Source organism: Lepidochelys olivacea (genome assembly GCF_965140295.1).
Source record: "Lepidochelys olivacea isolate rLepOli2 genome assembly, chromosome: 2".
In the NCBI taxonomy this organism is placed as follows: Eukaryota; Metazoa; Chordata; order Testudines; family Cheloniidae; genus Lepidochelys; species Lepidochelys olivacea.
Window position 1 is genome coordinate 56,650,358 of NC_140412.1, and position 144,179 is coordinate 56,794,536.

Below are 144,179 nucleotides of genomic sequence, written 5' to 3' on the forward strand. Positions count from 1 at the left end.
AACTTATTACTTTAACCGGAGCTAATTGCGTCAATTCAAACATAAGCGCTGGGTTGGTTTAGATTAAAAGCAAAACTTGTTGATTTAATCAGAGAGGTTAAGTTAGTATAAGGGATAAAGTCAAAAGTGGTTACAAGCAAATAAAAGTAAAATACACATTCTAGCGGCTAAGACTAACAAGCTACAGCCTTGGTTCAAGGTGATTTCTTACCAATCTCTTTTTTTTTCCTGACTTAGTTAGGATCTTCCAGAGAAGCACAAGGTGCTTGTTTCCCTCCTCAACCTAAGTGAAAAGTTTTTGCCTAAGCAGGTTTCTCATATATATTTTCAGTTCCCAGAGATTCCAAACCCCTTCGTTGAGGGGTCCATCTTTCTCAAGCTGCAAGAACTCTGCTCCCTTGTATCTATCCTGTGACGGATGCCAAGATGGCTTCTTCTTATATCTTCCCAAACTCAATATTTTGTCCCCAGACTCATGATGTTCTTCCCTTCCTGGGGGTTTCCCATCCCCCTTATGATATGTATGTAAATAAGACTTCCATTGTTTTTGGTCACACCTTGCCTTGCTTAATTTCATTATAGATAGCTCCCTTCCCTCCTGTCTGGGGAAAAAAACTGTTTAGCTGTGTGTGGTCAAAGACTTTAAAGCATATATCATTAAATATCCATAATTTCTCATATATATCTCACTGTAAAATGTGTACATTAATACTATTAGTCACCAGTGTGTCATTAGCTTTCATAAAATACCTAACTCAATACATTTATAATATAGTAATATTGTATACAATCAGTTGATTCAGTCGCTTATCATTTGAGATTCAGACCCCCACAAGAGGCTTCCCCTCCACACTCACTAAGTTGATGGGTTTGTTTACCTTTTATGTAAATGTACCTTCACTGTGGCTGCCCAACAACTAGTCATACAAATACATTCCTTTGTCTAAGGCAGACTGTGCATATGTATTGCGTGCCAGACACATTAAGAGGATACCGTTAGCACATATTCATAACTTTGTAAAGATGCTGTATACAAAGTCACACAAAGATATTAATGATCAGTGAATTAGTTTTCCAGTGATCTTACATAACACCTTTTATATAAAGATTATGACTGTCAGATATAGTGAATATATCAGGCCCCACAGGAGTTGCTGACAGTAGTAAACCACCAAAGTGTTTCTGTGCCACACTATAATACAATTTAAAGATATAGCTGCCATAGAACTCAATTTGGAAACCATAATTTCTGTTAAACTTACGGTCCCCCTGCAGCTTTATATCAATGGCTTCAAAGTTTATGTAGCTTCCACTAAATTTTGTTACTTTCACCTGAAGTTTGCAAAGTAATGATACAGTTACTAAAATAAGCTCTTTACAAAACAAAGATAGTTCTAGATAGATGCTCTGCAGTGAAGGATAGAGACACTTTAGGGAATATTTTCCTTATTCTAATAAAGTTTCAGAAGAATGAGACTCCTTCTATGGTTCTTTACCATTGTGAAATGACTCTTTATTAAGATAGACTAGGAAGAGACTGTCTTCAAAGGCAGACCCTCCCAGGAGGTCCCTTCAATACTTTGTTCATTTAGAGCTGGTTGGAAAATGCCAATTATTCTTTCCACATGAACACTCAGAAAATAATTTTATTTTTCATTAAGATTTTCTGCAAAAAATGTGTTTCAGTTTTTCAATTCAGAACTGAAACCCCAAACATTTTTTCTTTTTTGAAAATTTTTGGTTAACATTTTGTTTTTGAAGTCTGAAAGTTAACCAATTTTTTGGGGTATTCATTGAAAAGCCAGAAGAGATTGTTAAAAATGAGTTGTTTTTCCCCATAAACATTTTCATTTTGACAAAAAGCCTTTTTTCAGTCAATTAAAAAATTTCAACTAGCTCTAGGAAGTATGTGGTGTCTACTTTGAAGCCTACACTTGGGCTGCCCATCAGTGTGCCTACTACTCTGTGCTCTCCAGCTTCCATCATAGTCCCTTGAATAACAGGCTGGGGAGCAAAATATGACAACAGGGAATAGGTTGCAAGGGAATAGACGATAGCAGTAGCAGCCTCTTTGCCAGATGCCCATACAGTGGTAAGGTTTGTCTACACAGGAAAGTGACACAAATATAAGGTAGGGTATGAATTTAAAATCACTATTTTTACTGGTACAAGTCACCTTCTGGTTTAGTTTGTTGTAAGGTAAGTTTAAAATGTCACTTATTCCAGACTTTTTTTTAAAAAAAGTGTCCTCACACGGGAGTTATATCAATGTAACTATAGCTGTTTAACCCTGCCAGTATAACTGGAAAAATCTCCTGCATAGAAAAGCTTTAAGTGGACAGAGAACCGCTACTCAGAAAGGAGGGTGAGAAGAGAGGCAGAATCACCAATAACTTGGAGGAGGAGTTCGGAGAAACAGGAAAGATGGAGAATCCAGAAACTTGGTGAGGGTAAGAAGAGGGGACATGGATGAGGACTGATATTTGGAGAGTGAATGGTGTGATGGGACCATTCAAGTATTGTAATATCACTTTGTGCTTACAGTGCCATCTGAATATTGTTATGGTCTCTGGTATTCTACTATTTTGTCATGTTTCAGCTAATTAGTTAATTATACAGCACTTTTAGAATGTAAAGCATTATGTAAGTTTCAACTAGCAATACTAGTGTGCTAACGTTTTACTACTCTATTTTTAAATTGAGTCTTAAAGTTCTTTTCTTTGGACATAGAATTTTAAATTGAATAACCACCAATGCCGTTTTAACTATAACAGATTTATTTTTTCTTCTATGAAAGATTTCAGCTTTTACACAGTTTGTAATAAAGCAACCATATTTTTGGTTTCCTGAAACCTTTTTAGAGATTTATCTTGCCATATTGGCAAATGATTTTGCTTACATTGGAATATACTTATTTACTTTTACCATTCACATTAAGAAGGCTATTTTTGCTGTGTACACAAAGTTTGTAGTTTTGATTATGCTTTCTTTGAGCCTGCCAAAAACAAAATCTAAATTAAATTAGATTGCTTACATATCTAAATAAAAAATGGAAGCCTTGCCTACAGGGACAGAAATAATTGCAGACAATTCAGACTAACCCTTAAAAAAGCCCCAAGCTATTCAGTGTGCTAACATTCAAAGGTGCACTCAAATGACTCCAAGGGAGGTAGATGGATCTTTCAGATGAAGAAGGAGAGAGAGAGAGAGTACCATTCTTAAAAAGAAAAGGAGTACTTGTGGCACCTTAGAGACTAACCAATTTATTTGAGCATGAGCTTTCGTGAGCTACAGCTCACTTCATCGGATGCATACCACGCGGTATGCATCCGATGAAGTGAGCTGTAGCTCAAGAAAGCTCATGCTCAAATAAATTGGTTAGTCTCTAAGGTGCCACAAGTACTCCTTTTCTTTTTGCGAATACAGACTAACACGGCTGTTACTCTGAAACCTACCATTCTTAAAGCACTGTTATCAAGCAGGAGTCTGTAATAGGAAGTTTGGGACCTAAATTTCTCTCATACCAGTGAAGATCAGTGAAGTCAATGGAATTACTTCACTGTAAAACCAGTATAATGAGAACAAGATCTCAAGAAGCAGAGGGCCAGGAAAAAGGGGAGAGAGGAGAATGGTTCCCTAGATAGCTACAGGTCCATCACATAGCAAGCTAAGAAGTCAGCATGTCTTATATATTTTAATATTATTCTTTGAGCCTTGAGAGTCCACCCAGGTCATATTTTTTCTAAACAGCTAGTTCTCCTCCTCATCCCTTTTGTTTTCCTAAAAAGAAAGCTGAGATTCACATAGTCACTTGACTCAAGAAGCAGGGGCTTAAGGAGAATACCAAATACCAGAAGATTTGCAGACAGATTGCAAGAGCTGGCAACACTTAACCTACAAACGGTCAGCACTGGAATTAGCTCCTGAAATTAGAGCAAGCTCCTGAACTGAACTAAATTTCTAACCTGGGGCAATCTTCTGATTATAAAAAGCTTCCAAGATGTACGGAAGTCTCAAATTGAAGAGAGTTCTTTTAAGGCTGGAGCTGGCCTCTGCCTCAGCTGAACTCCCAAACTGAAATGAGTGCTACCAGACTAGAGCAGCAGGTGCTCTAGTCCCGTAGCCCCACACCAGCCAGCCCTCTTCACTTGGCTCAAAATAGAATCCCATCTCCAGCAGCAGACATTGCAGCCTCTCCTAGCTCCAAGATAACTTCACTAGTTTGTTCCCCAAATCTCTATCATTTCAAAACAAGGTCAACTCAAAAGAGGAAAATCGAGATCAACCCTGCGCACATTGCAGTCAGCTTCTACTTTCCAGTCTCTCCTTGGGACTCAGTAGAGAACCTTGATACAAATAACAGTCATACAGTTTAAGGCCAGGACGGACCACCAGATCATGTAGTTTGACCTCCTGTGTGTCACAAGCCACCACCTAGCACCCACATACTTAAACCCAACAACTGAAGTTAGTCTGCTGTGGGCTGTAATACTTCGCTCTAAACCAGTGGTGGGCAACCTGTGGCCCGCGGGCCGCATGCAGCCCATCAGGGTAATCCGCTGGCGGGCCACAAGATAGTTCACATTGACCATCTTCAGGTATGGCTGCCTGCAGCCTGCTGCAGGTTGCCCACCACAGCTCTAAACTGTTCATGGGTGACAGGCAGACAATAGGAAGGACCGAGATGTAACAATGCTCTAACCCCCTTGCAATGGCAGGGAATTGATGATGAGAGATATACCCAGATAATCCTGGCAAGAAGCCTGCACTCCACCCTGAGGAGGAAGGCAAACCCCGCCCCCTCAATGTCACACCCATCTGATCCAGGGAAATTCCTTCCTGACCCCACATATGGGGATCAGTTAGATCTGATCATGTGAGCAAGAACCAGCCAGCCAAGCACCTGAGAGAGGAAATGCTCAGTACCGCTCCTGAGCGCCAGCCCAACCCATCCAGTGTCCCAGCTCCAGCCATGATGTCTCCATCTCTGATGCTTCAGAGGAAGGAGGCAAACAAACAAACAAACAACAGAAGACATTGGGGGCAGGAGGCAATTCCTCCCTGACCCCTGCAGTGTGTCTGGCTGAAGCATGAAATTTGAGGAATTTTAGACATGAACCAGAAGGGACTCTCAGGGCTGCCGAGCCCTGCCCACCACGTCATAAGCAACCCCATCATGCAATTCCACTCATAAATTTATTAATCTCTCTCAAAATATGTCACCCATTTAAGCCTTTCACAAATCTATCAGTCAGAGTAGCAAAACATGTCCAGATAATATCCATCTGCATTTTAAAAAGAAAGTGTATAAGGAAAACCATGAATTCATCACTATTTAAAAGTTCACTAGATTGAGGAAAGATGTGTGAGGATTGAGAACAGGCATCTCTCTTTTAAAACAGGATCAGGAAACAAGTCATGGGTTGATTCTACTCGCACTGATATCAATAGAATCATAGAATCATAGAATATCAGGGTTGGAAGGGACCCCTGAAGGTCATCTAGTCCAACCCCCTGCTCGAAGCAGGACCAATTCCCAGTTAAATCATCCCAGCCAGGGCTTTGTCAAGCCTGACCTTAAAAACCTCTAAGGAAGGAGATTCTACCACCTCCCTAGGTAACGCATTCCAGTGTTTCACCACCCTCTTAGTGAAAAAGTTTTTCCTAATATCCAATCTAAACCTCCCCCTCTGCAACTTGAGACCATTACTCCTCATTCTGTCATCTGCTACCATTGAGAACAGTCTAGAGCCATCCTCTTTGGAACCCCCTTTCAGGTAGTTGAAAGCAACTATCAAATCCCCCCTCATTCTTCTCTTCTGCAGGCTAAACAATCCCAGCTCCCTCAACCTCTCCTCATAAGTCATGTGTTCTAGACCCCTAATCATTTTTGTTGCCCTTCGCTGGACTCTCTCCAATTTATCCACATCCTTCTTGTAGTGTGGGGCCCAAAACTGGACACAGTACTCCAGATGAGGCCTCACCAATGTCGAATAGAGGGGAACGATCACGTCCCTCGATCTGCTCGCTATGCCCCTACTTATACATCCCAAAATGCCATTGGCCTTCTTGGCAACAAGGGCACACTGCTGACTCATATCCAGCTTCTCATCCACTGTCACCCCTAGGTCCTTTTCCACAGAACTGCTGCCTAGCCATTCGGTCCCTAGTCTGTAGCGGTGCATTGGATTCTTCCATCCTAAGTGCAGGACCCTGTACCTATCCTTATTGAACCTCATCAGATTTCTTTTGGCCCAATCCTCCAATTTGTCTAGGTCCTTCTGTATCCTATCCCTCCCCTCCAGCGTATCTACCACTCCTCCCAGTTTAGTATCATCCGCAAATTTGCTGAGAGTGCAATCCACACCATCCTCCAGATCATTTATGAAGATATTGAACAAAACCGGCCCCAGGACCGACCCTTGGGGCACTCCACTTGATACCAGCTGCCAACTAGACATGGAGCCATTGATCACTAAGACATGGAAATAGCAAAGCTCTCAGTTTGATCTGTACTTTCCTGTTGTGTTCCTCATAAATATTCACGTCAGAGCACTCTCCTAGCATCTGGCATGCTATTGGGCCAAGCAGAATACAATCAGGAACTCAGACATAAGTCCCTTATGTCTGTGAAAAGATAAAAACAGTTCCAATTAGCTTGTTACATACTGCTCTAAACAACTGGCCTTCTACGTCATCCATGATTTTTATGCTTTGTAGGTTAAATCTTGGCCTACTGATCAGAGCTAAAAAACCAGGCTCTATGCCAGGGGCACTGCAGGGACGAGCAAAAGGAACTCTTTCCCATAGGCAGAGAAAAGACAGCAGAATTGCTGCACTGTGCAGCTCTGATACTGCAGTAGTGCCTACAATTCCTGTCCCATATGCTGAAAATCCAATTCTCCCCCACTTCATTCCCAAATATCTCCACAGATGGAACTTTCAGAGAGCTGTACTCCACGGCATTCAGTGTCCCCACACATTTATGCAGAAATCATTCGTTTCACCAACAACAAAATTTAAAAAGTACTCACTGTCGTGAGGCCAAGAGTGGTTTACAGCTGAGAATGCCCAAGCTTGGGACAGACTGTCAGAAAATAGAGCAGACATCCCAAACTGGTGGAATGTTCTAGCATTAGATTTCACCAAGCCAGTAATAAAAGGGTACTCTTGGATCGCTATACTAATTTACCACAGAGTGCAGACAGTCCCCTTGACATTCCAGCCCCTGCTTACCACCCAGACAAACTGGACTTCTGTGGCATAAGGTTATTAAAACCAAAAACACCACACATTAGGTTCTTCCAGTCCCAAAAAATCAGTCACTCACCCCAGGTCACTGGATACTTCAGGATCTCACCAAAAATAACACTGCTAGCCAATCCTTAGTATCTACAAAGGTAAAGATTTCTTAAGAAAATGAGAGTTAAGAGATTGAAGCAAATGACATATATTACATTAGAAGTTGTAGTCCAGGTGATCACTCATATGTAGAGTTTCTTAGAGTCTTTTCTTAAATCCTTCAAGCATTTCCCAAAGTAAACTTTTGGGGATCTTACTCCAATGGCTGGAAACTCTCCCTGTTTAGAGTTCAGCAGATTAGAGTTTAAAAAAAGAATCCTTCCCAAAGCCCCTTTTATAGTTGAAGCAGGCTTGGTGAGTGTTGCTGGCACAACATGGGTTTTCCTCTGGGGAAGAATAGGTAATCCAGACAGTGTGTGAGCTTCCATTGTTAGACCAACGACCCTTGCTTTGAAGCTAACTACCTACTTCCCATGCATACACAAATAATTCATTTATACTGATTTACATTAGGCAATTGCTAGTCCTTCATTAAAACTGGTGTGGACAATACAGGAAAGATTCTTTAGTTTCATGCAGTGTATACTCATCTTTGATCTTAATGCTAATTGAGTACAGGATAGAGACAGACATCAACATACAAACAACATTTTCCTTGATTTCTTATCAACACAAGTGAATGGGTTTGTGTGTTAATTGTCAGCCCAATTAACATCTCTTTAATATCAACACACAGTAAATTATCCTGATTGGAATTGCAGTGCCTCTCCATATGCCTATAAGAGTCATATTCAGGTGAGTGGGCCTGTTAGTTTTAACCTGAACTGGTTTGCCAGCATCACATTTACACAATCTATTTAAAGAAAATCTCATTCACTGTTTGCATCCCCACACTGGGAATGGGACAAGACAATAAGTCCTGATTATTTTGCAACCACTATGCATGACCAGTAAGTGAACCATGGATACTGGGCACAAGAAGTCACATAAACGGTCATTTGTAGATGACAGATTATGATGCCCAATGAAAGTTCCTGTAACCGAGTCCACTCATCACTTGGTGCCCCCTCATGACCAGGGACAGAATAGGACCTCCTATTGACAGTTACCATGTTGGTTTCTCTTTCAGGTAACTTGGTCCTCCAACCTTAAGGCCACCCCTTCCGAGGTCCTAAATGTCTAAACTGAAGTCCCAAACTGCCTTTAACAGAAACAAAAAGATTGTTTCTCTGGGCTCTTCCTCAAACTAATCCTCAGTTCAGTCTGCTGGGCTCAACTACCCTTGTATGGAGCCAGTAAGGGATCCCAGTCCCATCCTCAAGTCTGGGTTCAGCCCAGGGTCTTTCACTGCACAGCTAGGTCAGATCCTTTAACCACATATCAGTTTTCCCTGGGCCACTTCCTATCTTGCCATTTTATTTCTCCTCCAGGTCTCCCTAACGCTTCTCCAGTTAGTCAGAGTCTCTACCAGGCCTCCCTACCTAGCAAACTTTCATCACTGTCTCCCTACATGGTCAGGGTGCCTGCCTGGAGAACTTGCCTAGCTTGCTTGCTTGCCTCCCTCTCCCATTCCCATTCCTTCTACTGACTCAGGGCCCTGCAACTTCTTCCCTAGCTGGACACTGCCAACACTTCAATCTGGCTTCCTTTCTACAGGAGTCACTTGATTCCTCGCAGGAACGGCTTGACTTGTAATCACATTTGGCTTAGGCCCAGTCTCTCCACCCCAAGGGCAAGCCATCCTGTTACAGTTCCTTTAAAGAGATCTTGTCGTTATTTGTTCTCTTTTGGAATGTTGTATTTTTAGAAACCAAGGGCCAGACCCTCAGCTGGTCTAAATGAGCCAATCTCCATGCCTGTTTACGCCATCTGAAAATCTTGCGTCAGTTCTTCAGAAATTAATCAGTGTTTTTAAATTTAAACTAAAGCCGGGATCCCTTATTAGCATACAGACAATATGGAAGCAAATGTGCTGCATTAGAAAGGTATTTTTAAATACTTTATAGACCAATTCCACACTGTGTTCCTAGAAAAATGTCCTGTTTTTTTTCATATGTCTTTGATCCATGCCAAGGATACAATTCCCCAATCATTCCACCACAGTGTCTGTCTAGTGTAATTTGCTCCATCAAGTGCTATCCAATAAATAAAGCAAAGTAAAGGGAATTTTGTTTCATCAGTTCATTCATCATATTCCTGCCGCTTTCATTGTACCTAAAATGGTTGTTTACAGAGCCAGTTTAGAAAGGGTTCACTCTCTGTGGATTTTCACCTCCTATCTTGGTGCTCCAAAGACTCCCCACTTTTACTCTGTCTTTTACTCCCTAAAGCCATTGAGCCAAATCTGCAAATGATGTAAATTGGCATAAATAAAGCTAAGCAGGATTTTAATTGGAGAAAATAGTAGTGGAAGTCTCTGAGGCTCTGGCCACTTAAAACATCAAAATGAGATGTCACTTACAGCAGATAGTGAAGGTTTCCACGCTACATGTGCTCTGCTGGGCTTCACTGGGTTCTCCTTCAACAGGGTTCTGATTATCCAGCTGTGAAAACCCATATAAGGCACAGGCATGATCGGCACATACTTAAATCCCTTTGTGGTACATTTCAACGCCTAAATCCCTTTGTGGATCCCACCCCTAGCCTCTCTGTGCCATCTCTAAGATGGGGATGATAATGCTTCCCTACCTCATAGGTGATAAATACATTAAAGATTGTGAAGAGCTTTGAGATCTACTGATGAAGAAATAGGCATTCTGAGTCTGCCTGCAGCCTCCAGCAGAAAAGCATCAACCACTACTTCCAGGGAGGAAACTCTCAGGCCCCACACTGACCACCATGGCAAACTAATCTAATGTAGGGGAATGACCCTAAGATGTCCAACTGGGTTGTACAGGATTAGAATATCCTTATAAGATGTGGATGCCCCTCTGGGCAATATGGGATTGGATCCTCCTTCATGGAGTTCAAAGATCCTCTTGGCTTCATTCCTCCCCTCAGGCCTTTTGAGTCCATGGGGAAAAAATAAAAGGAGTACTTGTGGCACCTTAGAGACTAACAAATTTATCTGAGCATAAGCTTTTGTGAGCTACAGCTCACTTCAGCTGTAGCTCACGAAAGCTAATGCTCAAAATAAATTTGTTAGTCTCTAAGGTCCACAAGTACTCCTTTTCTTTTTGCGGATACAGACTAACACGGATGCTACTCTGAAACCTGGGGAAAAAATGATTGTCTTCTCCCAAATGCCATCCAGTTGTGGCACCAAGATGAGATGCCACTCGTGGTAGATAGTTCACATCTGTGATCTTCCCAGTCCTTTCTTATGTGCTTTGAAAACAGTGAAATGGTTAACAATACTGACATATTTGGGCACCTATGTTAATACCTATTGAGATGAATGGGCAATTCACCCCTCTCAGAGCTAAAATATATATGTGGTTTGTTAAACTTCGTTGTGCATGAAAATTTCCATTTTCTTTAGTTTTTCTACTCTGCTGTAGGTTCCCCTTTTTATCACACTTTTTCATACCTTATCATGGAACTGAAGAGTTTTCCCCCCTCTTTTTGATGTCATATGAATGTGACTGAGCCCTGCCATCCCTCTAGCCCTGCTGAGCTGAGTAGTAACTCTCAAGATTTTCTTTCACTTTGTAACTCCCACCTCTGACTAAGAGGAAGAGAGGCATTTATGCTCTTGCTGAGACTCAAAGCAGATGGGCTAGGTGGGAGGAGGGACAGTACTGCTATTTCAGAGTCATATCTGTCAGTCCACATGAGGTCTGAGAGTGACAGTAGGATAGCAACTTCAACTGTATAGGTACTCTGAGTAGCTCCCAGGTCAAACCCACAAGATATACTGCTTTACCACCTTAGTCCTGTTGTCAGCTGAATGATGCTATGTAGCCAGTAGATTTAGAGAAATTAAATTATTTCCTCTTCCTGGGTTTGCTGGGAGCACAAACTTGATTTCCCATCAGTAGATTATCTTCCCAGTTGTGTGGTGAATGCAAAATTCACAATAACTTACATACTGTAAAATCTCTCAACTCTTGTTGCTAGCAAGTAATCTGATTTACACTACTGAAACCTTCACAGCTGGGAGTTTATACATGTGGGGCATATCACGGGTTTTTGCTAACTAATGAGCTGATAGAAAAAATAGTGATCTGTGGCTTGTAAGCACAGCTTTTTTCATGAACACGGCTTGTAAAGGACAAACAAAGGGTACAGTGCTGAGTTTAGTGGACTAGTGGGCAATTAATTCATTTTTAATTCTTGAGAATTGAATAAAATAAAAATTACCTTGGCACCTTTATAGTTATCAAAATTATGAGGAGAACTATTTATGTCCTGCAGGCCGAAACAGATCCAGGTGACGGCCCTGTATGGAAAACCTCATGAAATAATTAAAAAACTATATTTATAAAGGTCTAAACAACCCTGGTAACAACTATGGAAAAACCCATACCTTGTTCCACCTTCAGTTTACTAGGGAATTTTGCCCATTCCTCTGCGTGAGCATTTGTCCACATTGATCCACACTTTCATTGCCTCCAGACTGGGGTACTGTAACACTGTCCCTGGAGCTGAAAGAAGTCCAGCTGGTTCAGAATGCAGCTGGCTACTTCCACAGTGGCTTTAATTGCATGAGCTGGTACTGGGCAGTGTAGTTTTATATCAGTGGCAGCTCCCAAACATAGGGCTGCTCCTATGAGTATGTGTGCACAGCAACTAGACACCCATGGCTGGCCTGTGCCAGCCGACTCGGGCTGGTGGGGCTCAGGCTGTGGGGCTGTTTCATTGTTGTGTAGATTTCCAGACTCGGGCTGGAGCCCAGGCTCTAGGACTCGAGGGTCCAGAGCTTGGGCTCCAGCCTGAGCCTAGAAGTCTACAGAGCAATGAAACAGCCCTGCAGCCCGAACCCCACAAGCCTGAGTTGGTTGGTATGAGCCAGCTGCAGGTTTTTCTTTGCAGTGTACACATACCCTTACAGACACAAGCCAACCATAAAGGTCCTGACTTATTATTTACAAAAGTGTATGTGTTATTACAGACTATGATTATCCCCAATAAATTTTATGAGCCATGTTTTCAAACCAGCCTTGACCCAACCTCCTAACATTGCGCGTAGAAAGGTTACATTTGCACACAGCAATTGAATAGACATCCAGTTAGCTGATTTTCCTGCATCAAATGGTGCCACAAGTACTTCTTTTCTTTTTGCGAATACAGAATAACACGGCTGTTACTCTGAAACCTGTCATTATGCAAGGCACTGCATTTAGCTGTATGGAGTGGAAATCTATCAACTGCATGAAAAAACTTGTACAGATATAGACAGACATCATCTTCCTCTCCAAATGCAAACAGATGGCAGGAGAGTGGGGTGGGGGGAGAGAAAAGCTTTTGTAGTGGTAAACACCCATTTTTTCATGGTTTGTGTGTATAAAAAGATCTTCTGTACTTTCCACAGTATGCATCCGATGAAGTGAGCTGTAGCTCACGAAAGCTTATGCTCAAATAAATTGGTTAGTCTCTAAGGTGCCACAAGTACTCCTTTTCTTTTTGCGGATATAGACTAACACGGCTGTTACTCTGAAACCTGACAATTTTCCTGGATCAGATTTGCATATGGAGATTGGTGCCTCTGACTGAAAGTTAAAATCACCTCAGAATAACATTCCAACATAACTAAAGTCCAACAATATCTTTCAATAAACTCATATCTGTCAACCCGGAAAATTACAACCCGGAAAACCACCCTTCTACTCCAACATTCAATTCCCACTTGATTCTCCTGTTTTCAAATACCTAGAAAACCTGCATATTGTAGCATGCCCTGAAGGTCATTAGATTTGGACTAGTAGCCAGCAACTTTTAACATAGTAATATTCATCTCTTTTATTACTTATTATTTGAATTACAGTAAAACCGGACAGTCTCTACGCAAAAGAATAAATGGCCACAAATCTGACATCAGGAATCATAACATTCAAAAACCGGTAGGAGAACACTTCAACCTCTCTGGCCACTCAGTAAAAGATTTAAGGGTGGCAATTTTGCAACAGAAAAGCTTCAAAAACAGACTCCAACGAGAAACTGCTGAGCTTGAATTAATATGCAAACTAGATACCATTAACTTGGGTTTGAATAGAGACTGGGAGTGGCTGGGTCATTACACATATTGAATCTATTTCCCTAAAGTTAAGTATCCTCAGACCTCCTTGTCAACTGTCTAAATGGACCATCTTGATTATCACCACAAAAGTTTTTTTTCTCCTGCTGATAATAGCTCACCTTAACTAATTAGCCGCTCACAGTTTGTAAGGCAACTTCCAAGTTATCTGTATGTATATATATTTCTTCTTACTATATGTTCCATTCTATGCATCTGATGAAGTGGGTTGTAGCCCACGAAAGCTTGTGCTCTAATAAATTTATTAGTCTCTAAGGTGCCACAAGTACTCCTATTCTAGTAACACGTAGGGGCCTCAGTCATGGATCAAGGCCCCATTGTACTAGGTTCTGTACCAACACAGAACAACTGTTTTCAAATACATCATAGCATCCTTCTCAGTAGATAAGAGGCATTTTTCATAGTCTCAGAGCCCACAGTTAAATTAGCCTTCAGCATGTGTTCTTGCCCTTCTAATTAAAGGCCTGATCCCATGACAAGCACTAGGCATTAGGGATGATTAGTACACAGCGGGAGGTGCTCAGTACTTCACTGGAACATGCCTTATGTTTCTTACATGAGTCAAATTAGCAGTCAGGGTAAAACAGACTTTCTGGGCATCATAGATCTCAGTTTACAGAACTGGTTCTCAGTTGTAGCTTCACCATAGTGTTGATGAAATCTAATGCAAATCTGCAGCTGAATGCCTTCCAAGACAATAGGGTGGAGATTATGGTTTTCCTTCATTAGATCATGACAGCATATTTGGGGGGGGGGCTGATTATGATCCTCATGAAAACTACAAATTAAAATTGAAGTTTTGCTAGTGCTAAATTAAGATGAAGATTTTAATAGTCCTTATTGTTTACTAGGTGTCAAATAGCATATCCTCAGATCTTATGCTCATCATACTCTAGGTATGATTTCATCATTCCTAGCACAGGTCTTTCCACATTGCTGAAACAACTGATTTGAAACTAATGGGAAATTGCCCCTAAACCATGTTCACGTTGTCCCGGGTCTCCTACATAGCTGCATCTGAAGCTTCCAATGACCAGTGCCAATTGATCTTGCATCAGTGTTTAGCCGTAATGCCAAACCTATGAAAATCATTGGCGGATAATCCGTAAACCACAGAATATATTTTACATACGATACTTGAACCCTGATGACAGGGCAAGGCTTTATCCTAACCCCACTGTCAAGTGACTGCTTTATAAAAAATGCAGAGTGATCTAATTTAGCCCATAATTCTTACTAGATGAATGAGAGGAGATCAGAGTATTTCACTAAGCCATTTCTTTAGCTGTGGGATCAATTATAGCTGTGCCAGGGTAGGAATATCACCTCCAGTGCAGCAAGCACTAAATCAACTCATACAATACAAATCTTTGTGCACTGAATTGTGCTAAATCCAAAAATCTGAGATTAAGTCCTTCTGCGTAAAATGATTGCTCTGTTTCTGTGCTTAGAGCAGCCTGCTGTTCCTCAAAAAGGTTTTGGAGCTGTTTTGACACAATAATAGAAATGTTTTTTCAGAAGATATGATCTTTCAAAAGAAAACAAAAACTCAAAAACCCAGAAACAGATGGATTTTAACAGATAAACAAGGAATGAAGACTGAGGACTAAAGGGAGATTTATTTAGTGAATGCTTTTGATTTATCTTTGAGATGCTGTACAGTAGCAGCGATTCATGAAAAATCAGAAACAACTTGCTATTTACAGTGTTGTGAGGGGGAAGTAACCCTTAAGTAAATAATTAAACAACTGAAGTACTAGCTTTTCAAACTCTAGGTTAAATTTGAAAGGCTAGAAGTCTCTGCAGCAGTTTTTGTTTCTTTGCTAATGTTTGCAAAATATAATACCAAAACTTAAAATTAAGTAAGGGTTGTCTATACAATACAGTACTGCACGTCAGTGGGGTGTGGATTCTAATACACACCAATGTGTCAAACACCAACTGGCCCATGTAGACCCTGCTGGCATGCATGAGAAGTTCCCTTGTGCATATTAACATAGTTCTGCTTGAAATGGTACTATGGTGAAGTGCACTAGGGAACTTTTTGTGCACATCAGCAGGGTCTACATGGACCAGTTAGTGTGCGACACATTAGTGAGTATTAAAATTCATACCCCACTGATATGTACTATTGCACCATGTAGACAAGCCTAATATTGCTAAAAACCTTGCAGAATCTTTCAATCCTTTGCAAATGCTATATAATATATAGATGCAAGTTAATTTAATACAATTTGCATGAGTATTTAAGATATTTTCCCTGAAATCCATCTAATTCTGGACCCTTTTTGATTACATCGTTTCATAAACAAAGCCTGTAGTACAGTATAGTATAAATTCTTATGACATCTGTGGTGAAGTAGATAAGCCACTCACCGGCACAGAAGGAGTTTAAGTGAGCCTTTGGGCCCAGCTAGCCCTGCCCTGTCATATCTGCAGCCAATGCCAGGGCTGGAGGTGAGAGAAAAGGAAGAAGCCTGGCTCAGTTCAGGGCTGACTGGCAAAGAGGCAGGAGCTAGCTGCCTCCCTACCTCAGAGGAAGGATCACCAGGTCAGCGACCAGGAACCAAGCAGCATCTTCCTGATCAAAGGAGCCTGAGAAAGATGCCTAGGAGCACCCAGCCTAGGAGGAACTCAGGTGACTGAAGCTCAGAGAACTTGTGAGGTTCCAACACTGCCAAACTTATGGCTGCCCTGCCTGGAGGAACCTGAGACTGTAGCAGGATGCAGACAAGCCACCACAGGAACTTGAACTAAACAGGCCATGCCCAAACACCAACCATTAGGCTGCCTGGCCCTCCAAACCCCCATTACAACGTCATTTGTAGTGTTTCATGAATACCAGCTTTGTTAGGTATTGTCTAGAAACCAATCCACACATAATTATTATCCAGGGTTTTCTGCACCCAAAACAGTGGTAGCATAACTGTTTCTCTCCAGGTGGTTATAGGATTAAATCAATGAGGACACAGCTCCTCCGTCTGATAAATGATTGATACAAACTAGAGTGCCTTACCTAAAACTACTTCTGATTAGGTCTTAAGCACACAAGCTGGAGACATGTAGGTAGGAATAGCAGTCAGTAGGTTTCCGGTATAGGGTGGTGTTTATGTGACCATCGTTTATTAGCACTGTAGTGTCCAGGAAGTGGATCTCTTGTGTGGACTGCTCCAGGCTGAGGTTGATGGTGGGATGGAAATTGTTGAAATCATGGTGGAATTCCTCAAGGGCTTCTTTTCCATGGGTCCAGATGACGAAGATGTCATCAATATAGCGCAAGTAGAGTAGGGGCGTTAGGGGACGAGAGCTGAGGAAGCGTTGTTCTAAGTCAGCCATAAAAATGTTGGCATACTGTGGGGCCATGCGGGTACCCATAGCAGTGCCGCTGATCTGAAGGTACACATTGGCCCAAATGTAAAATAGTTAAACCTGGATTTGTGCAGGAAATAGCCCAACTTGATTGTCATGCACATTGTGTAAAGAGTTGTCACTTTGGATGGGCTATCACCAGCAGGAGAGTGAATTTGTGTGGGGGGGTGGAGGGTGAGAAAACCTGGATTTGTGTTGGAAATGGCCCACCTGATGATCACTTTAGATAAGCTATTACCAGCAGGACAGTGGGGTGGGAGGAGGTATTGTTTCATATTCTCTGTGTATATATAAAGTCTGCTGCAGTTTCCACGATATGCATCTGATGAAGTGAGCTGTAGCTCACGAAAGCTTATGCTCTAATAAATTGGTTAGTCTCTAAGGTGCCACAAGTACTCCTTTTCTTTTTGAGAAAAAAGTCAGTTACCAAGCAAAATAAAACAAAACACGCAAATCTAAGCCTAATATATTTAAGAAACAGAATACAGGTAAATCTCACCTCAGAGATGTTCCAATAAGCTTCTTTCACAGATTAGATTCCTTCTTAGTCTGGGCCCAATCCTTTCCCCAGTACAGTTCTTGTTAGTTCCAGCTCAGGTGGTAACTAGGGGTTTTCTCATGACTGCAGCCCCTTTGGTCTGTTCCACCCCCTCTTATAGCTTTGGCACAAGGCAGGAATCTTTCGTCTCTCTGGGTCCCCGCCCCTCCTTCTAAATGGAAAAGCTCCAGGTTTAAGATGGATTCCAGTACCAGGTGACATGGTCACATGTCCTGTGAGACCCCAAGCCTCCATTCTTTCCATCCTGACTCACAGGAACACAGGAAGGCTTACAAGTAAACAGAGCCATTTACAACCAATTGTTCTAGTTAATGGGAGCCATCAAGATCCTAAGCCACCATTAATGGGCCACACTTGGCATAATTACAATAGGCCCTCAGAGTTAACTTAATATTTCTAGCTTCCGATACAAGAATGATATATTCATACAAATAAGATGACTACACTCAGTAGATTATAAGTTTTGTAATGACACCTTACAAGAAACCTTTTGCATAAAGCATATTCCAGTTACATTATATTCACATTCCAAGCATATTTTCATAAAGCATATGGAGTGCAATGTCACAGACTGTCCAAATATACCTTCCATTATAATGGTGCATTATTTCTCTGACCCAGCCTCCCATTCTGATTAGCAGAACTGCAAACATACAGCTGCATGGCCTTGCCTCTCAGGGCCTAAGATTATTCCTAGCTATGTGGTATTTGGTTTCCAGCTAGCAGTGGCTATACACACAAAAATGGCTGACTGCAGTAATATCAAGACCTGGGGTTACAGGCAGTAATATTAAATTGTGGGGTTACACTCCCCTCCTTGCAGATCACACATTTTAAATATTAAGATCTGCACACACGTACACAACCAGTTTGGCAGGTTGCTAGTGAGGCCTAGCGTGGGTTCAAGGTTCTCGACCAAGAAATAATCTTCTCACTGGCACTCTCAGTTTTCATTCTGCCTTGTTAGAGACCAGACCTCATGTAAATTCCCTTGTAACTGATAAATTCCTCCCACAACTGGTTGATCTTCCTCCAGATCCAACACGTCAGTGCCAGGAACAAAACAACCACCAATATCTGAAAGGCCAAAACTACCACAATTGGATGTAAAGCCAGATTAAAAATCCATTTTGCTGTGGGGGACCATCCCAACATGTCTCCCACCATTTGTGTTCCAAATCTTTTTTACTCTCTCAATTACTTGTTTAATTTTATTCGTAGAGTGATGGACAGTGATCATGATTTTACATGCTTTCTGTTTAGCAGCATGTAAACAATTCCTTAAAAGGGAATGCTGAAGCAGTAACTGTAAAACAATTACATTTATTACAATGGGTACAGGCGTGAGATTTGAATACAATGTGTATTTCACTTTTAATCGGCTATATTTCAACTCAGGCACTTGAAATTTAAACTTGCATCCTTCAGTAGCTACAATATGGCAAAAACATTTGTGTTCATGTGGATTACAAGGTACATGATATACTTAATAGTGAGCACTGGGCGTCAGCTTTTAAGACATATGCAGTTATCACCCACATACACAATCACAAATGTATTTGCAAATGGATTAATGGCATAATGACATTTTCCCTCTATTATTTCTAAACACACATCCTGTGGCTGCAAGGTATTTTTGGTGCATTCATTTCCAAACCCAGGTTCTTCTAAGCAGGTAACTCCCAATTCTACTCTCTTCCACCCCTGAACCTCTTTTGTTACCCATACCCTGTGGTCTATGGGCTCCATCACCATTTGATTAACATAAAGGCCCAATGCTACAATGGGGGAAACCCCTTTATTTCTCCTTCTGACATTAACAAGTGATTTCTCCAGACTCTGGTAAAATTTACCATTTTCCATCAGGATTGCAAATCTCTTTCTGTCTGGGTGGAATTTTTCCAAATAATGCTCCTAATTTCCAACGGGAGTATCTCACTCCTACTATCTTGAATCAGATCCTTTACCACATCAGTAATTCACACCTGAATTTGCATGCATGCCAGAGCCAAGGAAACATTACTCTTGAGGGCACCAATAGCCTTCAAGAGGTAGAGGTGGTCCTTTTCTTGGGATTGCTCCTATTCCACCCCATCCTGTATGGAGCTCAGCTGATCTAACGATACCTTTAGGTGTTGCCACACTGCATTCATTTTATTCTCAACCACCTCCTCATTGATACTATTAAAAACTCCTATGCCTGTGCCAAATGTTCCCAATATGTCCCTTTTTGATTAGTCCTTGTGGGATCTGGGGGCATCATGAAGATTAATTCAATTTTTCTAACCCTCATATAACTTTTCAAAGTGGGTTTTTATTGCCAAGCTGTTTGCTAAGGTAAAATCTACAATAACCTTTTTCAGGGTGTGGGTTCGATTAATTACCAGTTGCTTCTTTACATTAGTTTGAACTACATATGCCTCAACCAAATTAATTACAGATGGTTCCAAAATCCACACTTCTATACCTTTCACTCCATGGGGTCTCTTTCTTTGTTTGAAAATAACAGAACGCCACTAGCCGTCACCTTCAGCCCCCAACTAAAACCTCTTCAACGCATTATCAAAATTCTACAACCTATCCTAAAGGACGACCCATCACTCTCACAAATCTTGGGAGACAGGCCACTCCTTGCCTGCAGACAGCCCCCCAGCCTGAAGCAAATACTCACCAGCAACCACACACCACACAACAGAACCACTAACCCAGGAACCTATCCTTGCAATAAAGCCCGTTGCCAACTGTGCCCACATATCTATTCAGGGGACACCATCATAGGGCCTAATCACATCAGCCACACTATCAGAGGCTCGTTCACCTGCACATCTACCAATGTGATATATGCCATCATGTGCCAGCAATGCCCCTCTGCCATGTACATTGGCCAAACTGGACAGTCTCTACGTAAAAGAATAAATGGACACAAATCAGATGTCAACAATTATAACATTCATAAACCAGTCGGAGAACACTTCAATATCTCTGGTCACTCGATTTCTGACCTCAAAGTGACTATCCTTCAATAAAAAAACTTCAAATCCAGACTCCAGCGAGAAACTGTTGAATTGGAATTCATTTGCAAATTTGATACAATTAACTTAGGCTTGAATAGAGACTGGGAGTGGTTGAGTCATTATACGAAGTGAAAAGAAAAGGAGTACTTGTGGCACCTTAGAGACTAACCAATTTATTAGAGCATAAGCATCTGAGGAAGTGAGCTGTAGCTCACGAAAGCTTATGCTCTAATAAATTGGTTAGTCTCTAAGGTGCCACAAGTACTCCTTTTCTTTTTGTGAATACAGACTAACACGGCTGTTACTCTGAAACCTGTCATTATACGAAGTGAAACTATTTCCCCTTGTTTATTCCCCCCCCCCCACTGTTCCTCAGACATTCTTGTTAACTCCTGGCAATGTGCTGGAAATGGCCCACCTTGATTATCACTTCAAAAGGTTTTCTCTCCCCCCACCCCACTCTCCTGCTGGTAATAGCTCATCTTAAGTGATCACTCTCCTTACAATGTATATTTTTTCATGGTCTGTGTGTATATAAAATCTCCTCACTGTACTTTCCACTTTATGCATCCGATGAAGTGAGCTGTAGCTCATGAAAGCTTATGCTCAAATAAATTGGTTAGTCTATAAGATGCCACAAGTACTCCTTTTCTTTTTGTGACTACAGACTAACACGGCTGCTACTCTGAAACCTGTCATCTTGTACAAAGTATATCATGTAAGGTGCCAATGGAAAAGTTATGATTTGCTGAATATGATTATCCTATTTGTATGCATGTATCATATTTCATATCTGTATACCTGTATTTCAAATGCGTTTGCTCCTAGGTATCACCTACAAGGTAGTTTACATACAGTCTAGCCAGCACATTATGAACGGACTATTCAAGCTGATGGCCCATCAACTAACACATTGGGCCATGGAAGAAGTTTAGCCCCACCTAATGGACTTTCCTGTGGACATTTTAGCCAGAATATGGGTAATGGCCACTGCTATGATTCATCAAAGCATGCAAGGGCATGTGACCAGCTCATGTGACACTAAACTCCATCTTGTGCCTGTACTTTTCCACTAACTGTGCTGTGGGCTTTGTTTCAGCCAATTAAGTTTCCTCCATGTGGCAGAAGCTATAAAAGGCTTTGGAAACATCTCCATTTTTTCTCTTTCCTGATCTGATCTCTGGACCATGGACTTATACTCAGAGCTGTCCCATCCATAGGACAGTCCAGGGCAACAGCCCTGGGCCCTGTGTTTGGGGGGCCCCACGCTTCAGGGTGATGTGGGGTACAGGGCATCCTGGGGATTTAGTGGTGGGCCTGGCACCGGCAGCAGCAAGAGACCTGCCCCAGCCCGTCCTGCTCTGCTCCACTCCGCCGGCTCCCAGCATCGCTCGGGCAAGGGGGTGGAAGCCAGAAAGAGGCAGGGTGGGGGAAGGGGTGGAATGGGGGTGGGGAGGAGGCGGAGCATGGGCGAGAAGAGGCAGGGCAGAGGCTTGGGGGAAGGGGTGGAGAGGGGCAGGGCCTGGGGTGGAGGGAAGGGGTTGTCCTGGGCCCCTCACCCCCCTGGGGACAGCCCTGCTTATACTAATGAGAGCATTCTAATCAAGGACTGAGGATCTTCCAACCTTTTGGAAGCAACCAGAGACTTAACAAGCCAGCAGTTTATTTCATCACTTCTTCAAGCCTGATACAAAAACTTTGCAATTATTGTATGTGTTTGATTCCTTTGACCATTTTAATTCTCCTCTCTCTTTTCTCTTACAAATAAACCTTTAGATATTAGATTCTAAAGGATTGGCAACAGTGTGATTATTGGGTAAGATCTGAGTTATATATTGACCTGGGTATGTGGCTGGTCCTTTGGGACCAGAAGAACCCTTTAGTTGATGGAACTGGTTTTAAATAATCACTCATCATTGTCTAGTGTCTTTAGCCAATGTGGTGAGACAGAAGTTTACTTTTGTTACTGGTATGGTATATTTTATGGAAGAATAACCACCAGTTTTGGAGTATGTCTGCCCTATTTCTTAGCAGTTTTTCCTGAATCTGATAGTCTCAGTTGTGATCCACTGAGGCACGATGACACCTAGCAAAAACCATATGATCTGGGTAGCTTTCAATCCACTCCACTTACAAATCTGCTCCCGCCACTAGCCCCTTGTGTATACATGAGGATGGTGCTGTTGCCACCAAAGTGCCAGGGATTCTATAGCCGCCAGCATAGACCATTTACAACCCAAATCATAATACATTGCCAGTTCTCGCACACGTTCCCACACTAATATTTATTAAGTCCAGGCCTTTCAATTTTACTGAAGTGAGATCTTATCCCTCCAAGGGGCCTAAAAGAGTGATTTGTTTTTCTGGGATGTTGAGATCAGTCATGATGTTGAGGGTATTGTTCACTTTACATTCCACTATTATCCATGGGAAGTTTCCCCATGCCTCGAACAAAACAGGTTCCGGATTCACACCACCAAGGGAGCAGATCTGAAATCAAAACACCAGCAAAAGCAGCATACAGGAGTGGATCATCTCCAAAGTCTTCCAGCCATCCACACAGTTAACAATCTAAAACGCAAAGTGAAACAAACCTTTCCCCTCCTTATATAGCAGGAGGTATCACTAGACATTTAAGCTAAACTTACTAAATTTTATTCCGAGCCATTAGGGTCTGAGTTCCTGTTGGTCAGGGGAACACCCCTCCCGTCCCAGAGTCACTCCAAGATAATTTACTTGTTGGGAGCACAACTGGGCTTTCTTTGGGCTTACTTTAAATCCAATTTCCCGAATCTTTTGTAATACCCTGTCCAACACCTCCAGATTCTCTTCCCTGGTCTAAGGATATCATGCATATAAGAAATCACACCGTCTCTTTCTGGCAACCCATCCCATATCTTGACTACATGGGAATGACCAATAATAGATGCCTTGCTCCAGCCCATGGGGACCCTGGCCAAACAAATGCTTCTTTGAAAGGTGAATGCACACTTATAGTAGCTGTGCCAATGCAAGGTGATACCAAAAAACATTGGTCAAATCTCAACTTAAAAACTACAGGGACCCTCCAATGATGGAGCCCATCAACAGGCTTACCCAATTAAGGGTGTGGAAATCAATTACCAGCCTCCAAGTCCTGTTGTCACCTTTAAGGACCGGCCACAGGGCAGCATTATTGGGAATTGACTGTTCCACAGAAAGCCCTTGGCAAAAGCACCCACAAATTGTTTCTTTCAGGCTGGCTTCAGCCTCTTTTGAATACCTATACTGCTTCTGGGGTGCGGGATTGGGGCTTGTAACTGGGATTTCTGCATCAATTTTATTCTAACAAATTCTATTTTATTCTTGGTCCACACCCCTGGTGTTTTCTCTGTAATTGCTAAAACTTCTGGAGGTCACTTGTCACTCCAGTTCTTCAGATGCCTTAAGGGCTGCTAGCTGGTAACTTGCTGAAATCTCCACTGGCTTCCAGGGTGTGCTAGGAAGCATTTTCCCCAGGACTTTGTTAGCAAAATGAACCAGCATTCTCAATTCCCTTAAACCATCAATTCCCAGGATCCCTTCTCCTCCCAAATCCCTTAAACCAAATTGCCCTTTTATTTTCCTTTGCCCCACCCAATTCAAAATCCCTGCTTCATTAAATCCCTGTAAGGTCTTAACTCCAGCCGGAGATTCAAACTGGGTTCTTATTCTAGGTACTCATCAAGGAATAAGTGGCAACTGTATCTAAGAACAAATTCTGAGTCTGAACACCCCTCCTTCAAATTCCACATAAACCATGAACCTTCTGTGTGCATCAGTGTTCAAATGTGCAACCATGGGAGAGCTAGGGGCATCCGACCTCCCTAAGGAGAGCTGGCAGGAGGCGCACTCAAGGTCTTCCCTTTGTGCTCAGCTAGCTTTAACAAACGTTCCGCGGTGGGCAGGCTATCCATCTTTTCCTTCAGCTCATATCTTAGGAGCTGTCTCCAAATTTCCACCTACCAGGGATGAGGGGCTCTCCCCTAACTTCTGCAGAGCCTGTCTCCCTTCTCTTTCCTTTCTGCCCTTTAGCTCTCATCTTCCTTTAGAGTCTTATCTGGGAAGGCTATTGGTTTAAACGGGGTTGCTTCTTGTGGAGACACACATCCCCTTATGTCCATAAAAATAAAAGGCAATCTTTGGGCCTGATTCTTCTTTTGTTAATTTACTACTTTTCTCAAAACTGTTTTCAAGGCCTTAATTAGGATCAGTAGCAGAGTTAACATTCCTATTGCTTGGCAACCATATCTTCAAAGACAGTAAAATACTTCCAGCTGTGGCATTAACCCTTAAGTTTTAAAACAAAAAACACAAAAGAAAAAAAGAAGGGGGGGGGTTGGGAGGGGGAATAAAAGGGGGCATGTGAAGAAAGAAGAAGTGGAAGAGGAGGGGGAAGAGGGAGTGGGGTGTGAAGAATGACTTAGGAAGCAAGGGAAACCTAAGCCAAAAAAAAGTACAGACAGCAACAACAAATCTAGAAGTGGAGTTCCCTTGGCCAAAGCATCTGGGAACCCATACTCCTGGCCCCTAACCTGGCTCTGAGAGGAGAGTGGGGGATGCTGACACATCTGCCGAAGTGAGACCGGGGGTGCCAGCTATCCTCACCAGCCACCCCAAGGCTGTGCTCCAATTTAACAGGCCAACCGATTTCCCTGCAACTCTGACCTGGTCAGGAGAGAAGGGCCTGACCTCTACTCATTCTTCCCCACTTTGGTTAGACCCTTGGGGACCAATCTTCTCTACTGTGGTGTTTACTATGGAAGCTATCGGTGGGGGCTTTTGCAACTCTTCCAGCGTTTCAAGCAAGGGACCATATGGGGACTGCCCCAAAGGGCCCAAGCTGAAAGGGAAACTCACGGGGATTATCCCTCTCATAATCAAAATAAGAAGGATAAAAGTCGGGGTCCTTCTCTGACCCATCCCCCCTTCCCAGACTACAACTCCCTTGAATCATAGCCACTATTCCCTTCCGCTCTCTCAACCTGGCTCTGAGAGCACAACTTTGTCTCTTACATTCTCCATGATCTGACTGTGTCTTACCCTGGGAATCCTTCAGTAAGGCTGTAACAGTTCCTTCACTCTCTATTGTCTGCTGTTTCAAACCAAATACCACCTGTTCCAGCCTGTCACTCTCTCTGTTTGAGTCAGGTTTGTCACCTAGAGGGTGTCTGACTCTGCCTTCAAGCTGGATATCTTTTGCTCTTTCTCAATTTTATCTTTCTTTAACTCCTTTATTTTCTTTCTTGACCCTATCCTTCTCTGAGTCCTCCACTTTTGCCTTTAACTGGTCTCTCTCTTTATCTACTACCATTTTATTACAGAGCTGCAGAAATGCTCTGGGGCCAGTGAAGGCTCCAGGCTTACAAAGACCATTACCATGCTCCTTTACAAAATCAATCAGGCTGGTTCCCAAAACCATTTCTCTCTCTCTCTCTCTCTCGTTTCCTCACTCAACCGGACTACCAGCCTAAGCCTTGAGTCCCAGTAACAAAATGTATCCATAAATTGACTCAGGGACTACGTCACAAGAAATTACAGGTTTCTACCCTTCCCATAATCCTCCTGTCTTGGGCAGCAAACAAATAAATCAGTTTTATACCAATCGTCCACTCCTCTCCACCACTCCTGGCTGGCTTGGAGAAAACCCAGAGTTTTCTGAATTTGGTAATTTAGCTGTTTCTCTACAATCACTCTCAGGAATAAATCAAAGGGGACACAATCCCTCTGTCTGATAAATGATTGATACAAACCAGAGTGCTTTTACCTAAAATTATTTTTATTAGGTCTTAAGCACACACACACATATGCTGTAGCAATAGGTTTAGAACATTACGAACATTTATATTTACGCCAAGTCTGAATTGGGTTCAAGTGATCAGCAACCAGCCTTTTGGGACCTTCTGGGCCCCCCCTTGGGCATTCATGTGTCAGCTCCTTGCACAAAGAAAAGCTTTCCTGGACTACTCCAAAGTGTATCCTTTTGTTTAATCTTTTATAGATAACTTAAACAAAGCACATAACTCACAATGACTCCTATGGGGTCACCAATTCTCCTAGTTTCAGCAAACTACTTGTTATCTCTTATCAACAAAGAATTTCTGGTATTTCTAGTCATAACAACAATAAAACTTGTATGTCAGGGGTACTTAAAACCCTGACCAAAGTCAGGCCATGTGCTGGCATGATTATTTTAATTTTTCAAATGTATATAATGGGTTTGAAAAGACCTCTGTAGATTTATTGAGGAAACTGAAGTCCTTTCTACATCCATTAAATGAGTACAACTGCAATGCAAATTTTCCCATGTTGCTTTTGTCAATGCACCTCAACTCTGACCCATTCACAACACTTCTAAACATCCTTCAATATTTGGCCTCTTGGCTGATAAAGAGAAAGGTCATGAACAAGAGTAATAGAGTCAGTGTTGACTAGATATGGAATCTAGTAACTAAAGTGGGAATGTGACATAAGTCAAAGAAAAATATTGGAAGTAATAAGACTCATGCCTATCATGACTCTGACTTCTTTGTTTGTGTGTTCTTTCTCCTTCCACTCCTGACCCTTCAGATTTTTTGTGTCTGATCATATTGTACACTCTTGATACTCTCTCTTCCTATATGTTTGTACACTGCCTTGCCTGACAGGGTCCCATGTCTTATTGGGGCCTTTGGGCACTGCTACAATACATACATTAAATAATATTTACTAAATGACTGGAAGCTGAAGCTGGACACCTTCAGAATGGAAATAGGGTGCACATTTTCAACACTGAACAACTTACCAATGGGTATGATGGATTCTCCATCACTGGAAACATTTAGTTCAAGATTAGATATTATTCTAAAAGATATGCAGTAGTTCAAACAGGAATTAATTCAGGGAAGTCCAGTGGTCAATGTTATGCAAGTGGCCAATGTCAGACTAGATGATCAGAGTGGTTCTTCTGACCTTCTAATCTATGAATGAATATAAAATCTTAGTGCAAACAATAATGGTGGTATTTTGTGACATAGACACCAGTCTTTTAGCACCCAGACTAACACAACCAAATCATTAAACATAGACTATTGAATAGTTGGTGACAACTTTCAGATGCTCTCACTCTCAACCTGGGCCAGATTTAAACCAATCATCTAAGGTGAAATGTTGTTGACCATCACTGTTGCCTAGCAGCAGGAATATACTAATGCTAAGGTTGAATGTATGGCTTTATATTATATTCCCATTATATTCATTTGAAAAATTAAAATAATCATGCCAACACAGGGCCTGACTTTGGTGAGGTTTTTAAGTACCTTTGTAAGCATAATATATACATTGTAATATGGTCCCGAAGCACATAATCCCATGCTATTTCCCAGTTAATAGACTATATCACAGTATTTTAGAAAAATTGTAAAAGGTGCTTCTTGCACAGTAAACAGGCAATGAGATAAAGCTCTTCAGGCTCTTCATTCTCTGTATAGTTCCCTATATTTTCCTAAGTGCTATAGAAAGCCCTAAGATAGTTAGAAAGGACAGGAATATGACAGCACAATATTTCAGTCTAAGCTATTACATAATCTTGCAAAAGCAGTATTGTACTATATGCATAATCTTTATCATTTCTAAATATTGATATTTCTAAGTCTGTTCCTTTTTATGAATAGAGAAAATGCAGGAAGTAAATATCCTCTAGTGTGTTCCCATGAATCTGGGTTCTCTTATGTCTTTGCCAAATTCAAAACATACTTCAAAAGTGATAGCCTCCCAGAAGACATTGTGTGTAAGGACATGAGTATGTCTCAGCCATCTCAAGCTACACAGCATTCAAGTTTTTATGCATATGTATCAATAAAGCCAAATAAACTAGGCTTTTTCATGCTTTAAAATCAGCTGATATTCTCCACCCAAATGTGTATGATGTTTACCTATCTTGAAATTTAGCACTTTGCCAGTTCAAGAAATGACACACTTCTAGACAGTTATTCTTACCTGAGGGTATATGGGTTGCCTCCCTGGCTCAGCTACCCCATATACTGTACATAGAATTCACAGGCCAAATTGTCTCCTCTGCAGAAAGTACCCACCTAAAGGACTGGAAACTCCACCGGGCTCCCCAGCTTGCAGTTTTCCTTGGCAGCGTTCCCTGTGGGATAGTGGCATGTGCTAGCTGGTGGAGCAAACAGAGGGGTTTCCTTTTGTATATTTTCACATTTGATACTAGCAAAGATGTCATGGTTGGGCTTTTCCTGATTACTAATGATTGTCTGCGGTAATACCCCCCACACCCCGTCATCACATTCTGGGCACAGGGCCTTAGCTAGTGTAAACTGATGTAGTGCCGTTGACTTCAACTACTGATGAACTGGTCCAAGGTTTGTAACTGCCTGCAGACACCTTCCTTGTCAGCTCTTCCGGCTTAACTTACAGTTCATTTATAGCAGAATTTCACAACATAGGGGGGCTGGCCAGACCGACTCAGAGGATGGGTGGAGAAAGCTGTAGCAGCCCAGATCCACCAGGGTATGTGCTGCAAACATGCTGCCTCATCTACTGGAAAAGTTGCAGGCAGCTATGATGAGAGTTGTGTCGTAAAGATAGGTCATCCACTCACCTCCTTCCCTGCTCTCCTTAGTGGCCTGTCACAGAGTGGCTGGACCAGTTTGAACTGAACCCAACTCCAGGAAGGAGGGCTGGGGGCTTCAGTTTCAAGGAGAGAACTGTGGAATCAGTGGCCAGCTGGGCAGAGTTGGTGTGGAGTATTAATGTGTGTTAGAACTAAATAAATTGGATCCCAGAAGGGGAGTGTTTTAACTATCATTGGATTGTGATGGTGAATTACTAAGAAGCCCCCAGGAGAGAAGGGAAAAAGAGGCAGAGTTCTGCAGAGCCATCCGAGGCTGCAAGGGGAGCTTGGGAGGCAACTTCTCTGTTATAGAGCTACTCGTAAGGCTGGTTACAGGAGCCACTCACATGTACAGGATTGCAGCTCCCCCAAACCTCCCCCCCCCCACCCCCGCAGCCCAAGCTTCTCCTTTCTGCTTCCTTGGTATTCAGCTCAGACTTGGGTGGCATCAGTGGTGCCCTGCCTCATGCAGCCTTCTGGTGAATGGGGAGGGGGATTAGAGAAAACAGAGAGGGGAGAGAAGAGTCAGCAAAATCACACAGAAGAGCAAAAAGTTGACCAGAAGGAAAGCAACAGAAAGAACAGATAGACAAAAAGGAGGGGGGACAGCAACTGTGGGGGTTGGAAGAATTTACCTCACAATCCATCCAAAGGAGGGGCTCTAACAAAAATCCCACCAACATTATTACAAATAACAACTTTTTCTAACTGTCAGTTCTTCAAACCAGAACCTCGAGTCTGAAAGTCAAGCTGAGTTCTTTGTGGCTGACTACATGCAAGCCAGAAAATACTCCATTTCATTCTTCCATAGCTGTACGGGTTCTGTAGGGTTTATGAGAATAAAAAAGTATGAAAACCTTAAGTTTCTAAGAACTATAAGCACATATTACCAGGAAATTTCTTGTTTGGGCCTCTTTGCATTAGTGAAATTCCATTAGTAAAAGATTAACCACATATAAAGGAAGTAGATGGGCTGAGTAAGGTGATGGCATTTTATACATAGTCAGTTTCCTGATACAGAATGTACTATAAAGAAGCCTAATCCCATATATCCTGATGGCGACTTTCAAACCAACTAGAGGAATTATCCTTACAACTTCCAGCATAATTGATGGGAGCTATGCACCTAACTCGCCTAGTCAGCTTTTAAAACCTCAACCTCTTTCTATAGCCATGTCCTACAAACCACTTGCAATGTTTTGGTCAGCAACAAAAGTAAACTTTATGTAGCTGGTATTTTTCTTCTTGAGCTAGGACAAACATATATTTTCTGTGGGGAAAAAAAAATAGAGATTGCCAATTTTACAGTTACTATGTAAATTAATTTTATTCAAAACTGATTAAAAAAACTAACAAGGCTTGCCTAACTACATGAGGTAGTACATGTAGCAAAACAAAGGACAGAAAATTATACTCTGAAATATGAAGAATACCAATAAGTTTACAAGTTAGAAAGAAATAATAAATTCATCAGCAGAAACAAAAATACCAAAAATAAAGTTCAACAGCTTTTCAGTCTTAAAGCACAATACACTTTTCATAGAAAGAAACATAGTATCACCATTATATTTTCTTCATATACCATAATATGGTAAAATTAATGCACACGGCTATTCACCATAAATGAATTAAAAGGAAATGGTGAAGCAATAAATGAGTTAATCTTCATTAGGCTCCATACCGCTATACGTCCTGGCCTGCAGGAGTATCCGCCAGGTTGTGAGAAGTAAGGGGGATTGGCCTTGTTACCATTTTCTTAACAGTGTAGAGATTGTGTTGACTGTTGATCCTCAAATCTATGTGTAGCACACAGATACCATGTACAGGTTAAGGCCTGAAACTTGCAATTACTTATGCATGTGAGGTTAACTTTATTCCCATGAGGAAGCCCACTGAACTCAATGAAACTAGTCACAGGCTTAAAGTAAAGCTTGTGTGAGTTTGCAGAATCGGGAACTTAATCCTTTCAGTTTATTCCTCCTCTCAGTGTGAAAATGATTTTTTAGTGTCTGGTTATTTGAACTGACTGAGTTACCCACGTCCAATAACAGTATGTTTATCATCAAATTTAATTTGGAAAATTAAAAAAATGTAAATTGACCATTCTTAACAAAAAATGTTCCTTTAAAGGAACACATTTTAATGGTCATCTCCATTTCCAATTTTTTAAAAAATCTGATATTTGTCTAATAATTAGTGTAAAGTATAAAACACTCACCTCTTCTTTTAGGTTGGTTAATGCTAGAGTAAATCATAAAAAATGTTATACTATTGACTTACAGGCATGATTTATTGTGTCAATTTTTTAATGTAAATTGGATATAAAATCTCTGGTCTATCCATGGTGTCATTTTTAAGTTATTGTTAGTGGCATACATAAAGCACCGTACAATAATGTATTCAGATAAAAAATGTAGAACATTTATGAGATTTGAATTAACTGTATAGGAATAACTGCTAAGAAAATATAGCAATATTTAACACAGGATTCAAAAAATTGTTATATATCGTAGTTTTTCAAATGCATTTTCTCCCATGTTTAATTTTACAGATTTTTCTCCATTAAGATTTTCATGCAGCTGAAAGTCTTTTGGTGGAAAATAGTTGATATCTTCTGTACAATAATGTTACAGCTTTATACAAACTTCAGGAAGTATACTAAGTGATCTTTATTATCCTCTTCCAAGTGCTCTGGTTGCAGTTTATTTTGTTTTTTTACACTTTAGTAACTGGACTCAGACAACGGCAAATATTCTGAAAGCCTTGCCTCCTGGAGGATTCTGTAAACTGCAAAATAAAACAATCCCAGAGGTTATTTATAAGACTACAACACTCCAATGCACTCTTAGGAATTGGTGCAAGCCTTCTGAGTCCAAAACTCTTATTGACTGGGCTCTTAGGCTCTGAGCCTGCAAATTATTTTGTGCAGGAGGAATGCTGGTACCTGTGCCACTGATGCCGTGGCACATTCAGGCCATATTTCTCTATATGACATATTGCAAGTAGGTTTTAGAGAATCCTGAGTAAGGGCCTACCTCTGTTCTTCTTGAAGTCAATGGCAAAGTTGCTATATAACCCTGCCATTCATTTCAATGGGAGCAGGACTGGGTTAATTTATCAGAACAATAGAACTTTCTGCCAGAAATACAGTAATCTATACTAACAGTTCTACCACTGATGCGCTTTACTTCAAAAGAAATGCTTATTACCAAAACAAATAAAGTGAATACTAATATTTAGGGGAAAGCCTTGAATGTGTATGATTTCTCGTCAATTATTACAGAGCCTGAGGGTACAACTTATGGAATGAATGCTGTTTTGTAAACATTAGTGATAGCAGAACTGCTTAGTTTTGCTGGTCTTTCAGCCACACAGCTGAACAGTGTCATGGTTCTGTAGGACAAACTGCAGGTTCTGTAGGACAAACAGTCCCGAGGCAGATGGCACATTGGAGCCATCATCTTGGCTTCTTTCCATTTGAAACTAGCAGCTGTGCAACTGCTATACATGCTTTGAAATCTTAAGTTTTTAGTTTATAAATGCCTCTCTCTGGGGATATGGATTAGCAATGCAGGTTCTTCTATGCTGTTCAATACCTGCTGCGTCATTTACATGGACCACACAACTGATATCTATTTACTTAAATAAACTGTTAAAAGGCTGCAATGGGTTAATAGTGTCCAAATAGTACTTTTTCTGCACACATAAAATCCAGGCAACTAATCAGATACAAATCACAGTTAGGCTGGGGCAAAAATTTTCAGACATATTGTTTATTTACCATAAAAAGAAGTTTTGGTTGACCCAAAAATTGTCACTAATTTGACAAATTCACACAATAGTTTTGGACAAACTTATTTTTGTGGGAGACTTAGGTGCCATTCATAAAATTGGAAGGGAGGCAGTACCCACCTTAGAACCCAATGGTTAGAGCACTTAGCTGGGCTGTCGGAGACCTGAATTCAATCCTCCCGCTGTGAAGAAGGGATTTGAACTTGGGTCTCCTGCATTCCAAGTGAGTGGAGTAGCTGAGTGTTGTAATCCCTGGGCTATGGAAGAGTATTGTGGGGGAAAGGCTGTCTCAATCTCACCTAGTGAAGCTGATCCACTATGTATAAATAATTAGTGCTTGAAGCAGGGACATGAATTTGGGCCTCCCAATTGAGTACCCTTACCACCAAACTACACAATCATTCTCGCTTTTTCCTCTTTTCCACATGCATGTAATTCTTGTGTAAGGGATGATCTGGCACACAGTTTGCATCTCCAGAGTTCACAGTTAGCTTCATGATTGTGAATGGGATGTACCAAGAATATTGTAAAGTCAACATTTTGTTCTGCTAGAAACCGGAAAAATATTTCAGAACTTCAATTTAACGGGAAATATGCAGGCACCTGTCATCACAGAAGGTACTATATAATGGTAAGTGATTTTAAAAGACTCAGATACACATCTGTATGTCTTAGGAAATCATTTTATATGTTAATCTGTTGCCCATATCATTTGTAGACTACGCTCATTGATACAAAGATATGCAAAAAGTTAATGGTCATTCATATAATCCACCCTCAGTAAGAGGGTGCCATATAAACAGCAAGTACTGGACCATTCCAAACCCCTCTCAACTGAATGAATTACTAATCTAAAAAATGCAAAAGGAGGCAAAGGTAATTTTCTTTGCAAACATTGCATTATTTGCCACAGGATCAATAAACAAGAGAGTCGTTTTGATTTATAAGTGGCTTTTTAGGGTTATGATTTATGAGCTTAGAGGAGACAGGCATTTCTGGTACCGCAGCTTCTCCAGTCATTGTGACTCTTACACAACCTTGTAAGTCACCCATGTTATCCTATTTATTTAGCTTTCAAGCACACACACACACACCCCCTTAACCTCACCACACACAGAGACTTAGTGCAAGAATGTGAAAATGATGGCATGCATTACTAGGAGAAGGGAAAACAACAGTCTTTTAAACTGAGCTTTTTACCTTTCTGAAAAGATTCCATTTTGAAAGGAGGCGATGTACACCTTCCTTTTATCTACTGGCATAACATCAACATAGCCTCCTTGGTTGGGAACTACTCCAGCATGTACTGCTGCCCGGCAGATACTAGACACCTGAGAAAAGAGCAGAAGAGTTTTTGTTTGCATTAGTTCTATGATGTTTTTCATTAACTTTTAGATTTAAAAATAATAATAAAGAAGCATATCCATGGCTCTAGATACCTTATCATAATTAGTCATATAATAAATGCAATTAAATTAATCCTCAGCAGCACTGAAATACATTCTACAGGAACTCAGCTGGCTGGCCAGCAGGACACCAGCCCCCTCCATCAACTGGAAGCAAGCCCCATTAGTTTTGTCCAGAGAACAAGGTATCTTTTGCCGCATGTCTGGAAAATCACCAAATTCAGGATATTTACGACCAAGGTGTGCAAGGAGGGGAAAACAAGTTCCGAAGTCCTGGAGCCCTCACAGGGATGTCCTGTCAGCCTCCCCCTCACTTTTGTAATGAGGGGGATCCAGCTCAAGTGCCCCTGCTGACTGCAGCTGTGGCAACATCGTCACTCAGATAGTCCGTCTTCAATAAGAATTAACGGTTGTGCCATAAAAAACAACAAGAGGTGGTCCCTCAGGTAGGCCAGTTCCAGGGCTTTGAAGTTCATAACCAATACCATAAACTCCACCCAGAGACCAATGGACAACAAGTCTCCCAGCAAGATTCCCCATTCAATAAATGCCAGCTTCAGTCTCCAAATGTTTTTAATGGGTAGTCCTATGTAGAGCATGTTGCAATACCGTTTGGCTTGAGTCTTCAGTTTTTACTCAGTTGTTGCAATCTTGTTTGCGGTTATTCCTATCTTGAGCTCCTAATTCCCCATACTGCTTTATAAAAGAACTTGCCCATAATATTAATCTGTAACTGGACCTGAACTGCATGTCCTCTTACTGCAAAGAAAGTTCTGACAATATATTCCTAAAGAACGTTGCATCATGTGGGGACCAAACCTGCAAACCTTACACAGGCAAAGTTCTTAGTGAAGTCAATGGGAATTCTGTCTCAGTAATATCTGCAAAACAGGGTTCTTAATGTGCTCTAATGAAACTGCCCAACTCTGATGATTTACATACATATTTATTTTAAATAAAGTGCATAGAAGAGTAACCCATTACTCAGAGAACTGGTAATCTCTCTGCTTAATTACTTAAAATTTTTAATAACGTAATGCTATTTTCAGCGAACTGCAGATATAGTAAAACTCCATCTATACTGCATAAGATAAGCCCTTGTTTGTTTCAATGCCCAGCACTGTGCAATTTTCAATTCCAGGTACAGGGAATCCCCCTTTATAACCAAGCTGTTTTGTGAAGAAGAAAAAAAAAGTCTTCACTGTAAGAGGATTCCACAGAATCAACATTAAAAACGTAACCAGTATAAATATCAATATGGAAAGACCAGTTTAAACAAGGCCTGCGTTACCTTTCAGCTGGAACTGGAAAACATACATCTGTAACTGTCGTTATTTGGTAATCGAAATGCTACATAAAATACAGGAATTCAAAATAGCAATTATTTACCAACTCCTATTCCAACCATTGAAGTTGCCAGTTTCACTGTTATATAGTCAGTCCATGAATGTCACAAAATTTCTGAGAATATAACTTTGACAAAGTTTATCCAAAGGCCCTTTTAAGCTTTCCACCTCAGAATAATTGACTGGAGCTCTTAAACAAGCCAGAGGAGATAGAGTTCATACTATTCAGTACCTTTCTTTCCTTCCTCCTTTAACAGCCTTAGGATTTTGCTGTATTCCCAACCTGGCAGCCAGTGATCAAGAGACTAATTTAAATTATTTAGGGCTACTGCTGCTCCTAAATATTAATATTATGGTAGTGCCCAAAGGGCCCAGTTAGGATTGGGGTCCTATTGTGCTGGGTGTCATACAAACACAGAAGAGAGACAATCCTTGTACTGAAGGATTTACAGTCTAAAGATACAAATGAAGGGTGGGGGACGTGAATGCAATGTACCACAATGAATATGATGCAAATGAGTACGGTGAAGAATTGGCCCGGGTAGTTACATGTATTTTAGGGGGGTTATTTGCTTGTGTGTTTTTAATTGCCATTAGAGGAAGTGAGGAAGGGAGTAGGAAAAAGAAAGAAGAGGAAGAGGAAAGGCCACAGCTTGTCACCTGTCTAAACATGACAAGCAGGCTGGATTTTGTAGGCATCATGGCAGAGGTGAATGCTCCAGAAGGATCTGAAAGAAGATAATGGCTGCTTGGATTTTATTAGTGTGTTTTTCCCTAAGCAAAAGGGACAGTGTGGGAGAAAGCTTGGAGGTGTTTAAGGGAGAAGCTGATGGGTGCATGGTAAAGGTTAGGAACATTGGCAGAGCTGACATCACAACAGGTTACTAAATCAGTAAAGTGGAATGGGGATATGATATTTGGGATGTTAAAAGTATAGACAAGAAGCTTATATTTGTATAGTGGGAAGAGGAAGCCAGTGGGAGACTCAAAGGAGGGGTTTATGTGGTAAGAATAATGAGCCAAGAAGATGGTGACTTTAATTTTCCTGATATCTGCTGGGAGAGCAATACAGCGGTGCATAGACAATCCAGGAAGTTTTTGGAAAGCGTAGGGGACAATTTCCTGGCGCAAGTGCTAGAGGAGCCAACTGGGGGGGGGGGGGTGCTTTTCTTGACCTGCTGCTCACAAACCGGGTAGAATTAGTGGGGGAAGCAAAAGTGGATGGGAATCTGGGAGGCAGTGACCATGAGTTGGTTGAGTTCAGGATCCTGACGCAGGGAAGAAAGGTAAGCAGCAGGATACGGACCCTGGACTTCAGGAAAGCAGACTTCGACTCCCTCAGGGAACGGATGGCCAGGATCCCCTGGGGGACTAACTTGAAGGGGAAAGGAGTCCAGGAGAGCTGGCTGTATTTCAAGGAATCCCTGTTGAGGTTACAGGGACAAACCATCCCAATGAGTCGAAAGAATAGTAAATATGGCAGGCGACCAGCTTGGCTTAATGGTGAAATCCTAGCGGATCTTAAACATAAAAAAGAAGCTTACAAGAAGTGGAAGGTTGGACATATGACCAGGGAAGAGTATAAAAATATTGCTCGGGCATGTAGGAATGATATCAGGAGGGCCAAATCGCACCTGGAGCTGCAGCTAGCAAGAGATGTTAAGAGTAACAAGAAGGATTTCTTCAGGTATGTTGGCAACAAGAAGAAAGCCAAGGAAAGTGTGGGCCCCTTACTGAATGAGGGAGGCAACCTAGTGACAGAGGATGTGGAAAAAGCTAATGTACTCAATGCTTTTTTTGCCTCTGTTTTCACTAACAAGGTCAGCTCCCAGACTGCTGCGCTGGGCATCACAAAATGGGGAAGAGATGGCCAGCCCTCTGTGGAGAAAGAGGTGGTTAGGGACTATTTAGAAAAGCTGGACGTGCACAAGTCCATGGGGCCGGATGAGTTGCATCCGAGAGTGCTCAAGGAATTGGCGGCTGTGATTGCAGAGCCATTGGCCATTATCTTTGAAAACTCGTGGCGAACGGGGGAAGTCCCGGATGACTGGAAAAAGGCTAATGTAGTGCCAATCTTTAAAAAAGGGAAGAAGGAGGATCCTGGGAACTACAGGCCAGTCAGCCTCACCTCAGTCCCTGGAAAAATCATGGAGCAGGTCCTCAAAGAATCAATCCTGAAGCACTTGCATGACAGGAAAGTGATAAGGAACAGCCAGCATGGATTCACCAAGGGAAGGTCATGCCTGACTAATCTAATCGCCTTTTATGATGAGATTACTGGTTCTGTGGATGAAGGGAAAGCAGTGGATGTATTGTTTCTTTACTTTAGCAAAGCTTTTGACACGGTCTCCCACAGTATTCTTGTCAGCAAGTTAAGGAAGTATGGGCTGGATGAATGCACTATAAAGGTGGGTAGAAAGCTGGCTAGATTGTCGGGCTCAACGGGTAGTGATCAATGGCTCCATGTCTAGTTGGCAGCCGGTATCAAGTGGAGTGCCCCAAGGGTCGGTCCTGGGGCCGGTTTTGTTCAATATCTTCATAAATGATCTGGAGGATGGTGTGGATTGCACTCTCAGCAAATTTGCGGATGATACTAAACTGGGAGGAGTGGTAAATACGCTGGAGGGGAGGGATAGGATATAGAAGGACCTAGACAAATTGGAGGATTGGGCCAAAAGAAATCTGATGAGGTTCAATAAGGATAAGTGCAGGGTCCTGCACTTAGGATGGAAGAATCCAATGCACCGCTACAGACTAGGGACCGAATGGCTAGGCAGCAGTTCTGCGGAAAAGGACCTAGGGGTGACAGTGGATGAGAAGCTGGATATGAGTCAGCAGTGTGCCCTTGTTGCCAAGAAGGCCAATGGCATTTTGGGATGTGTAAGTAGGGGCATAGCGAGCAGATCGAGGGACGTGATCGTTCCCCTCTATTCGACATTGGTGAGGCCTCATTTGGAGTACTGTGTCCAGTTTTGGGCCCCACACTACAAGAAGGATGTGGATAAATTGGAGAGAGTCCAGCGAAGGGCAACAAAAATGATTAGGGGTCTAGAACACATGACTTATGAGGAGAGGCTGAGGGAGCTGGGATTGTTTAGCCTGCAGAAGAGAAGAATGAGGGGGGATTTGATAGCTGCTTTCAACTACCTGAAAGAGGGTTCCAAAGAGGATGGCTCTAGACTGTTCTCAATGGTAGCAGATGACAGAATGAGGAGTAATGGTCTCAAGTTGCAGTGGGGGAGGTTTAGATTGGATATTAGGAAAAACTTTTTCACTAAGAGGGTGGTGAAACACTGGAATGCGTTACCTAGGGAGGTGGTAGAATCTCCTTCCTTAGAGGTTTTTAAGGTCAGGCTTGACAAAGCCCTGGCTGGGATGATTTAACTGGGAATTGGTCCTGCTTCAAGCAGGGGGTTGGACTAGATGACCTTCCGGGGTCCCTTCCAACCCTGATATTCTATGATTCTATGGTTTTTGAAACCAAGATGGCATTCTGAAAAAACATGAGGGATGCAAATATGCAGTAGTTAAGGCCAGAAAATACAAGGTTGCACTATTGAAGACATGAGATGAAGGCTTGGATGAGGAGATTTGTGACCCTGATGTCCCAGCCTGCTCTGTGGGCTGATGCAAGAGGTGAGGATATGGGACAAATGTATAGAGTTTTCTAAAGGAAGTGTCATTTAATTCTGGGTGTTAACTGGACCTTCATTCTTAGCCCTTAAATAATTTTTGTATTGAAGTAATTTATTTTAAATAGGGGGATGTTTCCTATTTTGAAGGGTCAGACCATCTAGCATCCTATCCAGCCTTTCTTGGGTAAACATTTTGGGTGAATTCCTGGCCATATTGAAGTCAATGGCAATATTCCCATTGATTTCAGAGCAGCCAGGATTTCACCCCCACAGGATTATCTTCTGTTTCTACATATTACTTAGCAAGTCATTTTATTAGCAGCCTTAAAGGCATACTCTCCCTGGAAGTCTCCATCAGTAGCTTTGAGCTGTTGCTTTAATTCAGATATTATCTCAGTCCCAAACATATATAAGGCAACATAATGCACTTTTAAGGTAACAAACATTTCACACAGCATTGCATGACCTTGCTTTATCAGTGTGCAGTGAACGCTCTGATATTCGTCAGTATTTAACAGGTCATAGAATCTGAATACCAAGCTGCTTAATCATTTTCCTTCTTTTGCTACTCAGCAAATTATCCAACAGCTACTATAGCATAGCATTACTGTGCAAAGGCATTTTAACCACAAGCCTCCCTTTCACAAATAGCATTTGTTCCCAATGTTATTCATAACAGATAGGATTGCTAATAGTTCTGTCTTTCTCTCAGTACTTTACCCTGTTCCACAGCAGAATGTTATGGACAATTATTCAAAGATATTAGGAAAAGGATTTCCATGTAGTTAATTGAAGCAAAAGCATTTATAAATATGAGCCAGATCCTGAGCTAGTGTAAATCGGCATAGCTCCGTTAACTTCTGTAGTCAATGGAGCTGGGCTGATTTACATCAGCTGAGGATCTGGCCCACTTTTTTACATTTGTGATTGACTCAAAAATATTACCACAGGATTCTCTATCATAAAAGATTGTTCTCAGGGCAGTGATGCCTGGTATGAAAATAGATGATGAAACAGGAATTTGCTAAGAGTTTATTTTGGAGAGAAGATACGTGGGATATAGCTAAGAACACACTGATTCATCACTGTCAATGGAATCATACCAGGAATGAACTGGGCCCATCAAATCTTTTATCAAAACAAATTCTAAGTGTGAAACAAGTGATAACTTGGCAACTTCAAAAGCCTCTCTTTATTCTGTAGGTGTATTTGGTGCTCGGAATCAGGGACTAATAGCAGTGGCAAAAGCCAGTCACTGTACAAGTAGGTGCTTCAAAAGCATCCCCAGAAAGCTTTGACAATTCACCTCAGTCATCATCTGATTCAGTTTCCTGCAAATCTTATACCTTTTGCAAACACCAAAGTAAACTTTGAAAACTGTTTTTTGAGGTGTAAATACTGTTAAAAAGTTCTGTGGCATAAGGCATAATATCGAAATGCCAGAAATAAGCATTAGATAATTGGAATAGGGGAAGCTGAAAGCGTGGACTTCCTGCTTTCATGAGTGGAAGACAGGAAGCTGTAGGGTGGTCTACCAATAGGACAAAAAATTGCCAGGTGGACAGTCTGCATCGCTGGGCCAACAGGGATCTGGTTGTGTGTGCAGGCCTCTAGTAGAGTGAGTAATTTGTACAGTCTGTTGTGAGAGTGGCATATACTATAGTTATTTATTATCTACATTATGAGAGTGCCTAGAGGTCCTATTTCAGAGTAACAGCCGTGTTAGTCTGTATTCGCAAAAAGAAAAGGAGTACTTGTGGCACCTTAGAGACTAACCAATTTATTTGAGCATGAGCTTTCGTGAGCTACAGCTCACTTCATCGGATGCATACCGTGGAAACTGCAGCAGACTTTATATACACACAGAGAATATGAAACAATACCTCCTCCCACCCCACTGTCCTGCTGGTAATAGCTGATCTAAAGTGATCATCAAGTTGGGCCATTTCCAGCACAAATCCAGGTTTTCTCACCCTCCACCCCCCCCCCACACAAATTCACTCTCCTGCTGGTAATAGCCCATCCAAAGTGACAACTCTCTACACAATGTGCATGATAATCAAGTTGGGCCATTTCCTGCACAAATCCAGGTTCTCTCACCCCCTCACCCTCCTCCCAAAAACCACACACACAAACTCACTATCCTGCTGGTAATAGCTCAGCCAAAGTGACCACTCTCCCTACAATGTGCATGGTAATCAAGGTGGGCCATGTCCAGCACAAATCCAGGCTCTCTCACCCCCCCCCCTTTTTTTTTCCAGGGACACACACACACACACACACACATTTAACTTCATTGTCCTAGCACTGTACGTACACAGAGTAAGAGTCACTACCTGCCTCAAAGCACTCACAATCTACTTTAAGATAAGACAAAACAAGAGGGTGCAAAAAACAAATGGAGGGTACAGGGGAAGGGAGGATGAGTAACAGTGACAGAAACACGCATGTGGTTACTTACACACTGTGCACAAGTACATGGTTCTGGGTTAATCTGTGGGAAAAGTTGACAAATAGACTGGTAGTGCTGACAGAGCAGAGGGTAATGTGATATCTAGCAATCTCATCAAGATTAGGGGCAGTCACTGTAACCTCAGAGCTTGGGACAAATGGTATGAGAAGAAAATAGCAAAAATGTTGTGGGGCGCCATGGAGGATTCAACGTCGTCCCTGCTTAGATGCAGGGAGAACGGAAGCAGAACCAAAATTTTCTAAATCAATTTACGAATAAAACACTTTGGTCAGCCTGCTATGTAGCAGTATTTTCAACCTTCTAGCCTAGCTAGTGTAAAAAAAAAAAAAGTCTTAACTAGAGCTTCACAAATGCTACAAAAATATATTTCCTTTGCACAATGGATGCATTTTTTCCAAGCAACATGGCTTCAAATATTTCTGTATAACATGGATGAATGTTGAAAAAGTAAATTGTTTAAAAGCAAAACTCTTAGGAGACTAATTAGAGGCTATTTGGGACTATTTCTCAGCAAAGCGCACAGGATTTGGCCTTTTGAGATCAATGGGACTTCTTGCTTGAAGAAGGTGAGTAGAAATTAGTGTTTATCCTCTAACAAGATAGTCTGCTGTAACTCATCTTGACTCCAGGGCGCTGACTTCAGACTGCTACTGGGGAGCTGAAAGTAATTCCTTCCTCAAAAGGCACACATTTTTCCATTTCCCCTGTTGACATACAAACTAACAAACATGCACATGAGTAACTCAGTGAGATGTACTGAACTACATAAGGGACTACTCCCACATGTAAAGTTACTCATGTACATGAGGTTTCAGAGTAGCAGCCGTGTTAGTCTGTATGGGCAAAAAGAAAAGGAGGACTTGTGGCACCTTAGAGACTAACAAATTTATTTGAGCATAAGCTTTCGTGAGCTACAGCTCACTTCATCGGATGCATTCAGTGTACATCAGTGTTTGCAAGGTGGGAGCCCAAGTTATTTATTATTACTTCTTTCTCATAACAATGATTAGTACATATATAGTGCTTTTCATCCATAGATTTCAAAGTACTTTAAAGTGTTTGAGTATCATCACCTTGGCCAACTATTTGTCATCACACTACTGAGGACTGATTAAATACGCAGGCTAATGCGGCTTACTGGGAAAACGGTGAACTGCTTCCTCTGCAGCTAACCCACTGCTGCTCCCTGGAGAGATGACAGAGGAACACAGCGCAAAGGACTGCATCCTTCCTACTTCCCGCTGCTGCCTGCTCCAAGACTAAGCATATCTCCTCCTATGTAAAAATCCTATGCAGGTTAGAAACAGCGTGCGGTCTGTATCTAAAGTCCCCCGCATATTGTAGCAAGACAACGCACCTCCTAGTAGCATCACTGCTCAGCTGCAACAACTTTCTCCTTACCACAAAACAGATAAATAAATACAGGAAAATCCATTGGTTTTCTGACTGAAAAATGGATGTTTTGAAAATGGATTTGGTTTGTTAGAAAGTCAAAAAGCAATTCAGTTTAAAGGATCATAGACTAAGGTGAAGAAGAGTTCCCACCTACTTTTAAACAATTAACAATTAAACTGAAGGTAAAACTAGCAAAGAGTGTTGCCAGGTATCATAATGGCAAAAATGTACACTATTTTAATGCTTAATGAGTGTAATCTAAGTGATTAACTGCACAAGATTGGACTCGATAAAGAGGAACTTTGTCAAAGTCAATTGGTCTAAAACTTGATCTACCTTGTTGTTTCTGTTGGAATAAAGAGAAAATAAACTAGTATATTTTCCAACTAGTTAAGCACCCACCTTATAGTGGCTCCACCTAGGCTATTTTTCCCTGGTTTATTTATGAGAAGATAATGTGAGACAGTATCAAAAGCCTTACTAAAGTCAAGATATATCATATCTACTGCTTCCCCCCATCCATGAAGCTGTTACCCTGTCAAAGAAAGCTATTAGATTGTTTTGACATGATTTGTTCTTGACAAATCCACGTTGACTGTTACTTATTACCTTATTATCTCCAAGGTGTTTGCAAATTGATTGTTTGATTATTTGCTCCATTATCTTTCTGGGTACTGAAGTTAAGCTGACTGCTCTGTAATTCCCGGAGTTGTCCTTATTTCCCTTTTTACAGATTGGCATTATATTTGCCCTCCTCCAGTCTACTGGAATCTCTCCAGCCTTCCATGAATTTTGCATGGCTCAGATAACTCTTCAGCCAGCTCTGTGAGTATTCTAGGCCCTGTCAACTTGAAGATATCTAAGTTGCCTAAGTAATTTTTAACTTGTTCTTTCCCTATTTTAGCCTCAGATCCTCTCTCATGTTCACTGGCGTTCACTATGTTAGACGTCTGATCGCTAGTAACTTTTTTGGTGAAAAATGAAAGAAAAAAGTCATTTAGCACCTTTTCCATTTCCACATTTTCTGTTATTGTCTTTCCTTCTTAGTTGAGTAATGGGCCTACCCATCCTCGGTCTTCCTCTTGCTTCTAATGTATTTGCAGATTGTTTTCTTGTTACCTTTAGGTCTCTAGCTAGTTTAACATCATTTTGTGCCCTGGCCTTTCTAATTTTGTCCCTACATGCTTGTGTAGTTTTTTTTTATATTCATCCTTTGTAATTTGGCCTAGTTTCCACTTTTTGTAGAAGATTCATGCAATTCTTTTTAACTGACATTCATGCCACAAAACCTCTCTATCCAGTATCCTGGGCCCAGATTTTCCCTTATATTCAAAGCCATGGAAGGGGACTTTTCATTAGGATCTCCCCATGAAGATTTTCTTGAGGAGATCCCCCTGCATTGTCCAATCAGCAAGGTGGTGTTTTCCCCCACAGCAATGCCACTCCAAAACACAGCTGATCTTGTGGAAGGGCCTGCACTCATACTGGCTCCTTGAAGCTCTGCTGACTGCTTGCCATCATGGCTCTTTCCTTCCCCACACCATTTTTCAGTACCTCTAATCTCAATTCAAAAAAAATACTATACATGTGTATAATAAAGCTAGGCCAATCTTCACCAGGTCCATTTGTTTGTATGTTGTATGTTCTGGCCCTATCCATTGTCTGTATCTTGGACTATAAGTACTTCAGGGCAAGGACTGTCTCTTTTTCATGTTTCTACAGCACCTAGCACAATGTGGTCCTGCCTGGGGACCTTGGGCTCTCCCTGGGGACCTTAGACTCTCCCATAAAATAAAGATTGAATAATCATGGCTCAAACAGAGTTGCATTACCAGGGACCCTTCTGTGCCAAGGTGGCACCAAGTGACCCTGAAAAGAATCAGGAGAAAGTTCAGACATGAGACTGTGTTAACTTTTTTGACTATTTTCTGCAGGACCAGAGGGAGTATCATGTGTGTCCCATCCTCCGATTCAACCCCTAGCCCATTCACTGTGTGGGCCCTAACCCATTCAGACATCCCATCACCAAGTCCAGGAGGAAAAGTATCATACAGAAATCCAATCCCCCCTTTCTACATAAAGTAGGAGAGATCCTCACCCTAACCCTCTCGTGAGCCCAGTGAGACATGATCTGAACCCCCAAGGGGAATACATATGAGTGCGGGGGTACAGCCATATAAGCATGTTGTGAACAGAGAGGAGTAGGATCTTTGCCAGTTCCAGATATGTTGCCATCAGGAAAGCTTTTTGGGGGATTGGAAGAGCAGTCACCATATACAGATTTTGTGAGCAGGAACCCTACAGTGGCAAGGGCTGAAATAGTATTCAAAAAGGGGAAATGGAGCTGTGCTCTGCTTCTGGTGGGTGAACTCCACCCAAGACAAGCATGTGTGTGTGTGTGTGTGTACTAGAGTGAGTGTATGAGTGATTGGGGGGAGCTGGGGCATGACTTTCATGCTGTATGTTTGAAAACATGCTTCAAAGATTCTTTAAAAGAAATTAAACATGAATAACTGTCAGCATCTCAGTGCTCAGGAGCACTTCTCTAATAACAATGAATGGGTACTGTACTCCCACTGGAGAAAGAGAGATGATAGAGAAATAGATTTCATTTTTCAGATTTCCAAAAATAGCTTTATGGTATTCTTTTGCTTTCCATCAGAAAGTCTTATTTATAATTTTGAAGACTGCTACAAATATGTGACTGTCCATAACTGAGATATGTCCAAAATAATAGGATTACGTATATTTATTTTTAGAATAACATGTTATTTCATTTCACTGGATTCTAGAAAATACATTTGAATCTGGAGAGGGTCATTAAGGGTCTAACCCTTCATTCGTTGCTCATGTCATACAAGTCAGTGGCAATTTTGACCAAAATTTTCAAGTTTGGGTGCCTATAGTAAGGCATGTAAATCTATACTTAGGCACCAAATAACTGTCCTGATTTTTAGAGGAACTGAGTACCACTGAATTCTGTGGAAGCTGTGTGTGCTCAAATCAGGCATCCAAGTTTGAAAACTTTGGTCTTTGAGTGCATGAGGTACATAGGATTAGGCCTCAATTGTCACACTATGCAATATCCTCTCATTGTATACAGTTTCATCATCCACATTCATGAATATGCTTGAATAAATTATGCTACTTACATCAGAATAAATTCGAGTTCCAATTACACGCGCATAGTGTGGGTTTGCCTGCATACAGTTGCGAGGACAATACACTCTGAAAATTGAACACAAACATACATTTTAATAATGTAACTACAATATTACAATACCATGATATTTCATGAAACTGGGCTTCAGGATTTGACAATCAATAAATTCAGTGATAGATAATGATAAGGTGTCCATAATGATGATATTAGATCGATCAGCTAGCATTGATGCTATGGACTAAGAGGTGTTATTGATGCACTTCTGGTTCCTGGCAAGAGTGCGTGGTGGAAGACTTCAGTAGCTCTCGGCTTTTCTGGCAAAGAAGACGCAAGGGCAGTGCTGGGCAATTGCTGCCTCTGCCCTGAGGAACAGTTACAGGTTTCTTTCCTCAAAATATTGAGGCATAAGCTTCTTTTGATGAGTGAGAATGTTGGCTTCAAAAAAAACAGCTTACACATTTTGCTGAAAGCTATAAATTGACTTATAAACAAGATACTCACCATGCCCTACTTTACCAATCTATTAATATTTCTTTGCAAACAAATATTTCCCTGACCTTCTATCCTCCAACCCCCTAATGAAACAACACAGAGCAGTTTCAGACCCTTTTATGATATCTATTTGGAGTACCACAAGGATTTTCTTGGAACCCTCTTATTATTCAATGTGTGTACAAGACCGTTAGGAAAGTGGGTAAAAAAATCACGGGCTAAATTATTTTCACTGTGCTGATGACAGCCATCTCTACTGCATCCGATCCAGACAGAACCATCAAATGCCTTTCCTGGTGCCAAGGCACCTCTGGGGCATGGGTAAGAGTAAGTTGGATGAAACTTTGTCCTGAGAATACTGAGGTGATATGGGGGTTGGAGGAAGGAAGCACAAAAACTGGAAGTTATATTAGTTCCTCCAACATCTGTGACCAAAGGTTGTAATTTGGGGGTGTGGTTAGACTCCCAGCTGCTTCTGGATGATCAAATAGCAACAGTGATCAAGACGACCTCTCTCCAGCCTGTGCCTGGCTATTCCTCTGCAGCCTTTCCTCTTAAAGACAGACCTTGTCATTGTGATAAATGCCTCTGTTACCTGTGATTAGTATTTGAGGTGTGGTTGGGAGACTGTGGAGGAGAAGTGCTGTTGCCATAATTTATTGCTGCTTGTAACTTGCTGGGTTGTGTTTTTTAGATGTATGTCCAGGGCACCCAGACAGTGTTGGATAGGACTTTGCTTTGGAGTTTTTAAAACTGATCTCTTTGTCATTCTTTGACTTCAGGTTTTTATTTTTAAATGTTTTCCTAAAAACGGCTTCTATTTTTTCACTTTAGAATGTATTATATTGTGTAGTAACAAGAGAGAAGAAAGATGGGTATAAGGATGGGATTTGCTCCATCCATTCCTGCATTTCACTCATTTACTTATTTCTGCACCTTATCCAGAAAGACTATGCAGCTATATCCAAACACCACATGAGTCCAAGGAACCAAATGCTACATTATGGGATGTTTTCTTAGCAGTTCTGGCTTTGTGTTTGCTGACTCTATTGGCTGTAGGACAGCTACAAAACTACTCTTGTGCATATCTCCACCCTCGCGGTCAATCATGCTACACTGTATTTACCTCTGACCCATCTATGGTTTTAAGAATGGTTACAGGTTTCCTTCCTCAAACTATTGAGGCACAGTCTTCTTTCGAAGAGTGAAAATGTTGGTTTCAAATACACACATCACACATTTTGCTGAAAGCTATAAATTGGCTTATACACAAGATTCTCACTATGGCCTACTTTACCGATCTATTAATATTTCTTTGCAAACATAAACAGTTTCCTGACCTACTATTCTCCAAAAAAACCCAACCAACCAAACAACACCTAAGACACAGGGATGTGTCAGACCCTTTCATGATATCTATTTACAGAGGAGGAAACTGAGGCTCAGAAGTCCATTGCCCAAGGCACACAGCAAGTCAGGAATATAGAATGGAATATATATATTGCAGTCTCTTGGTCTAACCACTAGGCCACACTTCTGAAAAGTGCAAAAAAACTCATGCTCTATAGAAAGTGTAAAAGACCCTTTATTAAGAATAAATAAAAGTATACAGATCCTCCTCTCCTCAGAATGTATTTACTAGCTGACAATGTTCTTAAACCAGAGCCTGAAAGACAAGCAAAACATTTGTGATGAGATTTTCAAAGATGCTGAGTACCTACAGATCTCACTAACATCAATTGTGGGTGCTCAACACCTCTGATAAAAAAGACTATTTCTTTGTGCTTTGATCTGACAGAAAGATTCAAGACCCTTACCTTGGGCAATGCGAGGCTGGTTTTTGAAATGGGCATAGCTGTTCCACTGTTGTTTCACAGGTGATAGCTTGAACTGAAGAAATAAAACAGAAACTAATAGATATATGCAGTCAAAATACAGTCCAGTGTATGATGAAGATAATATATAAATAAATGCTAACCTGTTACTTTGGAGACTGTGAAGGAATTAGCAGACTGATATTTGCTAACAGAAAGAAGAAATAAAAGAAAAAGTCAACAATCAAACAATTTATTTAATTGATTTCCAGGCATAGGCCCTACACTGATTATGCTTAATTGGAATCCACTAGTTCAGACCCCAAGTATGGAATTCCTGCATGTTCACTGCAATTACTGCATTTAGTTTACATTCACAGTGAAATTCAGCATGAAATCAAGGATTAGCACAAACATGTGTTAAGCATTGGATTTCCCACATTGTCAATGACTTCATTTAACAGTACAATAACAGCTAATGTAATCGGGTTCCATGATTCTGTTTTAGTCAGGAGTGCCAATCAGCAGGAGCATTCATTGTCCGTTTCCTCACTAAGGACCTAACCACAATATTAACATCATGCAGGACCAGGATGCCGTTCAGTCAAAACCATCTGGAACGTGCATTTTCAGATTCATTTCTGCTTTTAGATTCAGTTTCTACATTCACATTGTTACTGGTATCATAATCAGGGCAGCAAAAAGGATACAAATTTTCTTTTTATTAATAATTACATGGTCACCAGCAATGTCAATTCCTTTTCCTGTCTCTGAACCTTTATCTAATAACTGGTCAGTACTTTTCTTCATTACTTCTTCATCTCAAGAGGTGTGCTACTAAGTCCTAAAATCTTTGGGTTTTTTACAACACCCTTAACCAAGAAGTAAATTACCTTGTTTGACTTTGGTAAGTTTAATTACTAAAGGAGGAGATGAATTCTTAGTCACCTCCAGAATGGATTACTGTGATGCGTTCTAGTTGGGCTACATGCTGTACTTGGAATGGCTTTCCTGCTTATTTATTTATTCCTATTGGATGCTAATTGCACATCTTATACACAAGATTCTCACTATGGCCTACTTTACCAATCTATTAATATTTCTTTGCAAACAAATATTTTTCTGACCTACTATTCTCCAAAAAACCCCAACCAAACCTAAGACACAGGGATGTGTTAGACCCTTTCATGATATCTATTTACAGAGGAGGAAACTGAGGCTCGGAAGTCACCACTGTCTTCCAATTTGCTTCCAGTTGCAATACAAGATGTTGGTTTTAACCTATTATATAAAGTTTTAAATGGTGTGGGTCCTTGTTCCCTTAGGGTACACCTAGACTAGGATAAAGGTGGTGGCATAGACAGGGCAAGTTGTATTTTAACATGTGTTAGCTGGTCAAGGTGAACGCTAATAGAGGGAAAAAATGGAAAAATATAGTCCTGATTTCAAGTCTAGCTTCATCTTGACCATCTAACACACTCAGGATGTGTCTACATTCAAGCTGGACGGTATAATTTTCAGCTCAAGTAGACACACTGGTGCTTTGATTGAGCTAGAGAACTAAAAATAGAAGTGTAGCTGTAGTGGTGGAAGTGGCAGAAGGGGCTGCCTGCCCTAAGTATGGTCCTGTCCAAGACCCTAGATACAGACATGGGGCAGCGAACTCCTCTTGCTGCCTCAGCAACACTTCTTTTTTTGACATGCTAGCTTGATCACCACTGGGCATGGCAGAGAGAGAGCAACAAGGGGGCTGTTCATTGCTCCTATGGCTATGGCCCAAGCCCCAATGGCCCCAGCCCCAACATAGATTGACAGACCTGGAGTCTGCTCTAATTTATACCATGTGGCTACGGCATGCAAGGGGACTTCGGCCAGCCGGAGACTGCCTGGGCAAAGTGAATTGCAACCATGCCACCTCCCTGCACACCCAAGGCTGAAGGAAATTGTGGTAACAGTCAGCTGTGTTGGCTCTATGCTTGCTGCAGGTTCCTCCATACTGGGATAATCTCCACCTGGGAAGATGAAGCCAGTTTCCGTCCTCTTTATGCTGTGTGGCTGATGCAAAGTACAGAGTGAGCCACACAAACGGGAGTTACCTCAGGAAACCTTTCCTCACATGACATTCTGTCCAATCCCTAATTTAGATTTGTAACCCTCCTCTGGACTTTTCTAATTCCTGGATGTACTTTTTAACAAGTGTGGTGATCAATACTGCACATTATTCTATACACACAGAAGCATGTGAATTATAGCTGGACATTATTGCATTTTCCCTTACCAAGGTAGTAAAAGTAGTATTAAATTACATTCCCACATGCTACATAAAGTCAGTCATGGTTTGCAGGTTTTTCTTTTCAATATCTTTCATGGTTAAAAATACCAGTATAGGGAGCGAGGTCAGTATTACAAATATCCACACTGCAAGTAATGTCCTCTGGCTAATCACATGCTGTTTTATCTTCATTCAGGTTTGCATCATTGAGAAACAAATGATTAGATTTGCACGTGGCAATCCAGCCTGAGTAAGGAGCAGCACACAAGAGCAGGATGAGAACTCAGACCCAGTCTCACCCCTGCTTCTCCTTGCACTAAGTGGAAAGTAAACTGCGATTTCGCCTGGGTGCTGGTTCAGCTGCACCAGCCTGTGTGCACCGCACTGGCCTGTTTTGGGGTCAGAGCCCAGGCTCCATCCACTCCACATCCCGGTTTATACAAGATAGGCATGAACAAAAACAGCAACCGACAATTATCGTATGTTAGGATGAACCTTACTTTGTTAATACTAACACTGGAGTAACACTAACCTCTTGGTAGTCTAAAGAGTTAGTACTGATGCTGCGCCCTAGCTGAGCCCTGTCAGACTATACCCTCCATTCCCACCGACCACATTTTTGTTTGTTTTCTTATACGAGTTGAGAAGTATTTGCACCTGCTTTCCTATACAATAACTCCAGCAAGATTTCAGATAAGGATCCAAACTTTGCCACACATTTCTGACTCAAACCTCCAGAGTGTTTTAAGTTATCCCATCATTAGCAAATGTAAAAAGTTGTGCCAAGTACAGAATTGTAAATTTGCATGAAGTTTCACATGCAGATACTTAGCTTCGTAAGGAAACGGTTAAACATTTACTTAAATAGATGTACTTTCATGTTTTATGTGAGCACGTACTAGGTGTGAGTCACTTCTAAATACAATTTCTTATGGTTATTAAAGATCCCATAGCACTATTCAGAAGAGCAGAGAGGGATGTGCTCCAGTATCCCGGGAAAATTCCAGTTTAGCTAATTATTATACAATATTCTGCCTACTGTCGCCCTATAGGGCTAGCCTGTTTGCTTGCTTATATAGGTTTTCTTATGGGTTTGATTATTTGTTTTATTATACAGATTTGTACTAGAGTATTTTTGGCCGTAGCTCAAAGAAACTACAGGCCACATCCTGTATGTTGAGTTAAGGCAAGTTAGCATACATATGTTTGAGACCTTTAGTCTAGTTAGGTGATGATGAGCTAAAGCAGAAAGGATTTATATGTTTGTGACCTTTTATATAGATAAGTGAGGTTGCTCAAGCAAGCTGGTATAGCTAGGGGCTACCTAAGTTCATACCCTCTTCAAACTTTGCAGGTACAACCCAAAGAACATTGAAATAATTGGTTCGGCCAGAAATAACAGATGTGAGAATGAGCTAATGGTGATTAATAGGTATGCTTATGTCAATAATATGTACAAACATGCCAGCCTACAGCGTACATGTACCCTGATACTTTGTGGGTGAGGAAATTCAGTTTGGACATGGAAGGAGGACACATAGTGCTCAGGCTCTATAAGAAGGGTAACCCACCATGTTAAAGGGCTGTTCATCATTGTTCAGTTAGTTCATTAGTTCGTAGTTGTTCCTTAATTCCTAATTGTTAGTTCTTAATTCTTGTTCTTAAATTATTTAGTGGAGTCAAACTCTAAGTTAGCTTTTATAGTCTTTCTATAGCTTTTTAGTTCTAGGTTCTCCTAAGTTATTCACCACACACTTGAGAATTGAGGAACCTGAACCATCGGACTCTCTTAGCATGCAAGAGGCAAGGCTGGTCCTTTGTTTCTTACCACCAGGTTATCAAGGAAGGGTGTGAGTATATTAATCTAGAAACCTTTCAGGTATATAATACCACATGTACTTCTAAAACAATATTATTGCCTTTGCAATTCTGATGATTTTCCATTTGATTACTGTTTGATTACTTTTATCTCAATAAAAGTCTTTAAGGATGTATTTTGTTCTCAGTGTGAGTGTCCTTGTTATACATCTCGAGGGTCCTTGAAAACTCTGTGTAGCCTGATTCAGGGAAAAGAACCTTATTATCTTTTGATCAGATTATTTGGTGAGCCTATAACCCACATTGTATAAACAATATTATTAATCTCCTAAAATTAGGCAACACTGCCATGGTTAGTCCTTAGAAACATTACCAGTGTTACACAGGATGAGCAGATCATTTTAACTCAGGCTATGCCTACACTACCACGGTAAGCTGACCTACGCTATGCAACTCCAGCTATGTGAATAACTTAGCTGGAGTGGACATACATCAGGTCGAGTTACCGCGGGGTCTACACTGTGGGTGGTCAACAGGAGAAAATCTCCCATCGACTTACTGTATTCTTCCCATCAGAGGTAGAGTACAGGGGTCGACTGGAGAGCTATCTGCAGTCAATCTGGTGGGTCTTTACTAGACCCGCTAAATCGACCAACGGTTGATCAATCTCAGATCCCGGCTGTAGTGTAGACCTGCCTTAACTCAGTTTCAGTATGCACTGTTCCTTTGTAGGTACATCTTTACATTTGTATCGGAAATAGATAAATGCTGCAAATATTGAGGTAATTTAATCATAAATACTAATTTAGCTATCTGAGAGACAAGGGAGGGTGAGGTAATATATTTTATTGGGCCAGCTTCTGTTGGTAAGAGAGACAAGCTTTGCATTTACACAGAGCTCTTCTTCAGGTCTGACTATCTGACATAATTGCGAAGAACAACCATTATACATTTTCCCTGCCTCTTCTATTTGATATAGCATTTTTGTCACTTCCTATCCCATATCTGTTCTGTCATTTTGCAGTATGCTCTTAAGAATGGCTACACTTTCAGGGTAGGTGAAATGATACCTGTATTCCAGTATGTGTCGTTTTTACAGTGCTTTCAGATCCTTCAGGTTTAAAACAATTATATGGGAAAACTATTATTGTGACTTATTTCAGGTTAAAAAAAATGCAATATATTGGAAACATCACACATTTTAGTTGTAAGCACACAAAGTATCAGTAATCTTGCACTTACCCAATTGACTGAATGCCATTTCTATAAGATTTGATGAAATAGTTTTTCCTTCCTTGCCTAGTGATATCAACCCAACCACCATCATTGTCTAGGATACCATAATGTATGGCAGCTCTACAAATGCTGGATTGCTAAAAAATGGAGCAAGAAAATCATTTCCGTGTCAGGTGAAACAATTATTTTCCATTGTACTTTAAATGTGAAAAGGCAGTTCTTCATTACAATTGTGTCCAATATGCAATATTTGCATTTGTTAAAGCTACTCAGCCTTATGCCTTGCAGTTCTCATTCCCATCAAACTATTCCAAAAGCCAGGGATCAGCCACTCCACCATTTTTTCCTGCCCACACTCCCTATTCTGGGGATTAGGAGGTTGAGTGGTGAGTCACTACATGAGGCCTTCACCACTTGGGGATTCCCCTACACAGAGGTAGCCAGTGAAACCACTTTTTGGCTGCTTGTGCCCTCAAAGTGAGGCAAAGCAGTGGGAGCATGATCCTGAATCCAGCCCTTACCAAACTTGGCATAGGTAGTATTATCGGCGGGGGCTGGAGCCTCCACAGGCATGCCTATTATGCTTAATGTAGTTGGGACAGCCACCACCCCACATGAAGAAAATGTCATTTTCCCATTACTGAGAATGAAAGCAGACATTTTCATAGTGTCTCTTGTTTCCTCCCTTTTGTTTTAGTGCCCAACAATGATATGCAACAGGATAAAGCTGGAGGACCAGATATTTAAAACTAAGGGTTAAATTTATACATCTAGACCCATATTCCAAAAAGCAGCCTATAAATATGCACCCTCAAAATCCTAAACAGCATTTGTACAGATTTACAGCTGTCTAAATGATCTGTACACACAAATCCTGCTTGTGTGGAAAAATGTGAGGTATTATATACCCAAAAATTACATGTTCAGAAGTGCAGGAACAAATCTAGACCAGGTTGAGGCTACCTTAACAATTTGCAGTAGGCTTTTTACTTTTCTGAGCATAGACTTCTTCAGAATGCATTCTTGCTGATAACACATTTTAGCTAATATTCCAAATTAAAAAGACAGAATTTCATTAATTATATCTATACTAAACTCAATTTAAAATATATATATATATGTATATATGTTTACCATTTCATAATGAACACTTCCAATCACTTTGCCCTTACTATCCAAGCAGCCAGCAGGACATTCATACCTGGAGATTTAAAATACAAATTAGTTTGAGATCCTATGATTGCAACAGAGGAAATATTTTAGTTATTTCAACTGTTATAACAACAGTTTAGAATAATCTGAGATAGGCAAACTGTAGAATGTATCATACCTATTGCAAGTTGTCCCTTTGCACTGGTCTCTTAGCCTTACTTCACAAGAAACAATCTGAGCTAAATAACAAAAAGCCAGTTTCATTAAAATGTCTTAGAATGCTTTTTGTACTACTTGGTTCAAATTAGATGGCACATAAAAAAATGCAAACTCCTTACACATTTGTTGTGTGCTTATTACTTCATTTCTCTCACTATCATCGCTCCTTGTAGAGCCTGCAGGTGAATGGGTCCTTGACCGACTTTGTGATGTCGTATCCTGTGCTTTGGATTGCTGCCGTTCAATCTCGTTGGTTTCCTCCTCTGGCTCATGAGGGGAGTAATGCCTGTCTGAACCCTCTGTTTTAGTGAATGAATGAGACAAATAACTTCTCAGAACAGATTTTAGTCCATTTTTGTAAACGGCACTGACATGAATGTGGAAACTTTTGTGAATATTCATACTTTTAATATTTTGTTTTCATGGAACACTTTAAAAAGATGAACAAAATGAAAAACTTGATCCTTCCATTGACTCATGGGATTCATCAGCTAGATGAATAGCTGATGTTTGGTAACATATACCACATACTTTATTGGTGTCTCACTTAGATGTTTGGCTCATTTTGTAGCACTGACAGCATAGTTTTACGTGTGAATGTGCTGGCAATATTTCTACTGCGGTAACTTCCCTCTGTCATAAGGGAATCCATAGACCAATAGTGGTATTTCTTCACATACTGCTACCTAACAAACCTTTTAAGTGCAGTTTGCTATGATTAAAGAAATTGGGCTTCTAAATCTATATCCACCTGAAATTAGGCCCTTTTCTAGGTAAGTTAATCAGGATCCTAAATTTCAGAGGTGTTTACATCTGAGCGTAAGTCCCTTATTTAGGTACTCAACTGTGACCCAGATGAACAGCTGAAGAACTGTATTCAGTAATCTTACTTTTCAAAAGTATTAATATAAGTGACTTTCTGTATGCCCCACAGAACTGGGGCTGGTAGGAACCAGGACCCTGCAGCCCCAGCTGCACTGCTTCCTCTGGGGGGCTGCAGCCAGGGCCAGGGGCTGCAGCCAGAGCCATGCACCCCAGCCCTGTGCCATCCCGGGCTTGGCGGAACTGCAGCCAAGGCCGTGCACCCCAGCCCCATGGCTTCCCAGGGCCTGTAGCTAGGGCCACACACCCTCTTGCAGCTTCCCAGGGCCCTGTGCCCCCCCAACCCCACCGGACGGCGCTTGGCAGGAACTGCAGTGGGGGCTGCGCACCCCTGTCCCGCAGCTGGGCCAGCTCTGGAGCGGGGGCTGTGTGCCCCCCATGGCTGCACCACCGCTGCGGCCATTGGAGTCAGGGCTTGGCCTGTTAGTCGTCCCCCGTCGCCCCCTCATGGGACTCCATTCCTCCCCCCCGACCTAGCCCTGACCCCGGTTATTTGTAGTAAAGTATAGGCTCTGTGAATGTTTGTATATTGCCTGTGACCTATTTGTGACTTTTACTAAAAATAACCGTGAAAAAAATCTTAGCCTTACTCATCAGTAAGTGATGTAAACAATATGCAGTTGCATCCTGCACCTTCAACCATCACTGAAGTCAATGGAAACTCAGCACACTTAACTCTTCATAAAAAGGGCTCAGATTGTCACAACATCAGGCCTTTAATAGTTGCCTGAGCAAAATTATACAACAAGTATACAAAATTATATCTCCGCTGTCTAGAAGCATAATAAAGAGAGGAAAGAAAAATGTTACATTTATGATGTCCAACCACACAATCCAATTGCAGCTGCATTTGTTGAAATGGTACATACCCCTGTAGCAAAGATTTTCTCTGCAGCCCCCTCCAAAACTAGGTGGACAAGCAGAACAAGGGCGGCCATGTTTGTAAGGAGCATGACCCCACCAGTTGCCCCTTAAAAAGAAAAATGCTAATTAGTTAAAACATGCATAAATGTATTCATTGATAATATTAACATCATTTCAACATGTGGTCAAAGAAAATGAGGAAAAACTTGTTTCTATTTACATTGACATTTGAACTGTGATGTTGTTATAATAAATCAAGCCCCCTAAAGGGGTGTTTGACTTACAAGAGTCTGGGTTCAGTCACTGAGAAACTCATGAAGAGGAAATTGAGGCAGTAGCATGGTGCAGTGTTGGATCAGGTGAGACCCTGTTACTAATATACTACCTAAGCTAAATTCCTCCACCATAACTGAACGGGATTCCCACTGTCCTGGACTTCGGTCACCTGAAGGTACAATTTGACCCTAAGCATGGTAGGCTCTCTAAATGAGAAATCTATTGCTTATTTGGTAATGTTATACATCTGCTAAAATAATAATGGGGAGATACCTTTATTTTCCAGACAAAATGATACAACAAACCACAGTAAAGCTCTCTAACCCCAGAGCACTAAAAGAAAGGCCAGAAAACAAACAGCCTGTTTTTGCTTCATTCAGTTATGGCTTCATTAGAAACAAAGTATCTTTTTGTGGCTGTTCAGAAATAGAAAATTTAGCTTGATTTTCTCTGGGATTATTTTCTGGATTATGCAGTATTTTGCCCTTTCAGGATAAATTTTACATTAAGTTTTAGCCTACTGCATATACTTACTTGGGAGAATAATTGCACACTAAGTAGACTGCTTTTGGCCAGATCTGTCCCCAGATGTTCATATTATGACACAAGTTAATAGCACAACCTATCCTGCTACTTGTGGCCCATACCACCTAGATGACAGGAAACAAGAATACATGTGAAAATTAAATGAGTGATTAATACAAAACAAACATATCTATGAAACACTGAGCTAAAAAAATCAAATTACAAAAAAGCAGTAATGTTTCTCTCTCATACACATCTACTTTTGGACAGGGAAACACTCATGCATGGAGTTCAACTATTATTTAAAATTTGAACATTCAGTACCAAGGGTGATGTATATTGGTTGCTGTTGGTCAGATCTCTGGCTAGTATGAATCTGTGTTGTTCCAATGACATCAATAGAGTAATGCTGATTTTCACCAGCTGATGATATGGCCATTCAGTTATATCCCTTGTTACAAAGAACAATTTTATGTTGATGCATAAAGGCTTTACCAAAAAAAAAGCTAAACTGGGAGAAGTTGGGCTCTTACATATCACAGTTATGAACACAATGTAAGAACACAGAAGAAACTCAGAATTAGGTAGGTAGATAGATGATAGCCAATAATTGCTAGCAATTAACAAGCAAGCAATTAACACGAGTAATTAAACTATTAACAAAAGGCTTCATTCACTGAAAATACTCATGTCTACTACAGACCACAGATTTTAAACAATTAGGGAATTCGTGTCATTGCAGTTGAAAGGAAAGTTGTATTTCCTTCATTCAGCTGCTAAAACAACGCTCATTACAGAATTTTTAAAAGATTCTAAAAAACAAAGGCTGGAATTTTCAAAAGTGCTGAAGGGAGTTAGGTGCCCGACTCCCATTTAATTAAATAGGAGTTGCAAATCTCATTCCCGTAGGCCCTTTCACCATCCCAGCCTAAAGGCTCAGATCGATTCTGTGCAGAACCACCAGCACGTTAAAGGTATGTCTATGCCACACACTCCTTTCACTGGAGTATAGAGTACATACACTACATGCTCCCTTGGCCCTCCAGACAATAAACAGCATTGTAGACAGTGAGGCTTTGCTAAAGTGACTAAAGACATGCTTGAACGCTGTGGGTGTATAACTTACATGGCTCTCTACATGCCCAAGCAGTGCCTCTCCCATCTACATTGCTATTTTTAGCAGGATGGCATCCCACTGCCACCCTGCTGCAGGAGTTTTTCTCCACCACAGGGAATGATCCTGGCAATGGGGAAAGACCCCAACAGCTCCCTGGAGCCTTTCTCTACTGCAAGAAAGTGCCAGAGCCTTTTCCCGCTGTAGAGAAAGACTCCAGCAGCAGGGACAGGCTCTGGAGGCTCCCCACTGCCAGGACAAGCTCTTATCATCACTGCAATAAAGGGCTTTGGCAGCAGGGAGCTGCTAAAATCTTTCCTCTCTGCCTCTCCTGCTAGAGCCTCTCTCTGACATGTGTAGCTACACACTACGGTGGACACAGCCTGCTTTTCACTGTGGTGGGTAGCTACATACATACTCTACACCAGTGGTGGGCAACCTGCGGCCTCCAGGCCGCACAGGGCCCATCAGAGTAATCCACTGGCGGGCCACAAGACAGTGTTTACATTGACCATCTGCTGGCACGGCCGCCCGCAGTTCCCAGTCACCGCGGTTCGGTGTTCCCAGCCAATGAGAGCTGCAGGAAGCAGGTGGTTTATTTCCTATAGGATGTTTGTTCCTGATTATTCATAGGACAAATCTCTTCTTTCTTTTCTGCACTATAAATTTCTACTGCACATGAAACTCCCCTTGATGTCAACCGGCTAACTCCAGAATATGCAATCTGCAAAGTGGACTTGAAAAGAGGATTTTGCAAGTAGTGGATGAAATTCACACAACTGCGCCCCCATTATCCCAGAGAACTTGGGCTTTGTGGGGAATCCTCGCATAGGTTGAGAGGGTGGAATTCTCACTCTCTCACCCGTACATCCCCAAGCTGCAGGAAGTCCAGAGATATGCAGCATAACCCCACTCCATACCACCTATTGTGTTGATTTACAGCCAGTGATGAATTCTGTAGACCCAAACCTCCTTCAGTGGAACATATTTGGCTAACCTTAAACTTAACAATAAGTTAAATTCTAAGTCCTTACCCAAAGTGAATGGATAAGAGTAGAGACTGAGTGAAAAGTTAGTAAGGACCATAGACTTTGGCTCCCAAGAATGATAGGAACATAGTGCTTCCACATTTTCCTTCAGGTATTTCTCTAATGCTGTCCTCCTGAGGCACCATGGGATTACAACTGTGAAAAACAGGAATAACTTTGTGGTAAACCAAACACACATACCTGTGTATAATGAGTGCAAACAGGACCAGAACATCTGTAAGGACAATAGGGATTGCATTCCTGAGGATAAGGGTAGGTGAAGTCTCTCACTTCATCATACCATGCTTGGACATGAAATGTTGGAGGCCTGTATCTATAAAAAACCAACAATGTTTAATAAAATTATAGCCTCTATAGAACAACCCTGAAAAAAAAAGTATCTTTCATCACTCTGATTTTAAATAAGAAATAGATTTCCTTATGATTCAAAATTGTTTGAGATAAAATGGTATTTTAAACTACCTTCCCCAATGTGCCCCCAAATTCTGCCCAATTGATGGAAGAAGGCTTGCAGGTCCATGTTCCCATAGACAAGTTTCAGCCCAGGATTCTGCAGATCTCTCCAGCTCTACATCCCACACCTATGATTCAAGAGAAAAAAAGATAGGCACGACCTGAGATATATTTTGTGGCTATTTCATGTATCTGAAAAGAATCTCACCAAAACTATTTTTGTTTTAAGTTTCTTGTTTTTCAATTAAAAAGGCAGCTTTAAATAGCTTGTCCCCTATTTGGGTTATGTAAGAAAAAACTTCCTTATAAAACCATGAAGTAATAGAAATATTTTCACAGTATTAAAAAATGTCTTTTCCCCCCATTTAAACAATTGCAGCAGCATTGTGCGGTGCAGGAAAGAGAAACTACGAAATTGACAAGCTCACTTCAACTTTCTGGGCTGAATTATATTTTCTGTTTTGTGAAATTTCTTGCATAGTGGAAGGCAGAATTCTTAGCCAAAAGGGTATTATCCAACACACTTTCAGCATAAGGGGTTTCCCCCCCGAGTCCCACAGTTTATCTGAAATGAAGGGTTTTTCTCCTCCTTTTTCATAATCAGCTTTTGTAGAAATAACATACAATTCAAACATCTACTTGAGGAATAGTGCAAGCTTCCAGAATCTAAACAAAATGACTGACTTGGCTGTATGATGAGGCTGGTAAAATAGGTTATGTTCAGCATGTGAAGCAATTCACTATGCCACTAAGTGGAAAATATTTCTGTCCATTCCAAAGTGTTTTAGAAAGTAAAATAAACTGATATATGAATTATGGTCTGTTTATCACAGTGTCCTTTAGAAGCAATTGTCGGAGTAAGCTTATTGCTGAGAGGCAAACAGAAGCTTGGAAGTTTCCCTCTCCTTCCAACCATATATGAAAACTCACCTTTTCTCTGATACACATCACCAGTAGAGACCACATCTTACTATGTTTGTACTGTCTGTACTGCACTAACCAGGCAATATTAATTTTAGAAGAGGCTTTTTTCAAAGTTGAGCAGGTATCTCCTCTTTTAGTTCAAGCACCATAGTAATGCTGCCTGACTTCTATCTCTGACCGGGTAGTTTCAGAAACATCCTCTTTTTCAGACAACCAAAAGCTCAGCACATTTGAGGCAGTACTGGATTTCTTAATCAATACCAGCTGTCTGTGAGAGGTTGCTTCCAAGATACGGGAAGTGCGCAACATTCTCTAGAGGGTTATCTGTAGGTCTGTATTGCTGGTGCTGGCAATTGTGCAGCAGGAGCTTGGTGATGGAGGCCTTTTGTCTTTTGAATGTTTTGTGTCAGTCCCATTTTCTGGGATACTTCAGCAAAGACATCGATGAAAATCTATTTCTGAGTGAGCACTCAGTACAGCATTATCCGCATGCTGAAGCTCAACGGCTGAAGTCGATGATGTTTTGAGTCTGGATTGGAAGTGGCCAACGTTGAACAGCCTGCCATCCATTCAGTAGATTCGCTGCACTCCTACCAGGATCTTATCAGTAAGGCTAAGTTCACACATATTTTTAGTAAAAATCACGGACAGGTCATGGGCAATAAAGAAAAAATCATGGAAGCCCATGACCTATCCATGACTTTTACTAAAAATGTGCATGACAAAATGGGGAGCTGTGGGTTCCCCGGGGGCCTGGCTGGGAGCTGCAAGGCATCCCCGCCACCTGTGGTTCCCAGCTGTGGGGCACCCCCAATGCCCCTCCAGGGCATCCTGGCTGCCCGCAGCAGCTCCAAGCTCCAGGGGCACCCTGACTGCCCGTGGTGGCTCCAAGCTCCCCTACCCATGGTGGCTGGGAGCTTGGGGCCCTGCAGTTCCCAGCCACCACAGGAATGGGGGGACACTGCGGGCTCAAGTCACAGAGATCTCTGGAAGACACAGAATCTGTGACTTCCATGACAAAATCGTAGCCCTACTTATCAGTGATCAAACAAAGCACTACAGCAAGGAAGATGGAAAAAAGAGTATTTAGGCAGTGACACAGCCCTGCTTGATGCCTGTATTAACCCTAAAAGGAGATGTAATAGATACATTACAGTGGATCACCACTTGCATGTCAACATGAAGGAGATGAAGAATGGTGCAAATTTTGGTGGACATCCATACTTAAGAAAGATTTTCCACAATGCTTCCCTGTTAAGGGCATCAAAGGCTTTTGTCAGGAAAATGAACACCAGGTATAGTGGTCTGTGCTGTTCTCTAAATTTTTCCTGCAGCTGGTGAGCAGTGAAGATCATGTCAATAGTGCCTCTAGATGGTCTAAACCCACACTGAGATTCAGGTAGAATGTCTGCAGCAAGAGGAAGACGATGCTCCAGGAAAAGTCTTGAAAGAACCTTTCATGAAGTTGCTAACAGATAGATAGCTGTATAATTTCCACAGTCAGATTAATCTCCTTTCTTGAAAATCATCACAATCATAGCATCTCTAAATTCATCTGAGATTTTCTCATGGTTCCAGATTTTCAGAACAAGAGTGGGTAGCCGTGAGGTGAGTTCCTCTCCCCCGCGCTTATAAATTTCTGCAGGGATTCCATTGACTCCAGATGCTTTGTTGTTCTTCATCTTCTTAATAGCTCCATACATTTATTCCAATAGCTCCACACTTATTCTGAGTTCATGATTGGGTGTTGTGTGATGCAGATGAAGACACTGTCATCAACAGCAGAGTCCTGATTGAGAAGATCTTCAAAGTGTTCCTTCCTGCACGCACTGACAGCTTCCATTTCTTTGATCAACTTCCCTTCATCCTTAGATCTCAGAAGGGTTGACTCCCAGACACATGGGCCACATATAGTTTTAACGGCATTAAAGAAGCCAGGCATATCATGAGTTTCAGTGAGAAGTTGAAGCTCATGCGATTTATCCAGCCACCAACTGTTCTTCATGTTGCAAATTCTTTTTTGGACCTCTGCCTTTGCTTGTTGGTGAACTGACTTCTTTTGCACAGACTTGATGTTGTTCTGCCAGACACAAAAGGCCTTGTTTTTCCAATTGATAAAGATTTGTTATCTCCCGATCATTTTCAACGTTCACAAGAGGTTTCATAGTAGAGAACCCTAGCACATCTTTAGAAGCACGGAGGATGCTAGATTTGAGGGCATCCCAGGTGCTGCTGAAACATTCTAGTTGTCTTTTTTTGAGATTTGTCAGTTTTTCACTGAGGCATTGGCGGAAAAGGTCACACTTTGTTGGATCCTTGAGTGCCTCTATGTTGATTTTTCTGTCTGCATCATTTCCATTGCAGCCATCATTTAGGGGCCAGTCTGATGGTCATGATCGAGCAATGAGGCAATCATCAGTCATTGCCTCCAGTCATAGCTTGAGTAATACGGACATCTTTGCAATCCCGGGCCCAGACAATGACACTGTCAACCAAATGCCTAGATTGTGGATGTTGCCATGATGTCGTGCATTTGTTTTGCTGGTGGAACACAGAGTTAGTGACAACAAGTTCATATTCTGTACGTTTGGTCAGAAGAAGGATACCATTTGAATTGACCTTCCTTGCTAATCATTCTGTTCCATAGTTTCGACTCCCATCTGACTCTAGCATTAAAGTTTCCAAGAAGGATGACCCGATCTGTCACTGGTAAACCAGAGAGGACTTGATCAAGGCTGGTGCAGAATTCTTCTTTGGCATCATCATCAAGTGCCAGGGTATACGCATTTATAACAGTAGCATATTGGTTCACTGTGAGTTTCAATCAAAGAATCATAAGATGTTCATTGATTCCAACAGGGAGCTCATTAAGTTGGTTGACAAGTTCAGTTTTGATGCCAAATGCAACTCTGTGTGAGTTTGATATTCTGCTTCAGGTTTTCCTTTCCCAAAGAAGGTATATCCACTTTCTTGTTCCTTGAGCTGTCCCACTCCTGCCCGTTGGCTTTCACACAGGGTAGCGATATTGATGTCATATCACTTTAGTTCTTGGGCCACAATTGTGGTACGACACTCTGGATGATCAGTATTACTTTGATTCGTGAGAGTCGTGACATTCCAAGTCAGATTAAATTACTTTGCTGATTTTGACCGCTACAAGATGATTCCTCTGGACGTGGTAATCCAAATGGGAGGTGTGAGCCAGGCTATGTTTGGAGCACATTTTCTAGCCCCGTCCCCATGTGGGGTGAGCAGAGCGGATCCTAAAAAGGACTGCTCATTCAGTTACAGCTGCCAAAAATGCAGTCCTGCCTCATCCGAGTGTTTAAAGGCCATCTTGTAACTGCCGCCTCCATGTCAGTTTATGACTTGGAGCTCCCAGACATCACAATCCTGCTCCCGTCGCCATTAGCTGGTTACTAAAGGACCTGAGGTATGTCCTGGTAGATAGTGGTTCCATGAAAGACACCTGTGCATGGATTCTTTTAATATGAAGAACTGTTGCACACCAGTTTCCCCACAGATTTTTGATGAGACAAGATCCTAATCAAATGGCAAGGAGACCAAGACAATTGGAGATCTTGCTTCACAGCAGCCTTCACAGCCATTGAGGATATTAGTGTCGACCTCCACCTCATTTGCTGTCTTTAACCATTACTCTTATCAATATGCCCATAAGATATAAGACATACCCATATGCCCATTTTAAGGGTAAATGTGGGCCCCCAAACTGTAGCGTTTATTGTAACAGAATCAGGATACTAATGATGGAACAGACCTTTCAAGTAATCTAGGGGAAGATCCCAAAACCCACTGAAATCACTAGGATACTTTTTCCTATTGAACTCAGTGGGATTTGCGTCAGAAGTCCTTAGTCTACCACTTTGTCAAGGCAGGGTTATCATACATGCATTTGGTCCTGTCTAAACTTAAATGTCGTAAGTGCTAGGATTCCTTCCCTGTCCTTGAGAAAATATCTACTAGACCTTGCAGTCAGGAAGTTTTACCTGACTTTAAGCCTAAATCTTCTCTCTTCTTTTTGACCTATAGATCCTAGTTACAGCTGTGTATGCCACTATAAATATCTTCTATTCCTTCTTATTGTATCTGCCCATCAAAAATGGGTAGACTGTCATGTTTCCACTACACAGAGTTAGCTCTTTTAATCGTGCCTTTTAAATCATAAGAACATAAGAATGGCCATAATGGATCAGACCAAAGGTCCATCCAGCCCAGTATCCTGTCTACCGACAGTGGCCAATGCCAGGTGCCCCAGAGGGAATGAATCTAACAGGTAATGATCAAGTGATCTCTCTCCTGCCATCCATCTCCACCCTCTGACAAACAGAGGCTAGGGACACCATTCCTTACGCATCCTGGCTAATAGCCATTAATGGACTTAACCTCCATGAATTTTTCCAGCTCTCTTTTAAACCCTGTTATAGTCCTAGCCTTCACAACCTCCTAGGGCAAGGAGTTCCACAGGTAGACTGTGAGCTGAGTGAAGAAGAACTCAACGGCAGTACAGTTTATGTAGCATTCTGAGATGGCAGCATGACTTGGTAATGGTGCAGCTTGAAAGTCACCACACTGTGCTTTTGCTAGTGCATTGTGACAATGCTACTACATTCAAGTCTGCTCAGAATTTTGCTATATTTAGATTTAGTTCAGTGAACGTGAACATGGCTGGTTCAAGCTGTTTTGTATATTTTCTGAACTGTGTGCCCAGTCCAAATTTAAATCCAAACTGCATCAAAACAATTACCCATATGGATGGTCTTATTAAATGGATCTAAGGGATGCGCTTTACACTAATACAAACATAAAGTGTAATCTTCTTTTCTGAAAATCTCCAGAATAGTCTGTCTCCAAGGCAAACTAAGTTTCATTTTATTCTTTAAAGAACCACTCAAACTATATTAACGTTCTATTCTGAAGACCTCATAATGTCTTCTTCTTTAAAAGCAGTTAGTCACACAGAAAAGGATTTTACCATCTTCCTTTTCAGAAGTTTCAAGTACTTTATGCAGTTAATCCAAAATCAAATTCTGATTCACTGCTAGATCTAATCTAGTTAGTCTGTCTGTTGGCGAGCAAGACCTAAAGCTGAGGCTTAAGTGACTTTTAAGTGAATTTTCTGCTGAGAATGATAAAATGTATCCATCCAGAGAGCTGCAAGAACAGTCTCTGATGAAAACATTTTATTAATTGTCACCGCTGATGACAGATGAACAACTGTACTCCAGGGCACTGTTGAGATTGGATAGTCTTCAAAAAGTTTCTGAAATGTTTCCATTTTTCAAAAGGCTTTCTGGCCAGAAGGTATAGTGCAGTCTTCTCATCTCTTCTTTGTCCACATTAAAAAATATCCTCTCTATTCCACCAAAAATAGGAATGTACAATTCTTCCTGCTCTTAGACTACATCTTCAGCTGCAGTTGAGAAACACTCTGCACGGCTGAATAGAGCGGGCGCAAAGAAGGCCTGTGCAGACTCCCAATCTTAGGACAGCTCTCTCCTGTTCCAGGCTCCTGGATTAGGTTGCTCTAACTTGCACTAGCTGCCAACAGACTCTAGGAAACATTCAAGTACCAGTGGAATACTGAGGCTCAGGGATGCCTTAGGCATGCCCCCCAGCCAAAGCTCATACTGCAGCAGCAGGACAGTAGTGGTTTAAGAGCCATTGCAGGAGCTCTATTCCAACTGAGGATCCATCTATGCATGTGAGATCCTCTAAGGCCTGAGTCTACAGGGTTAGGGCTGGTCTGTTGTGGCAGAGCAGCTGAGAACAGCCAGAGTGTGTCATAGGATTGGGGCCTCAAAGTTTCATAATGGGCCACATTCTGAGGCCTATTGATACATAACAACTCTCGGTTTTTATGTTGCAGGGGTTAAAGCTGTGGCCTTGGGGTAAAAGATCCCTGGATCATGGTTTTTATATTAGCAGATGGTGCCTCCAACTGGAAATCTCCAGAAAAACAAACAAACTGCACAATAAAGGGGGAACATCACAATTCTGTAGTCAGATTGGGATTTTGAAGTTATCAAATGGTATATGCCACAAAGTGGCACATTTATTAGATATAGGTGGAGAGGATGAGGAATTCATTTTATGTCTGGGTACACCTAGAACTTGAAAGGCAGTACAAAACCCTTACCTATGGTAGACAAAATGTACAGTTTTACAATCTTACTTAACAGTAACTTGTTCAGTTTTAGAGCTAGTTTACAACCATCTTAATTAGAACCTGTTCCAATATCTCTGTAACTATCTTTAGAGCACATACAAAAGCATGTTTACTTCCTTACTAATTAGGTACTCCATTTCAGGAAGTGGTCAACTCACTGATTTGGGTCGTCACCCAAGAGAAAGTCTGTATGTTATTTATCATCAGACCTTTACTCAGCTGCCAACCTTAAGCTCAGTTATTGTTCATAGCAGGCGTCGACAATGCAAACAGGTGCAGAGAAGGATGGATACGACTATCGTAATCTTTTGGCGATGTGGTGGGGTCAAAATGAATTGCTGGAAAATAGAAAGAGACAGTTGAAGGTGCTTATCCAAGAAAGGTACTTGATTTCATTAAGAGGATTCCACGAGTGACTAGCCCATGACCTCAGTCTTCTGTCTTAACATGTGTCTTCTCTTTTGGGAAGCAATGTGCTAAAAGGAGACAAGCCACTTTATCCTATTTCTTGGTTCTTACCTAACTTGGTTTTTCTTCTTGGAAGTGCTGGTGTGGACCAATCAAATGGTGTCCCATACTTCTTGCTAAGATTTGAAATGTCCAATGAAAATGAAGGTCATCCTCTCGCGCGATCCAATTAGGGAACAGGACATCAGCTTTTGAGTTCTTGCAACTGCGACTGCAATTTTCCAGTCTCTCTGAGTAACATCTTGTTACACCAGCTTGTGTAAGATAACCAGTTAGGCTATAACTGTTGGTACAAGCATCTTGGGACATACCTTGAACAGCGGCTGGCTTGCTCGGGTCAGCAATTTACCTCCACAAGTTGCTTTGCGTGGGCCTGTTTGTGGAGCATACCATGGCCAATTTTTCAGTTATGCTTGCTCAACTTGCAGTTGCTCCATCGACACTATGCTAGCTGATGAACTGTCCAATTTAACATTCATATAATGTATATAAATTTCTCCATATTCTTTGATGCTCTTTAAACTTGTTTTAACAGTCCATTATGCAATGCAAAGTCACTTCAAGAACTGTTGTTCTCCAGTGAGCCAGAACAGCTGGATAAATCTTCCATCTTTGTTTTCCTTGTTTTAACATCAATGTAGAATCTTAGTATGTATGGCTGAGCTGAGTCCATATACTATTAATAAAACAGTTCAATTTCTGATTATTACACTCTGTGATCAAGTGTTTTTATACACACACTATTTGGTTTCAGTTCTTTTATTTACTGCCTCTTTCAGCACAAATGTATTTCACTAACTCAATAGCAAAAACATGCTTGATTGCGAACATCACTTAAACTAAAAAAGCGAAACAAAAAACACAATATAAATGCAATCTCTTTCTTTCTTCGCCAGTTTGCCTGTGAGGTCATTAAAGTTTACAATATTTTGTCCAAAGCTGTATCACTTACAGTTGATTTCCCTTTTATATCATAACATTAAATTCTATCAAGTTGCCCATTTTACTGCTGTATCTGGCACATCACATGATATCAATGTTTGATATTAATTTAATATGATTTTAATTCATTCATTGACACAATAAAAGATTAAATGAGCTGTCCTGAGGAAAAATCATGACTAAAATTTATATTAAAAATAGGCAATTTTTTGGCAGATAATCATTTTTTAAATGAAACCTGGTCATAAAGAAAATGTATGTGGCACTGAGCTGAGGAAACATCTGGAGCCAACCAGAAAACAGAGAGCCTATGGTTATAAACTTTGCTTCTGCAGCAAATAAAGCCAAATTCCTTTTCTTTTTCCCTTCCAAATACACACACCACTCATGAAGTTACTCCAGAGAATTCAGGAGTTCAAGTACAGGAACTCCTCACTTAATGTTGTAGTTATGTTCCTGAAAAATGTGACTTTAAGCGTAACCATGTTAAGTGAATCTGATTTCCCCATAAGACTTAATGTAAATGAGGGGATTAGGTTCCAGGGAAATTTTTTTCACCAGACAAAAGACTATATTATATATATATATATATATATATATATATATATATATATATATATATATATATATATATATATATACACACAGTATAAGTTTTAAACAAACAATTTAATACTGGTACACAGTGATGATGATTGTGAAGCTTGGTTGAGGTGTGGGAGTCAGAGGGTGGGATATTTCCCAGGGAATGCCTTACTGCTAAATGATGAACTAGCAATTGGCTGAGCTCTCAAGGGTTAACTCTCATACTCTACAAGGCAGCAGAAAAGGACGGAGGCAGACAGAGACACACACCCTGTGTGTGTTTAAGAGATAGAGATGTGCATTTCCCCTTTAAGTATGAAGAGTGGGGTCAGAAGTACACTGCATTGTTAATTAGATCAGCAAGCTGAGACTGGACCACAGCTGCTGCCTAAGGCAGCAGCTCCCTCTGTCTGTCCCCCCGCTCTATGAAAGATGGGGTAAGCGGGGTGCAGGAGCAGGGGGGAGGGGGACACCCTGACATTAGCCCCTCTCTTCTTCCCCCCCTCCCCCAGCAAGCAGAAGTCTCGGGGAGCAGCTCCAAGTCAGAGGGCAGGAGCAGCACATGGCAGTGGGGGGAGGGACAGCTGAACTGCAGCAATTGGTAGCCTGCTGAGCAGCTGCTGCACAGGGAACTTAGGGGAGTGGGGAGCTGATAGGAGGGAGCCAGGGGGGCTGTCGGTCCACCCTGGCTCCAACCAACCACCAGCTAGCTGCAACAGGCTGCTCTTCCTGCAAGCAGTGGACAAAGCAGGCGGCTGCCAAACGACACTAGAATGACACTGCACAACTTTAAACGAGCATGTTCACTAATTGATCAGCAACGTAACAACGAAACAACGTTAACCGGGATGACTTTAAGTGAGGAGTTCCTGTAATTCTCCTCTGTGTTCTTTATGGGAGAAGGCTTCAGCCATCTGCTTCCATAGTGCTCCCATTTAAAATAAATACTATAATATAACCCCCACATGATAAGTGGTCTGTGAGGATTGAATCTAAGTACCAAAAGCACCATCTACCATCTGAGTTAAAAACTGACACACTCTTATTCTCTGTGTGGATCAACCAGTAGAAGAGGACAGTGCACGTAGCTACCATAACACATTGACAGAAAAGTATGGTGATTTTCTTGTCTATCAGATGGTTTCATTCAGTTAATGGATTCTTTTGGAAAGGAGAGAGGGAGGAATTGTGGAGAAATGGTGGCCAATACATTAAGACCATGGCCCCTTCCTAGCTGAAACTGTGTTCTTGACATCAGGCAGAGCTACCCATTTACAGTTCACTGAAAAAGTACCTCTACTTCTCCATCAAAACAAAAAGAATTAATAGGAAGGTGTTTTTTATTTAATTTATTCTTGCTCTGGGCACTTTACAACAATTTCACATAAAATTATATCTTACATGGACATATTATTACACATTCAGTGAAGTTAACAAAATTATCCAGAAAACACAAAAGAACTAAGCTTCTTAATAACAGTATCTATTGTCAGTCTCTCTCTCATTATTCCACCACATCCCTATTTGCCAGAAATAAGAGTTACAACCAGGAAAATTAATCCAAACTAACTAAAGGTGTGAATGTGAAGTAGATTCGGTCCCTGTGAAGATGATGTTATTGAAAATTAAATTGATCTAAATTTGGTTTAGCTTAATTCATCCTGAAATTGAATTAAACTAAACTAAATTCAGGCTGCTTTAATTTTGAATGAGGGTTTTCACACAGGGCTTTAATGCAGTTTAACTAATCCACTTCAAATTCACACCTTTAGTTAATTCCAATTAATTTTCTTAGGTGTCCCCCTGTAGACAAGCCTTCAGATTTTTTCTTTTTCTGGTTCACGTCAGAACTCATATGGCATTCAGAAAGAAGACAAACATTATACTGACTCAGGCCAGGTCTACACGAGGAATTACATCAGTACAGCTATGTCTCTCAGGGGTGTGAAAAATCCACACGCTGAAGAGACCACACAGGATCTTGTTCTTACACCTGTCTGGACAAGACTCTTTTTAAGCGGATACATATATATATTGGTTTGGGGGTTAAGCAGAAAAACATAGCCTGCAAAGTTGCTGGTGGCTATTGATGCAAAATCTACTTTAGTAATAGGTCTGCAAAGAGAATACAAAGGTCAAAAACTTATATGACTGCAATGCATGGGAATTCATCCTCAGAGTGGCGTGTTTCCATGGAAACCAATCGTGTGAAGCAACTTCTCTATTCAAAATTAAGGTATTAGGAATATCAATTTAATCAGACTCTTGAACTGGACCTTCAAAGCTTGTTAATAGTGAATGGATAGCTTGCCAAATTTTGCTTTTGTCTATGACTAACATGAAGCCAATCCAGGTTGTGTTGAAGTCTATGGGAATTTTGCCATTGATTTCAGTAGCACCAGGTGGATAAGAGGAACACCTTTTCATTACTACTATTCAGAACCCAAGATGTGAATTTTAAAACCGACTGATATAACTGAGAGGACAGGTGCTAAAAGAGGATTGGACTTTAAAAATTAATTTCCAGAAGTTGGGACAGAGTCATTCAGCAATCCCAGTCAATCAGTTACCTGTTGGTCTAAAGCCTAGGAGACCAAACATTCGAGTTCTAACACCCCTAACATAGCCCTGGCTCAATATTCAACAATGACCTGTAATAATGATTCTCTTCACAGCAACTATTCTAAGGTCTGGCAGCTGTGTGTGCAGCCACTTGTTTTCATTTCTTCCTGTTGCTACCATGTGGTCGTACAGCTGTATAGGGCAGCCAGTGCTTAATTTGTGTCAGGGCTTGTCAGGTCTGACCCTGGCACCTCCAGGCTCAGCAGTTCAGAGCCCCAGCACAACTGAGCTCGCTGCATCAGTTATGAAAGTAAAAAATTGCTTGAGCCCCAGCATCCAATTGCTTGAGCTCCAGCACCTCTTTCATTACAAATTTAGCACTGAGGGCATCCTTTTTGTAAGTCAATGGGCAGAATCCCCAGCCAAAGAAGATTAATAACACTGACCAGTGGCAGAGTTTCAATCCCTTTCCTTAGGGCTTGCTTTTATTGATTTATAAAAAAGAAGTTACATACAAACAAAGACACTCAGAACAATGGGTCCTAATTGATAGAGACCCTTCCAGCTTTTTAGTCAGCTGAGAGAAGAAGGAAAAAAAACCATACCCTTCTTCCCAAGGAACCATTTACACAGCCACTTTCCCTCTGCAGTCATGCCCTCATCATTGATCACCCATGTGACAAGCAGGGATCTGAGTTAACCTTTCATGCATGAGAACTGTGCAGCATCTCTTTACCTTGTAACACCTTCAAACAGAATCCCAAAGCACTTTCTAGTGGGATGCAGAATACCAAAATAACATTTTACACAGCTAGATAGAAATTCACATATTCAGGGAAAGGAAAAAAGGCATAAAGCAGTATGTTGAAGCTCTGTTTAATGCCTGTTTTGTTTCAGTCTTCACTAAAAAGAAAGATGGTTATCAGATACTCAATTCAATTAATATTAACAACCAGGGTGATGGAACACAAGCCAAAATAAGGAAAAAATAGGTTAAAGAATATTTAGATAAGTTAGATGTATTAAACTCTGCAAGACCTGATTAAATTCACCCTAGGGTAATGAGGAGCTAGCAGAAGCAACCTAGTAACCATTAGCAAATGTCTTTGAGAACTCATGGAGGACAGGTGAAGTCCCAGGGGACTGCAGAAAGGCAAACATAATACCTATCTTTAAATAGGGGAAAAAAGGGAATTCAGGGAATTACAGATGGAATTCAATAAAGACAAGTACTACTCTTAGGGATCAACAATCAAATGTACAACTACAAAATAGGGAATAACGGGGTAGGCAGTACTACTGCTGACAAGGATCTGGGGGCTAAAGCATAACACAAATTGAATCTGAGTCAACAACATGAGAGTTGCAAAAAAAGGCTAATGTCATTCTGGGGTGCATTAACAGGAGCATCATATGTCAGAGACAGGAGATACTTCTTCTACTGTACTCAGCACTGGTGAGGCCTCCGCTGGAATACTGTGTCTAATTCTGGGCACCACACTTTAGAAAAGATGTGGACAAACTAGGGAGTGGCCAGAGGAAAGCAACAAAAATGATCAAAGATTTAGAAAACCTGATCTATGAGGAAAGGTAAAAAAAAAAGGGGGGGTGGGGGGGAGATTTAGTCTTGAGAAAAGAAGACTGAGGGAGGATGCGATAAGTACTCAACTGTATTAAGGGCTGTTAAAAGAGGATTGTTATCAATTGTTCTTCATGTCCACTGAAGGTAGAACAAGTAGTAATGGGCTTAAATCTGCAGCAAGGGAGATTTAAGTTAGATATTAGGAAAAACTTTCTAACTGTAAGAATTGTTAAGCACTGGAGCAGGCTTCCAAAGGAGGTTGTGGAATCCCTGTCACTGGAGGTTTTTAAGAAGAAGGTTGGACAAACATCTGTCAGGGATAGTCTAGATCAGTGCTACTCAAAGTGGTGGTCCGCGGACTGGTGCCGGTCCGCAAGCCATCAGCTGCTGGTCTGCGCACACATTGGAAAAAAAAATTGCCGGACCCCCATATCAGATAGCTTGAGAAGCACTGGTCTAGACAATACTTAGTCCTGCCTCAGGGCAGGGGGCTGGACATGATGACCTCAAAGTCCTTCCAGCCTTACATGTCTATGATTCTATGGAAGTAAAAGAGCTGAAATTTAAACTTGCTAAAGATGGAAATAAGTACAGTGAGTACCACTGAAAGTAAACATTTATCATGGCATGGTATAAATACCTCGCAGCGGTATACATTCTAAATATTGGTAGTAGAGTTGTAACATAAATACCATGGTACAGTATGGTATTTAAGTTTTAATAGCTTCCACTGTGTTCTTTAAGACTAATTACATTGAGAAGGGAAAAAAGGAAGGATGAAATATTGGATGAAAAATACCATGGTTGAATAAGCCAAAAATAAGTACAAATCAGCAGCCTGGCACCAACATATTATGCTAGTAAGAAAGACAAGGTGTCCAGAGCCTCACTTTATGATACCTATATGTTCCATGTAATAATAATAAGTTGAATTTCATTGCACATCCCATCCAAAGATCTCAAAGCACTTTACAGACACTTAATGCTCTCAATATCATTTCAATATAGGTAAAAAATATTGTATTGTTTAATATAGAGGAGTACACTGACACAGTGAGTGGTTAAGGTCAAATTCTCCAATGCAGATGACTGAAGTTAGACACCTAAATTCATATTTAGGCACCTGAAAGAAATCAGTAGAAACTGGTGATGCTCAGTAACTCTGAAAATTAGATCACTTATTTAAATAGTTAAATATGGATCTAGGTCTTGAATTTAGCCATCCAAGTCTGACAACTTTGGACTTCGTGTCTTATTTAAGGCCACACAGATAGTCAGTGACAGAAGTTGGGATCAAATGCTCCATTTCTGCTCCAACCATTACATAACCCTCCTTCCAAATATGAAAATAACTATACTACCCTAAAGACTAGCAGTTCCATTACTAATCATATTTAGGATAGTAAAAAAGAGGGAATAGTTGACATTATTATATTTTTCCCCTTTGCCATTTTCTGCTATAGCACTGGAAGGAAAACTAACTGGAAGGAAAGTGGCAAGAACTTTTTTATATTTCAGTTTTGAAAGTCTGATGTTTATAAAACTTCTTAAAGAGATCCCTACACAGACCCAGAGGCTTCAACTACTCTTCTGGAAAAGAAAAGAAAGCAGGAAAAAATGTGGCTTTTCCCTAGAAGCAGCAGAGTAGTCTGAAGCCAAAAATATTGTTCCTGAACACTGAGTAAACTGCACCAATTTCTGAAGCAACCCTGTACTACAGTTTCATGTGTTTGCAGTTTTGGTGTTAGAAGAGTCAAAAACAAAAATAGCAATGGCACAAATGACAAATCACATTTCATTTTCAGTGTAATCTAAACATATTAAGATCTTGCTGAAATATTAAGATGTCTAAGGTGACTTGCCTGCAATGTCAATGTTGCAGTTTTAAAACTGCAAAATAGATAACAAAATCCACAATATTTTAAAATCATCTTACTGACTGTATATTCTAAGAGCAATAGTGTTCTGGAGTAGCAAAAGAACTGTGATAACTGACCTTAATTTTCCAACATCTTCTGTTGACAAAGAGTCATTTAACTCCACTTCTATTACAACTTATTCATATCTATATACATGTATATCCTATTGTGAGAAGACCAGAGCCTTAAATATTTCTTTAATCACCTCCCACCACCATTACAAGCCAATTTTTAACAACTGTTACCATATAATATATCAAAAGGTGCTTCAGGAAGTAATTGCAGTGTCTCAGATACTATGGTCTGATGAATATTGGCTTTTTAATGGTGACTCCTGTGAATCTGATTTTAATACAGTAGAAATGGAATATTGGAAAGGACGACACAGTAATTAGACATGATTTAGCACCCCTATAAGAGATCTGCTTAAAAATGTTCCACAAAAACCAGAGTTGAGCAACTGTCTTCAAATAAGAGTTGCTTGCCATTTGATTTTGAGGGCCAGCATGGGACCCAGGGCAAATGTGGTGAGCTATTTAACGAACACTTGTCTTTCTTGTAAATGCAGCCCAAAACATTGGATTTAATGACTGAAGTAAACTCATTTTATGTTACAAAAAGGTATTGTTTTCACAAAATATGAAAAAAAGGTTCTCATTATGGACGAAAATGGCTTTCTTTTAAGAGTCACTTTTCCTGGTCTCACAAGCCACTTTGCTTCAAGTAAAATCAAGGGTGGATGGCACCTCTTTCTGTAGAGGACAGGCCAAATTCACCCATAGTATTCAGGGGAGTTTCAGTCAGTGTTTCTCAATAAACAAATCTTAAATTAAATCAGATTCCTGGTTGGGTAACATGAAGAAGACATGTTAGATTTACTCTGTGTAAATCAACAATTCTTTCTGTCTTCACTATAGATGTTACTGCTTGAGCTCTATGTTCTGCTGCTGCAAATTAATAATTTTGCTAACAGTGGTGAAGAAATTCTCTGACAGCAAAATAAAAACGATAGATGAATTGCATCCCTCCTACTTTTGTAATTTTTATTTTTATTTTGGTAAAGCTCTCTTAAACTTTGAAACAGTAAACCAATCTTTCCCACTTCCAGCTTCTGTGCTTAGAGCCACTTAGTTGCTACTATAGAGACTAACCAATTTATTTGAGCATAAGCTTTCGTGAGCTACAGCTCACTTCATCGGATGCATTTGTCCACTGAATGCATCCTATGAAGTGAGCTGTAGCTCACAAAAGCTTATGCTCAAAGAAACTTGTTAGTCTCTAAGGTGCCACTAGTACTCCTTTGCTTTTTGCGAATACAGACTAACACGGCTGCTACTCTGAAACCTGTTAATTGCTACTGGCATTACATCAAAGTCATAACATGGACTTACCCACTTGTTCACTGAGCCACTTTCAAGCTGCAGAATCCTTTGCTGAAAAATGCCAGACAGAATAAGAGGATAAGTCAACGTCACAGTATTCTTTGATGCAGCGTCAGTAGCCTCTCAGCACTGGGCAAAGAAGCTGAAGCACTTCCACCAGCCTTTGAAGTGAAGCAGAAAAGTGGAAAGCCAGGAAGGAAGCAGACAAGTTTGCTCTGAAAAGGGAGCTAAGTTGTTTTTTTAAGTGCCCTCCAGCCACTTAAAGGATTCCACAGACCACAGTTCTCAGCTCTAAAGGAATGGGAATTGTGTTTTTTCAAGTGTCCCTGTGAAGCTTTGGAAAAACTGACGACAAACAAAACAGACATGACAGAGATGTTTCAGAAAGGCCTAAGAACTTAAATATGGGCATTCATACACAGAATGGAGAAATTCACCAAAGTGTGGAAGGCCAGTGAAAGTCCCTGTAAACTTTCTAAGCCCCTTTTCAGTTCTTCACACTACACCGGGGTACAGAGACTGGCTCCACAACAAACATACTGACTCTGTAACCTAAGTGTGCTGTAAAATGGGACTGATAAATAGTGTCTCTCACCACAGAGAGGCTGACAGGAATGGGTGGAGAGGATGGGGCTACTGGATCCTGACTTATATAGATCCTGTGGCCCAAAAGAACCTTGCAGTGTCTGAATAAGTTCTTTAGCCATGATCCCAGCCTGCCAACAGGTTGGTGGGCTGAATAACACCTTATCGTCACATTCACAGAATGGCTTTATGTAGCAATGAGTCAGTGTCACCCAAAGTTTTGTATTATGCTGTATTCTTAACTTCAAGGAGAATTTGCCTGAGCAAGGATTAAGTAAAAACAGAAAAAAACTTGAGCAAGCATTTGCCCCAAATTTGGGACTTTCAAGAACCACAAAATATCATCAAATGGCCATCTTTCAATTTTCTTCTTCTAAAAGGTCCAATCTTTATGTGGTAAACTATGAGATAGTGTGATAAGGCTTCATGGCTCTGAAACGTGAGGCTCCATGAAAGCCATGGGTCAGCCACAGTCTTGAAAGGGACAGCATTGTGTCAGCATTGTCAGCGTAATAACTTACCATTATGAAAAGACACCAGAATGACGTGACCCACAGAGGAACAAATAGGCACTACTACGATACAAATTAAAAATAAATGTGCATACTTCTTTTATACCCTGTGTGGGCAAAAAAGAGTATAATTCTGTGGATGTTAGTTATTTCTCTTTTCATTTTCTGTGACAAATAAACAAAATCAGGATCAAATGCTGCCTTCACATACATAGTTGTCATATGGTTACATCTGAAAATAGAACTGGGTCTGAGGTAAAAAAGTGTCATCGGCTTTTATCTCCTTCCACCAGGTTTGTGAAATAAAACATATTTTAAAAATTCGTAAGTTATAGACTTATGGTAACTTATAAAGAGAATCAGGCCACAGGAAGACAAAATAAATAAATAAGACCTACCTTCAACAGTTACAGTAAATACAAAACATAGTACTCTCACTAAATGGCAAAGTGCCAAAAAATTCAAAATTGCATTAAAGGGGCTACTTACAATAGAATTAAATAGTGTTGCAAACTTAATTATGCAGCAGTACAATATTGGAATGAGGGAACTATACTTATGGGAACTATACTTAATTCACTTGTTCTATTTGTTCCAGAAAAGACACCTACTTCTGGCAAATGCAGGAATACATGGGAGGAGGTAAGTTTAAAAACAGAATTCATGGCTAACTCATGTTAAAGATGCCTTTGGAGGTTTTATTTGTGGAAACCATTTTTGTGGCCTTACACAGTGTTTAGGAATTAGGGTTGGCAACTTTTTAGTAGCACAAAACCAAATGCCTTTGCCCCACCCCCTGCCCTGCCCCTTCTCTGAGGCTCTGCCCTACCTCACTCCACCACCACCACCCCGCTCGCTCTCCCCCACCCTCACTCACTCATTTTCACCGGGCTGGGGCCCAGAGGTTGGGAGGCAGAAGGGGTGAGGGCTCCAGCTGGGGATGCAGGACGGGTCTCTGGGCTGGGGCTGAGGGGTTCTGAGTGCAGGAGGGGGCTCAGAGTTGCGGCAGGGGGTAGGTGTGCGGAAGAGGGGGTGGAGTGCAGGTTCAAGAAGGGAGTTTGGGTGCAGGAGGGGGCTCAGGGCTGGGGCAGGGGGTTCGGGTGCAGGAGGGGGTGCAGGCTCTGGTAGGGAGTTTGGGTGCAGGAGGGGGCTCACGGGTGGGACAGGGAGCTGGGGTGTGAGAGCGGGGTGCGGGCTCCGGGCCAATGGGAGCCACAGAACCAGCGCTCGAGGGTGGGGGCAGCACGCAGAGCCCCCCTGACCACCTCTACGCCTAGGAGCTGGAGGGACATGCTGGCCACTGCTTGGGAACCGTGCAAAAACTGGACACCTGGCAACCCTATTAGGAATACGGGAGTAAATAGTTTGTAGAAAGAGTTCCTTGTATTTTCCAAACAGTACAGATGTAAATATGGCTACCCAGCCTTTCTGATTTATAATATTTCCATGGTTCATTTGATGAAGTGTCTTTTTGATGCAACTTACTGAATTATTTAAAGGATAACATTCATGGCAGCCGAGTTTATAAGGCCATGAATGGTTTTCAAAAACGGTGAAATGGCAAATGAAGAATATAGCCACAAACATATTGCCTCATGTACTCCTGCACTATGAACTTCAACAAGATATTTAAAAACATCAAACAATTATACACAACCACACTCACTGCAGAGTATATCATTTATCCACTGAAGCAATGCAGAGACTGGAGTGCAAACGCCACCACAATCAAGGGCACAAGATCGGAAATGGCACAGTTTTAAAAATCTGCATGTTTTTAAAACAGATTAGCAAAACCTTAGATTAGTATATGCTGCACACCAGAGTAGCTGCTAAAGGCTGAATGGAGCACATTAGACAACGCACACTGCTCCTCAGAGGCTGTGGACAGTCAGAAAGCAGAGTTGTTGCCTCTTTGTGCTCTCTTGAGTGCTAGTTAGACCTGATTTCAGAGTAGCAACCGTGTTAGTCTGTATCTGCAAAAAGAAAAGGAAGACTTGTGGCACCTTAGAGACTAACAAATTTATTTGAGCATAAGCTTTTGTGAGCTACAGCTCACTTCATTGGATGCATTCATGAAGTGAGCTGTAGCTCACGAAAGCTTATGCGCAAATAAATTTGTTAGTCTTTAAGGTGCCACAAGTACTCCTTTTCTTTTTAGTTAGACCTGAGTTGCTCCTCTGCACAGGTGCACAAGGGGGCAGTGAGGAACAAGGAAAGGATAAGCTCCTTATTCATTCTTTTCTCCGTAGCATACTTATACAATGCAAGACAGAATGTGGGCCTACATTTACATAACATATGCACATTTCCATTGTATGTAGCATTTTCATAATGCATGTTATGACTCATCACTCATAACCCAAAGAGATGTGCTGATTCTACTCATGTCACATTGTGGGAGGGGTTCATGTGAATACCTATTTGAGGGTGGGTTTGAAAACTGTCTTACCGTTCAAGAGAGTGGCCTGTGAAAAAAGATGCAATGTGACTATACACAGCTAGCACTAATGTAGATCTTATTATAGCTTGTGATTTGATACATTTCTAGACTAAAATAGGCCGAAATATTTCCTGTCATGTACAGAAAAGTAAGGTTCATGATGAAAAAGAAAGCTAGGATTTAAAGTGAAAGCTTATTTTATAAAATCAGGGTCTAAATAATTAGCTGTCAGCCATAAACCCCAGTGGATTCCCCAGTGGAATCTCCCCAGTGGAATCTCCAAGAGCCACACCATACTTACAGGTTTCAGAGTAGCAGCCGTGTTAGTCTGTATCCGCAAAAAGAAAAGGAGGACTTGTGGCACCTTAGAGACTAACAAATCTCTAAGGTGCCACAAGTCCTCCTTTTCTTTTCACCATACTTACAGTTACTCCTGGGGGGAATTCTGTGCGAAAAAATTAAAAATTCTGTGCCTAATATTTTAAAATTCTATAAAATTCTGCAAATTTTATTTGTCAATATAACATTATATAATCACACCAGTTTCAATTATTTTGGAAATGTATTTCAAAATACCTGTCAGCAAGTATGTCTGTAACAATAAGACACAAAAATTCCCCCAGGAGTAGAAAATTAAAGAAACCCCTACTTCTTCCTGCTTCTCTGCCCGTTCCCCCACAGAGCCCAGCCAGGGGGTCAGATACTCACACCCTCTAGCCCCCCAGAGACCAGCTGCAGGGCCCCCCTGGCCCAGACACTCACAGACACTACCCTACTAGAGCACAAGGATCCAGAGGGAGAAACAGCTTGATGCTGGGTCCCAGGTTTCCAGCACACTGCTGCCTCCTTCCTTCAGGGAGCCCTGGGAATCCTCCAGATCCCTCCCTCTCCCACCTCCCTGGCCTCGTCTTTCCCTGGCCTCGTCCAGGGCTCTGCTGGGTCCAGCGACTCCTAGTGGCAGCCAACATCTCTGCAGCCTATTGGCGGGAAGAATATTCTGCACACCAAATATTTCTGCATAATTCCGCATTGCGCTGTGGCACAGAATTCCCCCAGGAGCATTACACTGTAACATCATCATATACAGTTGACATTGCATCATTGCAAATCAACATCACAGGATGAGGCAAAATCAAAATCCAGTCATTCTAATGTCATCAGAAAATCATGCATGATTGTATGTTTATCTTATTAATATTATTCTTTACCGCTGTCTGCCTGATGAATCTTTACATTGGCTACTGCCAAAGAACAGAGAGTGTAAGAAATCTTTCTCCCATGCACATCCCAAGTAAGGGTCAGCTATACTTTGTAGTCCCAGCACCCTGGGTACACTCCCTTTGGGTATATCAAAGGGGGTAGGGCAGCGCAAGATTATTCTCCCTACCCCACTTCACTCAGGGAACACACAAGAGAATAGGAGAACCTTTTAAACTTTGATTTTTTTTCCTTTTGTTTTTGTTAAATCCTGCTCAACTCAAACTCTGACAAACTTTTAGGATAAAAGCTTTCTCTCTTAAAGACTGAACTTTTCCTCCTCCACAGCTGAGGGCTGCTAAGGAATGGTGCAGCTCAACTTTCAATAAGACCTGATGTTCCTAATGTAAAATACAAGCAGACAAAAAAAAATGTACGGGAATAAAATCTCCATGGGGTCTCCATAATTCATTTTTTATTGTTGCTTGTGCTTCAAATCGGAGTATAAAATTTGGTCCCCCACCTTTATTTTTCAATTAGCAGCCAAGGCTCAATTCTATTATCATCATTTATTATTTGTATTATAGGTACATCTAGGAGCCGAGTCATGAACTAGGACCCAACTGTAGGGCTATCAATAGCTAAAGGCACCTAACAAATCTTGCCTACTTTAATCTTAGTTTCAAAACCCAGATCCAGAAAACATAGGACCCTATAATTACTAAAACCAGACATTCTGCAAGTGGCTATAATTTATTTTGGAGGGCAATATTTCTTTAAGAAAAATTGCTCTTTTCTATTACTAAAGTGTCTCTTGGAACATGAAAATGTGCACTGACTGTCTCAGCATTTAGTTCTCTATATACCATATTACCTACCAAAAAAAAAAAAAAGTTAAAATTGCAAAGTCAAGCACTCAAAAGTTACGAAATACCAGAATTAAGGTTGTCTGTGCAACACTAGATGCGTATGCCTTATCATACAGTCTTTAATTACATGATCACATACTATTTTTTCTACAGAGCCCTGGCCTCATTCAGTGCACAGAATGGATGGAATTCAAATAATGAGCAGCTGTCCAAGTCCTTGTATTCCTATTTTTCTTCAGTATGTGGCCCCATGCTTTACTTAACACACTCAATTCAACTCTGCTCTGGAGATGGCATTATTAATTTCCTCATAAGCTTTTCTATGGTGCTATCACTGTGCTTTGGGGGGCCCTGCGCTTCAGGACATGGGGGGCAGGGTGGACAAAAATCAATTATTTAAAAAAAAATCCGATTTAAATAAAAAATCTAAAGATAGTTTTAATTAAGATATCTTTGAGCTATAATGTATCTCATCATGGAATACGGATTATAAATTCTAATTCTATAGTATGAGACAATATATTTATGTAATGTTTAAGAAAAGTTTTGTAAAGGAATTCCAATAGTTCATGGATCAGGGACCCAATCTAATGGGGTTCCAGGGGCTTCTGTATAGATTATTTAGGTTAATCTTCCTATCTACCCAATAGGACTCAGTGCTCGCTCTAGAAGATACCATCAGAGATGCTTAGTTTTGCAGTTCTCAAACTGTGGATTTGTGTCTCCAGAGATAACATGCTTGTTAACAGCAAAAATGTTTTAAAATAAATAAATATCTAGAGGTGAGAAATAACAGACCTCAATCCTATTGTCCCTCTGCAAATTTGTGTACACAGAGTCAATCCCTTACCTCTCTCTAAAAGTGCAAAATTTCAAAAAGTTCAATGAATAGAAGATTACTGGGGGCAGAATAGATCTGGACAAGGACAAGAAGTCTAGAGATAAATGTGAGAAGGGAGGGACAGGCAGTAGAAACAAAAGTGAAACTATTTGAGCAGCATATTCCGGAAGTCTTGAGGTCCTTCTGAGTGTAGCCTTCATTGATTTGAGATGTACCATACCATTCTCTCACTAGAAGGGAAAACATATAATGGCAGCAGGCCATAAAAGAGACCCAGTTTGGGAATATTTTAATGAAGTTCCTCTACCTGTGGGTAAGACAGGCATGCGTGCAAAATGCAAACAGTGTAACAAAGAAATGCAAGGCCTGGTTGTCCTAATGAAACAACATCATGAGAAGTGTTCCTTCTCAGGAGGAAGCTGCGTTGAAGATGATGAAGGGAACATGTCTAAACATGCAGGATCTTCAGGTTGGTAAACTTTTTTATTTCATACTTCTTTCTTAAGGACTGCCTGTCTTCCTTCTGGACTATTCTTGAATTCTCATGTTTGAGCAAAAAAAATATATAGTTGTAACTCTATGGTACTATCATTTTAGATGCAGTTGTGATAAACAATGAATAGCTGAAATAGGCAGATCTTCCTTTTACCATTTCACCTTTGAAGTAGTACTGAGTGTCAGTGAATGCAATGAGTAATACTAGATGAGCAGTATGGTAATAATAATTAAATAACTGTGTTACAAAAAGAGGTAATTGATGAAAAACATTGCCCAGTTTGTTTATGCAACAAACTCTCCTTTCTATATGATTGAGAACCCACACTTTATTTATATGGTTCAGCCATTAAGACCAGGATACAGTCCACCCAACAGAGCAGATGTTGCAGGCAAATTCTGGATAAAGTGTATGAAAGAGAAATTGAGTGTTGTGCAAAAGGTCTAGAGGGTGAAATTGTTAACCTGAGTCTTGATGGGTGGAGAAATGTCCCCAATGATCATGTTGTATGTGCTTGTGTGACAACAGAAGAAGGGAATGTCTTCCTTACAGAAACAATTGATACATCAGGAAATGCACACACAGCAGAATACTTACAAGAAGTAGCAGTAAAAGCTATAACTGTGAAAAAAAATTCAAATGCCTAGTATGCAGCTTGGTCACAGACAATGCTGCAAATGTATGCAAGACGAGAAGAAATTTAGAAGAGAGTGAAGAGAGTCCCAGGCTAATAATATATGGTTGCAGTACTCATTTGATGCACCTCCTAGCCAAAGACTTCAGTGTTCCAGACAAAAAGGTTAATGTTAAAATTGCAAAATACTTCCGTAACAATCACTTTGCAGCAGCTGCTCTGAAAAAAGTGGGAGGAACCAACTAACACTCCCCCAAGACATACAATGGAACTCAGTAGTGGACTGTTTTGAGCACTATATCAAGAACTGGCCTAATCTGATGACAGTTTGTGAACAAAATTGTGAAAAAATAGATGGCACTGTGACAGCCAAAGTTCTCAACATTGGGCTTAAGAGAAAATCTGAACATATGCTGAGTACCCTGAAGCCTATTTCTGTAGCCTTGAACAAAACGCAGGGAAATAGCTGTTTTATTGCTGACGCTGTTGAAATTTGGAAGGAACCAAGTGAGATCTTAAAAAGAGAAATATGCAATGACAGAGTTAAATTACAAGCACTAAAAAAAAAATGAATGGGACAAGCACTATCTCCAGCTCATTTTCTTGCAAATATTCTCAATACTCGGTACCAGGGTCAAACCTTAACTGCTGAAGAAGAAGAGTTGGCTATGACATGGACGTCCAGCAATCATCCCTCCATAATACCAACTATAATAAACTTCAGAGCTAAAGTGAACCATTCAAGAAATATATGTTTGCTAATGATGTTTTAAAGAAAGTCACACCAGTGAACTGGTGGAAGTCACTTAAGCACTTGGATTCAGAGACTGTTGAAGTGATAATCTCACTTTTAACAGCAGTAGCTTCTTCTGCCGGTGCAGAAAGAATATTTTCTTCCTTTGGATTAATTAATTCCAAATTGAGAAATTGTTTGGGACCTGAAAAAGCAGGAAAGCTCGTTTTTCTTTCCCAGATTATGAAAAAACAGGAAAATGAAGGTGAAGACAACTGAGTTAGCTGCAGAAGCCAATATTTTAAGTTTCTCATGTTGACCTGGCTGACAGTCAATTTAATTTTTGGGTGGGTTTTTTTTAATATTTCATTTAACTATTTTAGATAAAAAACAATTTTAACAAAAACAAACCTGATTTTAAAAAACTTGAATGTTTAACTAGATTCAAAAATTCAAATGCTTGTATGTTTGCTGTTGAAGAAAAAAATCCAGAATACTGAACGTTGTTTTAGTTAAATAAAACAATTTAAATGTCTGTCTGGTGATGTTCTCCTCCTAATACAGCATGGCAAGAAAACCCTCCAAATATTAAAGATTAACCTGTTGAATTGGAGATAGTTCACGTTCCAATTACTTCATAAATATCTGCTTCAATTACCGTTGGTAAATGAAATAACCAATCATTCATTTTCTGATATAGCTGTAAAACTAATCTGAAAAGTTTTCAAAATAAATCACTGTTTAAAAATGTATAGTGTGTACCTTCTAAAAATGAAACCTACATCTATCTCTGAGTTGTGAAGAATATGTATTAAGGTTATAACAACCAACAAGAATGCACTTTTATGTAGAAATCCATGATTAAATTGAGCCTTCCTGACTAGTGATTCAAATCATGATTTAAATCAATTTGATTTAAATCAAATCCACCCTGGTGGGGGGCCTGGCACCAGCAGCAGCGAGCGACCTGGCCCCAGACTGCCCCGCTCCGCTCTGCTGGCTCCAAGCAACACCTGGCGGAAGGGGTGGAAGCTGGAAAGAGGTGGGGCGGGGGTGAGGGTTTGGGGGAAGGGGTGGATTGGGGGCAGGGCCTCGGCTGGAGTGGGGAGGTTGTCCCAGGCCCTGAATAGCCCTAGGGACAGCCACTTTGCTCATCACTGTACTATCTAAGGGCTGAATGCTCTGACATCTATTTCGGCTCCTTACTTTTACTGAAATCAGTGGAAGTGAGAAGCCAGAGTAGAATTTAGGAGCCTAACTCATTTTGAGCATTTATTGTCACAACACCCCTGAGAGTTGAGGGGTGGCATTTTCTAGGGATGTCAATTAATCACAGTTAACTCCTCTGATTAACTCAAAAAAGTTAATCGCCATTAAAAAAACTAATCGTGATTAATCACACTTATAACAATAGAATACCAATTGAAAATTGAATATTTTTGGATGTTTTTCTACATTTTCAATATTGATTTCAATTACAACACAGAATACAAAGTGCACAGTGCTCACTTTATATTATGTGACAAAGCTCTGTCCTTGCCTCCGTGGGTCCCGCGTTTCCTGGCGGATTTTGCTAGCCTCAGAGGCTCACTGTGACCCTCCACGTAACTTCTCTCTCTAGAGACAAGGGTCACAGTCTACTGAACCATTTTCATCATAAGCCAGCGAGGGAGGTGAGGAGAAGTTATCCTTCCTTGCACCGACTCTGTTGTCTCCCAGTCACAGTGATTAATCAGGGAGCAAAGGTGGGCTCCCTCCCACACCCTCTACTCCGGGCTCCAGCCCAGGGACCCTAATAGTATCAGCTATAGTAGCTGACCTTTTAAAAACATGACATGTACAATTCCCTGGGCTACTTCCCCAACAGTAGCCCTCACTTCCTCAAGCTCCACTTCACCCTTTCCTCAGGGCCTCCTTCCTTGTGCCTGATATGGTGTGTACTACTCAGCCTCTTCAACAGCGCAACTTCCTCCCACAGCTCCTGACATGCACACCCACCTGACTAACTGGGAGGCTTTTAACTAGTTTCAGCCAGCCCCTGATTGGCTTCAGGTGTCCCAATCGACCTAGCATTCTCCCTGCCTTCTGGAAAGTTCTTAATTGGCTCCAGGTGTCTTAATTCACCTGGAGCAGCTGCCATTTCACTTATCCTGGTACCAGGGATTTGTTTAGCCTGGAGCTAATATATCTATCTCCCATTACTTTTCTATAGCCATCTGGCCTTGCCCCATCACAATTATTATATTTTATTATAAATATATGCACTGTAAAAATGATAAACAAAAGAAATAGTATTTTTCAGTTCACCTCATACAAGTACTGAAGTGCAATCTCTTTATCGCAAAAGTGTAACTTACAAGTGCAGATTTTTTTTTTTTGGTTACATAACTGCACTCAAAAACAAAACAGTGTAAAACTTTAGAGCCTACAAGTCCACTCAGTCCTACTTCTTATTTTGCCAATCTTTCTGCAAAGTTTTTTACACTGACGAGAGATATTGCTGCCTGCTTCTTTTTTACACTGTCACCTGAAAGTGAAAAGAGGTGTTCGCATGTCACTTATGTAGCCAGCGTTGCAAGGTAATTACATGCCAGAGACGCTAAACATTCATATGCCCCTTCATGCTTCGGCCACCATTCCAGAGGACATGCTTCCATGCTCATGATGCTCATTAAAAATACAATGCGTCAATTAAATTTGTGACTGTACTCCTTGGGGGGAGAACTGTATGTCTCCTGCTCTGTTTTACCTGCAATCTGCATTTATGCAATCTGCAATTCATGTTATAGCAGTCTCGGATGATGACCCAGCAAATGTTCATTTTAAGAACACTTTCACAGCAGATTTGACAAAATGCAAAGTAGGTACCAATGTGAGATTTCTAAAAATAGTTACACTACTCAATGATTAAGAATCTGAAGTGCCATTCAAAATCTGAGAGGGATGAGGTGTGGAGCATGCTTTTATAAATCTTAAAAGAGTAACACTCTGATGCAGAAACTAGAGAACCCAAACCACCAAAAAAGAAAATCAACCTTCTACTGGTTTCAGAGTAACAGCCGTGTTAGTCTGTATTCGCAAAAAGAAAAGGAGTACTTGTGGCACCTTAGAGACTAACCAATTTATTTGAGCATGAGCTTTCGTGAGCTACAGCTCACTTCATCAGATGCATGCCGTGGAAACTGCAGCAGACTTTATATATACACAGAGAATATGAAAAAATACCTCCTCCCACCCCATTGTCCAGCTGGTAATAGCTTATTTAAAGTGATCATCAGGTGGGCCATTTCCAGCACAAATCCAGGAGGGTGAGAAAACCTGGATTTGTGCTGGAAATGGCCCACCTGATGATCACTTTAGATAAGCTATTACCAGCTGGACAATGGGGTGGGAGGAGGTATTTTTTCATATTCTCTGTGTATATATAAAGTCTGCTGCAGTTTCCACGGCATGCATCTGATGAAGTGAGCTGTAGCTCACGAAAGCTCATGCTCAAATAAATTGGTTAGTCTCTAAGGTGCCACAAGTACTCCTTTTCTTTTTGCGAACCTTCTACTGGTGGTATCTGACTCAGATGAGGAAAATGAACATGCGTCCGTCTGCACTGCTTTGGATCATTATCAAGCAGAACCCATCATCAGCATACCTCTGGTATGGTGGTTGAAGCTTGAAGGGACATATGAATCTTTAGCGCATCCGGCACATAAATATCTTGCAATGCCAGCTACAACAGTGCCATGTGAATGCCTGTTCTCACTTTCAGGTGACATTGTAAACAAGAAGCAGGCGGTATTATCTCTTGCAAATTGTAACCAATCTTGTTTGTCTGAGTGATTGGCTGACCAAGGAGTAGGACTGAGTGGACTTGTAGGCTCTAAAGTTTTACATTGTTCTATTTTTGAATGCAATTATTTTTTGCACATAATTCTACATTTGTAAGTTCAACTTTCATGATAAAGAGATTGCACTACAGTATTTGTATGAGGTGAACTGAAAAAATACATTTTTTTACTGTGCAAATATTTGTCATAAAAATAAATATAAAGTGAGTACTGTACACATTGTATTCTTGTTGTAATTAAAATTAATATATTTGAAAATGTAGTAAACACCCCAAAATATCTAAAATAAATGGTATTCTATTGTTGTTTAACAGCACAATTAATCGTGATTAATTTTTTTTAATCGCTTGACAGCCCTAGTATTTTCTCCATTGTACAGATGGGAATTGGAGGCACATAAAGACTAAGCTCAGAAGCATTCACTAATTTCAGGTGCCCAATCTGAGATACCCAGGCTCTGATTTTTCAGACTACTTAACATTATATAGCATTATGTTTGTTCAAAGCACAGATCCCATGGACTTCCGTTGCAGCTGTGAGTACTCAACCCTTCCACAAATCAGACGCCATGGTCTCAAGTCAGGCACCCAGAAAATGAGGAAAGCACAATTAGGGACCACTGTAAGAGTTTGGTCTAAATGTCTTCATCAGACTCATACAGGAAACCTGTCTCAAGGGCAGGGACAGAATTCAGTTTGCCTGGATAGTACTGTATTCAACTCCCCTAACCCTGAGACCATCCTTTCTCTTCCTGCAATCCCCTGCCTCTTTCATTACACATTTTCCAACTTGGACAACGCATAAAGCAGGGATGCCTATAAACAACAGAGTCTCACACTAAACAACCCTGATTAAGATGTTTTTCTTAAAAAAGATGCTCTAGTTCAAATAGGAATTAATTCGGGGAAGACCTATGGCCTTGGCACTACACAGGAGGTCAAACTAGATGATCACAGTGGCCCCTTGTGGCCTTGTAATCTATAAATCCCCAGAGCAAATCCATCCTGGGCAGTGAATGAGGTAGTGGTCCTGTAAAAAAATTAGTATTTGATCATATAACAAAAGACTGTATCATAACACAAACACACAAGGGGGTGGCAATAAGGTTGCACAGGCAACCTTAATTATAGCATTTCCTAACTTTTGAGTGCTTACTTCACTTTCCAACCTTAATTATTTTCTTTTAACATAGATTTTTGTTTGTAATTTCCTAGGTTATGAAAAAAACAAACTGAAAAATAAGAAACCCCACTATGTAGCATCATATTGACACCCATGTGGGTCATCAGCAGGGTTGGAACCTTTAGATCCACTACACACACCTCTGGCACTTGAGCTAACAGAGTGATAGCAGTAGTAAGTTGTTACCCTCTATGTGGGCCAACACTAGAGGAGGATGAGGCGCTTTGCCAGTGGGTTTCACAGATATTTGCTATAGCACAGAAAGGATAGATGAGATTCAGGAAACTTGGGTTCCATTCCAGGCTCTGGGGAAAAGTGTGTTCTAGTGGGCACAGACTCTTCTGTCCATTTCACTCCAGCATAACCTCGTCCACCACTTCCTTCCCAACCTGTCCCTGACCCATTCCTACATCTTCCCCATCCCTGGCGACACATCCCAGTCCCGTTCTCCTTGATCCAGTCTCCACATCTCAAAATTTCTCATCCCAGTCCTAGCCTCCTGACCCACCCAGTCCTAGTCTCAGCACTCCTGACTCTCTATCCCAGTTCCAGTGTCCCCATCCCCCCAATTCCTAATCTGTCTTCTTGACTAGCCATTCCTAGTTCCCTCCCACCCCCAGCACCATGTCCCAAGTCTCCTTATTGAGTAAGTTTCAGGTCCCCATTTCCTGGCTCCTCATCCAATTTGTTTCTCTCCCCCACTCTGGCCTCCGGTTGCCTCCCATCCACATTCCCTATCCTCAATGCCTCCCTGTCCCAAACACCTTCCTTGGGCTCTTCAACCAAGCACAGTATCCCCCTACATCTATCCCACCACTTCACTGTCCCAGTCTATTTGTCCAACCAGTTCCAGTCTCCCGCCCAGGTTCCTCATCCAGTATCTTCCCTCACCTGTTTCCCTTCCTACCTTCCAATCTCTTTGCCCAGTAAGTCAGTCCCCACTCTGAGTCCCAGTCAGAGTCCCAGTCAACTCTGAGTTCCAGTCTTCTTGTCAAGTCCCAGTCCCTCCTGCCCCATCACCAACCAGTCTCTAGTCCGAGTCTCAACCCCTCTCCTGGCTCCTTGTTCCATCTACCTCACCCCACCCTGCACAGGTCCACCTATTGTTTCCACGGCATTCAAATAAGGCAGCCTCCTCCTCCATGCCTGAACCCAGCACGGGGGTCATTAACAGCAGAGAAGAAATTGTCTTCCTGCTTTCAATTCAGATGCCCAAACCTGGCCCACAGCAGCCCTACAGCTGCAATTGCAAAGAAAGTCCTGCTCAGCCCCGCGCTGGAGAATGTTCGGCACAAACAGAATTGTCAGGAACTTTAGCTGCTAAAATCTAATAAGTCTCTACTGAGCATGTGCAAACTGAGATTTTTAAAAGGCTTCTAACTTGTCTTAAACTTGAGTGGATTTCACATGGATAACAAAAGCACTGCTCTAACACAAAGACTGCCTGCTTGACAAATTTAAATTTCCTGTTCCAAAGCATAGTTTTCAATGGTCATCAGAATTTTTTAGCAAGAATAAAACATTTTTTCCTAGCCTCATCTTTGCATATGGCTGAACTGCTGTAGCTGAAATTTAAAAGCAAAACGAAACAAAACAAAGAACAACCAGCCTGTGGCACATACCTTGCATGGAAATTTTCAGCCTGAACAGTTCACGTTTGGCTAAATTATAAGCCACTGAAACAGGATCTTATGATGGGAACTGCTGGGCAACCTTAGTAAAAGGGGTGCGATCAGCCCTGCCTATAATAATGCAATCTCCTTGTTATTTGTATAGTAAAAAATATAAAATATATGAACATTGTGACAAAGTTTGAATTTTTCTGCAGATGTAAGAGTAATAAAACAATCGTCCCATTCTTGTCAGGCCACTGGCCTTTTGAGGAGTTCCAAGGATAGAATTTTAGTATTCCCAATATGCTCTAATAAGTAAGTAGGATCATAAATAGGGCCCTACCAAATTCCTGGCTGTCAAAAACCTTTCATGGACCATGAAATCTGGCTATTGAGGGCAGGGGCAGGACTGGGAGTGCCCCAGCCGCGGGCTCCTACTGTGTATCAGATTCCAGCTGCTAATCCCAGCCCAGGCTGACTAGTGATGGGACTTCCTCTTCCCATGCAGGGGCCACTCATGAAGCCCCGTCAGACCCACCTCTGGGAACCTCCCCCAGCTGCAGGAATCTCAGTGGCTGCTGGCTGGGAGCCCAGCTCTGAAGGCAGCACAGAAGTGAGGGTGGCTGTCAGCCCCGGACCCGGGCAGGAGGCTGTCAGGAAAACAGGAACATATGGTAACCAGCTCCCCATACCCTGTGACCCTCACTTCTGCAATGCTGCTGGCGGTGATGCTAGCTTTAGAGCTGCACATCCAGCCAGCAGCCACTGCTGCTCTCCAGCTGCCCAGCTCTGATGGCAGCATACCTACCAGCAGCATCGCAGAAACAAGGGTGGCAATCCCACAACCCACCCCCCTACAATAGCCTTGCAACTGCCCCCCCACCTCTCCATGGCCTTCCTTTGGGTCAGGACCCACACGATTACAACATCCTGAAATTTCAGATATAAACATCTGAAACTGTGAAATTGACTACTTTTTAAATCCTACGACCTTGAAATTGACCAAAATTGACCCTGAATTTGGTAGGGCCCCAGTCATAATGAAACCTAAACTATAAAAAAAACCAGAAGTTGAGAAAAGTGAAAGCTTTAGGTTCAACAAACACTAAATACACACTGAGGGGGAAAAAAAGGCCAAAAACAAAGGGAAATTATCACATACTAATATATTAAACAGAGAAATATACCAGTTTAGGAACTAGGAAGAACCTGTGCTATTTTGCAATGCAATGTTTCCAGTTTAGCACCCTGCTTATCTTTTTAGCTCCCAAATATATTCCGTTGCATTTCATCATTTTATAACACTGTTTTAAAAAGACAAACATCAAGAAACAATGACTGCAAGTATGCTATTTTACACAATGACAGCAACTACTGCATTAAGATTTCTTTCTGGACACCGCTATCAATTTGTCCTTACCATATATTCCATATTGGATGCTGGTGGATACACCTGACTCCGTAATTTATTATGAAGATCCAAGATACTTTGCATATCACTGTCTGTGATAGCCCTTTTCCCTCTTTGTTTGGCAATCCACCACTCACCATCTTCGTCCATGTACTTTTCCAAAAGTTCCTCTAATAATGTACCATTGGTAAGAACCATTGCAGAAACTGCTTGAGCTATGAATAGCAAGGCAGTTACTGGGACCCATTCCTGTGCTACACACTTCATGACGAACGATTTCAAAACTCCCCAGGGTTAATTCCAGGACAAGGTCTTTCTTCCAGGTCTGTTGGCTGCAAAGGCATAAGAGAGAGTAAAGTGATTCTGAGGTTAAAGTGCTGGCCTGAATTAATCTGTTAAATAACAAAAGTCAAACTGTAGTTGGGAAGAGAGTGTGCCAGTGTGGTTTCTAGGGATGCCAGAGAACACAGACACCCATCCTTTACACTGTGGCTTTGACCTCATGAATTGAAGATCATTCAGGTCGTTATGTAAAGCACACTTAAGCGTCTGCATAAATAAAAGCAATTTTTTCATAAACTGCCTTCACCTGATAAAGGGAGGTACTAAGCAATCTAAATTAGATGAATAAATTAATTAGGTCCTCATAATATCCCAGGGTATAAATATAGCTGTTTTCAAGCTAAAGGGGCTTGCAGCCAATCCCAAAATGAAAACAACCCCCCAAAAGAATATGAAGTAAGCTTTAAAAAAATCGGAACTCTCAAATCTGATCTTGATCAGAAGCTTTTGTTTTAAGATTTAAAAACATTTTGAGTCTCCAAACTTAACAACAGAACTTAGATTATTAAAACCTGTTAGTCAAGCAGGGTTTATTTATTATGCTTGCAGAACCAAAAATGATGAATTCTTTTAAAAGAAGTTTTTAAGATGGAGTTCTACCCTCAAGAATGTTCTTCTGATGCCCGCTACTGCACTTTGGAAGGTTTACAGTTTGGAAAGCAGCAGTGCGCTATCTACAGTAGCTCCCTCATCCCAGTCCTAAACATATTAACACTGTAACACCGATGCCCTAGCGCTCCAGTTATGGACCTAGCAGTGGCGGGGAAAGGAACATCTGGCATCTTGAAGAAAATGCACAGAGAGGCGGAACTGGTGCCCAGTATACTCAGTGTTCCAAAAGGGAAGATATCTTACACTACTGGGCCAATTTGCACTCTCCACACCCGTTAGGCATTAAATAAAGATGCTGAAATGAGAACGTCTGGCTTTTTGGCTCCTGTTCCTATGGGGGGGGGGAAAACCCCCAATCTGCCTCCACTGCATTGCAATCACACACCCGCCCGGCTTCTAAGGACAAATCAACTGCTGCTGCTGCCCCAAGGCTGCTCCTCATCTCAGCAGCACGCATCCAGAGAGCGCGCGATGGAGCAACAACCCCGCGGAGAGTTAAGTCTTCCAGCAAGTCAGACCTGGGAGCTCTCCCCCCTTCCCTCCCTCCTCAGGCCCTTTGTTACACGGCCCCGCCTGGGAAAGCGAGGAGAACTGGACAGAAAACCAGGCGAGGAGCCGGGTCTCCCCGGGAAGTCCTCGACTGGTGCGTGGGAAGAAGCGCAGCTCCGGGCGCTGCTGCTCGTTGCGGGAGTTAGGGCTGCAAGGCGCGGAGCCGTTCCCAAGCGATGCCGAGCCAAGCCCTTACCTCTCCCGGCCTTTCGGACCCCACGGTCCAGGCTGCAGCCACCCAGCCGCGGCCGAGTTCGGTCCGCCGCCCGCCCGCGTCTCCTCCCCGCCTCGCAGAGCCGGGAGACGCGCCGGGTTTGCCCGGGCAGCAGAGCAGAGCAGAGCAGGAGCCGGGGCGCGCTGGAGGCTGCGCCTGCAAACTCGGCGAGAAGTTTGTGCACCAGTCCCAGCCCCTCCGCGCAGACACTTTCCCTGGCCCCCCGCTCTGGACGTGGGAGTCCCCTTCCCCCGCTCGTTCCGGCCTCTCGGGGGCCCCCTCCTGCTCCCTGCAGCTGCCGGTACCAGAAGCTCAGCGCTTTGCTCCCAGCCATTTATCCCGGGCCTAGAGCGCGCCCCCAGTGACGTGCCCTGGCCACCCCGCCCCACCAGCATCCCGCCCGCCCGGCCGGCACCGCCAGTAGACTCGGGAAGGGGCTCTGTTTAGCGCCACTCAGCCCCTGCCTGGAGAGGGAAAAGCTGGCTCCCTCTGAGCTTCAGCTACCTGCCTCCGTCCTGCAGATTTTTCAGCCCCAAATTCTACCAAGAGAACAAGGGTCCTCACTGAACCAAGCAAATCCAGAGCCGGAGCCAGGGCGCGTTAAAAGCCTGCATCCTGCAGCTGCATCCAGCTAAGTTTTGGCCCCGAAGCTCCAAATCTTAAAAACCCAAAATCAGGGCAAGACAAACGCGGCTCCAACTGCAGCAAAACATTCTGGATCCTAGCACATGCGTACTGGGAAAACCCAGGCCAGACCCCTGCATCCAGCCAGAGTTTGCCCCATCTGTCCCTACAGTCTAACCTAACAGCTAAACGGGTGACGGGTCCAACTGCAACAACAACAGCAAAACTGGCCCAGGGCCCAGCAGCACTGCAAAAACTCAGGCCCAACACATGCAACCCGCTGGATCCATCCAATTACCGGGGCCCCAGCTGGAGTAGGAGCAGCTGCACTTGATCTCCCTGCAGTAGAATTTAGAAGTTTATCCCAAAAAAGGTGTTGAATGCTGCAAGATTTAGCTGTTAAATAGATGGTTTTGAATTGTTCTTACACGGATCTTTGTCAGAGCCTGGATTTTTCTAGCCAAATCGGGAAAGGTAACATATGTTGACTATTTTGATGAATTAGGTGCTTGGGTCTAAAAAATGGTAGGATCAGGCTGACTCTGTATGCTGGATACATTCATCCAGGGGTACTGCTGCCCCAGTTTGCAGCAGTCTGGGGTTTTTGGACACTCACACACACCATAGACAACACAAATTAAAGGACTGAGGTTAAAAATTGGCAGAATCCAGAAGGATCCACCAGCTATGTGAGTTTTTTCAGTGCTGTTGATCTGGAATCCATCAGAGTACATACAGATTTCTCTACTGAAATAGGAGCAGCTAAACTTGTTATCTGTTTAGACTGTACAGTTTGGGGTTTGAGGCAAAAAATTGCCAAGATCCATCTGGATCCAGGTGCTAGAGTCAGGTCATTGCAAGGGTTATGCACCAGGCTGCATCACAGTCTGGAATTTTGGGGTGTAGTAGGAGTGGCTATACTTATTCTCTGTTGATGCTATGGAATTTGAGTGGAGGCCAAAAATTAGTTGGATCTGGCCTGATCCATATGCCAGATCTGGGGTTTTGTGATGCTCGCATCTCAGTTTGCATGATGTGTGTGCTTCTGTTTGTCTCTCTGTACATAGGTGTTTTTCTTGTGTACACACCTAAATATGTGTTTCCATCATATAATAAAAGCATCAGGAATGTGTACACCTAGGAACAGAGAATGTATGCCATACTTAAAGGATGGGGGACTGTATCCTGGGAAGCAGTGACTCTAAAAAAGATTTGGTTGCAGGGCAGATCAGTTGAACATGAGCTCCCAGTGCAATGTTGTGGCAAAAGGGCTAATGCAATCTTTTTGCATAAACAGGTGAATCCCAAGTAGGAATAGAGAGTCACTGGTGCAACTGCTGCTGGAATACTGGTCTCCAGCTCTGGTGTCCACAAATCAGGAAGGATGTTGGTAAATTGGAGAGGGGTCAAAGGTATTTAGGTGTCCACTCATAGATTTCAAGTCCAGAAGGGACCAAGGTGATCATTTCATCTGAACTCCTGTATAACACAGGCCATAGAACTTCTCCAAAATAATTCCTAGAGCAGATCTTTTAGAAAAAAACATCCAGTAAACCCCGGTAAATTGTTCTAAGGGTTAATCACTTTAAAAATATATGCTTTATTTCCAGTCTAAATTTGACTAGCTTCAGATTCCAGCCATTTGATCTTGTTATACTTTCTCTGCTACACTGAAGAGCCCCTTATCACATATTTGTTTCCCATGTAGGTACTTTCAAGTCATCCCTTAGCCTTCTCTTTGTTAAGCTAAATAGATGGAGCTCCTTGCGACTCTCACTATAAGACAGTGGCTGATGATGGGGGTGGGTGTGCAAAGCTGGTGGCGGGGCAAAGCTGCAGCATGTGGGGCCGGCTGCTTCCCCTGTTGGTCCGTCAGTGCAGTCCCCACTGCATGCCGGCTCGCGGTCAGCAGGGCCTTGCCCCCTGTCCTGTTTCCGGCTGGTGCTGGCTGTATTCCACAGCCGCTGGTAAGTGCATGCAAGCGCTAGGCAGCGGCCAGTTACATGTCATCTCTTCTACCCGCCCAGTGGCCCTTTACGTGCTCCCCTTCTCTCTGTTCTCTCCCTGCTTTGTCCCTTCATCCCCGCTGCTCCTCCACATCCCGCCCCCAGTGGGGCAGAGAACCAGTTCCTGGTCGGAGCACTCAGCTGGCCAGCAGCCTGGCCAGCAGGCTCCTTCTTTCTCCCACTGCCTCAGGCTGGGCTGGTGCCCTGGGAAAGCCCAACACCCTGTGGCCTGGGGTGCTGGCCTGGAGAAGCCAATCCCCGTGTGTGCCAAAGCCCTACACAGCCCTGGCACAGGGAAGCCTCTCTGCCCCTCAGCTAAGCTCTGGAGTGGGGAGAGGAGGGGCAGGGCGGGGAAAGGGGAACAATTTCCAATCTGTTCACACCCCAAGCCCGCAGGCTCCACAGCAGCCCCCCAGGCAGGGGCTTAGCACCCTCTTCACCCTCCGCCCCCATCCTGGGTCCTGCCCCCACGAAGCATGGGGCTGCTCCGTCCCCTAGACACCCTCCGCTGCTGAGCCACCTCTCTGGCCAGGTTCGCTGAAGCCCCTGCAGTCAGGTTCCCTGGGTCCTGGTGCACAATGCATCCTTAGGGCTTAACCCCTTCCTGCCTGCGCTTTAGTCAGAGGACAGGAGTCGGCTGGGTTATGTCCGTGGCCAGCAGCAGTCTGGAGGTGTTAGTTGCCTTTCGACACTGTGCAGGCAGGAAGGGACAAGCTGCTTCCAGCCACACAGGAGTGGGGAGCGAGGGGGGGAGAGATGAGCTCTGCATAGACCCAGGTCACCCCTTCCCCACTCCTCTCCTGCGGCTGGAAGCAATTCCCATCCCTTCCCTCCCGCACCATGACGAAAGGCTACTGCTGGCCACATTCTGGTGTGAACCCGGGCAGAAATCTGCGGGGGGCAGGGAGGCATGTGACCCTGCGTGCTCCCCCATGTGTTGCCTCACGAAGATGCAGCACCAGGTACAAGAACAGACGGGTCCATCCCAGGGGCCCAGCCAGGCATGGAGGGTGGAGAGCACTGGCAGGGAGGATCAAGTCAATCAGTCACCCCTCTCTGTGTGAGAGAGGTGTATGGGAGTGTGTGTGTGTGTGTCACCTCTCCTCGTGTGAACCCTAAAGCCTTAACGATAACAAGGTAAATAAAAATAATCCAACTACGCAGTATTTCTTTTTAACAGCAGCTCAGTCAACTTGATGTTCATTTGAATGTGTGGAAGATTGATTGCCGTTGAACTCACTTGACTACGAGTAATTTTACCAGGTGTCCTGTATTCAGCATAGGAAAATATGGCCATCCTACCAACAAGTATCACTTAGACCTTACCCAGGTGGAGTTTATGCTAGCTGCTCCTGGAACTGATTTTCTCTGGGCATTGTGATAATGAGATATACAGCTGGGTGTTTCTCAGCCTGCTGCTCCCAGTGGAGCACATGACATCTCACTATCTCTCAAAATAGCCTCTTAGAGTATGTCTACATTGCAGTTAAAACCCTGTGGCTGGTCCACGCTGTCGACTGTTTCTCTGGCTTTCTGCTCACTTTCTCCTGGCATTCTTGTTGGCATGCTGGTTGTTTTCTGCATCTGACACATACAAGGTGGGTGAAGTAATACCTTTTATTGGACCAACTTCTGTTGGTGAAAGAGAGAAGCTTTCAAGTCACACAGAGCTCTTCACGCTCAGTTCCGGCCAATCAATGCCCCAGTTCCTGCATCTGCATTCAGTCCCCAAGGAAACCCCTCAGCCCACATGGCTTCACAGCTGCTGGGCTTTGCATGTGGCCTAGTGTCTTTGCCTAAGGCTTCCACTGTCTCCAGCTATTTTATTCCATATGTTACAAAATAGCTGGCATGGCCATCAGCTTTCTCAAGGTCTGTGATTGCCTGTAGATCAAAGACACACTTGGTATCAGCCATAGAGCACAAAATATGTTAAAAAGTAGAAACTTTGTGAAATGCCGTGTTCCGGCCTGGAGACAGTTTTTAGCTAGACTCCTGGAAACTCTCCAAGCACACACATATTAACAATTAATGTACACCGCTTTATACGTCGCCTATGAATTTTTCTCAATATTGCATCCTGGGTGGCAAAAAACAACAAAGCATGTAAAACAAAGATGGCCTAAGATTTGTTACTACATTTGCTAGATAAATTTAATTAAATGTCTGATTCAGACTCATGAAAGGAAAAACCTGTTTAAAAAACTGATTGATAAAGAAAACTTAATTAGAATTACAAAGCACAACTAAACTAGACCAGTGAACTTTGTCAGTTGGAATGTGGCTCTTTCATACATACCTCTTTGAAAAAGGTGGTCATTAGCATATTTCTGTTTTTGCCTATCAGCACTTTGGCCAGATTTATTCAAGTTTTATTAATATTTTAAAATTTACAGCAAAATGTAACTTTAATTATAGAGTTAGATTATTTGAAAATTAAAATACTGCCTCTAGCTATATTACAGGAGCACTCCAACAAGACCTTTTGAGAATCCTATTTCTCCTTAAATCCCATAAGATGGATTCAATTTCTATTTTAATTAATAGCTTATTTGCTAGTCATTTACAATTCAGCGTATAGTCTGGACTGTTAACACTACTTAACTGCTTCCTTGTACTGGGCAAATTGTCTTAGCAGTGTCAGGTGAGGACCCATTCTTGATGTGTTACAGGCTCTGTGTATCTTGCCTTGTGACTTTTCTTGTTGAATCAAGTGGACAAGAATATGGTTATAGAAAGATGAGACTGAAAATAGTTTGTAGCATTAATACACACTGTAACCTCACACAGATGTTTTTGCTGTTGTTGTTGTTAATAGGGTTTTTTTTTTTTTTAAAAAAATTCCATTTGTTAAGTCTTATTTGTCCGAGGCTGTGTCTGAAGATACAGGCCAGTAAGAGGTCTTCTCTCACTTTTTGGATAGCTAAGAGATTGTGCCTTTTCAGTTGTTGGGGTTAGTGTTCAGGTCCGGGTTGTGTTGGTGGCCTGTGAGATACAGGAAGTCAGACAAGATGATCTGGTGGTCCTTTCTGGCACTGAACTCCATGACTCTTTCATCTTAAATGCTGACCTAGTCACAGTACAGTAAGGCTTGATTACCTCCAGGCTAGGAAGACCATACCAAAACTTCAGCTGGTGATTCAACATGAAGTGATCTTATAACTTGCCCCAAGCTGTCCAGCTTGTTCATTAACTCATTGTGACATCAATCACTATTCAAACTCCACCAACAATCTCAGCTTCCACTGATGTTTTTCAGCTTTTCCACAAATGCTTCCATTCTTTCAGCAATGTCCCTTCATAACTATAGGAAAAACTCTCCAACAAAATCCACTTAGGCATTACCTTATCCATCATACATTTTCGAGACATTGAGAGACAACAATGGCAAGGCAGGTGCTGAACTAATGCTCATTGTGCTCACATACACTTGTTTAACTGTTATCTCATTCTCCACTTCTATCCCTCCTCCATCCTACCCACTCATTGCTTTGTTCACTTGTTGTGTCCTGGTATAATTTAGATTGCAAACTCTTTGGGGCAGAAACTGTCTTTTAAAGAAGTGTGTGTACAGTGTGTACCACAATGGAACCCCAATCCCCACTTTCTGTGAAAAAAAAAAGAATAATTACAATAGCACAAGAATTCAGCTATCTTCAGAGCACAATTCCATTATAAAGCTTTATACAGCTCAAGGCATGAAACAGTTCAGCCACATTCCTCCTGAAGATATTTTAGGACATCATTAGTTCTATATAAATAAAAAATATTGTGATGGGGTGGACTAGGCCCATAGGCAGGAGGCCTCAGGGTTCTGCCACACCCATCCCAGGAAAGGAGCAGTGGAGAGGTCCCCCAAGTGGCCTAGAGTGGTTGCGAGGAACGACCAATTAGGGGCCAGGAAGGCCATATAAAAGGAACTGCAGAACAGAGCAGCAATTAGTTGCTGCTTGGAGCTGGAGAAGAAAGGACTGCGTGCTTAGCTGGAAGAGCAGCAGGATCAAAGACAGTCTGCTGGCAGGGACTGGGGGAGTAAGAGGCTGCTGCTAGGACTGTGCCTAAGACAGTTTGCTAGCAGGGACTGGGAGAGCATTGAGGAAGCTCATGGCTGGCTGTGGGGACTGAGCCTGGGGAGAGCCGCAGGAAGATAGTGTCTCCAGGGAGGAAGCCCTGGGGATATGGCCCAATACCAGGGCCGGGACTACTTACTGAAAGAATGCTGACACACCCAACCAGAGGGGGCGCTCACAAGAGGACGGTGATGACCCTGTTACAAATATATAAAATTATAAAGGTAATAACAATAAATTACTGAGTCTGCTGCAACTCAGAAAGCAGCCTAAAATGAGGGTAAGGAATAGTTTTGATCCTTTAATAACAGAATAGATGTATACTAATTTCTGTACAGGACAATTAGATTAAAATACTGTTCTCTGAACACCATCTTATGAAAACTAAAAGTGAGAATTAATAAATTGGTAGATTGTTGAGGCCCCAGAAGAAGTGGAATCAAGCAAGTTATATATTAAATATTTTGCAAAATAGTTGTAAGAGTTACAAAGCCTATACAGATTTTCTGAAAATGTGTCACCAATATCAGCTAGGAGGGTAAAAAAACCTTATGGGTAAATATTCAAAGTCAGTTTCCCTTTTGGGGGAATCTTTGGTACACGCTCTTGAACACTCATACTTTAAACAGACTAACACCTGTATTTGCAGAACTGTTAGACTATATACATTCACAAACCCATTGGGCCCAATGTCTCTCTTTCCTGAAGAAACAGTATTCTAAAGGTTTTCAAATCTGCAGACACCATACAGACAAAGACGCCTTTGATGATGTCAAAAAGAGCTTTGGTACCTTGGCATCGCTACAGCAGTATGGTACCTGGCCAAGTTGAAAGTAAATTTTGTGGGACATACATAGTTTTGTGATCAGTTCTCCTGAGGATGTTATGAAACTTACTGAAGCCAAGAAAGTGGAGGCTACGAAGTTTACTTAAGCCGCCTTTGAGAAAGAGATTGAAGCAGATTTATTTTAATCATTATGAACCATGGGAGAAATCCGCCTTGCTAGAGAGGAGGTGTGAAAGGTCCGAATGCAGCAGAACTACGGTAGCTGCACTGGAGCCCAGACTTTGGAGAGTCCAGTTAAGGACTGCTCAGCTTCTTGTGCGTCTTGAATCCAGGCTCCATGGCAGCACACTCTGCAGGAGGATGGAGGGGAACTTGTGGACCCCAGAGGAGAATGGTGGGGACATGGCCAGTGGAGTCAGCAGCCTGGACAGATTTACCAGCCATTAATTCTACATAGGGATGGAGAGGCGCAGCTGCCTGTTTCTTCTACAGCAGCTTATAGTGGTACTTGTGGACTAGCTGCACTGTTACCCTATATCCTGGCTCCTGGTTGGAAGGGGGAGAATTTTATTCCCGTACAATCATCTTTGTTCCTGAGCTCAAAATCTATTTAGAATACTCGGGCTTTCAAAAACTGCTTTCTGCAGGATCCAAGAATCTCTCCCACAAGTGTTACTCATGTTTTCTAAACACTGAGAATTGAAAGTAATGCTGTTTATTTCTCTGCTGCTGTAAATGAAGCTGCATGTAGTTTTTGGTTGGTTAAAATATTACCTAGTCTGATCGTTTGAGACGTTCATGTTTTAATGCTGGGTTGTTCATTTTCTTCATACAATGTGATGTTTTTTCATGTTTAATAATGTATTTCAAAGGTGTTATTTTGATTCGATTCAGGTTCTTATACCACATCTCTCACCATAGCATGGAGTCCTTACTGCATTATTTCCAGATGAGGAACATTTCAGGTTTCAGCTATGCTAGTCAGGCCCTCAGTGTGGTTTAGGCAACTGGCAACAGTGGCTCCTGGAGCAGAGGGAGAGTGTGTGTGCTGTTTGCCCACATCATGTATTGCAGGCTGAGCCTTTAATAGAAATCAGAGGCATGTGGTTGTCTACATGTCCTACACTAGAACCTCACGCACTCACTAATAAACCAGAGCTCCACTGTGAATTACTGAATTTTGTGACTCACTTAAAGGAACAACAAAAAAGCAAGGATGCTACATCAGAAAAGTTACTTTATTCATTTTATTCTGTAATGAGCCCTGATCCTCTAAAGATTTAAGCCTGTGCATACTTTGCTCAGATGAGGCTTGATCCTGCACCCATGGAAGTCAATGGAAAGAATATGATTGCCTTCAGTAGGCACCGAACCAGGTCCTTGATTAGCACCACTGAAGTCATTGGAACTACACATGTGCATATAGCTACACACATGCTTACGTCTGCAGAATCAGAGCCTATAGCTTGGTTTTAATGATTTATGAGAACATTTAATGATGTATTAGTAAACGGGATGTAATATAACGTGAAAAAATAATCGAGTCTTAAATAAAACTCACTGCAGCACTCTGGGGAATAGGTAGTGAGAAGTGGGAGAGATTCAAATTTTCACAAAAAATGGCAAAGTATGCATATTAGTGAGGTTTTGCTGTATTGTGTGTGTATATACTTGGTGGAAATGGTAGCCCAAGAGGGTATTTCACTGAGGTTAGAAGTTGTTGAACATATACAGTGTAAAGTGACCCTCATAGTTTTTGTGAAAATTATTGGATGTTATTCATGTGGGGTGGGGGGGAGGGTTTCTGCTAAATATTTCCTATCGAATGAATTGTAACTGAATTATTACTTTCTCTCTCTCTCTCACAAACACACACACAATGACAACAACACAATAAAAAGCCCCATAGGATTTGTGTAGTAACCTACCTGATATTGGACAAATCTATCAACTCTATGTACTTCTTCCCCTCAACCCCAGGCCTCTCCAAATTCTCTTTCTGACTGGGGGACCACCCACCCAGTGACATAGGATAAGGTTTTGAAAAATGACTTGTCAGCAAGACTTGCATATATACCTAACTAATCATGATAAAAGTTTTTGAAATGTGTTAGGTTCCCAAAATAGACATTAGAAAACAAATGCTGCAAGAAAGCTATATAATGCATTATTTCCAGATGGACAATAAATGGTATGTTTCTTTTAAAAATACTAGAAAAGCCATTTCTTCCAACATGTAAGCCAGTTTACATAACAATGGTACATGAAGGAAACACCATTAAAGAAGAGAGGATAGTTTGGCAGAGAGCTGCAGTGGTTACGTTAAATGGGAGCAAAGGTCAGAATCTCTGTTTTTTTAAAGTTACTTTTTTAAAATAAGAATTTCAAGCTATAACTAATATTTCTATGTACTGTACTGTAGGACATCTGAATGAAATTCTTTCTGCTATACTTAACCCCATATTTAGCCCCATTACAAGACAGCCCGATCCTCCCACACTCTTTTGTGTGTTGATTGAAAACATTTCCCACTACAACTCACGTAGGAATTTTAGTTTCCCCAACATTTCCTGTAACATTACCACTTGTTGTTTTTCCCGTTGTTTGTCTTATGAATGACTTGACTTTATATCCTCTAAGCTATACTTTTCAATGTACAACTCACTTAATGCAGTATTTACAAAATCACAATAAATTATCTGACTTGAGGAATAGACTATCCGTTACCCCAGAGTTATCTGGAGATTATTCTGCCCAATTAGCCCCTGTAATGCTCAGGTTGCATAATTACTCAACCTGTGGGAATTTTGAACACTGGGCTTGAAAAAGAATCAGTCATTGTTGACTCTTTCTGATGATCTAGACAATTTGGCAAAATTGTTGCTTTATTGTTTCTGAATGTTTTCTGAGTAGCAGACCATTTCTCCATTTCTGCTGGCAACTTTGAGTCTGGAACTGTTAATTGTTGAGGCCCATTTTTATGTTCTGGGAAGAACTGCACATGTCGCCAGTCCCTTATGAATATTATTCTGTTCTTGTCTATGTACCACCTTCAGATCTGGCATTTTTCCTCCTAGTCTTTTTTTTTTTTTCCTATTTCCCCCTTCCCTCTCTACTTTGCCTACTTCCATTCTGCCTCTTGTAGCTAGAATGGCCTTCCAGAATCTATTTGCCAAGTCTCCACCTTTCCATGCACCAAAAAAATTCTTCAAACTGGGCCTTAAGCACTGGTGATTCAGCATTTCCATAATCTACTAGTACATTTTGTCGTGCAGGTATTATGGTGTTGCAGAAGTTTATTTTTAGTTTTTTGCCTAAATAGAAAGGGTTGTTTTCCAGTAGAATTCTCTAGAGAGCAAGCTGATATTGCAGATCTGGTGAACATCCAAACGCTCTTTGTAGGCCCTCAGAAATGTCTGACCAAGGTTGATGTAGTTTAAAGCACTTTCAGAATGCTTGTTCAAATGTCCCATGAACCATTACATATCATCTATTGAATATAATGAATCTACTGTTTCACTGGTGTGTAGTGCACTTTGTGTGTAAGAATAAAATGTTCAACCCTATACTTTGTGCTATTAGACACATACTGTACCAAATTCAGGGATTTTTCTCCAGTTAGTAAAAAATAGTTCACACAATGTGTCCACCCCAAAATTGTTCCCATGATTCTTTGTCTGCCAGAATTAATTTTCTCATTCTCTCTTTAAATCTCTAGTTCTCCCTTCCTCTTTTCCTCCTGAATTCCTCTCCTCTATTTTCCTTCTCATCTATGTTGTTCCTTTCCTTGGGTCTTTTTTTCAGGGTGCGCTGCATAACTTAACCCTAGTTATTTGCTGTTCTCTTTCCTCATCTCCATTCACTGTATGTCTCTCCTTTTTCTGCCTTTATATCCTCACAATTCTCCTTCTTGCTCCATCTGCCTGACATGCTAGTGAGCTGTACTTAGCTAAGAGGAGTTCCTCTTCGGAGAAGGAAGCACTGCATTTGAACTTAGCAGAGCACAGCTTTTCCGATTGTACGTAGCAAGTGTAATAAGGGTGTGACACACAAGTGCTGGTAATTTCTGTTCCCAGTTACATGACCTGGATCAGGGTTTACAAAAAAGTTAAGACCCTTGTCAAAGGACTGGGGTCAGTATCCGCTGAGTTTGGTGATTAATGTTGTGTCTTCCCCTTTCAAAAAAGTCAAATACAAAAACAGTAATATCAATCAAAATAAACTAATTAATAAAACAAATAAAGTTGTCTAAGATGGGAAGCAGAGTATTGAGTATCTGACAATAATTACCATTTTGCTGAACCTCAGTGGCTTTCTGATCACATGCCAGTTTTTGTTCTCTTCTTGCTCTTGTTCCTTCTTCAGTGGCCTGTTTGGCAGCTGAGGTGGGTCCATCCTAGATCCTCTGTTTGCTGCTCTGAGTTTTTATTTTCAGTGGCTGGATGTGCTTGTGTTACTTCTGTGAGTGCAGGAAGACTGTCAGTAGCATTATACCTAATGATTTTGGTTGAAATTTTATAGATGTTACCTTGGCAGGTGGCCACCCACTTTTTGGGTGAATACTAACATCTCTCCCACTTGCAATGGGGGGTAACTGTGTGGCATTCTTGTTACATTTAATCTGTTCTAGTTTCCTGGTGCGTGGTTCTTTTATAACTGCTTCAGAGCTAATTGTCTTTGGTTTCAAAGGCTCTTAGATTTTTCACTAAGGAACATAGGTTCTTTTGTCCCGCTTCCAAATCTCTGGTGATCTTTTAAACCCATCTGACTGTGCCTATGAAGGGCTTGATGTGATATGCATAAAATGCTGTATCAAAAAGAATTGTTTAAAAAAGCCACTAGTGAATTAGTGGAACACTAGTTGTTAACTCTTCTGGAATCCCATGTGAGCAAACTGAGTTAAACTGTGTTAGTGCATTATTACTTCCTTTTTTGCAACGTCTCAATGTTAAAAAAAAAATCTGATTAGTATTCCACTAATAAGAGGAAATCCTCCCCATTTCATAGCTATGTAAAAACCTTAGACCAACAGTGAACAGGAATCCCATGAGGTTCCAGCAGTTCATTTACATCTTGCTTTGTGTATTTATTACAGATTTCACACTTGATCCTTTTTCTTGGATGGCAGCATTCATGCCTCAGAGCACACCTCAAACTCTGTTCTTGTACTTCTCCATACCCAGATGAGCACTGTGGGTTATGATATAATGTCCTTTGTACAGAGTTACATTATGTACAGAACTATCATTGCCGTATTTCCAATGATTTTTCCTGTGGTTTGAGGTGCCTGGGCTTTTTCTGTAAATCATCCATCTAGAAATGCTCTCAAGCTATTGTGATGTTGGATCATTTTGTGTTTCTTATTATAGCTCGTCAGATTTTGAAACAGAAGTAAATATGACTCAACCAGTTCCTTGTCTTGTGTCTCCTTATTTTCACTATTTATAGGCACTATTGAAAGAATCTCTATAATAATTCCTTGTTTTGAAGCCTGACCATTTGTACAAAATTCCATCTTCCTGGGACCTAGCTGAATCCCTTGTTACTGTGTATGTGCTCTATGTGACTAATTTCCTTCAAGACTTCATTCAGTGAGTTGAGGGTGCAGAATTTTGTACTTGCAATATCAGGTAGGACCTGACAAAACCCTTCTCTGGCATCCAAGGATGAAAAGCATCTTTTCATTTTGAATTGTATACATGTGTGACGGGGTGTATTTTCCCACACATGAGCGGAAGGGGTTAAAGCAGCACTCTTAGTAGTGGAAGCCACACCCCCTTGACCCTGCTGGGCATGCTCCCACTGTGGCTGCAGTATAAAAGGAAGGATGCACCTCACTGATTCTAGTGGAGGAACAGACAGGATCCTGGACCGCAGGAGACTGAGGCCCAGGTACTTGTGGACACCCCAGGAAGATTGCAGCAGCTGCCCAAGGAGCCCTGAAGATACCCTGACTTCAACTGCAGAAGTCATGGTAGAAAGTAGCCAGGGAGTGATTAACCAGTGTCCTGCAGCAGTTGATGTGTTGTGGGTGGATTCACTGCTGATTTAGTGGCAAACCCATTTGTCACTACCAAAGCCCTAGGCTGGGACCCAGTGGAGCAAGGAAGGCCTGGGTCCCCCTACCCCAGCTGCCCCTTTTGGGTGCTGGCCCTCCAAACCTCCACCTATTGACTCTGACCATTAGGCTGTGTTTCCCTGCAGCCAAGAGGTGTCCTACTGACTCTGGCTATTAGACCATGCAGCCCTGAGGCTGAGGGCAGCCATACTGACTTAACTACAGGGATATCATGCCCTTGCCCCACCCCCAGGGTGATAGGGTGTACTTGCCCTGGGACAACATGACTGTCCTCAACAGCTGTCTTCATGTGGTAGTATTTGCATTGGATGGCCTTATTCAAATCTCTTGGATCTTTACAAAATGTATTTGGTGTTACTTTAGCAAACATACTGTTAACACTATCATTTAGTGTTTGTATTTGTTCAATAGCATCGAATTTTATAATCTGATCAAATTAGTCTCTTTCTTTATTTCTTGGTTCTAATATGGGGGATGTATTTTTGGTGGTGCACTGGTTCTACATCATTGCAAAATATTGTAAGTATCATCTCTTCCACACTTTAGTTATTCTCCTGATCATTGCTTTCATTTGGGAAGCACAGTTTTCATGAGCCCTGAAAATCTACTGTTCTTTGGAAAGTTAAGCCCTTTGCTTACAATAACTGTACTTGGATCTAGCTGTCAGTTCTATAAAAAATAATCCATGTATTAACAGTTCAAATGAATGATTTAGGTTTAGGACACATGTATGTAACATCATGGTAAATGGTCTCACCTGGCAACTGGTTTCTTGTAAAGAAAAAGTGCCTTTCCCAAGTTGCAGTCTTGAGTGGATAACCTGCATTCTGAGCAATGTTATAAAGTTGACCTAACCCCCAGTGTAGACAGTGCTAGGTTAACGGAAGAATTCTTCCAAGAGTTTACCAACTCTTGGGAAAATGGATTAACTACAGCAACAGAAGAACCCTTCCTGTTGCTGTAGTGAATGTCTATGCTGCTATAGCGATTTTAAGTATTGACATAGCCATATTGTCATGCAAATATAAGCAACATCCTCTTGGTTATGAACATGCAGGTTTCTTTCCAGACAGGGATTTGAATGGCTTCATTTGGTCAGTTTTTGACAAACTCAGTACTTTACTTCTGACACCATGTAATAAGGATGTAACACACAGGAGTGCTGGTATCTTTTCATGGCCTCAGTCACATGACAAAAGATTATACCACTATCACATGGCTAATACTAATTGATTCCGGTGGCTATTGTTAAACTAATCTCAGTCTGGCTCACCAGCACATTAGTCAGAAGGGGAAAAAAATTGCACAGGACAGTCTGCAAGTAAGAGAACCCTGCTTCCAGGCAGGCCATATTATAAGTCTCTGCAGGCTGTATGCAGACCATGAAGTGTATGGGTGGCCAAGTTGTGCACTGAATGCAAGTAATATCAGCGGGCTTGAAATTCTAAAGCAGGACAAAACAGGCAATGTAGTGAAATATATAGATTTGCATCTCAGCTGTTAAAAGTTGCTGCGTATGATTGAAATATATGAATAGATGGGCACAAAAGGAACAAATTGATTTATAAAATATTTCAATCCCTGTTAAGTGTAACGTGAACTATTTAGAGTAACAGCCGGGTTAGTCTGTATTTGCAAAAAGAAAAGGGGTACTTGTGGCACCTTAGACTAATCAATTTGAGCATAAGCTTTTGTGAGCTGTAGCTCACAAAAGCTTATGCTCAAATTGGTTAGTCTCTAAGGTGCCACAAGTACCCCTTTTCTTTCTGTGAACTATTTAGAGAGGTTACTGAAGTTGCATACTGTCCTTTTCATTTCACTCACAACTCTGTTTCAAGCGTCTCTTCATCTCTAGCTTACTGACTCTTGCCTAATAATAGCTTAATATGGTAAATAGCAGTTGCACAGAATTGCTTTCTGTATCTTGGATTTAGCTTACTCCCTTTTGGCTGCTAGCCCCACCACAGCATCAGGCTGCTTGTCTAAGTGGTAAAAGAGGCACACTGGGCAGTGAAGAGAGACAGTAATTGCCACTGCAACCACAATGGCACAACCACAACTCCTATTCATAAAACATTCACTGTTCAACAAGAAACTTCCACATGGAAAAAGCATAACCTTTAAAATGCATTAAATATAAGCAGAAGCGAGCATGCTTTGCCAGAAACCTAAATAAACTTAAAGTGCCATGAAGCAACTGATCTTACACTGTAAGAGAACACTTGGCTTTCATTAGTTTTAGTTGATCTCAAGAACTGACGAAGAAAAGTGCATACTAAAAAATGCTTTTCAGTAACTTGAAGCATGAGAGAGCAGAAACTGCATTGTCCTCCATAGAATCTCACTACTGGTGAGACCCTTCTCCTCTGCATCAGCTTCTATCTAGTACAGCCACCTTGTTTCGTTTCTTTATCCATTACTCCATCTAATTTCAAAAGGGTACAATGCCCAGCACAATGGGGCCCAGTTGTGAGAAGGCCTTTAGGTACTACTAGAATAATTGAAAACATGTCATCTTTTGTCTTTTTCTCACCTGCAGTTATTCCTACTTAATGCTGCACTATCTAACTCTCCAAATTGTCTTGGGATACACTTTACAGGAAAGACACCACAGGGGGCCTATTTTCCAGAGCCGCCACTAATTTTCAAAGTAATTGTTTTAGTAAACACTGGTTCATAGATTCTAAAGGCAGAAGGGACCATTGTGATTATCTAGTCTGACCTCCTGTATAACACAGGCCATAGAAGTTCCCCAATATAATTCCTAGAGCAGCTTTTTTAGAATAACATGCAATCTCTATTTAAAAATGATCTGTGATGGAGAATCCACCACCCCCTCTTTGAAAATTGTTCCAATGGTTAATTACTATCACTGTTAAAAACACATGCCTTACTTCCAGTCTGAATTTGTTTAGTGTCGACTTCCAGTAATTAAATCATGTTATACCTTTCTCTGCTAGATTGAAGAGCCCACTATTAAATATTTATTCTATTTATAGAAAATAATCAAGTCATCCCTTCACCTTCACTTTAAGCTAAGAAGATTGAGTTTGTCAAGTCTGTTACTACAAGACATGTTTTCTAATCCTTTAAATCATTCTTGTGCCTCTTTTCTGAACCCTTTCCAATTTATCAACATCCTTCTTGAATTGTAGGCACCACAAACTGGACACAGTATTCCACTAGTGGTCACACCATTGCCAAATACAGAGGAAAAATGACCTTTATACTCTACTCAAGATTCCCCTGTTTGTGCGTCCCAGGATCACATTAGCTCTTTTGGCCAGTGCTAGAAATTCATGTTTAGCTGATTATCTGCTTCCATCCCCAATTTTTTTTTCAGTCTTTGCTTCCCAGGATAGAGTCCTCCATCCTATAAGTATGGCCTACATTCTTGGTTTCTAGATGTGTAAGTTTACATTTAGCAATACTAAAACATATTGTTTGCTTGCACCCAATTTAGCAAGTGATCCAGATCACTCCTAAATCAGTGACCTGTCCTCTTTATTGTTTACTACTCCCCCAACAAACTTTATTTTTTTCTACCAGGTCATTAATAAAAATGTTACATAGTGTAGGGCCAAAAACTGATCTCTGTGGAACCCCATTGGAAACCAACCCACTTGATGATGATCTCCCGTTTAGTTATATTTTGAGACCTATCATTTAACCAGTTTTTCATCCATTTTATGTGTCCATGTTCACTTAAAATTCTAGTTTTTAATCAAAACGTTGGATGGTACCAAGTCAAATGCCTTACAGAAGTCTAAGTATATTACATCAACATTATTACAATTTTGATTGATAAATGTAATAAAAACAAATTTAGTTTGATAGGATCTGTTTTCCACAAACCCATGTTATTTGCATTAATTACATTACCCTCCTGTAGTTCTTTATCAAAAAATCCATCTTTCCTGGGATTGATGTTAGGCTTGACAGGCCTATAATTTTCAGGGTCATCCCATTTATCCTTTTTAAAAGTCGCACAACATTAGCTTTCTTCTGGAACTTCTCCAGGGCTCCAAGACATATTGAAAATTAGCATTAATGGTCAAGTGAGCTCCATCAATTCTCTTAAATTCTTTTATGCAAGTTATTTGGATCTGCTGATTTAAAAATGTCTAACTTTAGTAGCTTATGTTTAACATCATCCAGAGATAATAGTGGAATGCAAAGTGTTATCAGCATTTGATAAAACTTTATCATCTGTTTCCCCCAATACAGGACAGATATTTATTGAACACTTCTGACTTTTCTGTGTTTCTTCCATTTCCATCTAGTAATGGACCAATACAATTGTCAGGATTTTTTTCCTAATATATTAAAAATCTTTATTGTCCTGAACTCTGCTGGCTATAGAGTTCACCTTGTGTCCCTTGGCTTCCCTTATCAATTTTCTACAATTCCTAACTTCTGGTTTATATTAATTACTAACAACTTCCCTTTTCCTCATTTGTTATATTTTTGTTTTTTACAGCTTCTTTCACTTCCCCTCCAAACCAGATTAGTTTTAACTAGCACAACCTTCTTCCTCAATTGTGGGATTGTGACTTGTGACTTTTGGGGTATCTGGTAAGGTGTTCTTCAGTGATTCCCAATTATCATTCACATTTGTCTGATTAAATTTTTCCTCTCAGCTGATTTGGCTCATAATTGTTTTCCAACTTGTGAAATTGGCCCTGTTAAAGCACCAAGTATTTATATTAATTGATTGAACTTTACTTGGCTGGCACATTATAAATGTCACTGGGTTTTGTAAAGCCACCTTTCTACTTCTCTTGCACAGGTGTTCAAGAGAAGGACTTCTGGACAGAGCAAAACACAGAAAATGACTATAAAAGTATTCTGACAGCCTGCAAAAGGTTTTGTTCATTACTACTTTTCATTTTGATTTGTGTTTATAAAGAGTCTCTTGTACCAAGTAGGCCTTACTGCTTGCTGCAGTGTTTTGATTTTGCTCAGTCAGCCGACCAGCTTACAGTGCTCAACTTTGGAGACGTTGGGCCTGATTTTGCAGAGATGCTGAACACCTGTAATGAATTGGGGAGAGTGCTGAGCTAATAACTATTATACTCTTTTTCCTGCACCGCAACTTACCACTCTGAAGTGCAGGTCAGAGTTCTATCCTCTCAGTACTTTTTAGAGAAACTAATTTAGAGTTAAATATGAGCTATGATATACAAAACCCTGAATGTAAGAAGTCATGACAGTTGCCAGTCAGCCTCAGAAAAAACACCCCACAATTTCATAAAATATTGGCTGCAAACAACATTTGCAAGCAGTATTAGGCATACTTTTGAATAACTTTCCAAATCAAAACTTTTTTTAGGCACTATACCTACAGGTGTTCTTTATACAGATTTTTCCCACTTTGCTGCTTGTCAACAAGTGGCCTCCTCCCAAGCACCCCTTCATGTCCTTCAAGGCAGCAGCCCCTTATCTCAGTTTCCCCTTAATGTTCCTCAAATCAACTCTACCCAGGCTCTTTTGTCCATTAATATCCTTTCTCCCAGGATCTAACTTGACACACAGCTCAGTGTCAGGGTTTCTTTTGTCTCTCCCCCTCTGCCTATCTGCTCTGTCACTCTTCCCTGCCTTGGCAGACCAGTCTCAGGCAGACCTGGCCAGAGTCTTATTCCTGTGGAGTATGCTTTCTTTTCATCCAAAATCACCCCTCTTTGTGGTCTGATTTTATCCACGACAGTTTTTAAGTCTCCTTAAATCATGCATTTATCCTCTTATCATGGCTCCTCCCAGGCTCTTCTGCTTATAGTCTCACCCCCAAGTCCCCAGGCTCTCTGCTGGATCCTAGTCCTAGCAGCCTTGATCTGCCTGTGCAAGTTCTGCATTCCCCCTTCCTGCTGCACTTTACAGGGGAATCAGGTGATCCCTGTTCAGGTGTGCCTCCTTAATAATCATAGAATATCAGAGTTGGAAGGGACCTCTAGAGGTCATCTAGTCCAACCCCCTACCCAGAGCAGGACCAATCCCCAACTAAATCATCCCAGCCAGGGCTTTGTCAAGCCTGTCCTTAAACTTCTAAGGAAGGGGATTCCACCACCTCCCTAGGTAACGCATTCCAGTGTTTCACCACTCTCCTAGTGAAAGTTTTTCCTAATATCCAACCTAAATCTCCCCCACTGCAACTTGAGACTATTACTCCTTGTCCTATCATCTGCTATCACTGAGAATAGTCTAGATCCATCCTTTGGATCCACCTTTCAGGTAGTTAAAAGCAGCTATCAAATCCCCCCCTCATTCTTCTCTTCCGTAGACTAAACAATCCCAGTTCCCTCAGCCTCTCCTAAGTCATGTGTTCCAGACTCCTAATCATTTTTGTTACCCTTCGCTGGACTCTCTCCAATTTTTCCACATCCTTCTTGTTCAATCAAGGTTGGCTGCTCCCAGGACTCTAGCCCTTAAAGGACAAGCCACCTGTCACACTGCTGTTATATATATTTCAGTGTGAGGTTGGAGAAAACATTTAAACTGTTGTATTATGGTACAAACAGACATACCACCCTCTGTTCTCAGAGATGACTTCTCAGTATCTATAGAATGGCCTCAGAATGCATATGAGTATGTCACCTGGATTCTCCTGAGTCTCCTACATTCTCCTCTCCAAACACCCCAGAACCTCCTCAGCAAACAGACAAGATCCTTACAGCCAGCAGCAACTACAGTCCTCAAACAGCTAATGGTCTCCTTGGCTTCTAGCAACATTGGGAATCTACATTCTGTATCCAAAGTGGTATATCATTAGATAGAAAACATTTTAAACAAATGGTGAACAATGAATGTCAAATAAGCAATAATGCCCTTCTGGTAGGAATAATCAGTCATGGAGAAGTTCATGAAACTCTTGTAATTTGTGAACAATTTTCTAATTAAATAATAGAAATGTAGGACTGGAAGGTCATCTAGTCCAGCCCACCACCCTGGTATACTTATACCATCCCTGATTGAATATTTTAAAGAACAAACACCTATGACAGGGATTCAACAACCTACCTTGGAAGCCTATTCCAGAGCTTAAATATCCCTATAGTGAGAACTTTTCCCTAATATCTTGCCTAAATCTCCCCTGCTGCAAATTAAGCCCATTACATCTTGTCCTATCTTCAGTGGACATGGAGAACAGTTGATCATTGTCCTCTTTAAATCAGCCCTTAACATTTGAAGACTGTTATCAGGTCCCCTCTGTCTTTCTTTTCTCACAACTAAACATGTGGTGTTTATTTAACCTTTCCTCAAGTCAGGTTTTCCAAAAATTTTATTGTTGCTCTTATTTGGACTCTCTCCGATTTGGCCACATCTTTCTTAGTGTGGCACCCAAAACTGCATACACTACTCCTGGTGAGGCCTCATCAATGCTGAGTGATAGGAACAATTACTTTGAATGTCTTACATACAAAACTCCTGTAAAAACACCCCAGAGTGACATTAGCCTTTTGTAACTGCATCACATTGTTTTATATTAAATTTGTGAACCACTAACCCCCAGATCCTTTTCAGAAGTACTACCTAGCCAGTTATTCCCCATTTTGAAGCTGTGCATTCAATTTATTTTTTTCCTTCCTAAATGAAGTACTTTACACTTATTGATTTTCCTCTTGTTGACTTCAGACCAATTTGTCAAGGTTGTTTTTAAATTTTAATCCTGTCCTCCAAAGTGCTACCCCTCCTGGCTTGGTGTCATCCACATGCTTTTTTAAGCATACCCGTCACTAATGAAAATATTGTTGTGACAGGTTCAGTCAGACCCCTTGGGACTGTCATCTGATGTGAAACTACCTCTGAGCCTGTTTTCTCTGATGGCTTGGGACTCTAGAACCCTGTCTTATCGAGCCAGACAAGACCTAGGGTCTGCAACACAGACCCAGGGTCTGAACCATGCCCCCAAAGCTGCAGACTTAACTGAAAACAGCTCAGCAAGTACTCCTGTCTCGACCCACAGTTCCCAATGGGATCCAAACCTCAAATTCATTTTACTCTCTATAAAGCATATACAGGGTAAACTCCTGAATGGTCTGCCCTCTAACACTGATAGAGATATGCACAGCTGTTTGCTCCCCCAGGTATTAATCACTTACTCAGGGTTTCTTAATAAACAAGTGATTTTATTAAGTATAAAGTAGGATTCAAGTGGTTTCAAGTAATAGACAGAACAAAGTTACCAAGCAAAATAAAACAAAATACAAGTCTGAGCCTAATACATTTAAGAAACTAGATACAGATAAATCTCACCCTCAGATGTTTCAATAAGCTGCTTTCCCAGACTAGACTCCTTTGTAGTCTGGGTCCAGTCCTTTCCCCTAGTACAGTTCTTGTTCGTTCCAGTTCAGATGGTAACTGAGTTGTCTCATGACTGGCAGCCCACTTTGTTCTGTTCCACCCTTTTATAGCTTTGGCCCAGGTGAGAATCTTGTCTTCCTAGGTCCCACTCCTCCTTCTAAATGGAAAAGCATGGAATGCAATGTGACAAATGTAGCATATATATATATGCAGTGAGAAGTATTGACTGATGCAGTGATGGAAGTGACAAATAGCAGGGCCAGAGCCTGTATGATAGGTTGTTTAATATAACTAAAGTCTAGCTTGATATAAGGAATGAACAGGAGATTGAGCACACTGGGAAGTGAGACTGGCAATATGAAGGTTATTGATAGTTTAGGATACATTTAAGAAAGAAGTATAAATGAAACTTAACACATGTTGCCATGGTATTTGTGGTCAACTAATTGACCTAAATGATGAGATAAATGGGTAAGTAACCAATTAATAGAGTATGCCCCCAAAGATGTGGAGTGCAGAAGTTTAAAAGGGAAAAGGACAAACTATCAAATATGCAGAATACACAGCACTTCAGCCTAACACATTATAAAAGATTATTACCCAGTCTGTGTGCTGTGGGAGATACTAGGATGACAACCACTGGTGACTATGAAGTGGAAATGAGGAGGTTTAGGATAATGACTCACATTCTGGGTTTCCCTGCAAGAGATAATGTGAGTGATGCAAGGGCTGGGCATTTTGTATTTGTCTCTCATTTGGTATATTGCAGGGTCTGTGATCCTGTTTGCCTTGTTAAATAAAATTGGTAGAAGTAGTAAAGGTTTTGGATTGTTTCTCATGTGCTTCTTGGGTCTTCACTTTAATGCCAACCTCATTGCTGTAGTTGATCTGGGGGACAAACCCTCTGAGGCCACTGAATCTTAAAGTGAACTTCCAAATTATAGATTAGGCTGCATTATTATAGTGCCATATAAAAGACTGACCACTGCAAGACCCCACTCGATATCCTCCCATTTTGACAGTGAACCATTGATAACTACTCTTTGAGGGACTTTTTTTTAAAATCAGTTATGTATCCACTTTATAGTAGTTTCCTCTAGCCCACATTTCTGTAGCTTGCTTATGAAAACAGCTTGTGGGACTGTCATGGGGTCCACTCACCGCTGGTGGCACCTCTTTGTGGCCATCCTGGGAATTAGCTCTACCAGGCATTGCACCCTCCTTTTGTGGTTGTCTTCACCCATCCTGCCTTATCCTGTGGCCCCTCTCACTCAGCCCTCTGGCTGGGTCACCATACATGTTCCCCCTCTTTGGGGTATCAAAGTCACTCTTGGCTCAGACAATTTTCCTGCTCACTGCCCTGCCGGTGCCACTTCATCAGTGGCTGGTAGAAGGACCTGAGCCCACCCTCTACTCTGGGTCCAGCTCAGGAGCCCCCTCAACAGCAGCCAAGGTTTGACCTATCCCATACCTCACTGCCTTTCCCCCGAGCCAAGCCAAGCCTTGCCTTGCCTACCTCTCTGGCTCTCCCCCTTCTCCCAGCTTGTCCCAGGGAGTGACTGAAGACACCTTCCCTCAACTCTGTTGCCAGCTTCCTGGCTTATCTAGGCCCCACCTGCTCCTGCCCAGCTGAACCTCTTCTACTTAAATGCCTGGTCCCTGTCTCCTTCTCCATGTGCAGTCTGGGCAATTAATAGGCCCACTTAACCATTTTAACCCTCCCAAGCCTTGTGTGGGTTGAACACCCCATCACAGGGACAGTGTTAAAAGCTTTATTAAAATCAAGATAGATCACATCAACTGCTTCCTCCCTTAACCACTAGGCCAGTGGTCTATAATTACTGCTCTATAATTCTTTCCGCCCCCCCACCCCCTGTAAAGATAGGCACTATGTTCACCCTTCTCCAGTCCTCTGGGACCTCACCTGTCCTCCATGAGTTCTCAAAGCTATTTGCTAATGACTCCAAGATTGTTTTCAGCTAGTTCCTTAAATGTCCTCGGGTGCATTTCATCGGGCCTTGCTGACTTGAATACATTTAACTTACTTAACTATTCTTTAACCTTACTAGCTAGCCTTCCAAACATGCACAAACAAGGGATAATATTGTAATTAAGACTACTCAGTACATCCAGCTAAGGTGCCAGTAGCATGCTGGGTATACCATGACTCAAAGATAAGCACTGTAAGGGCTTCAGCAGCTAGGCCTGGTAGATCCCAATACCTATTTGGACATGTGATTAAGTAAATGTGATTCAAGTTGCAGTGGGGGAGGTTTAGATTGGATATTAGGAAAAACTTTTTCACTAAGAGGGTGGTGAAACACTGGAATGCGTTACCTAGGGAGGTGGTAGAATCTCCTTCCTTAGAGGTTTTTAAGGTCAGGCTTGACAAAGCCCTGGCTGGGATGATTTAACTGGGAATTGGTCCTGCTTTGAGTAGGGGGTTGGACTAGATGACCTTCTGGGGTCCCTTCCAACCCTGATATTCTATGAAAAGGGTATTTTATTAGGGCCAGCAGGACAGGGAAAGGTGGCAGATATCTACTTAAAGTGGCATAAACAATTAGTTTAAAGTGAGCAACAGTGGTTCTTGTCTGGGCCCCTGGGGCAGTCTAATCAAAAGTGAGGCTCTTCAGGCTTCGTGCCTGGGGTACCCTCTCTAGTTCTCACTCTATTCTGAGCAAGTTAGCACTTGCAGGTTTCCAACACAACCTCAATTAGTGTCTCTCATTCAGACCCCTCTTCACTTGCTCAGTGCCCAGCCACTGCTGCTCCCCCATATGTCTCACCCAGACCAGCACCCATTTGTAATGTCCATCACTCACATCCTGTTCCATACGTGGCCCTGTGTTTAGTTCCTGGTGGTTCATCTCTGAATTAAGCTTCTCTCTAGCACCCTGCTTGCCATGTGGCAAACAGAGCCCAGCCACTTCCTGTTTCAGGACTTCCCCCTTAACTGGCAAGGAAGAAGGGGATGTGCAATGGGGAGGAGGCTGATGGGAATTGTAGTCCCCTGCTTAACAGATCCATCACACTGTGATCTCAAATAAGAATGAAACAGACACTCCACTTTTTTAATTTCAAAAATATTCACACCTCTTTCCATATTATTCAGAGTACTAGCTAAATGCCATGCCAGCCTATTAGCACTCTGGAATGGCTTGCAGTGGAATTTTGATGTTCAGTCACGTGACCTACAGATTCAGCACTTGTGCTGTTTTCAGTCTTTCCTAGAAGAGAGGTTTCAGTTTTGTAAATGTTTCAGATTCTTCATTTGAAGAAGGCCATTTGGTATGAAGTGATTTGAAGAGTGCTTATACAGATCCTGCCTGGCACAGAGAAGATCAAAATGGCCGTTTCACTGCCAAACTTTGAAGACATGCCTTTGCATTGACGTAATGCCCCTGAGTTGCGGTTCCTACAGAGCTTCCAGACTAGAGAAGCTATGAGGCGTTTTTGCTTTATTTGTAGTGGAACTCACAAGAAGCATGCTTTCCTGCTGAACTAATGGGATCTGCCCCCAGAATGTCTAAAATTCAGTGAAGAGAGAATATTAAGTGAGGTGGCAAAATTTGTACAGATTCTGTAGGGAAGTGTGAGGAACTCCAGAGTACCTAACAAATCTAAGTAGCAAGGTGACACAATACAGGTAGGTTTCAGAGTAACAGCCGTGTTAGTCTGTATTCGCAAAAAGAAAAGGAGTACTTGTGGCACCTTAGAGACTAACCAATTTATTTGAGCATGAGCTTTCGTGAGCTACAGCTCACTTCATCGGATGCAGGTGAGGTAATACAGGTAAAATACAATATAGACAAGTATGGGGTCATATGCATTGGGACAGATGACTGAAGTACTTACACACTGATGGATTCTAAATTAAATTTAACAACTCGGATAAAATTCTGAGTCATTCTGAGCAACTCAATAAGAGTACCTGCTCATTTTGCAGTGGTGGTCTCCAAGTATACAAGATGTCACAGCTCACTAACAAAAGGTTTCAAGAATAGTTATGCAACCATAATGCCATTATATAAATTACAGCTATATACTTGCCTTGAATATTGTGTTTCTGATATGCATATTTTAGTGTGCTGGTTGCCATGGTTATCTATGCAACAATAAATCTGCAACATCCTAGTGGGATTATATCTTCAGAGGGATTGTACTCCATAAAGTTGCATGATGACAGATGCATTTGAAGATCTTGGGTTTTTTTTGGCAGAAAGGGCCTCTTCTGTTTTTGAGGTTGGAAAGATATATGGTAGCCAATCCAGCTTCCTTGCTAACTCTGGACTCACAGCATGCTGTGTATCCTGCTGACATGAGCTGTGACAGAAGGGGACAATGGGAGTCATCAAGTCAGGTTGTGGTGATGCATGCCAGATCAGGTGCTCCATCCAAAGTCTTATACACCTGGGGTTTATTTTTAATTCATCTTGCACTCAGGAGCTTGAGGCTACTGTAACTGATCTAATTACCCCAGCCAGTGTGGGAACATCTGGGTTTGTATGAATATGCAGTAAGGTTCTGATTAAGTTAAGCATGTGTTTAAGTGTAACCCACACACCTCCTGGGTGTGGTGTTCTGTCCCATCTAGTGGCACAGAGAACAGAGATTAATGAGTCTGCTCTAGAGCCTTAACTAAAGGCCATAGGACTTTTAGCTCATGCAGTAGAGGTTCATGCACTAAACTCCAGAGGTCCCACATTTAACCCCACCCACCAATGACCAGGGTCTCTCAGTGTTACATAAACACCTTGAATCAGCTAAAGGTTCCATTCTTGAGGTCATGCCCCCCAAAAAGGGCCTTTTGCCCCCACCCATGCATGCCCAAACTTGTCAGAAACAAGAACAAAGAGCATAGGGCACTATGCTGGGTTCTTTTTCCTCATTTTTTGGCTTTGGTGTCTTTGGGTCACCATATTCCCAGTTCTGACAGATTCTTTTTTTAAGGTCTGCTGTTGGCATGGTCATACTCTCTGAAAGGGGGCATCTGCCATAGCTGAGTACATTCCTGCAAGAATAACTTATTTTTAGTTCAACTCTCCTTGTTCATTTACTTCTTAGTATCTCTGAGACTGCAAACAAAGGTGTCTTCCTAGCCCTCATGCTTCCTCCACCCAAAGAGTAGCTTCTTTTGATCAATTTTCCAACCACATGTTGACTATATATAGTACTACATAAGCAGACCTAGTTAATCCAAATCTTCTCAGGCTCAAAAGGTGACTCCTTTCTGAAACATTTCAGATAGCACAGAGGTTCATAAGAATAGAAAGCTCTTTTCAGGAATATGTTGTATTTTATGGCTACCTTTTTTGAATTGGACAGATAAAATATTTACCTTTGCCAATTATAATTTTAAGTACTTTGAAGTTTTACTGATGCAAGTTTCTGCAATAATAGACAATCAGTAGCAGCTGGTGCCCAAAATAAATGATAAGGCTACATGTAGCAGTCTGCAATCCTGGCATCCTACCCCACGTGTTGATCATATTTTCAGTGGGAAAAACTGGGACACTGTAGTCTGGGGTGTCATAGGGAAGCATTTTCCAAAGGGAATAAGAGTGATTTGTGGGAAACTGGGAAGAAAGTGTGCCCTCTTCCCTCCTCCAATGCTCTTCCCCTTTCTGTAAAGTGCATTATGTGGGGGAAAGGCACTTATCCCTCTGACTCTTTACTGTTGTCATAAACATACAGCTAAGGGTAGCATAAAATCCCTCCTTTGCCTGTAAAGGGTTAAGAAGCTTAGCAAACCTGGTTGGCACCTGACCAAAAGGACCAATAAGGGGAGAAGATACTTTCAAATCTGTGGAGGAAGGTTTTTGTTTTGTGTTTCTTTTTTTCCTCTTTGGGACAGCAAGGAACCAGGGCAGGGAAAATAAATCTCCTAAAGCCATACCTGAACTAAGCATCTAAGATTACAAATTGTAAGTAATAGGAAGGAAATGCATTAGATTATCTTTTAGTTTAGTTTGTGAATTTTCCCTAGGCTAAGAGGGAGGCTTATTCTGGGGGTTATTGGTTTTGTTTTGTAACTTTAAAGTTTTGCCTAGAGGGGAATCCTGTATTTTGAATACCCTGTAAAATTACCTTCCATCCTGATTTTATAGAGGTGCTTTTACTTAAAGTTCTGCTTTTAAGAACCTGATGGGTTTTTAGGACACTAAAAACAAAAGGGGGCTGGTCTGTGCTCACCTTGTTTACTCTCAAGGCTCACCAGGAAAGGGGGTGAAGGGGTTTGGGGGGATACTTTGGGGAAACAGGAACTCCAAGTGGTCCTTTTCCTAAATCTTTGTCTAACTCACTTGGTGGTAAAAAGAAAAGGAGTACTTGTGGCACCTTAGACTAACCAATTTATTTGAGCATGAGCTTTCGTGAGTTACAGCTCACTTCATTGGATGCATACTGTGGAAACTACAGAAGACATTATATACACAGACCATGAAACAATACCTCCTCCCACCCCACTCTCCTGCTGGTAATAGCTTATCTAAAGTGATCATCAAGTTGGGCCATTTCCAGCACAAATCCAGGTTTTCTCACCCTCTGCTCCCCCCCCCCCCCCAAACTCACTCTCCTGCTGGTGATAGCCCATCCAAAGTGACCACTCTCTTCACAATGTGTATGATAATCAAGGTGGGCCATTTCCAGCATAAATCCAAGTTTAACCAGAATGTCGGGGGGGGGGGGGTAGAAAAAAACAAGGGGAAATAGGCTACCTTGCATAATGACTTAGCCACTCCCAGTCTCTATTTAAGCCTAAATTAATAGTATCCAATTTGCAAATGAACTCCAATTCAGCAGTTTCTCGCTGGAGTCTGGATTTGAAGTTTTTTTGTTGTAAGATAGCGACCTTCATGTTTGTGATTGTGTGACCAGAGAGATTGAAGTGTTCTCCAACTGGTTTATGAATGTTATAATTCTTGACATCTGATTTGTGTCCATTTAGTCTTTTATGTAGAGACTGTCCAGTTTGACAAATGTACATGGCAGAGGGGCATTGCTGGCACATGATGGCATATATCACATTGGTGGATGTGCAGGTGAACGAGCCTCTGATAGTGTGGCTGATGTTATTAGGCCCTTTGATGGTGTCCCCTGAATAGATATGTGGGCACAGTTGGCAACGGGCTTTGTTGCAAGGATAGGTTCTTGGGTTAGTGGTTCTGTTGTGTGGTATGTGGTTGTCGGTGAGTATTTGCTTCAGGTTGGGGGCTGCCTGTAGGCAAGGACTGGCCTGTCTCCCAAGATTTGTGAGAGTGTTGGGTCATCCTTCAGGATAGGTTGTAGATCCTTAATAATGTATTGGAGGCGGAGGGTGAGAACCTGGATTTGTGCTGGAAATGGCCCAACTTGATGATCACTTTAGATAAGCTATTACCAGCAGGAGAGTGGGGTGGGAGGAGGTATTGTTTCATGGTCTGTGTATATAATGTCTTCTGTAGTTTCCACAGTATGCATCCAATGAAGTGAGCTGTAGCTCACGAAAGCTCATGCTCAAATAAATTGGTTAGTCTCTAAGGTGCTACAAGTCCTCCTTTTCTTTTTGCAAATACAGACTAACACGGCTGTTACTCTGAAACCTGTCACTTGGTGGTGGCAGCAATACCGTTCCAAGGACAAGGAAGAATTTGTGCCTTGGGGAAGTTTTTAACCTAAGCTGGTAGAAATAAGCTTAGGGGGTCTTTCATGCAGGTCCCTACATCTGTACCCTAGAGTTCATAATGGGGAGGGAACCCTGACACTGTTCTTTCCCATCTCAACCTTTCCCCTTCCAACACAGAGGTGGATTATGGTTTTGTGAGGCCCTGGGCCAGGGCAAGTGGGGGCCCCTCCCCACCCCTTCTGCCTTCAGCTCCCCCCATTCCTGCTGGGGAGCAGGGTCAGGGCACAGGGGTTGCCCTGCTCCACCCACCTGTCCAGCACTTTGACCCCACTCCCTAAAGAGTGCCAGGTAGAGTGGGGCAAGCCCCTGTGCCTCAACCCCACTCCCCAACAGGAGCGCCAGGTGGACAGAGCAAGTCAGGGTGCAGAGACACATTGTTCCAGGGCCCCCCATTGGCTCGGGCCACTGGGCATGGGCCCAGTTAGCCCAGTGGCTAATCTCCCACTGACAACACAATCCCAATATCATTCACCAAGTGACCCTTTCTCTCTCTGGCTTCCGGAGTTCCCCTCCTTGGGCTCAGGACAGTCCGGGGGAAGAGGGGTTGGTGGCCATGCCTGGCAGTGCTGCCCAGCAGTGAGGGTCAATGGCCACATCACCCAGCGGCAAGGGTTGGTAGCCAGGGGTAGGAGAAACCAGGGCTCAGGTTCCAACCCAGGGCTCAATGGGACAATAATTTAAAATATGCAGCCTAGGAGGCAAGCACCCCAACACCTGCTCCCTGACCCGCCTCCTATCCCTGCTTTGGCTCCTCTGCAGGTGCCACTGGTTCACTTCTCAGTTCCCCCGGAGTCCATTCTGGTCATGGTCTGGAGGGTCTTCCTCCCTCAGGCAGTCAGGACTTGTCATTGTTGTCTGATCCCTCTGAGGCTGAAGTCCCAGTGACTTGGGAGTGGGACCTGGTCCTGGCCACCTGGGTTCCTGGCTGCTTCTTGGCAGCAGCCTGCATCACACAGCTGCTCTCCTACTCAGTCCGCCTAAACCAGTCATTCCCAAACTTTAACAGTCCACAAACCCCTTTCACTAAATTGTGAAATCTCGCGAACCCCCTCCTAAAAAAAGAATATTTCCAGGGATTTAAGTTTAAATTTCCTCTGCACTCCGTAGGGCTCCTGCTGCTGGACCCCATTGACCACCCTGGTCAACTGAGCTGCACTGAGCTTGGGCTACAGGTCCCGCTGACCACTGGGGCTCAGGCTGCCAGCCCCAAGCGGAGCACTGGAGTTCAGGGGGCCAGCTCCCCTGCTGATGGAGGGAGGGCTCAGGCTGCCAGCCCCAACTGCCCTGCCCACTCTCCCTGGGGCTCACGCTGTCTGCCCTGCAACCGGGTCCCACCTTCTGCTTCCAATACCCAAGGTCCTCTGGCCACCATTAGTGAAATTTTTCTGGTGAACCCCCTGTAACATTTGGTGAACCCCAGTTTGGGAACCACTGAGCTGAACTGCTCCCGTTTGAGCTCAGCCTCCATTGTGAGCATACCTGGCAGGGTTGGCTGGGTATGGCTTTCTGGGCCTACAGCTGCTCCTTAACCTTTTGCTCAGCAGTGTGCCACCTGAACACTATCACAAGGACCCTTTCTCCTTTTACCTGACATGCACCACTACCAAGCTGAAGGGGAGCCACACCCCTTCTTCCATTTCAGACCCCTTTTCATGCCCTTCAAATCCCCTCCTGACACACACTTATTGCTAGGTCTGAGGCTTCAGGGACCATGTGCTCACATCTCTACACATGGTGAGGCTGACCAAAAATCCCACACAGAAATTAGTATTCCTGGCTGCTTGCAGTCTATGTGCTTCAGGGCTGGAAGTCCCCCAGTGGAAGTAGATGGCACTGCACCCTGCAGTACTCCAGTTTTGACATTTTGGCTGAGGCTTAGACCTGTTGGCCCTTAATGACTGACTACCTCCGTTAATGCTGCGGAACTAACTTCTGAGCTTTTGAAGTCTCTTGAGGGAGTAGAAGTGTTCCTGGTTCAGACTTGGACCAGAGCTCATGAACTAGTTCTTAGGATGCCCTCCACGTTTGATGATAGTCCTTTATGGCTGCGAGGTAACGGATATTAGCTCTTCTTTTAGAAGGGGCAGCATTTGATCACTTTCAATAAATTTAAGGTTAAAAGCCCAATCCTGCAAGGTGCTGAGAGCCCTCTCTTCCCACAGAAGTTGGAGTTCTCAGTACCTCCTCATAATAGCACCAGCTATTTAACTTGCTTTAAAAAAATCAAAGGAGGGCCACATCCTGCCAACACTTACCTACCATTGCATTCAGTGAATACCTGATTCAGGTGGAGATTACTCACATGAGTAAGGGTTGGTAAAATTGGGCCGTTAATATTTAAATGCAACATTTACTCAAGTGAATAATTCTTTCTTATGTGAACATATTTACTGAGCACTACTGCCATGAGTAAGGATGACAGGCCATTAGCTAGGAAAAAACATCAATAAGTAAATAAAGGTGGGTGAGGCACAATTTTGTATTGGACCGACTTCTGTTGGTGAGAGACAAGCTTTCAAATTTATACAGAGCTCTTCTAGCTTGAAAGTTTGTCTCTCACCAACAGAAATCGGCCTAACATATATTACAGGGGTGGCCAAACTTACAGACCGTCTGAACCACCTATAAAAATCTTCAGAAGTTCGAGAGCTGGGGCATACCTGTCAGAGCTTCAGCACCATGGGGCACACCTGCCAGGGCTTGGGGCTTCAGCCCTGTGCACAGGGGAGTTTTGGGGCTGAAGTCCCACTCCTGCTGAAGCCCTGGCAGGTGCGCCCTATGGAGCTGAGCCCTGAGGACCCCCCCCCCCCAGTAGTCAGAAGCCAAGGGCAACGTGTGGGGAGTCGCATAAGGTCACGTTCTTTCCCCCCATACCACCCCAATTTGTTCTAGGGTTTGCTGGCCCCACTTGGTCACACAGTGCCACAAGGCCCCCTCCCTGCACAGCAGCTGCTGGAGCCAGCAAGCTGGAAGCTGCAGCCCTGGGGAGATGCTGTGGCAAACAGCTGGTAGCCACCAGGCGAGCCACTGCTTTTGCTGTTGCCTCTCCCTGTGGAGCTAAAGTGGCAGCTCCCAGTTGTTTACCGCTGCCTCTCCATGCTAACACTTGGGAGCTGCAGGGAGGGACTACTGAGGGTAAGAGGGTTGTGTGTGTGCCGGGGGGCTTGCCTCAAGCTGTTGGGAGGGGTGAACCTTTAAATTGTGCTCTCCCACTGTCAGCAGGCACCAGTCATCTCTGGCAGATGCCTCTAGCTCCACCACCCTGCCATAGGGCAGAAGCCTCAAGCTCCGCTCCTCCCCCCGCCCCCAGTCTGTTAGGCAGAGAATGGGAGGGGGATAGTGTGGGGGCTCTACAAACAGCACTTTAACTACAAAAGAGCTGCATGTGGCTCATGAGCCACAGTTTGGCCACACCTGAGCGATTACATCACCCACCTTGTGTCGCTAATATCCTGGGATGAACACAGCTACAACAACACTGCACAGAAGTACACAGGCATATACTTAATGCTGTGAAGTAGTTATATTTTTAAAAGCTTACTAATATTTGAGCCCTGCCAGCAAATGTGTTTCATGAAACCCTTCAGACTAGTGCTGGAAGAATTTTTGCCTGAAACAAGTGGAAAAATTGTGAATATTACCTCAATACAGGGGTCACTCAAGGCAATGTACTTTGTCCTTTTAAAGTCTTTTTATATACAGTAGGATTTTCACAGAAGAGAGAAAAAATAGTTTATCATAATACAAAATTGTTGAAAGCATTTCACCAAGGCATTTTAATACTTCACTTTTTTTACATGTTCTTCCATCTGAATGAGTGATATGCAGTCAGACTGTCTGTTGCAGTGAATATATTTAAGAATCTTTCCCTTTTAAATAGCCTTTTTTACAGTTAGTGTGATTAAAATGCTAAATAAAAATCCTGCATAAATATTTTCATGCCCTACCCACATGAAGCCAATTGGACTACTCTTGTCAGTAAGAACTACCAATATGACTAGGGATTACTCACATGAATGAGGATTACAGGGATCAGGTTTTAACATTCTCTTCCCTTCTGTCACTTTTAGAACATTCTCATAGCCTGGATCTTGCAAGGTCCTGACTTTTCTATAAAGTGCCATGTACCCTCAGCTCCCACTAACTTCAGCTCACAAAATTAGGCCCTGTATCCTTTAAGGACATCAAAAATGTTTACTTTCTCCAAAAATGCAGTTAAAACTCACAGGTTATCTCATAAAGTGCTTTCTTCACCTGCATAAATGCTCCTTTCCTTTCTCTTCCCTGCTAGTGTTACACTTAAATGCGCTGGAACATACTGCAAAAGATATTGTCATAACTGTCAGACACTTAAAAGCATCACTGTGAAAGAGCAGAACTCTCTTTTTCCCCTCATTTCTTTAAAAATATAATTTTAAAAATTGAAGCAATGAACTCTTGCTGAAGTAATGGCAGGTGAGTCTGTAGGTAAATTGCTCCCTCTTCTGGTAAATCAATGTATCGCAAGACTGTTTAATATCTACCAACAAATTGTCACCTATAGAATCATAAGGTTAGAAGGGACTTGCCAGGGTCATCTAGTCTAACCCCCTGCTGAGATTTCTTGGAGTATTAATGGCAACTTTCTTTTTAACCACAGATGAGATTTAAGATCTGTATGACACAATTGTGGAGCTTTGACCAGATAATTCTCTATGCACAAATTCTCAAATTACTAAAGGAGGCTCAATTTAATACATTTTGTGGAATTATCCAATTTCCATAATCAGGATGGTGGGATGTTGACATGATCTGGATCTCTTTTAAGAAAGCTCAGTGGAAAGGATATAAATTCAAAGAACAAATATCAATGGTTAAACTATTTTTTCCTCTATGCCTGGTTCCTTTATGTGCATGCTGAACTTGTAATCCCAAATCTCATTATACTGGGTGTGTTTACTAAAGAGCCCAATCCTGGAGTGTTGTGATAACATGAAAATCTCAGCTTTCATAAGAGAGGGGAAAAAAGAGAAGTATGTTTCTAGTCCTTATGTTTCAGAGTGGGGAAATTAAAATGTGAACTCTAAAGGCTCAACAACCAGAAGGCAAAAAAACAGACCCCAAAACGTAGTATTTTAAAGAATCCTGTTTGCAACCCAATTCCATACATTTGGGGTGTGACTCCTGATTTTTGAACATTTTGGGTTTTGGCAATATTACATTGTAACAACTAGCAAAAATATACTTAAACCTATCTTGCCATTCTTAAGACTTTTGCAATATCTAAAACAGTGTTCTAAAATAAATCAGGAAGAAGGGTCAGATTCCTAAGGATAGGAAAACAAAATGTTTTCTGTTAATTTAAATGGAAAATGGCATCTGAATTCTGCATCCCTATGTTCTCCCCTTTTACAGGACTATGATTTTTGTACAAAGTATGCTTTGTCAGTTATCATTTGATAACTCATAATTTGCTGATCATTATTGTCCTGGTAAAATATGTGAGACAATATTGTAAGTTTCCTCTGCATGGTATTACCAAGTTATGTTTCAAGTCTGGGGGAGCAGCCACAAACCAGTTTCCCCAGAGACAAAAGGCTAGCCAATGCCTCAGCCAGGTGTCAACAAAATCAAATGGACCATCATCTGGGTAAGTGGCCATTCTTCAGCAGGAAAAAAGAGGATGTGGGCAAAAATCTACTTCCTGCCAAAGAAACAGCTGCAGGTTCCTGTCTATATGTCTCTTTGAAGTTTGTGATAGACTGCCTAATGGATAAATTGCCCTATGTTAATTTGTGTAACTAATTACTGGTGGTGTTTAGAAAACAGAAGGTTACATCAAAAGCCTATTGTTTACCCAGGACTGTATGGTCAAGTGGATGCTAGAACACTGTATAAAAAGACGCTGGGGTCCTGATCCTATTTATCTCAGATCTGCTTGCGGTTTCATGCAGGGGAAGCCTAAGCCACAAGGACTGAGATCCCACTGCTGACTGGACCACCCTGAAATAATATTGGACATTGGACTATAACCTATGAACTAAATTCTAAAGGAACTCTTTGCAACTACAAAGCTCACCATCTCTGCTATGAATCTGAACCTCAAGAATTGAACTCATGTCTGTATGTATATTGATCTTTTAACCTATATTCTTTCTTTAAAGAATTTTAGTTTAGTTAATAAGACTTGGCAGTATGTGTGTATTTGGGTAATATCTGGAATATTCAATAACCTGGGAGGTAATGTGTCTGATCCTTTGGGATTGGTAGAACCTTTTCTTTATATGATGAAATAGGATTTTTCAGAAATCATCATATTTGACTTGGTCACCTGGATGGAGACCTGTGGCTGGGTTACTTCAAGGGAATTGTGTTTGGACTTCTGAGTAACCAGTAAGGTATAACAGAAGCTGTTTAATGCTGGCTTGTTAAGTCTCTTGAGTATTGAATTATCCACCAGCTTTGGGGTTTGTCTGCTCCATTCTTTGCAGTTCACCGTAACTGGGTAACCTCAGCTGGCCCCCACTGGGACCCCAGTCACAACTGCCTACCAAAATGAACTCCTAGAAATATGAGGTCCATAGGGCTGAGTTACAAGGGGGAACTGTTTCTTCAGGGTTCTATTTACCTGTTAAGACAAACAATTTTATAAACATTGTTTTGCTCCACCAGACACTGACATTACCCCGGCAGGGCTTAATTTGTGCCAGGACTTGCTAGGGCTGTGCCCCAGTATCGCTAGGCTTGGCAGTTCATAGTCCCCATGCCTCTGGGCTTGCCATGTCTGAAAGTTTTAAAATTGCTTAAGCCCCAGTACCTCTTTCATAACAAATTAAGTACTGTACCCAGGGTACAATCTGGATGGATGAATAGCAGTGTCCCCTCATTTCTCCAAACTGGAGTGCCTTTTACACTGCTTCACTGTGAGAGCAGCCACTCCTAGTCTGCTCTCACACAGCCTCAAAACATGCAAGTTACTCCCAGTTACGCTGTATGAGTGCTATAGCCAGCCATCCTTGAATTACACTGCAGGATAACACCAACAAATTCCCAGTCCAAACTTTCCCCCAGAAATGTGTCTTGTACTGCCCAGCGCTCTCCTGGACAATTCAAGCTCATATAAAGTCCATCATTTCTTAATAGAAAATCATATGCACAAATCCTGTTATCCCAAATGGGGAGTTTCCCCAAACAAATACACTGGTTTAGATAAAAACAGTACAAGAAGTTTATTAACTACAGAAAAATAGATTAAGTGACTATCAATAGTGGGGCATAAGACTCAGAATTAGTTACAAGAAAATAAAAGTAAAATGCAACTAATGCCTAACTTAGCAAGCTAAGTGAATTCAAAGCAAAGTCTGTCTCGCCACATGTTCCAGCAGTCTTACTGGCTGAATAGAGAAAGGGAGAGATACTTTGGGGCATCTACTCTTCCTTCTTATAGTTCAGTTGAGGTTCAGGAGACAAAGTCTGTGTGGACAATGACCTCATTTCACCCAAGATTCATCTAAATGTTAATATTCCCTTTTGATCTCTGAATTAGCTATAGTGACACCTAACTTCTAACAATACAGGTTTGCATTTTAAAGTTCTAGCCTACCTACCATGAATGGCCCTAATCACTATTCGCATACCTTTCTAACATGACTTTAAAGGTTGGCTTTGGGTCATTCAGCCTGCAAGCTGTGAAACCCTTTCTGGCCATGAGTTATACTTTCGTATAAGATTTGTTGCAATTACATAACAGTGGTAGAAATAATTTGCATGAGTATTTTAATTAGATAATGTCACAGCAGTAAAAGGTCATCTCCCTTCTCCTGGCTAGAGCCTAGGCCCATCTTAGTGAAGCTAAGTCATGCCACTTTAATCCTACTCCATCCCACAGTGTTTTGGCCTTTCTCCAAGAGGAGGCAGGCAGTTAGCAGGGTATCAGCTGGCATCAAGGAGGAAAGTGGTAGTGGAGGGGAGGGAACACTTCCAACTGTCACTGTGATACTAGCTCTGTTTACTAGTTTACAGGTGCTGCTGCCACAGTAGAGCAATACTATTTGACACAGCTTCTTCCTTTGTTTCAAAAATAACATGAAAAATGTTTCAAAGTTAGAGATTATGCCTGCAAAATAACGGAGTACTTTCTGCAAAAGGCTACGAATCCTCATCTCCCATTGGCTTCTATTAGGGGGTTTTCCCTTCACCCCCTCTCCTGGTTCTTGTCACACAGACAGAAAGCAGAAGACCAGACGTCCAAGTGCAAGCAACGCAATGTTTGTTGGGGTCAGTTTCAAGCAAGCATGTCCATAACCCTGACGCTGCACAGTCTTGTTTCTCCCCCTCCACCCTTAGGAGGCATAATTATATCTGAAATGCACATCCTCTGCCGCACCCCATACAATTTATGGTCATGTTCTGTTCTGGGGGGTCGTGAGTCTGGGGTCTTCGTCCTACCTCTTTTTTGTATCTCATAGGAGGGGTAAGGAGTGAGGTTGTGCGACGGTCAGGGACAGGCATTTCTTTGTCCTTTAGTGTTTTATACCCCCTCCCCACAGTCCTCCCTTCCCCTTCCCAACTGAAGAGATTCAGTAGTGTGCAGCATCAGGCCCATATACTTTCTATTGTGCAGGGAAAGAAATCCCCAAAGGGAGAAGTTTTCATGTGATGCACATTGGCTAAAGAGCATATCAAAGTATTATCTTTTAAGACTAAATGAAATGTTAAAAGCACCAGTAGTTCAGATAACCAATCTTTTTTTCCTCTGCCTGAGTCCAAGTTGCCATGAGACGGCTGGGTCCAAGTTTATTTTGGTTTTGTGGTTTTTGTTTTTTTTCCTCTTACTTGTTCTCCAGGGGGTCTTCTGAATCAAAACGAAACACAGACCTTGTCCTCTTTTATATTTAAAGTTAAATAACTTTAGCTGGGTGTTTATGCTGTACAGGTTGTTTAAAATTAGTTAGCATCAAAATGGACTTTGAAGTTAACACCAATTAAGATGAAAGGATGGAATTTCACACCTCTGTGGGTGGTGTTGTTTCTTTCCAGACTGGCAATAGCTGAATCCTTTGTCCCCTGAACACAAGAAGAGGAGCAACAAATATTAAAATCAAAACAGCTAGTAATGTATTGTATTCTGGAGGACACAGTGAAATCAATGCCACCAGCATTTTTGATGTGCCTGTGAGTTTAGATTGCTTTTTCTTATGGAGTTCAAAAGAGAAGCCCTGGAGACTTCATTTTTCTTCACTCCAGAGTGTAGCCAATGATTTTAGTTTATTATCCATTTATTGTGTGATGTTATGTTTAATCAATATGTTATATAACATATATTCATTATATGTTAATTAGAGTTAATTGTAGGATTATAAAAGCATACCATTGATCAGTATTTAGAGGAACCACATATTAGACATGAGTAAGACAAGTTGAAATGCAGGAACCTGTAGGTTTGAGGTCTGCAACACTTTTTAGCTTAGCTATTTTAGGCCTTGGAGACAAGAAATGAAGACATAAGTGACCAGAAAATAACCTGATTATAGGAAAAGCGGTATCAGCTGGTAAGATTGCAAAAAATTACTCAGATTAATATTAGATCATAAAAATACTGTAAAGTGCATCTGTCTGACTTGCCTGAACCACAGGGTACAGGTTGTGAGTCAATGCTAATGAAAATAAAGGGAACTTACATAGCCTAGAGAAAACTGGGGTCCCTTAAGTTTCCCGGGGACACAGACCAATAAGAGAAAAGAGGGTTGACACTTTTATGGACATGTGCAGAATGTAGCTATAGACAGAATCCACATTGTAAGAGGGGGATGCTCCCTATGGGATACTCCAGCAGGAACCATCCCTCTACTGATGATCAAGCCATGAGACACCCATCAGACCCTAACCCTATTCTTAAGGAAGTAAGTATAACTATATATGTAACTTGTGCATAGGTCTGTATAGAATTTCTATATGCTTGAGTTATAACTTTAATTGTAACTTTAATAAAACATGTAAAATAAACTAGACTTGTGAATGTATGCGTGGTCACTACTTTTCATTCCTAGAGACTCTAACTCTGAAGGAAGTAGCAGAGGTGACTTTCACTCTGTTAAGCTTGAAACTGTAGCCACCAGAGCCAAAGCCATGGTGTAATACCACGTTACAAAATTCACTTTAAATAAAATAAAAGGATACAAGAGAATGCCCTTCAGTTGCAGCTAGCATCAAGGAAGGAGGTATTTAGGGGAGAAACAGGTAGCTGAGGCCCTGAACAACTCCCAGATGACCTTCATTTCCCAAATGATCTGCATTTTGCAGCACATGTCAGATGACCTACAAGAGGCACTCCAACCCATGACTGGATCAAATAGTGGCGGTCTCTTAAAAGGCATGTTTAGGAGAAGACCCTTTAGATGACCTGAGCAGGAGTTAATTGTGGTGTCCCACTCAGCTGTTCAGTTTTCTTAGCTATATATTTGATCCATTGAGCAGCAGACTAATGGGTGTTGCAAGAACAGAGGAGTACCCTGAGAGCTTGCACTCCCATCACCTACAAGGAGGCTTCACTGCTTCAGAAGAAGGTTCATTCATCTGATCCTGATTCTGCAAGGTGCTGAGTGCCACCTGACATGTGCTTCACACCTTCAACTTCCATTGACTACAACTGAAAGTTAAGGTCACTCAACACCCCCAAAGGATTGTGCTCTGTTGGAGACAGTTCAGTTGCAAAGCAGCATTGTAGGGAGACCATGTTAGGGCTCCATCTTTTGCATCAAAGGTGAACCCACCACTCCCAGATTCCAAAATAAGATACTTTTAATCTCAATTGCCAGAGGGAAACCTGGGTGAAGAGGAGAGTTTTGGGTTTCTTCATATCTTGGCCTCCTTCAAAAGGGAACACAGATAAGGGGAGGCAGAGAAACAGAGACAAAGCTGAGGAGGAAGCACAACATACATGGGAGTATCACAGTACTTTGAACATTGTAGCCCACATTGATGCTATATTTGGAAGGCTCTTCTTAAAGGTTAGTGAAATATATGTAGTTGCTTGATGAACATGACAATGCACCTCCCTAGCTTTCCCAATATTTACTTGGTTCCTGCAGCACTCACCGGGACCAGTTGTGGATGCTCTGAGTTAGACCTACATCCCCATGAGCCATGCTTAACCAGGCAACAAAATCTGAACGAAGCACAAGTTGTTCTCCAGCTAGCTTTGTTGCTTCCTCAAGTGTTTTCCTCCTTAACTAGTCCACTTTACTAGTACTTGTGAAGTGTATCTTACACAATACAGCCTATGTGCTAGAATTTTAATATATGTTTATCATGAAGTCTCGGACCCATTGAAGTCAATGGCAAGACTGCCTTTAATTTCAATAGGGTCAAGGCTTCATCCTCCCCATCCTAGACACTACCACCATGCACTTTGCTGAAATGGTTCTGTTACATGACACTTGCCTTTCAAGAAGGTGATCATCAGCTACTGAAAATGGACAATAGACATTTCCTGTACTAAACACATTATTTTACATTGCTGGAGGGGCCCTAGTATACCCACTGTATGGAAAACTTTGTGGTACTTGAAGGTCAGATATATGAACTGGCTTGGTTACAAGAATCTCCATGGATAAAGATTCTAGATCTTTGGAAGAAGTGATTATCTTTTAACATGGAGGTGATCCTAATCATTAAAAGGGGTCAGTGGTAGCAGCCTCTGCTATTAACTTTGCGTAATACTTCCCTGTATAACCCCATAGTTTCAATTGTTTATAACAATGTCCAACTGTAATTGTTTGAGATCCCTTTTTGCTGCCTCAGGGTAAATGTTTTTGGGAAAGTTTCCCAAAAACCCAACAATTCAGCTGTTTTTGAAAATGAGGCTAGAAGTATAATTCTAGCAATCTTCCTTAATTTTTTTTTTTTAATCTAGCACTTAGAAACTTGAAACTTGGCAGAGAATAGTCTGGGCATCAGACTGAAAAGACTCTCAGATTTGGTCAAATTGAGGCAGAGAAAACTGCCATTTCTACAAGCACAGGAGAACTTGCAAGAATCTCGCTCTAATTTTCTGAATATTTTATTTTCACTTTTCATGCTCCCATGCCCTTTGAGGCCCCCTGCATCATGCTGAAGCCACCCGACAGATAAAAACATCTGGAAAGAACACAGACAAAATGGATTCTCTTCCTCCTCCGGGCAAAAATTGACTCACACTGAACTTTGGGGATCAAGTGACATTCAATGTTTACCTTTTTTCTAGGGTATGTGAATATTTTTTTATGTCTTATGACCCTGATATTTAGGTCACTTGAAAACCTCATTTGACCTCATGAGAATATGAGACAAATTTTTCCACTCATGTTGATATTACTGTGGTCTATTTTTTTTCCCCCAGCAACAATAATGTTACTAACATAGGGCTGAGTTCTGGAAAAGAAATGAAGTACTTTTCCAGTGGCTCTCAATTTTTCAATATACCATCTGATTTTGCAACTATCCATTAAACTCCAATAGCTCTTCACTGTTAAGAGCTGGATCTCAGAGGGTCCTGAGGTTCCATTTTTTTCAGATGAACAAAAGTTTGGATATTTATCTGAGCCTTATAAAAATTGTCTGAATCTCTTAAGTCTGAAAAGCTGTGCTGAAATTCTTGCAAGAAGAAGTATTTTTTACTTTTGATCAGATCAGGCTGAAAAATACGCTGAGAACAGAACTTTTTGTGGCATTTCAGCACTTTGGCTTTTGTTAGCAGAGGGTAGAATCATAGGACTTGAAGGGACCTCACAAGGTCGTCTAGTCTAGTCCCCTGCACTCAAGGGAGAACTAAGTATTATTCTAGACCATCCCTAACAGATGTTTGTCTAATCTGCTCTTACAAAATCTCCAGTGACAGAGATTCCACTATCTCCCTGGGCAATTTAAACCTTAACCACTCTTAAGCAGTTTTTCCTAATGGCCAACCTAAACGTCACTTGCTGCAATTTAAGCACATTGCTTCTTGTCCTATCCTCAGAGGTTAAAGAGAACAATTTTTCTTCTTCCTCCTTATAACAACCTTTTATGACCTTGAAAACTGCTATCCTATCCCCCCTTCCATCTTCTCTTCAGATTAAACAAACCCAATTTTATCAATCTTCCCTCGTAGATCATGTTTTCTAGATCTTTAATCATTTTTGTTGCTCTTCTCTGAACTTTCTCCAACTTGTTCACATCTTTCCTGAAATGTGGCACCCAGAACTGGACACAGTATTCCAGCTGAGGCCTAATCATCATGGTGTAGAACAGAAGAATTACTTCTCATGTCTTGCTTACAACACTTCTGCTAATAGATTTCAGAATAATGTTTGCTTTTTTTTTCAACAGTGTTACACTGACTCATATTTAGCTTGTGATCCACTATGACTCCCAGATCCATTTCTGCAGTACTCCTTCCTAAGCAGTCATTTCCCATTTTGTATGTGTGCAACTGATTGTTCCTTCCTAGGTGGATTACTTTGCATTTGTCCTTATTGAATTTCTTCCTATTTACTTCAGTCCATTTCTCTAGTTTGTTCAGATCACTTTGAATTTTAATCCTATCCTCCAAAGCACTTGCAATCTTCCCAACTTGGTATCCTCCACAAACTTTATAAGTGTACTCTGTATGCCATATCTAAATCACTGATGAAGATATTTAACAGAAATGGACCCACAACAGATCACTATGGGACATCCCTTGGTATGTCCTTCCAGCTTGACTGTGAACCACTGATAATTACTCTCTGGGAACTGTTTTCCAAACAGTTTTGCACCAACCTTATAGTACATCTACCTAGATTGTATTTCCCTAGTTTGTTTATGAGAAGGTCAGTACCAAAATCTTTACTATAAGTCGTGAGATACCCTGTCTAGCACTTCCCCCTATCCACAAGGCTTGATACCCTGTCAAAGAAAGCTACTGGTTGGTTTGACATGATTTGTTCTTGTCAAATCCATGCTGACTATTACTTATTACCTTATTGTCTTCTAGGTGTCTGCAAATTGCTTAATTATTTGCTCCATTATCTTTCCAGGTACTGAAGTTAAGCTGACTGGTAGAGCCCTGCACGGATACAAATTAATATCCACAGATGCAGATATCTGCAAATATAAATCGGTATCCGTGGAACCACAGGCTCTCCTGGGAACCGCCGTGGCAAAAGGAGCAGAATGGGGGGCCATGGCTCCCAGGAGCCAGCACTCCATGCTGGCAGCTCCTCCTGTGCTGCTGTATCACTCCCAGCCTTGGCAGCTGGCACTGGCAGCTCACTGCCAGCTCACTCACTGGCAGCTGCCCCTGGTCTGGCTCCTGTGTTCAAGCAGCGTGCATGCCCCCAGACAGGAGATGCAGACAGCTGCATGGAAGGGACAGGGAGCAGGGACAGTGTTCGCTTCTTGGACTGGGGGAGCAACAGCAGCACCTAGCTTCCTTATTCGGTGAAGTTTTCTGGACTAATATCAGAATATAAAGCAGTGGCTGCTTCAGTGAAAGGAGTAGCTCCCTGCCCAGCAGCTTAGCCACTCCTAAAGGCACAGTGCAGCAGCACTTTTCCTGCCCCCTACCCCTCCTTCCTCTTGGAGGCTGTATGGGGCATGTTGCAGTGCCTTAGTAGCCTGCTCCATGCCACCTAAGAATTCTCCCAAGTCAGAAGTATCCTCATCTGTCCAGTAAATACAGCTTTATAACCCCTACACCTCACCTCAACAGTGCAAAGAGGACCTCATGGACAAAGAGAATCTGGTCTGTACAATATATCTAGAGAGAGGGTGTCAGGGTTCCTTCCCCACTCTGAACTCTAGCATACAGATGTGGGGACCTGTATGAAAGACCCCCAAGCTTATTTTCACCAGCTTAGGTTAAAAACTTTCCCAAGGCACAAACTTTGCCTTGTCTTTGAACAGTATGCTGCCGCCACCATCTAGTGATTTAGATAAAGAACAGGGAAGGGACCACTTGGAGTTCCTATTTCCCCAAAATATCCCACTAAGCCCTTACCCCTCCTTTCCTGGGGAGGCTTGAGAATAAACAAGATGAGCACAGACCAGCCTTGGGTTTTTTGGGTGTTAAAAATCCAATCAGATTCTTAAAAAACAGAACTTTATTAGAAGAACAAAAAAAAAAAGATAAGAGAATAATTCTGTAAAATTAGGATGGAAGATAATCTTACAGGCAGTCAGATTCAAAACCTAGAGAATCTCTCTAGGCAAAACCTTAAGTTACAAAAAGACACAAAAACAGGAATACACATTTCCTCCAGCACAGCAAATTTCACAAGTCAAAACAAAGAAAACCTAATGCATTTTCTAGCTTTACAGGAGTTGGAGGGCTTGCATCCTTGATCTGTTCCCAGCAAAGGTATCACACAGACAGACAAAAGCCTTTTTCCCCCACTCCAGATTTGAAAGTATCTTGTCCCCTCATCAGTCATTTTGGGTCAGGTGCCAGCCAGGTTACCTGAGTTTCTTAACCCTTACAGGCAAAAGGACTTTGCCTCTGACCAGGAGGGATTTTATAGCACTGTACACAGAAAGGTAGTTACCCTTCCCTTTATATTTATGACAGAGGGATATGTCAGATTTCATTATTTGCTCAGAAATAATGGTTAAACTCACTATTTGTAAAATGTAGATTTTTTTTCTCAAACTTGCATACATGCATGAAATCAAGAATGTGTTTTTACAATCTTGACATCATTAGAAAAAAGCACCATTTCAAAGCTCATAGACAGCACAATGCATATATAACTGAGGAAAAGGCCACTGCTGGATTTATTGAAACAAATATTTATGCACATATTTCTACGCATTGCTTCTCCTGAGCACTAGCTATTACTCCTTAAGGGACAGATTCTGCTATCCTGACTCGCAGTGAGCAGTCTCTTACTCAGTGAGTGCAAGACTTATTGCAAGCATGACAGAATCTGGATAGAAAGGTATTAAGTCATACAGTGACTTTGACAATGGTGAGAACTAGGCACACATGTGGGTCGTGAATGATCTCTGAGGATGCTGAGAGCATGGACTACAGGAATGCTGGTCTGACCAATGAACAGACTCCAGCAGAAAATTATAGGAATCAAATGGATTACATTTGAAAAACCTGTGCTGGATGTATTCCAGGCTCCCGGAGATGTAAACAGACATAGTGTTGCTGCTAGGGAGGACATAAGTAATACAGGCTGTAATGTTTAATCTTTTTTGAATAAACCATTTAGAGAGGGCCAAAGTATAGTTTAAAAAAAATTAAAAGCTGTTTGTTCCTTCAGTAGAAGAACCAGTAATATGGGGAAGGCCAGGGGAAACCTTTCATCTCTCTATTATCACATACTGCTTGTTTTTGTTCTGGATCTAAAGGCTAAAATGTTTAAAGAACTTTCTTTTCCAGATCTGAATGTTGTCTGTGCAAAACATTATTTTTCAGTGTTCTTTGGGTATGTTCAAAATATATTATCCAAAGTAAATATTTATTCTTAAATTAAGTTCTATTTAGCAGTGTAGATACATCTATGTATGTGATACATTTGAAGGCTTGTATTTCTGTTGGAATGAGTCTGTTGACTTCAGTGGAGCATGTAGGGATGGGGCATCAGGTTCGAATAAGTACACCATGAGAAAACATTTGTTTGCTTCTTGGTGCATGAAGTTTTTGTATGAGTCTCTTGCTCGATGCATGGGACTTAACACATATGTTGTTTCCCCTCGGGCTTTAAGGGCATGTAATTCTGTCATTTTGAATCCTGTGTCCCAGCAATGGGCTGAAATCTTTCTGCAACTATAGCATGATTACCACTATACAATCCATCTTATATAATACTACAAATATTATTTATATTATGCTATATTATATAAACTTGTGATAGTTTGTTAGCATTAGTTGTGTTTTAGTTTTATTTTCTTGTAACCAATTCTGAGTTTTATGCCTCATTAGTAGTAGTCACTTAAAATCTATCTTTCTGTAGTTAATAAACTTGTATTGTTTTATCTAAACCAGTGTGTTTGGATTGAAGTGTTTGGGAAACTCCATTTGGAGTTTTGTTCATATCATGTGAAAAGCTAAAGTTTTCATTAAAGTCATTTAGGTACACAAGTTTCTCTTCAAGCACTTTCTTTACTACTTACAGTTCAAGGGTGACATCAAAAACAATCCAAGTGCCATTGCTGCCAAACTTTTCTAGGCTTCCCTTTAAACACTAATTTCTTGGAAAGTAAAGGAAAGCCTGTGTTAGTCATTCTCTCCCAAACGGATATCCCATTTTTCAACTGTCCTAGGGCCCCACAAGCATAGCATTCTCAATTCTATCAGCAGCTGACATCTTTCCTTGACATCCTAACATGTTTATTTCACATCAGGGGATATGAAAAGTTGTGTTTCCTACAAGATAGGTGTATGGCTTCTGCCCTTACTTCGGAGAGGTCAATTACTTTCATGGATAGCGTTAAAGTATTTCTTCCTAGTGCAAGCATGTCCTTTACTTTATTTTGTTGAATAAGTACTTTCATTGTTTTTTGGACTTAAAGATGATAATACATTACATTCGCTTTAAATCCAATAGATGGCAGTGAAACACTGACAATTCACTGACTCTTTTTGTTTTTATTTTATTGCATTTTGCAGCAAAAATGGCCCATTACTTCATATATTTAGTGATAGGCAAACTTCAAACTCTCCAGAGTTTGGGCTAGCATTCCATACACATCCAGATGTTTTGATACATATTAGAAGCCTATCTAAATTTTGTGAAATTTTGAGGCTGCTTTCCCTCTCCTACCCCTCCCCTTCTTCACTTTGTGCAGTTTTCCTTCACACAAAAGACTATGGCATCTTCTTGTTTGGAGGCTGGTATTTTGGGAATAAAGCCCTCTGGCCAGCTGCCCTTTCCAGTTCACACATTAGATGAGTGTGCCCTCTGCAGGGTCTTTGAGGTGATGGCCAGTAAAGCTGCTGCTTCCAATATATCTTCAATGGATTGGTATGCCGCTCTCTCCTCCTGTTTTTAAAAGAGAGAAATCCATTAAGCTCACTCCTGCACAAATCAAGTCTTCTATGCCACACTTTTCTGTTATTAAAATCCTTGTTTCCTTATAACTAGTTAATGTTTGTATAGTATCTTTTACAGATATTAAAAATGATAAAACTGCTCAAATGATGTTGATAATCTTTCCCCTTTGTGGGATTGTGGGACCCAGAAATCTTTTGCAGAGTGCTCTTTCTACGTTAAGTATATATTGGTCTTTTTTTTCCTTGAGCACGCCTTGGATTTTCACAATCCCTAATCTTCTTTATAACTTTTAAAATTAAAAAAAAAAAAAAGTTTAGTTTGTGTTCAGTTCTAAGCAGTGATTAAAAAAAAAAGTAAGTGGGTAAACTCAGTGCCATTGTGACTGAAATTCACAACCTACATACCACTGCAATAATCTTTGTACAAAACATGCCTTGTGAGGTATCATTTGAAAACCAATAACTCTTATGTCAATAATATCATGGCAAAATGTTTGTAGCAACATTATATGTAAAGTTATGAAATCCTGCTGCATGATGTTCATGTTCAAAACCACACAGCCCTGCCCAGGCAGAAGTTGTTAAACAGGTCTATCCTCAGTTTACCTCAGTTTTGTGTGTTTACCTCAGTTTACGTGTAAGAAGTAAACAGGGTTCTTGAGACCACAGAGAGGTGATGGCAGGAGACAAAGCAAATTTGCATTTCAGCAAACACAGGTGAGAAGAAAGAGCATGGAGCCTCCTTCACCATCACATTCCCTGTTGCCTTCTTTACTGTTTGAATAAACTTTGCTTATTTCTTCCTCAGAAGAACCCACTTCAAAGGTTGACTGGACTATAAGTGAGGGGCAGAGAACCCCAAGTTCCCTCTTTCTCTTCCACTGAAGAAGACAAAGACACCAGTACGTTTGCACCTCTAGGAGAGAGGTCCTAATCAAGGAAAGAATCATAGAATATCAGGGTTGGAAGGGACCCCAGAAGGTCATCTAGTCCAACCCCCTGCTCGAAGCAGGACCAATTCCCAGTGAAATCATCCCAGCCAGGGCTTTGTCAAGCCTGACCTTAAAAACCTTTAAGGAAGGAGATTCTACCACCTCCCTAGGTAACGCATTCCAGTGTTTCACCACCCACTTAGTGAAAAAGTTTTTCCTAATATCCAATCTAAACCTCCCCCACAGCAACTTGAGACCATTACTCCTCGTTCTGTCATCTGCTACCATTGAGAACAGTCTAGAGCCATCCTCTTTGGAACCCCCTTTCAGGTAGTTGAAAGCAGCTATCAAATCCCCCCTCATTCTTCTCTTCTGCAGGCTAAACAATCCCAGCTCCCTCAGCCTCTCCTCATAACTCATGTGTTCCAGACCCCTAATCATTTTTGTTGCCCTTCGCTGGACTCTCTCCAATTTATCCACATCCTTCTTGTAGTGTGGGGCCCAAAACTGGACACAGTACTCCAGATGAGGCCTCACCAATGTCGAATAGAGGGGAACGATCACGTCCCTCGATCTGCTCGCTATGCCCCTACTTATACATCCCAAAATGCCATTGGCCTTCTTGGCAACAAGGGCACACTGCTGACTCATATCCAGCTTCTCGTC

At 41.7% G+C, this 144,179-nt stretch overlaps 1 protein-coding gene across 1 annotated transcript; it reads right to left on the reverse strand.

The window, feature by feature from the left end:
• Window positions 1–30,487: 30,487 nt before the first annotated feature.
• Window positions 30,488–95,372, reverse strand: CRISPLD1 (cysteine rich secretory protein LCCL domain containing 1). The gene is made up of 15 exons (XM_084620286.1): window positions 95,054–95,372; window positions 93,364–93,686; window positions 60,455–60,573; window positions 60,173–60,305; window positions 57,839–57,954; window positions 57,034–57,134; window positions 55,402–55,581; window positions 55,242–55,302; window positions 55,046–55,112; window positions 53,918–54,048; window positions 48,750–48,793; window positions 48,589–48,661; window positions 46,269–46,344; window positions 34,062–34,192; window positions 30,488–31,856 (listed from the first exon to the last, which is right to left on the reverse strand). Exons 2-15 carry the CDS (start codon window positions 93,619–93,621, stop codon window positions 31,805–31,807), a joined length of 1,542 nt encoding a protein of 513 aa, XP_084476412.1. The 5' UTR covers window positions 93,622–93,686; window positions 95,054–95,372; the 3' UTR covers window positions 30,488–31,804.
• Window positions 95,373–144,179: the final 48,807 nt, after the last annotated feature.

Bases quoted from the DNA above. Each gene is read 5' to 3' on its own strand.
- CRISPLD1 (XM_084620286.1), bottom strand. From the start codon at position 93,621: ATGAAGTGTGTAGCACAGGAATGGGTCCCAGTAACTGCCTTGCTATTC. The intron at 55,113-55,241 runs GTATGATACATT...TTAAATCTCCAG, and splicing joins AAAGGGACAACTTGCAATAG to GTATGAATGTCCTGCTGGCT. The intron at 54,049-55,045 runs GTAAACATATAT...TCCATTTTTTAG, and splicing joins GAAGTGTTCATTATGAAATG to CAATCCAGCATTTGTAGAGC.